The sequence below is a fragment of the Chiloscyllium plagiosum genome, unplaced genomic scaffold (genome assembly GCF_037043375.1).
Source record: "Chiloscyllium plagiosum isolate Xiang-an unplaced genomic scaffold, Cpla_swu_hap1 HiC_scaffold_28, whole genome shotgun sequence".
In the NCBI taxonomy this organism is placed as follows: Eukaryota; Metazoa; Chordata; class Chondrichthyes; order Orectolobiformes; family Hemiscylliidae; genus Chiloscyllium; species Chiloscyllium plagiosum.
This window is the reverse complement of record NW_028270166.1, coordinates 21,062,728-21,178,851: the sequence shown is the minus strand read 5'-3', so window position 1 is coordinate 21,178,851 and position 116,124 is coordinate 21,062,728. Positions and strand designations below refer to the sequence as shown.

General features: G+C 39.6%; 1 protein-coding gene across 1 annotated transcript; it reads left to right on the top strand.

The window, feature by feature from the left end:
* The first annotated feature begins 22,389 nt into the window (after nucleotides 1–22,389).
* LOC122565342 (alpha/beta hydrolase domain-containing protein 17B-like) lies at nucleotides 22,390–96,694 on the top strand. Its single transcript, XM_043721216.2, has 4 exons — nucleotides 22,390–22,863; nucleotides 64,992–65,186; nucleotides 84,611–84,790; nucleotides 96,038–96,694. Exons 1-4 carry the CDS (start codon nucleotides 22,592–22,594, stop codon nucleotides 96,264–96,266), a joined length of 876 nt encoding a protein of 291 aa, XP_043577151.1. The 5' UTR covers nucleotides 22,390–22,591; the 3' UTR covers nucleotides 96,267–96,694.
* The last annotated feature ends 19,430 nt before the right edge of the window (nucleotides 96,695–116,124 follow it).

Genomic DNA, 116,124 nt, shown 5'->3' with positions numbered 1-116,124 from the left:
GTTCTTCACAGCCTTCAGCATTGCCCTCAATGATGACTCTCATCTCACCAAGATCACCCGTGTGCCTCCACTTCTTGCCTTCAAATAAGTGCCAAACCTTAAACTGATCATCGTTTGCAGCAAACCACTCAGCCTTCAGGACAACATTGACCACAATACCACACAACCCTACCATAGCAACTTCTGCAAGAAATGTCAGATCATAGAACCTTGATATTACCATCACAGGTGGGAACAGCCAAGTACACAGCATGTACTCTTGACTAAGCCAATGTTGTCTCTCTCATATGCTGCAGGCAAGGATGCCCCAAGGCATGGTATATTGGTGAGACCACACAGGTGTTATGACAATGGATGAATGGGAACTGCAACAATTGCTAAACAGGAATGTTCCCTCCCAGTCAGGGAACACTTTAGGACATTCAGTTTCTGATCTTCAGGTAAACGTCCTCAAGGCAGCCTTCGAGATAGATACACAATAGTGTAGGATCACTGAGCAGAAACTGATAGCCAATTTCCATATCTATGCTGACGGCCTCAACCATGATCCTGGGTGCATGTTATGGTACATGTGACCCCACCACAATTCTGAATCAAAGCTTTCCTTACTGTCCTGTTTTAACACTCTGCTTGATAAATTGTTATGCTTTCTCTACCTTAATTAGTTTGTACAGTTTTGGATTGCTTATTACTTTGGTTAGATCACTGAAGATCCTGTAAATCGGGGGTGGGGTGGTGGTGGTTGGTGCTCAGTGGGTCTGATAGCATCTGTGACGAAAAATCAGTTAATGCTTTGGGTCCAGTCAACCTTCCTCAGGTTTTTCTTCTCAGTTGCTGTCAGGTCTGCTGAGCTTTTCCAGCAGCTTCTGTTTTTGTTCCATGTTATTCCAGTCATTTGGTTTGTCTCCAGCACCACCTTTTTTTTTAATTTTTTTTGTAATCATCTCTCTGCCTCATTTTAATCTGATTATAGGTCATCCCTTCAGATATTCAGCTATTAACATTTTACTTTCACTGTCCAACACCCTTGGTCAACTGTGGAGACTTATTCGAGACTCCATTCACACCATTTGTATGATCTTTTGACCATCTGCCCATAAATGGTGTTCAGTGTGCCTCTCTCTTACCACACCTGATGAAGGGGCTATGCCATGAAGGCTCATGATTTCAAATAAAACTGTTGGACTATAACCTGGTTTCATGTGATTTCCAACTTTATGTTCAGTGGCTTGGTCAATTAAACAAACTCCAAAGTATCATCAAGGAGAACCTTGCACTGAGATTCAATGAAGTGCTTCATTGATGTAAAAATTTGTAATTTTTGAATTCCATCTACTTCACACTGGCTGACAAATATCCTTCCTCAATTATCAGTCATGCCTGCTCTAACCTTGCAATCAGCTTTCAAGAATTGGCTTGCTAAAAAATACAATACCACTTCTACCTCCCAAGTTCTCAAATGAGTAACAGTCTTCAATAACTGCACAACTTAGCAGTAAACTTGAGTTCATGGTGTACGATTAATGTAGGGACTTTAGTGATTCAACAAGAGTAACTATTTTGTTTTAAACTAATTTATCATAAAACGTTTTAAAGCTATTTTACATGAATGTTATGAAGCTTGTTTGAAGCCAAATTTAAGATGTTGGCACTGATCAAAAACTTAACCACTAAGTAGGTTTAAAAGGAGGTTCAGGTTAGAAATTATAGATAGTGAAATGCACAGCTATTATGATTTAAGGAAATTGGGAATGTACAACAGGTCAGAATGGAAGTTATCTTGAGCACTACAGGATATTCCTGATGGGAGTAAGAATGATAACACCAGGTTCTGAATTTTGGAATCTGGTATTGTTGGACCCTGGACAAATATAAGACAGTAATCAGAATTTGGTGAGTCAGGGTATAGGCAATAGTTTTGAACAGTCACATCATCAGCAATGACAGGCTAGCAATGAATCATTGAAATAGTTGCACCCAGACATAACTCAAGTATGGCTGATGGTTTCAGAAGTAGGTAGAGTCATACAGCACAGACCCATCCTTCGGGCCAACCAGTCCAGGCTGAACACTACTCTAAACTAAATTAGTCCCACCTGCCTGCTCCTAGCCCATATCCATTCAAATCTTTCCTATGCATGTATCTGTCCAAATGTCTTCTAAACATTATAATTGTACCTGCATCCACCACTTTCTCAGGAAGTTCATTCCATATGCAAACCACCCTTTTTTTTTAAAAAAGCTTACTTTTTTTAAAAAATTGCTCTCTTTGCACTTTAAGAATGTGCTCCCTAGTTTTTAAATGCCCCATCTGAGGGAAAAGACAGCTGCCAGTAACTCTATACCTTTAATTATTTTACAAATTTCTATCAGGTCTAGGTTGAGGTGGGGGAAGAATCTGGTGCTCTTAAAGTGGAAGTAGATAATGATGGATGGGAAGCTCTATGTAAAGTTAAACAGCATGTCAAGGATGATAATGGGACTGAAATTGATCGTTTTATTCTTAGTAAATAATAGGAAGAAATCTCTGATTATCCAAAAGTGGACGCTAGATGAGATCATAATGATTCGGCTGCAGTGTAGGGCTGAAAGAGATGATACTGAAGTAGATATATGTTTAATTTGTCTACATTTGCAGTCTACTTTTCAATTATGCCACACGGACAGCATGTAGATAAATTGGACTGGGCAAGGACAAATTAGTAACTACAAGAGCACTAGCAAGTGGCACCAAATGAAAGTTCAAAGTCAATGTCTTTGTGAGTGACTTGGAGTGATGTCCTTATAAAAGGAAGCAGAGTAGATTGGATGAATTGGTCAGGAGATGAGGAAAACAAGGTAGTAACAAAAGAACAGACTGATTATAGTAAAGTCAAGAGGTGGTAGTCAGTTCATTCTCAAGGTTAAAACAAAAGACAGGATAAAGTCTGCCTATTAGAACAGAGTTGTGACTTTGCATTTCTTTGTCCCTTTTTCCAACAGCTCCCATTTGATATCACAAATTTGTATCTTAGTCTTTTTTAAATGTTTGGTTAGGAGTTGATTTTCACTGACGTTTTTGCCCCAAATCACATTTGTCATCTGGTACAAATATGATGGGCCAAATAGCTGCCTTCTGTATCACTTTGTTTCTCTTTCCCCAATTTACCATTTTTAGACTGTTCACTTCTCACTCCCTGCTTGCACAAGGCCTGGAATCAAACTTAGGATTCTGAACCTATGGGAGTTGTGGATTTTTTCCTTTCACCTATGCCTTCCACCACAGCCTCATCACTTTTTTTTCCAATTCCTCAGTGTAAGGAGCTGTGTCTTACAATTGTGCACTCCACAACCACCTGATGGAGCAGTGCTCTGAAAGCTAGTGCTTCCAATTAAACCTGTTGGCATGTCCAAATCAGTGTAAGGAGGTTATCGGGAAAGGGATGGGGATACTAACAAAATGAGACTTGCTGAACCTTAAAAAGCAAGCATGCTCTGAGATGTATTTTAACTGGCACAATTGCTTAAGTAATAATTTGATACTAGACAAGTGGATAAATTAATGAGAACATAAAATTGGTCTTGAATTCATGTATAAAGTCATGGCTGACACACTGGACCTCCCCTTTCCACTTCCCTATCTTGACAGATTTTCCGTAATTCCAGAGACCTCTCCATTTGCTTGTAATATTCTCATGGCATGTTTCACTTAACAACCTGAGTACTAAGAACGTTTGTTTGATTACCTTGCTTGCTGTAGCTGGATAAGAGAAATACTTATATGCTAAAGTATATAATTATGCAATTAAGACATTACCTTTTTAAGCACAAATGCCATAATCATCCTTTTTAAATTAATCTAAATTTGATTTTTTCTTTAAATCAAGTGGTTTGCTAAAGCTACTAATTTGGAAAACAAATTAAGAACTAATGTGAAAATTTGACTTTCTATAGATATATAGGTCTGAAAGAATTGGTAGTTGAAAGTGCTCTGAGCCTGGACTATATTAATAAATCTATGTTAAGATCGGGCTAGGGGTAGTCAACGATTTTTAAATGGTTGACAAGGTGAGATTTAAGACCCGTGAGAGAATAAAGCCACAAGATTCTATGGCTTTTAGAATTTCGGTCAAAACTCTACAAGGGATTCGATATCGAAGACCGAGCTTTCAAACTTCCTCAAAAGCTGTTTCATCATTGACCATCTCAATGATTCTCTTTTGGCTTGTTTGCTCTCCTACTCTGGACTTTTCTTTCCAGGTATTCTGGAAACTGTACTCCAACGCTATTCTTAGGAAAAGAAATTCAACTTTCCACAGATAATTAGCTTCCAGCTTCTACTGTTGCACTTCTGAACTCAAACCTTGCTCAGCTGCACAAAGCAAATACATCTTTTGTGCTTCATTCATTCTTCTCAGCTCCACTAATCATGACTTGGGGCTTGGTTGGCTGAGTCCACTAAATCCTGTTTTGAGCTGCATTGTGTTGCCAATACTGGGCTCGACTATTTCAGTTCCCACATGAGCTTGCTTACCATTCAGGAGTAATATTAGAGACTGGCATAATTGTTTGACTTTGATAACACTGGGGAGAGAAGATTGTAAAGTTTTTTGATAGTGCAAAATAGCACAACTACACAATTGAATTTGCATAAAAAATTGAAGATTTGAAGTATAAAAAAAAATTTACAACACAAACAGCATTGCAGAAAATACACTATGTACTGAAAATGAATATACTATTTGTATAAAGAACAGAAATTGTAGATGCTGTTGTCACTTACTTTGTTTTTCTCTCTTCAGTTTCTTTTCCAAGTAAAAATGAATAATAAATCTAAAATTCTGCCTGATTTAAGACATCATTGCTAATGTAGCTTTTAAAGTTTTAGGCCGCAGACTTTGTAGCTGTGGGGATGGGCAGCTCTCATTTTAAATTGTACTCAAAATATTCAAAGTATTTTGAGAAGCAAAGAAACTTAAATCAGGTTGTAATATACTAAATTGAATGTTGAGAAAATGATACTGAAATGCACAAAATTCTGCAGAGTGCACACAATTAGATCTTAATTGGTGGCCCCTTTTAGCTGCGTACTGAATTAAATCTTGATGGTACTCAAAGGTGGCAACCATGTAATATTTTGAATTTAAGACACTTAAGAGAATAAAGCCACAAGATTCTATGGCTTTTAAAATTCTAGTTAAAAGTCTACGAGGGATTCCAGTTCAACACTGAAGTCCAAGCTTTCAAACTCCTGCAAAAGCTGTTTCATCGTTGAGATGGTCAATGCTAAAACTTTATATTGAAACTGGATTCATCAAACAAGAGGAAAAATATTCCTGGTGCAAAGACGAAACCATCAAACAGCATTTCAGATGTCACAATTTTGTGAAAAATCAATAAATTGTGGTTGAATTGTTTTTGTAAAACAAAATTAGCAAGGAAAACCAGTCACTCTTTCCCCTCTGACCTTGAGATAATTGAGCTACTTTCTCAAGGAGGCAAGCTAATGCCTATCAATTGTGACAGTGCTGAATTAATAGCAAAAGTGTTTGGGTGAGAACTGGGTGGCCTGGTGTAGTAAAAGGAAGAGAAGGATGAAAACAAAAAGTTGCCATGAAGTGTGTGAAATGCTACTTGAAAATTGATCCTTACCTATAAGACAAAACCCACTTTAGCATCAAACCCCAGAATTAGTCTGCGATGTTAGCAAGTTCTCTGCACTTTACATAGCCAGCCAGCTGTGTCTTGTACAGAGCTGTGTTTGTCTAAGCAGTCCATCATTGCCTCAATTCTATTCAAGTCCTTCCTGAATTTTTCTGATCTCAGTTAAGACACAAGCTCAATTAGAAGGGGTGATTAACAAAAAGTATTCAACTAATAACGAAGTGACGAGGGTTTTGTATCTACAGGTGTCCACTCTGCAATATAAGATGACCACTTTTCCAGTCTGGCTTTGCCATTGTAAAGAGTTAATTTTATGCAGCCCATAGGTGACAGTAAATATATGGAAGACGGTTAGTTTTATGTTTCTTTTTAATGTTTTGTTACCAGTAGTTGCAGGAGTACAGGAATTGTTTAAAATCTGTTTGAGGCATTCTTATTTACAAAATCAGAGTATACACTTTACAAGTTCACTAAACATTGCTAAATTAACAGCAATGCCAAGGATCTGATATTAAGCCTAAACATCCTAATCAGGCCTTTAGTGAGTGTGTTCAGTAATAAATAAGTGTTGGTGATATTGAATAAAAAGATAAACATTTGTGTTGGGAAAACTTACAGCCAATGCTGTCAAACAATGACAATTGTTGATTTTTGTTTTGAAGTTTAAAATTAAAGGAAAATATGGCAATATAAAAGAACTAAGTGCTGTTGTACCTATATGCTTTCAATATAGAGCATCATGTATTTAGCTGAAATTCTAAAATATTCAATGTAATGTGAGGTCTTGTTTAACACATTGTTGGATCTGTACTGTGAACACTGGGCTCTGATATTGCATGACCCTGCAGTATTTGTGAGATTCATATTTTTAAAATCACCGAATCACTGCTGAATATGTTAATTTTATTTTAGTCTTAGTCAGGCTTAAAGGAGTAAATTTAATCTACAAGGTGTAAAGAATCTGTGGAAAATTACATCTTGCAACATGATCTACACAAACGTGACAAAATATTTAATTGAGCTGGTAAGGTGATGATTAAACTTAAATTCAAGCTGTGAACACTTGGTCTTGCTGAACATTTTAACTCTTTATGAAACACTAGATGTAGGCTAAATAATGTATGACCCAGTGGGCTCCATATTGTGCCAGCATCTACTGCGAATTTCTTAAGGTTATTGATTCTGATGTATTATCTGCTAAACAGATCTTTGGCATCATTAAGACAAGTATGTGACATCAGACAGTGTGATGCTCAAATATAAGTGGTCTCCATCTTACTCGCTATACATAATCAGTTTGTTAGTAAGCAGTCTGCTAGTCAGCCAGCCAACTATGTAGGTAATAGGAATCTGAGGCATATAACCCAGAATGCACATATAGTTCTGGAATGTCATGTCAGTGTACATAGTTAATAAGCCTCTAGAAATCTGAGCCAACGTGAAGCACACTCTGTGGCATATTTTATAGGGACTAACATGGACAAACTAACAAGACATCACCATGCATATAAAGCATCCCTGTTGACTTTTTTTAAAAAACTTTAAAATGGATTTTGAATTTAAATCCATGTCCTAGTTGTGAATGGTAAATTGCTTCACACACTACACTGTATGAATACAAGAACCAATATCTGACCATAATATTGATCAAAGGCATTAATATGTTTCTAACCTTTTCACCTAACCGCTGTGTCGGGGGCTTAATACCCACTCTATATTTAGTAGATTTGATCTGCAAAAGGTTGAAGATTAATATTAGCATTTACTTGATTTGTGTGGAGTGGCAATTTGTTCCTCATGGTGATCAAAACCAAAGGACTATTTACTGAACAGCCCTGACTTTTTTTAAAAAAGACAAGATTTCAACTACTTAATAAATATTATTTCCACAATCAAACTAAGATCAGCATAAACTAAACATGTATCAACAGACAATTACAATCAATAATATGTTACATGTTGAAAAGCAGATTCAACAAAGTTAGGTCTTGATTTATTGGATAATTTCAGGCACAAAGTCCAATAGAGCTCTGATCCTCCTTCGGTCTTCACCATCGCCCACAATAGGATTCAAAAACCCCTTCCCCAGAAAACTTGCCTGGGGTTCTGATTTACTACTCTAATGAATTGTTCACTACGCCAGCATGTCCTGTAAGAAGATAACAGTTCCAGCAGCACATCCATGTCAACCAAAGTGTAACCATACACTATGGTGGTCTTAAATTGTATGACATCTTGCTTTCTAAAGATCATGTTTTTCAGTCATCAAGATGTAGTGCACAGAAACAGACCCATTGGTCCAACTCATCCACGCTGACCAGATATCTGAACCTAACCTAGTCCCATTTGCTCGCACTTGGCCCATATCCCTCTAACCCTTTCCTATTCATCTACCCATCCAGATGCCTTTTAAATGGTGTAATTGTGCCAGCCTTCACCACTTCCTCTCACAGCTCATTCCATACATGCACCACCCTCTGTGTGAAAAAATTGCCCCTTAAGTCCCTTTTATATCTTTCCCCTCTCACCCTAAACCTATGTCTTCTGGTTCTGGACTCCCCCATCCCAGGGAAAATACTTTGTCTATTTATCCTATCCATGCCCCTCATGATTTTATAAACCTCTATAAGGCCACTCCTCAGCCTCTGACACTCCAGGGAAAACAGCCCCAGCCTATTCAGCCTCTCCCTATAGATCCTATTGAGTGCAAGCTGAAAAGTTTTGACTTTGTCTGTTTAGCAATGGTTAAGTTCTATATTGTCAAGCAACTACTTGGAGATTATGATTTGAGCAGTTAACATCAGAGACTGCAGTTTATAGATTGTAAACTGGAGACATCAATTTAGGATTGAATGCATACACCAACAGTAACTTGTTTATAATTACATTTTCGACCTAACAATTCACAAACTATGCCACTGAGCACACGAGGAGACGTTAAGGCAGAATGGTCAAAAATTTAGTCGAGGGAAATTAGAAATGTTTTCAAGGAGGGAAGAGGTTCAGATAGGGAACTCCAGAGCTGTGGGCTTTGACGGGTGAAGTAATTGTGACCAGTGCTAGAACAATTAAAATCAGGTGGCTAGAATGGGAGAAGTGCATGTAAACAGTTGTGGGTAGTTAGTGGTATTGTCACTAGTAATCCAAAACTCCTAATCCAATGTAGGGCTCTTTTGGTACAGCAGTAGTGTTCCTACCTCTGAGCCAGGTTGCCCAGATTCAAGTGCCACCTGCTCCAGAGATGTGTGACAGATAACATCTTTGAACAAGTTGATTAGAAATAGAGGGTTGCAAGTCTGCAGTAGATTGCATAGATTGAGGGAGCTAAGCCCATGGAGGGATTTGCAAACTAACAATTTTAAAGTTATTATTATTTTAAAGTTGCTAACCTTGTGGTAGTTAGGTTAGTGAGCTGCAAAGATGGTAAGCTTAGAGGACTTGGTGCAAGTCAGGACAAGAGCAGAAGAGGTTTGGATGACTTCAGGTTTACAGATAGCATGAAAGGATGTGGGAGGCCAGCCAGGAATTGGTTGAAATAATCAGTCTAAAGTACAAAGCTTTGTAAGGGATCTTAGTTTCAGATGAGCTGACGCAGGTAGGGTAGGGCAATGATATGGTGGTGAAAATGGGTATTCTTTGTGATGGTGCAGACATGGTCCAAAGCTCACCTCTGTCACATGACACACAGATTGCAAACAGGCTGGTTCAAGATTGGACAGGACAAATGAAGGATTTAGTGGCTTTATAAAGAAAATCACCACATTTATCCAGCAATTAGTTTTAAATTTAAAGCAGAACTAAGCAGTATGGAAATTTTGCCAGGAGCAAGCTCTCTGATAGTTTTGCAGACATTGAGAGCTGTGAGTGGCCTTGCACACATTGGGTTGGTTACTGTGAAACTACACTTACTTGATAGATTCTCAATAGATCATAATTATTTTCCATTTCATGTAATAATGAACAATAACAGCTCTTTTCCAGACCCACAGACAGCAGTGAGAAGTTTATTTAAAACTAATGCCTTTGTGGATCAGTCGACACTGACCAGAACAGCTATGTCTTGACTGCACATTGAGTTGAAGTCTGAAAATCTCTTCTTTTGTTTTGACTTTTACTTAGAATGAAGACACTTCATCTTCCTATGAAATTATACTGGAACTGAGAGTGTAATTATCTTGACATATTTGTTTGAGTATCCATTTTTATCTTTAGATGGATTTGAAGGTTGTGTCTAAGTTATAACATGACAATTCTACTTTAAACTATCTTTACCATAGATTCTGTGACACAGCACTCATTACTATAATGTAATCAAGCATTTGATCTAATAGATGTTCCATAAGTATTTAAATGTTATGGTCTTGTAATTAATTCAAGAACCCAAAAACATATAGCAAACTCCGAGCATTCCTATGTTAGGATTCTATGTGCTGATATTGATTAACTTTGATAAGTCTTTTCAGGGAAAGGTCAAGCAAAGCAATGATTAAGTAGAGAGTTAGATGTCATCATTGGAAACAGACACTGTGTGTTTGCATGATATCATTGACATGATTACACTTAAATTGCATCTGCCATCTATTTGCCTATCACACTAATCTGTCTGTGTTTTCCTGAAGTTTGTTATAGTCCACCACAGTTTGTCAAGTCTCAATTGGTATTGTCAGCAAAATCCAATATTGTGTTTTATTTATTGCAGGCTACATGCCCTCAATATATCGTAAATCCATTGGGTACATTTTATTTAAATATTGAGTTTTGTGCAACTGCAACATATTTCTGAGTGATCAAGAACACACCACTTGTAAGATTATAGCCACAAATTCCCAATCTTACTCAGAACCACACAATGGCTTCTACAATAGACAAAAGTTATTGGGAAAAATTGGTAAGAGTTTTTAATTGGGCTGTTTTCTAATTGGGTGGAAATATATTATTGCTAAAAACTTAAAAGCTCTCATTTTAATAATTAAAATGCTAGGAATGTACAATATAACATTGCCTCATTTGAGGTTTGTTTTAGTTACTTGCTGATCTGAGGCTTTGGAGCAAAATTAGTGTTTCATGAAAATTATATTCTGAATCTTTAATAAATTCCACTAGAAGATTCTGAATTTATCTGTAAATTGATTGCTTTCTGCACTGTTATCTAATTTTTTCCACTGTGCCAATAATGTTCTGTGAAGGCTAAAAGCTGAAAATGTTGCTAACTAACTTGTGACAAATGAAGGAAACTGTAACTTGCTATTCAATTGTAATGTGTAAGTGTGAAATTGCTACCATATATAGTGCTGAGTCAAAATGCTGCCAAGTTGAGATTACACAAGCTGCATTACAGAAAATTACAACTAATTTTATGGCACACAAATAGACAGTTTAGTCCAACTGCTTAGTGTCTACATTTATGCCTTCATCCATTCACCCCTCTGATCTGTATATAGTTCTATCTGTTTCTCTTTCATGAAGTTATTAGCTTTGTCTTAAAAGAACTGGTGTAATTTGTCTCAATTACTTTATATGGTAATGGATTTGACATCCTAACCACTCCTGGGTAACAAAATGTCTGTGACTTCTCCATTGGATTTATTTATGTCTTGCACATTTTTACCCCCTAGTTTTGAACTCCCAACGAGTGGAAACATTTTCTCCACACCCGCTTTGTTCTTGCAATTTATATTGTATGGAAGACAATTGGAATTATTGCTGGCTTAGAAGCTAGCAATGAGTTCGGGATTTGTATGGTAATTGGGAATTGAGGCTAAGAAAGGGATATAGATTGAAGGATGGTGCACAGTGGTTGAGTGGAGAATAGGGTTCAGGGCTTGCGTTGACTGGGGAAATGGGGTTCAGATAATTGGTGTGATGACCCGCATTTCTAGATAGTACCGCTTCTCTGGCTGACACAATAGGTGGAATTCAAGTTTGGCAGCAGATATTTAATCATTAGGGTGACACGCGACCTTTCCTACCTCTGCCAAAATTAATTCCATGGTGGGAAGACTTGCAAATGGCCTTCTCATCCCACTGTCATAATTGTAGGTTTAGGGGAGGTGGGGAGATCTTCTTGTAACCTTTCTGCTGCTGACCATTGCCTCATGTCTTGTGCATTAAGGTAAGCATCATATAGTGAGTCAACTCAGACCATAAAAGAGGGATCCCATTATTTCCACTCATCTGCTCTTGTTCCAATTATGCTTCAAGTATTTATTTATTTCCCTGTTGTAGGTTTCTATTGAATCTCCTTCTACAACACAATGAGGCAGTACTTTTCTGATTCTAATAACTTACTGTGTAAATAAAAATTCTTTTCCCTGCTCTGGTTCTTTGGTCAATTAAATTAATGAAATCTGAGATTGCTTAACAAAAATGTATCAAAGATATCATGGGGTATGGGCCAGAGACAGGTATATGGAGCCAGGCCATAGATCAGTCATGATCCCATTAAATGGTGGAACAGGCTCAAGAGGCTGAATGGTCTACTCCTGTTCCTATAAATCTGTAACCTCTGGTACAAACCTTCTGCCAGTTAAAGCATTTTCTTCTTACTTACTCTAGGAAAACCCCACATTATTTTGAAGCTACATTCAATCTCCTCTTAACTTGTTCTGGGCTAAGGTGAACAATGCCAGCTCCTCTCATCTCTCAACAGGTTGGCTGAAGATTGTAATGTTAATTTTCATATATAGCTGACAACACAGTTCTACCTCCACCCTTTCTCTTGACTTCTCCATTAATGTAAATTATCACACTGTTTATCCATTACTAGACAATTTACAGTATTTTCTAATGTGGAGAAAGAATTAAATATTTAATGGTAAGGTCCTAGGGAGTGTTGCTGAACAAAGAGACCTTGGAGTACAGGTTCATAGCTCCTTGAAAGTGGAGTCGCAGGTAGATAGGATAGTGAAGAAGGCTTTTGGTATGCTTTCCTTTATTGGTCAAAGTACTGAGTACAGAAATTGGCAGGTCATGTTGCGGCTTTACAGAACATTGGTTAAGCCACTGCTGGAATATTGCGTGCAATTCTGGTCTCCTTCTCATCTGAAAGATGTTGTGAAACTTGAAAGGGTTCACAAAAGGTTTACAAGGATGTTGCCAGGGTTGGAGGATCTGAGCTACAGGGAGAGACTGAACAGGATGGCGCTGTTTCCCCTGGAGCGTCGGAGGCTGCGGGGTGACCTTATAGAGGTTTACAAAATTATGAGGGGCATGGATAGGATAAATAGACAAAGTCTTTTCCCTGGAGTTGGGGAGTCCAGAACTAGAGGGCATAGGTTTAGGGTGAGAGGGGAAAGATATAAAAGAGATCTAAGGGGCAACTTTTTCACGCAGAGAGTGGTATGTGTATGGAATGAGCTGCCAGAACATGTGGTGGAGGCTGATACAATTGCAACATTTAAGAGGCATCTAGATGGGAATATGAATAGGAAGAGTTTGGAGGGATATGGGTCGGGTGCAGGCAAGTGGGACTAGATTCGGTTGGGATATCTGGTCGGCATGGACAGGTTGGACCGAAGGGTCTGTTTCCATGCTGTACATCTCTATGACTCTATATAAAAGGCAGTGATTTTATTCATGAAAGTCCACAGCTCTGATCCTGTTCATCATTTGTTCTAGTAATAGGTTTGGGAGAAAAAAACAATGAGAACACAGTAAAACATTCAGAGACTTTGCTGTACACTTAGCTCAAAGTAACCGCACCATTTATCAGTATTTATTAATGTGACCAGCATTTTCAAAGGGCTGTATTTGCATTGATAAAGAATTGAATTTGAACTTCTGTATTGCTGTTTACAAAGCAATAAAATTCAATGGAACAGTTTTTTTAAAAACTATAAAGTGTTTATCTTGCGATTTCTATTGAATCTTCAGAGGAAGCATCATTCATCAAGTCAAGAAATCAGTAAATTTGGACTGAAATGGCTCACAAATTTTTGTACCACATTAATTTTCACAGGTAACAAAAAAGGTTGATGGGGATAGAGTGGTAGATGTTGTTTACTTGGACTTTAGTAAGGCCTTTGACATGGTTCTGCATGGTAGACGAAGTAATAAAGTTAGATCATGTGGCATTCAGGGTCAGCTTGCCTTAGGTCCAAAATTGGTTTTTTGGTAGGAGACAGAGGGTGGTGGTGGAGGGTCGATTTTTGGATTGAAGGCAGTGTGACTGGTGGTGTTCTGCAGGAATCAGTATCCGAGTCCACTTTTGTTTGTCATTTATGTAAATGATTTGGATGAGAATATAGGAAGCATGGTTCGTAAGTTTACAGATGGCACCAAAATTGGTGGCATAGTGGACAGTGAAGGTTATCGAAGATTACAATGAGATCTTGATCATTAGGTCAATGGGCTGAGTGGCAGATGGAATTTAACTTGGATAAATGTGTGGTATTGCATTTTGGTGATACAAACAAGGACTGGACTTATACAATTAATGGTAGGGGCCTGGGTAGTGTAGAACAGACACCTAGATGTTCAGGTACATAACTCTTTGAAATTTGTGTCACCAGTTAGACAGGGTGGTTAAGAAGGCATTCAGCACACTTGCCTTCATTGCTCAATCTTTTGTGTAAAGAAGTTGGATGTCATGTTGAGGTTGTACAGGACGTTGGTGAGGTCTTTTCTGGAATACTGGAGAGGGTTCAGAAAGGATTTACCAAGATGTTGGAATGGAGGGTTTGATTTCCAAAAATAGACTGGATAGGCAGGGATTTTTTTTTCTTTGGAGTTTAGGAGGTTTATAAAATCATGAGGAACATAGATAAGGTGAATAACATGGACCGTAGAATGAGGGAGTTCAAATCTAAGGGGTATGTTTAAGGTGAGAGGAGAAAGATTTAAAAAGGACACCAGGACACCTTGTTCACACAGAGGTTTGTTATGTGGAATGAACTCCAGCCAAAGAAAGTGATGGGTGCAGGTACACAATGTTTCAAAGACATTTGAACACGTTCATGTATAGGAACGGTTTAGAGGGATATGGGCCAAATGCAGGCAGGTGGGACTCATTTGGTTTGGGTACCTCATCAGTTTGGTTGGATCTAAGGGTCTGTTTCTATGCTGTATGACTCTATATAACTCTTATCTGTAAAGTTACTTTCAGTTTCTGACTTGAATGCATTGGTGGTTTATTTCCTTGCTTGAAAACCATTAATGTGCATTTAATAGCCTTTTGTTGTTTATTTAGGATGAATGAGTAACGGGTGATCAATATGCACAGGTGTCAGCCACTAATGGACATAAAAGGGCCAAAACCATTGGAAAGTCTAACGGATGCAAAGTGCCATAACTCAACATGACTTTCTGGCTTTCCCTTCAAGAATCTGTCTTTCTGTTGGATGTAATAGAGGGCTGTTTGAGAGGGTTATGTGAATTTTAAAAATACTGAATCACTCATTGAATTTACAAAAGCGTAAAATAAAATTAGACTAAAAGCAGTGACTTTTATTTTTACAATAATGAGTAATGGTAGAGAAGTTGTGTCATCTTGGTTCAGTGAACATTCTTGCCTCTGACTTCAAAAGTGTGGAATTTATGCCCCACTATAGAGCTGAACCTAACAGTGGACTGTTGAGATAGTACAGCACTGTCATAGTTGCTATGTTTCAGAAGATGACACAAACCAATGCAAAGTCACACTGCTTATATGGGATAAACGAGCCATTCTACTATTCTAAGAAGAGCAGAAAGATCTACTGGTGCCATAGCCAACTTTCACTCTCTTAATTAGTATCTCCAGAATAGTTTGTCTGGTCACTTGTTTCATTCCTTTTTATTTTTGGGCCCTCTTTACATAATTAGCTTCCACGTTTGCTAACTATTCATTGCAACTTGTGATGCAATTTGTGGTTTTAGAGCTTATAATTTTTAAGTCATTTAAACTGAACTGAAAAATTAAAATTGAACAACTAAGACTGAAACTGAAATTGGAAACCATAACTTCAGGTTGAAATCATGCAAAAGGATACCGATCCATTAGAGCTCACAAAATGGCCTAGTAATGCAATGCAGGCACTGAAGAAGGTGGAAACTATATCAGGAAACTGTGAATAACAATTGCTGGAGCTGTTTCTGCTAATTGAAGATAATATTGATGGATCTATGCCTCAAGACCATGTCGAGGACGTTCTGAAATGTGTGATTCATTTTTGATGAAGACTTCACTTGTGGTTGTGTACTACTGCCAGCTGGAGAATATGCTTGCTCCTCAAAGGAAAGGAGTTGAAATGTTTCATAAGGAAGTCAGAGTTTCAAAGGACTTTGAATTTGATGGCTTCTTATAAGGAATTCCTTAACGGAGAGCAAGGTACAGAGATGGAGATGTAGGGAAGGTTAACAGATATTGTGATTCCTGGTTGTCAGTTGCATTCCATCACCTTTAAAACCTCCCTTGATATCAGCAGAGTCAGTGTTCCTCTGAATGTTCCTCCTTTGTTCTAGTTAACCTCCATGCACACACTTCTCCTTTAATTTATAGTTTAGTCTTTAGAAATAAAATAGGAGACTGTGTAATTAAATTTTATCTCATTCTTTCCAAGGATAGGAAATTTGCGAGGCTCCTAATTCATTGCAATGATATTATCTATTTGACCCATCTCGCTTCTCTTTTTAGCCTTGGGGATATTTTGCACTTTGAACCTTGGCCTTTTACATCTTCATTTATCATTGGCATTCCTTTCTGTTAATATCATGCTGAAACCAACTACCAAAAGCATATGTCAGGCTACTGAGTAAGATAGAGGCAAGGTTGCAGCATCGATAGAGGCCTGGCTGGCTGGAAGAAAGCAGAGAGTGGAGATAATAGGGTCTTTCTCAGGATAGCAGCTGGTGAGAAATGGTATTCTGCAAAGCTCAGTGTTGGCACCACAACTTTTCACATCGTACATTAACGATCTAGATGAAGAACTGAGGGCATCCTGACTATGTTTGCAGATGATACAAAGATAGGTGGAAGGACAGGTAGCATTGAGGAGGCAGGGTGGCTGCAGAAGGATTTGGATAATTTTGGAGAGTGGGCAAAGAAGTAGTAGATGGAGCACAATGTGGGAAAGTGGGAGTTCGTGCACTCTGATAGGAAGAATAGAGGCATGGATTGTTTTCTAAATGGGGTGAAAATTCAGACATCTGAAGTGCAGGAGGCTTGGGAGTTCTAGTCCAGGATTCTCTCAAGGTAAACTTGCAGGTTGAGTCATTTGTTAGGAAAGCAAATGCAATGATGGCATTTATTTTGAGAGAACTTGAATATAAAAGCAGGGACATACTTCTGAGGCTCTATAATGCTCTAGTCAGACCACATTTGGAGTATTGTGTGCAAATTTGGACCCCATATCTTCGGAAGGATGTACGGGCCCTTGAGCACGTTCAGAGGAGGTTCATTAGAACGGTTCTAGGACTGAAAAGCTTAACATATGAAGAAAGTTTGAGGACTCTGGGTTTATACTCTGAGTTTAGAAGGATGACGAGGGATCTAATTGAAACATTAAATTTACTGAATGGTCTGGACACAGTAGATGTTGGAAATATGTTTCCATTGGTAAGAGAGACCAGGACCCGAAGGCACAGCTTTAGAGTAAAGGGAAAACCTTTTGGAATGGAGATAAGAAGAAACTTCTTCAGCCAGAGTGGTGAATTTATGGAATTAATTATGACAGAAGGCTGTGGAGGCCAGGTCGTTGAGTATATTCAAGACTGAGATAGGTTCTTGATTGTTAAGGGGATCAAGGGTTATGGAGAGAAAGCGGGAGAATGGAGTTGAGAAACTTATTAGCCATCATTGAATGGTAGAGCAGAAAAGTTGGGCTGAATGGCCTAGTTTCTGCTTCTATGTCTTATGGTCTAAGTGGTACATATTCACTCATTGTCGGCCCATATCACTCCTTTATGGAAAATTGCTCCATCTTTGTTCAGACCTTTCACAATCCAAAACAGTAACCAAGATTGGGATCTATGTGCATTGAAATCAATAGTACAAACTCTCATCCTCCCACTGTTTTTATGCAATCAGGTTGCCTTTTAAAATTGATTTCACCTTTCCCTGCCCTCAACAGAAAATGCTAAATGTTATTAACTGAATAACACAGAATAATAGTATTCTAACACATTGGTGAGGAGATTCAGTTAGCGAATGAATATATTATAATTTAGGGGTCACAATCCCAGAATTTCCCTCCTAATAGCACTCCAGGTACACACTTCATGTGGGTTCAAGAAGTTGACTCACCATTACCTTTTCAAGGGAAGTAAGGGATCTAGCCAGTGACACCCTTATCCACTGCAAGAATTATATTGATTAAAAATATAAAGAAAAGTTCTAAGTTATGACAGTTCTAAAATGAATTGTAATTACAAATTTGACAAGTTCCAATTTCAAAATATATTGCCATTAAGATTGTCAACAATGTAAATGCTGTCAAATAATTAAATTTCATTATCTTTGCACAGTAATGTGAATCTGACTACTTGACATTTACATTCAAATCTGATCTGAATGTACTTTGAATTTGGTTCTTTCAATTCTTTTGTTAAATGTAGACTTGTCAGGTTTATTTTAAGGAATAAAAATCCTCAAAAGCTCATTGTTTGAACAGTGTATTTCTGTGAATTTTGCCAAAGAAGTGATACACTTTAATGTTTGTAGATCATTTCCCTACTTCAAATTTGGGGCACGAGTGTTGAATATATGGAGTGTGATATATGAGTTAGCCACCTGGCAAGTTTATATCCTGTACAATGTGAGTTCTGAGAAACTATGAAATCATACTTGGAAGTTAATGTTGAAAGTGAATCTCTCACTCATGTGACATTGGTTATGAAGTGACCAATGGGTGAGAGTGGAATTTGGGACAGCAGAGGTGGTTGCAGGGAACTCAAGGAAATGTACCTTGATCAAAGTTAAGGTTTGAGCAAAAGACATGATTGTGGGATTGGTGGCTGCTTTGGTTATAGAGGTACAGAGCCCAGAGGTGCAACTTGGAACTGAATTGATTAAACAAACAATAGCTTTGTGAGATACATTTAAATTGATTTTAATTATATTAGAACTGCACGTAGTTAAAATGGTGCTTTCAATTTTCAAATACGGCCCAAAGGCAATGCAAATTACACCTCATCTGCTGTGGCCAAACACTTGTAACAGATTTCCAAACTGCCACAGCCATAAGAGTTATGAATACAGACACATTCATAACTGTAAAGATGGTAACAGAAATGGTAACAAACTGTGGGAGTCCTGCTGCAGGAGGGGTTCAGAGGCTAGACTGCATTCACACACCGTGATTTCATGACCAATTGCTTTGATTATTCTCCCCTCCCTTCTGAGACATGTCATGCAGAGTGTGGCTGAAATGCACACTACCTGACTTGTCCTCAAGCTTGTAAGGTTATTCAGCTTCAGATGCATTGCTCATGGGTCAAATATTCCCAAACTACAGGCCTGCTCTTGTTCTGGAGAGAGAAATTCAGTGTCAATGGCAATTGGCTCTAGCCTGCCCTGAAGAATTAACAGGAATTTGAAAAAAAATGTTTTTTAAGGCTTCCTTACTCTTGCTGCCAATCAGAAATTATTATGGGAAATTCAAAGAATCCTGGAATCCCTACAGTGCAGAAGGGGGACATTTGGACCATTGAGTCTGCACTGATCCTCTGATGAGGATCCCTGTTCGATCCTAGTTTAATTGCTATTTAAATGAGATGCAAAAACAAAGATCCAGAGGTGTTTGTGCATAAAATGTTGAATGGTAGACTAAAATTAACTTAAAACAATTAACTTACGGTACCCTGAGAACTATGTGGCACTGCCTCGCTGTTCAACTAGCGTGGCTCCAGGATTTAAACTCTATGTCCTGACTCAGAGTTAAGAGGCCACTAAACCACCAATAGGACATCAAATAATCTTTTCATTGACATCCTTCAATCTTAATTTAACACTTGCAATCTCTGTATTTTAGCTTCACGTCTCATGTCAAATATTTTCTTTACACTAACAACAACTGCAGAATTATTTAGAGTCTTAAATGGAATAAGCTTTACAAATGTAATAAAACAAAATTCAACATGGAACCATGTAAGATTAGGTGAGATTAACAAAAATACTTGTCTAGGTCATGGATGTCCTTTAGGAAAGGAAATCTGCCATGTTTACTGAGTCTGGCCTAAATATGAGTCCAGACCCACAGCCATGTGATTGACTCTTAAATGTCCTTTGAAATGGCCATAGCAAGCCACTCAAATCAAGGGCAATTAAGGAGGGGCCATAAATGCCAGTTTGCCAGTAACGCCTATATCGAATGAACAAATCTTTTAAAAAGTGGTAAGTTTAGAAAGGAAAAAGAAGTAGTGAAATAAGGAAAGTTAGAGAAAGTTCCAACGTGTAGAGCTTTTCAACATTTTACATATCTAGATTATGCTTTTCCTCAGCCTTCTTTACTCCACTGGAGAAACATCTAGTTTCTTACGTTTACTCCTGACAACTGAGTCTTTCATTCTACAACTACTTCATTTACTTTTCTTTGAACCAACTCCAGCATATCAATTATGAGAGGATAATGGCTAACTAAATAAATGACAAAGCCATCATACCATTTAAATTAATGTTCCCAAAATATCATTTTTAGCCCATTATTAAATTGATAGTTCATATTTATTTTTGGATATTATAAAGAACTGTAGTGAACCTTAATTAAAAGTTTATTTTTATTTCTTGATGTCTAGATAGTCTGATGTTAAATTATATCATGCATTGCCTCCTTCAAACAAAACATTATCGATTTTACAGGATTGAACCAGAATGTATATTGTATTCTAGAACTTGGAGTACAGATAATAGTAAACATAGATTAATGGATTATTTATTTCCTGATATATGCATGACACCTTTACTGCTGGTCTCACCTTATTTTAGCATGATACTTAAAGCAACGTGCTCTTTTAATATGATGGATATCTTCAAATTTGCTGTATGCATTTATCTGCATTCTTTTAATAATGAAAAAATGCACATAAAACACTATTTTTCAGCAAGACTTTCCTGAAATTTTCTAAAATGCCACTATAAAAAGTTGCAGTTAACCATGTTTTAAGCATGATGGTGTACTGATTATTTTGCATGATTAAGGTTAGGAGGAAAATGGCTTCGGGGGTATTGAGCAGAATATGCAGATTCCTTCATTTTATCTTATGTACCTCATTTTATATTGAAAGATTGGACTGGAAGAAGGTAAATTAAATCTGCTAGTTAAGTAAGTACAATTGACCCTGTTCACTCAAGCCCTAGAATGCTTCTCCTCACTCTGACATTATCATACAACACTTTCAAAAACTTGCTCTGCAAAAGATTTTAAAAGTGCCATCTGCAAGGACAATACCATTTAATGCTCTCCTGCAGCAAATAATCACCCTATATAGTACACATACATACAAGTATAGTTTGCAGCTTGATGAGTAAAGTAGCAAATGTAAAAAGAAAACGTTAGAAATATTCAGGCAGCATGTCTGAAAGGTGATTTTAGTGGAAGAACTATGAAAAATTCAGAGATGCAAACCGGTTTTAATGACCTGAAGAGGTGGTACTGAAGAGGTGCTGACAAGTACTGACTTTTAAACGAGCCATTAAATTGTAGCCTGTCTACCCTCTGTAATAGACACAGAAAAGACATAATATTGAAAATGAACCAGTGTGCTGTCACACATGTCCCCTGCTTGTACTCTGGCCCTGATATTTATCAGCATGATAATTATCAAAGATCATCATCGACATAATGAAGACTGGTAATCTGGGTTGTTATCACATTGCAGATAGTGTGGTGTTGCTGTGTGCAATTTTGCTGGTGCATTTCTGAAGTGATGATAGCAGAGGGGAAATTTTGAGATCCTCAAAGGAGATGTAAAGGCACATCACTGGTGACACAGTGATAGCATCCTCCCACTGAGCCAGGAGGTGTGCATTCAAATTCTACCTGCTACACAAGTGTGTCAAAACATGTTTCAACAGGACAATGATAAATGGCAATGGAATGCTCACATTTTTAGAGGAAATACCCGCAAGGGAGCAGGTGGAACAAAAGGTGGAGTCGAGAAGGGGCACTGGACCCCAACGTTAACTCTGATGTCTCTCCACAACTGCTGATAGACCTGCTGAAATTTTACAGCAATTTCTGGTTTTAGAGTCCAAGTCCTAGAGATATACAGCACAGAAACAGACCCTTCAGTCCAATTTGTCCATGCCGACCTGATATCCCAACCTAATCTAGTCCCATTTGTCAACACTTGGCCCATATCCCTCTAAACCCTTCCTATTCATATGCCTTTTAAATGCTGTAATTGTACCAGCCTCCATCATTTCCTCTGGCAATTCATTCTTTACACGCACCGCCCTCTGCATGAAAAAGTTGCCCCTTAGGTGTCTTTTATATCTTTCCCCTCTCACCCTAAACCTATGCCCTCTAGTTCTGGTCTCCCCTACCCCAAGAAAAAGATTCTGTTTTTGTGTCAGATCTGCAGCATTCTTGGTTTTATTTTTTAAAAATGTAGATTGGTGAAGTGGCCGTTCAGCCGGCTCGATGGGAGGGGTGGAGTTGAGCAAGAAACACTGCCTCACCTGTCCAGGTAAGTGACCTCTGACCCATTCTTGGGGTGGGGCGGAGCGGCCAACGCGTCACTTCCTCCCCTGGCAGGAGGACGCGTCACATCCGGCGACGGCGATTTGCCGTCGGTCGTCGCCAGAAATGGAGGACAAGGATGGGAGTTGACGGAGGAGCCGCCGAAAAGCGAAGGCCCCGCTAATACACCCCTTCCCTCCGCCCGGGTGTCGGGGAGGTTCCTGTTCGGGATTGGGAGAGTGCGCGGGGGCTGATTGGGTTGAGGAGGGGAAGGAGCGGGGCGGAGCAAGGCAGTTGGTTCAGACCGGAGCCCACTCGTCCGCCCGGCCCCGGCCCCGGCCCCGGCCGTCAGGATGAACGGTCTCTCGCTCAGCGAGCTGTGCTGCCTTTTCTGCTGCCCGCCCTGCCCCAGCCGCATTGCTGCCAAGCTAGCCTTCCTGCCCCCTGAGGCCACCTACGCGGCGGTGGCTGACGAGTCGGGGAGCCGCTGGAGCCTACGCTTCACCGAGCGGGCCGAGTGGCAGTACGGCCAGCGGGAGCTCGACTGCACCGACATCTTCCTCATCCGTACGAGCCGTGGGAATAGGATCGCCTGCATGTTCATCCGCTGCTCTCCGAGCGCCAGGTAACTGACAACGCCACCTCTCTCATTTAAAACAAAATGATCATGGTGCCGAAACCAGGACCTCCCCAGTGACCCATCATCACCCCCTCGCAATACTCCCATCGGGTACCATGCCTCCGGGCCGAGTGTAGGTGTTGAGGACCGCCCACTTGTTTGGAGGGTTGAGTATACATCAGTGTACAGGTTCAATAAAAAGTGGCTATCAAAATGCATATCTGGCTATATAAGGTACTGGTAATGTGATGCATAACTCATTATAAATTTGAACATACAGAAAACCAATAATCTAGTATTCTAGTGCAACAAAGGACTGATATGTCACTGAAAATGTGTAACATAAAAGCATGCTTTGTTGTTAAACTACGAGTTTTCACAAATTGACTAGCTGTGATTGCCTTTTACGTATGCATTCTTTAACAAAAGTGTACGACTTAAGTGATTTAAAAGATCTTTGGGAAGCTTAAAATTATTTGTACCTAAAGTATTTGGCAAGAAGTATTTTTTCTCATCTTTTCTTTTAACTCTGCTGAAGTTGTTGGTTTTGTGTATAGTATGGCTCTTTGACCATGAGTATATCACCCAAATGGATATTATTCAGAGTGGAAACAACTTTCCCACTCTCACTAGGATTTTGTGACCAATTGTAATTTCTTAATCATTGTCTTAGATGAGATCATCTACCTTGGTACAGCCCCGCAATCAAACCTGAAGCACTTCTAGTCTGTAGCTGAATTAGTCATTGTATAAATTCCTCATATCACCATAGGAACTCTGAATGTTACTACTGAAAAATTGACCATTTAAGATTTGTTCACTTCCATTTCCAATCTCTGTATATTTTCTTCCATCCTCATTCCATGGATTGCCTTGCACTAATGGGCAAAATAATAGTGGTTCACCATTACCATCTTCAGGGTAGGTGACCAAGAAACGCTAGGTCTTCCTGACTGCCATTACATGCATTGGAAGACTTTACTGGCTGATGACAAACCTGTTTATCTATGTTTGAAGCAAACATTCCATGGTCAGCAAGTTTTGGCAGGAAACCTAAATCCAGAGTTTTTAGTTCAGAGGTAGCAAGCCACTGCTACATTGCAAAGCTCCCTCTCAACTTTCAGTAGCCCAGTTAAATCCATTCAAACAATGGCATTGTGAGGTTGTCTAGATATTGAAAAATTGTTGTACTCCAATGTTGGATGATCTAATCTTATCAACTTGTAACTAACATTATTGCACATTTTTGTGCTTTGATTAGAATGTAATAAACTGCAAATTTACTAAATGAATTTCGGAGACTTTGCTTTCTGTGATCTGCCGAAGAATATGTTGCTATGCACCTTCAGTAGGCATAGATTTCTTAATTTGGTTACATTGAATCTGTTGGATACAGTCAATAGCTGCGAGAGATGCCTTCTTGAACTATCAGGATTTAAAATTAGAGTACATCGAGTTGTAAACTCCTAAGGGAAGCCCTCCATCTCTTGAGCAAAAAAGCTTCCACCATTCAACCATTCCAATGAAGCAGTAACTGCATGTTAATTGAATCGTCCAGACAATAGAATTAGTCTTCTAAAATTTTTTAATCAAATAATTACTGGCATTTTATCTATAGCAAAATGACTATTTGGTTGCATTCATTTTGGTTGATTTGTGAAATACCAAATCACAAAGTGTAGTTAACCTGATCTGGTGGCAACTAAGAAACAATGTGCTGTCTAGTAACTTTGGTTGCTTCGGAATGCTAACTAATGCTCTTCTCAAGTATTTATATCATTCTTATATGTGTGAATGTCACAAGGTACTTTTATAAGAGAGTTACCAAACGGAATTTAATGTTACCATAAGGAGTCATAGGTTTAGTTGACTGTCCTTGTGAACAAAAAGATAGATTTGAGAAACATCTTGAAGAAAAGGGAGAATTTGAGTTGTAATGAGGGTTGTTTCAGATTTAAAAGTACAGAAATCTGAAAGCATGGACCACTGGTGATGAAGTGATTAAAAACAGGAATGTTCATGAGGCCAGAATCCTCTTGGGGGTTTTGTTGTTAGAGGAATGAGACTTGGAGAGATTTGAAAGCCAGTATAAGCATTTTATATTTGAGATGCTACTGTACTGAGGAGGAGTGTCAATCAATGACCATAGGGGTGACAAGCAAACTGGACTTTACGCAGGCTGTGGTACAGGCATCAGAGTTTTGGATGACTTCCAATTTGAGGGAAGAATTTTAAGAAACCAGCCAGGTGTGCATTGAGATAGCAGGTATAGATGAGGTTTCAATATCAGAGCCTTCCAATATTTCATAGGGTGGAATTTTTCCTAATTGGCTGCTTGTCTGGTAAGCAGTCAGACAGTTTAGAGACACTGCTGAGAAAAATATTGGTGAGGTAAAGCTGTTTGTTGTCAGCGCACATATAGAAGCTGACACCTTTTCAAATGACTTTGCCAAAAGGCACCATGTAGATGAGCAGTAAGACGCCAAGAATGGATTGTTGGCACCAGAGGGAAAGTTGGAGCAGGAGGAAAAAATATTGCAGGCAATTCTGTGTCTACAACTGATGAGATAAGAATGGAAGCAGGTGAGTGCATTTCCTTTCAGCTGGATTGTGACGCAGAGATGTTGAATGACAATTCTGGCTTTAAACGTGTTAAGGTCAAGCAGGAATAGAGTCAGATGTGCAGCATGGATACAGACCCTTCGTCCATGTCGAGCAGAAATCCTAAATAAATCTAGTCCCATTTGCCAGCATTTGGCCCCTATCCCTCTACACCCTATTCATATACCCACCCAAAAGCCTTTTAAATGCACCAGCCTCCACCAGTTCCTCTGGCAGCGCATAGTTTTTCACAGTCACAGAAGATTCATTTGTGATTTTGGTGAGAGTTGTTTCAGTATTGAGACGGAATGTGAAGTGTAATTGGATGGATTCAAACATGAAGTTCTGGGAAAGATGGGCATGATTTGCTCCATGTCCACAGAGCTGGCTGAGTAGTTTCCAAGGACTAAAGTGTCGTAGATGGATTTTTGCTTTGTACAGCGGTTGGGAGGAAACAGCATAAGGGATTATAGAAACTTTGTCCATATTTATTGACACAGGCAGGAAGAGAAGTGGGACTAGGGCTGAAGGTGTAGGAGGTTCTGGGAGGGAAGAAGGGAGTTTGGAGATAAACATAAATTCAGGTATCTGATGAATTGTGAAAAGTTGATTTGTAGGTGCAGCAGGTAATCAGGAAGGCAAGCAGAATATTATTGTCTTTCATTGCTATAGGAACTGAATTTAAGGGCAGGGAGGTTCTGTTGCAATTGTGCAAGGTGTTGGTGAGGCCACACCTGCAAAAATTGAGCACAGTTCTGGTCTCCTTACTTGAAGAAGGATACGCTGGCTTTGGAGGTGGTGCAGAAGATGTTCACTAGGTTGATTTCGCTGATGAGGTGGTTAAGCTCTGAGGAGAGGTTGAGCCACCTGGGACTGTACTTTCTAGAATTTAGAAGAATGAGAGAGGATCTTATAGAAACACGTGAAATTATGAAAGGGATAGACAAGATAGTGGCAGGCAAATTGTTTCCACTAATGGGTGAGAGTAGAACTAGGGGGACATGGCCTTAAGATTAGTGGGAGTGGTTTTGGGATAGATGAGGAATTGCTTTTCCCAGGCAGTAATGAATCTATGGAATTTCAGGCCAAGGAAGCAGTCGAGGCAGCTTCATTAATTATATGCAAGACACAGTTGGATCAGTTTTTGCATGGTAGCTGAATTGAGGGTTATGGCGATAATGTAGGTAGGACGAGCTGAGATGATGGATAGATCAGCTATGATCTTAATGAATGGTGGAGCAGGTTCAATGGGCCAATCTATTACTGAGAGCCTTCAGAAACAATAGAGGCATTTGAGAAAAATCCATAAGTGTCTCTCACTCAGAAGACAGCAGAAAGGGTTTATGAAGATGGCTTGTAGTTGAGTTATCTTTACATTCCACAAAGATCCACAATGAGCAATTTTGGCAGTTGAAAGAAAGACCTTGTTGTTTTTCATGCAGCCAAGCCAGATCTGGAGATGGCAGGTTAAACTAGTTGTCCACTGTTCCATGTCTGGGTTTTTTGAACAAATATATCTCTTGATTTGCAGGAACTGGAGATCAGTGCTGTGTTGGGAAATGGGCCAGGTGAGAGTGAGCAATGGTTTTCATGATAACTTGGACATCAGTAGTGATGATATAGGTTTAACAGATTGTCTTCAATTCACCACAACATTTTTTCATCCACAGGCTACTCGGTTGGAAATTTGAAGGTATATTTGATCATTTGGACGTGGGATTTTTTTCAGTAATAGCAAGGAAGAACTAGGGAGAGCAGGATGTGCATGGAAGAAACTCAGTGAATTGATGTGAGGGGAATTGCTAGGCCATAAAAGGGGCAAAGTCAAGAGTGTTTTTTTTCTTGATCCATTCATGGGATGTGGGTGTTGCTGGCCAGTCCAGCACTTATTGCTCATCCTTTGAGTTGCACAATGCTGTTGGTTTGGTGTCACAAAGGCCACCCAAGACAATGATGGCTGATTTCCTTTCTGAAGGTGAATCAGATGGATCTTTTTATGGCAATCACAGTTGTGACATGGTTGCCATTAGGCCATGGTAGGATTTAAGTCAATGATGCCAGAGCATTAGCCTGGAGTTCTTTTATTGCTAGTCCAGTGACAGGCAGTGGCACTATGTGTGTGTGTGTAGTTATGAATGTGAGGGCATAATGAATTAAACTCACCATGAATGTAAAGTAGCTGGGTCTGTGGAGAAGCTGAGGGAGGTGAGTAGTGAAATTTCTTGTTCCCAGCATCTTATGGTGCTTGGTAGGCAGTCGAGAAGAACATTTTAAATGAAGAGTGAGAAGTGTGAAACAAAATGTACTGCTGAAAGGGGACAGAACGAGGTATTATCTGTTGGTGAGAGCCACATTGTCACTGCAATGTGAGAGTGGGACTAAAGCTGGCAGCTCATCTACGGAAAAGATATCATCATTCCACCAGATTTGTTGCAGGAAGAATTGAATAATCAATGCGAAGTTCTTACTCTCAACTGATCGGCAGCCTGGAGGGAGATATGAAGTAAGGTCATAAGAGATCTAGTGGATGAATTTGGTGTCGTCATAGGAAGAAGATTGGCAAGATTAGCTGGATGGGTAGGTTAGTATGCTGGGACAATTTGGGTTGCCAATCATAAGGAGACAGTAACAATTGCCTTGATAGACCTATGGAGATACCAGGAAAGGCATTGAAGGAGGCTTCTCTGAGGGCAGTCATTCCTGGAAAAATGACAGGAAAAGTTGAGTGCTATAGATTTGCAAGGACTGTTTTAGAGAGATGGAGAAATGAAAGGCCTCATGAGAAAGTAGGAGTAGAAAAGAGAATTAAGAGTTTTTTTAAAAGTGGAAGTAGAAGTGATGGTTTTGGGCTTAGAGTGGCAACCAAAATGCATCAGAGGATGGATATAGGAAAAATTATAATAATGCCCTTTTCAGTTATGCCATGTAGTTTCAGCTCTCAAATTGTCAAAATCAGGAATACATTGAATTGCTCTCTTCAATACTGTCCTCCATGTTAATTTTTTAAAAATTGAAATCGACAGATTGAATTTAATTTATTTTTAAAAGGGATTTCGAGTTTAACTATTTATAAGGCTAGCCCTTCAGAGTCTGAGATGACCACCACTAATCAGATATTAGCATAATCTAATAGACTAATTATCTTTATTTTGATTGATACTGTGACTGCAAATGAATGAGGATCATTTAAATTAATTGTATGGCTTCATTAATAGGAATGACCAAACTTGAGTTTTGTGTCAGTGAGTCAATGCAGTCAGATTTAGAGATGTGAACCATGATTGAGCAATTGGAATTCAAGTATTTCATGATTTGACAGGTGTTTAGCAAAATTCTGAATGTATTACACTATTATTCAAACATGTTGCTATTTCTTGGGTAAGTTCATTCAGAGCGAGAATTAGCAGTTGAATTGAATCGTGTAGTACTGCATTTAACAATGCTGACATCCATTCCTTGGTCAGAAAATATGGATGCGATTAGTGGACGAGGTAATCTTTTATTGAACACATGAGATGTACAGGTGCCCACATTTAAACTGTGAAATGTGAAATTGCAAAGTTGACCGATTAATTGTGCAAAAAATGAATGAGCAGTCAAGTGAAAAAAACACTGCTTACTGTAGTTTTGTTTCCTGTTTGTTTATTGTGGTTACATTTATAATTAAGATTTGGTTTTGCATATTCATACCTGAAGAAGCAAACTGAAGTTATTTAAGGGGATTATTTATGGAGAGTTGTTCATAGCATATTGGTGTACAGCAAGTCATTCGCTGCAACAGGTATTACTTAGGTTGTTTTTGAATGTGAGATTCTTGAACTGCAATCCTTTAGAACTATATCGATCTCCTCATGATGTAGGTAGTTATTTTAATATTCATTGAATCCCTGCAGTGTAGAAATAGACCCTTTGGCACAAAAGTCCACATTAACCCTCCGAAGGGTAACCCGCCCACACCATTCCCAGAACCTATTAAAGTACTCTACGTTTACCTCTAATTAATGCCGCTAACCCACATGTCCCTGAACACTCTGGGCAATGTTCTCATCAGTCACTTGTTTTATCTAAAGTGTTTTAATTTTAGATTTTTCTAAAAATATATTTGAATAGTTTGAAGAAGAAATGCAGAATTTGATATGCTTTAATTTATTTTTTTTATCAGTGCATATATGTGACATCTAAGTGATTATATCTTGTGCTTTAAATTTAAAGGTACAAGATTGTTGCAGCAATACAGCCAGTTTTAACTTGGTAGCAGCAGTTGAGGCAAAGATGTTAGCTAGGATACTCTTTTGGAGAATTATTAATATTGAAGAACTAGAAGAAGCATGCAAGTGAACAACAACATTGTATTGTGTGGTGTCTAACCAGAGAACACAACATAAGAAATAAGAGCAAGAGTTGGTGTTTTGGCCCCTTAAATCTGTCCTGCCATTCAACCAGATTCAACCATGGTTGATTTGTCCAGGCCTCAACTCCTCTTTTAGCCCTCTGAGGTTGACTTTTGAAAAATACCAGAATATCATAGTAAAGGTTCTGCACTCCCACCCAAGTTTGGCTTTCAGAAGATGAATAAATATTTTATGCGCTGCATTCAACTACACCTGTTCACTTGATGTTTGGATGACCTGTTGTTGGAGCTTTGCTACTAATGACAGCTCTGATTGAAATCTCACCTCTACTGTTTTAACATGATGCTTCGAGTCATAATTTGTGGAAGTTGACTGAGAATAAGACTCTGCAGAGGAAATGTACAAACAGATGTGTGAAAACCTCCCAAAGCATGCTAGAGATGCTTCACAGCCTGTATAGAACAGCATTATGGCAAGTATGTCCAATGTGCTTATACATATCTGTATTACTAGACAAAATCTTTTGATTGCAAAGCTGTACAGTTAAGAACGTTGCATTAATTGTATTTAAATTCCTTGAGTTACGTTAGTAATGTTTACTTGTCTAGTATGTCTCTGCACAATGTGTTCCTTAAAAAGAAGTTTGCTTATTTCAGTTACGGAGTTTTTGGTTGAAGATGGTGAATCATCGTTTAGCTGGGGTTCCGCTGGTACTGATTTTCTTTTGGTGCTTCCACCAAGTGATTATGGTTTGCACATGAACTTCTGAGGTATCTTGACTGTTCAGTCATAGGAATGTATATTAGTTGAGTTCAATCCTGTCAATCTCAGCCCTTTCATAACACTAGTGTACATTTTATAGCAGGAATGGCTGAATTGTAAACCTCATAATTTGCAATTCAAATCTTTGCATTAAGCTCTGAAATACTACTTAAATAGGCATGAAATGGCCAACATTTCTTTGCTTTTGATTTCTGAATACAGCCAGCCCACATTCTTTATCTGCCAACAGTAGTTGAGTTCGAGAAGTCTAATCACAGTTATTTTCAGTAGTTTCTTGTATGTTGTAGCAGAACATTAAGTGTAGTTAAATGTATTAAATCTTAAATTACTTTGCAGAGTTCACAGTTGACAGAAGTGGTTCTGTTTATATAGCAGTACCTTCTCTTACCTTGCTATGAGACCACAGGTAATGATGGAATTGTTACACTTAACAGTGTCAGAGAGTTCCATGCTCATACACTGTCCAAAGCTGGATTAGTGCAATTTTGTTATTCATAACAAGCATACCAACATTAATTTTACGCATTATTTACCAACATTATTTGAGTCAACGTATTGGTTACTAGTAGCCAAAAAATGAATAATGGTTTGAGTGAATTGTTTTTGTATGACTTTTTGATCTGGTGAATTGTTACATTTTTATATTATGAAAACTTTTAAGCAAATTTTAAGTGGTAGTTATTTTTGGTTTCCATTCCTAATGGTTTCTGAGTGTCACAGGAGTTTAGTACTGCCTGATTTGTGCAAAACCGTTTTGGTTGTTTAAAATAGCTTTGCAGCAGAACAGGAAATTGGTGAGATAGTCAAAGTCTCCATAGTTAAGGAGGCAATAGAGGTAGCTGAGGGAAGGTTTTCTGTGTTGCTTTCTGTGATGTTGAGCTTATATACATTGGTGTATCGAATAAGAAGTGATCTTAACAAAACATGTTTTGTTCTGTGGGGGCTTGATGACACATAGATGCTGTTGAGCTTAAAATGTCTACCTGTGGGAGTCTAGAACTGTTTAAAAATATGGGGACTCCTATTTAAGTCAAATGAGAATTTTTGAGTATTCTTCAGAATTCTGTGTCTGTCTTGTGAAAGCTTAACTACTTGAATGAAGACTCAGAGGCAAGCAATGTCTGTATTGCTTTGGAAGGCATTCCTGTCCTTGACATCTGTGATTTTTGACTCTTTAAGATGCTGTTCTTTTTAACTGGAATTAAAGCTTTTCTGATTTTTGTTTAAAATGTGTTTCAGATGTTTCCTTAAATGACTTCTAGTGCAGTATTAAATAAAGACAGAACGTAACTGAAATATAGAATGCAAGCTTGTTCACAAATGCACTTGTGATTTTAAAAAAATACTGCTGTATATTGGCGCAATTTGTATGGTGCAGAGTGTTATTTTGGTATGAATTGTCATCATATGTTATGTTGCTGAAATTACAAAAAGGGAGCTGTTTGTATTGTGAATTTAGTGAATAAATTTAAGATTTTATGAATTTTGTAACTCGGTATGGATCCCACACCATAGCATGACTGTGTTGTCATTCCACTGTGGCATTATTTGATCAGTTGATTAAGGTACGAGCATGGAAAGTTCTCTATAACCATCTTCTACAGTGAAAAGAGAGCAAGTTTAGTTGGAATTGCTGAAATTCTTGCGCCCTCCTTGGGATACTCTTCTGAAGGCCATATTGAATAGACATTGCCCTCATTGTAAGTCTTTGACTGATTTAATCTGACAGATATGGTTTGTCATGTGCTTTTAATCTTTTCATTCATGTCCTTTGAGTTCTGCGCTCTTTAATCCTTTTTCCCTTTGCTGCTTGACAAATGTCGTAATTACTGTTTTCTGCCCAAGCAAGTTCATTTAAATAAATGCTGCTCCTCGGGAGCTATGTAGTTGTCTTCGGAGATGCTGAATACATGCAGTATATCTTAGTATCTCTTGAATCAGAAGGTTCTAAAAATATAACTGCTTGCTGCTAAGATATCTTTCAGTTCTCAGCAGTATGCAGCAGAGTGATGAGCAGGTGGCTGCTTGAATGATCAGTGTCAATTTCTATGCTTCCAGTAAGTTAGTGATAATGTGAAACCCCACATATTAATCTGAGTGATTTAGCCGTTTAAATTTGCTGTGTTCCGTTTTACAATCAGAACGGTATGGATCTGTTTGGCTGATTCAGTTTTTGCCAATATGTTTTATTTAATACATTATTCTGTCCTAAGTCCTGTTGATGCCACATCAAAGATTTAACTGGTGGAGAGATTAAGATGGTGGCGATCTAACAGGTCTGTCTTTCTGTGCGCCACACCATGATCCAAGCAAAGTGATGCTTTCACCCTGCACGTACAAACCATTTTTGAAATAATTGGTAATGTAAGGTCCCAGAATCTCTAAATACTGATCTTAAAGCTCAGGGAAGAAGATGACAAAAGCAAAGGGATTACAATTGATTGCAACATGCAGGGCCCACCTCTGCAGCAATGGACGCACCTGTGGCCGCAGCACTGCCTCCCACGAAAGCACCTTTGAACTTAGCAGAGCTGCAGAACTTGATCTCGGAGTTTGTGGAACTCTGAGAAGATCGGGCCAGCACTGGAGGAGTCTTGCACTAGACTAGAACCGAATGCTGCCATGCTACAAAAGCATGAGCAGGAAAGCTAGTGTCTTGATCAATGCATGGAGGAGGTCAAACAGCGAACCGCAGCTTCAGAAACTCCCGGCGGGGCAGATCCAGGCCCTGGAAAATCAGGTGCTGGCCTTAATTGATCACGTTGATGACTCCAATCGAGGTCAAAGAAAGAATGTTTGCATAATCGTGTTGCCAGAATGAGAGGAAGGTGAGCTTCCTATAGCAATGGCTCCTGGACCTCCTGGGAGTTGAGTCAGGCTGGATGCGGGTGGAGCGGGCCCATTGGATCATGGTGCACAGGTCCAGGTCAGACCAGAGCCCCTGCCCAGTCCTAGCACGATTCCAGTGCTACAAAGAGAAACAAATGGTTATGGAACCCTCCAGAATGCTGGGGATAGACTCATAGGCCCTGATGTACAAGGGTCGAAAATCATGTTTTTTTTTCAAGACTTTTTATGGGGCTGTGATCAGAAAAAGGAAATCTTGTGATGAAGTAAGGAAGAGGCTGAGGCTTGAACATTCAATATTCTGTAAGGTAGCCAGCAGTGTTGCGCTTCAGCCATGGAGAGACCATGTATAACTTTGACTCAGCAGTGAGCACAAAGGATTTTTTTAGATACTTTACAGTAGACCGGTTGGGTCAAATATTATGGACAGTAGTATCATTTCCTCTTGGTTGTTTATTTTATATGCCTGGCTGTATTCAAAAATATGTGGGGTTGGGTGTTTTCTTTCTATCCCTTTCTTGTGATTTTTGCTAATCCCTGTTCCCTTTTTTTTTCTTGGTTTGGGGTGGTCTTTTGTTTTTGGCTGACAAGTAGAGTTGGTGTATTGGGGGAGGGTGGTAGGTTGGATGTTCACTTTTAATTTCCATGTGATACCATATGTTTTCTTTGTTTTTGTATTGCTTGTGTTTGGGGCACGGCTCTAGCTGGAAGGAGCCATGTAGGTGCTAGAGAGTAGGATGAATGTCCCCTATGGGCTGGAGGGGGGTGGGGAAGTTTCTGGTTACTTGTCTTTTGCTTATTTTAGCAGTAGTGATTAGAACTTTTTGTGTTTGTAGTGGTATTTTGTAGACTTTCTGATTCCTTTTCTGTCTCGATTCAACACTGAGTAGGCATCTTCCTTTCAGGAGGAGATCACGCACCAGTTTAGATGTTTATCGCTAGTTGTTCATTTAGTTGGTGCACCTGGAACATAAAGGGGAGCCACTCACCGGTTAAAAGAAAATGCTCTCGAATCTGAAAGGAGGGGGTTGATATTGCTTTGCTTCATGAAACACACTTGAATGATAAGGAGCATCTAAAATTACAGCAGGGAGGGTTTAACAGGGTGTTCTTTTCGTCTTGGAATTCTAAAAGTAGAGCAGTGGCTATACTAATACAGAAGAACCTTCCATTCCAGTTGACAGATCAAATTAAGGATGCAGGTGGTTTGTTATCCTCAGGCCTAATATATGGGGAAGATTATGGCATCTTGAATGTCCCCCACACCCCCTCAAATTTTTAATTGATGCAATTTCGAGGTTGATGGCTCTTGGTGTGCGCCACATGATTATAGTTGGAGACTTTAACCGTCTTATGGATCCCGAGGTGGATAGGATGCCAAAAGGTGTCTCGGGCATCTCCTCACAATCCCCAACAGTTGGTGGACTTATGTGGGAAGTTGGGGCTGGTGGATTTGTGGAAGTGCCTTCACCCTAAGGGTAGGGATTTTATTTTCTACTCCAACCTGCATAGGTGCCACACAAGGATTGAAATGTTCGTTGTTCCATTGACCTTTCTGGATTCGGTGCTATCCTGTAGGATTGGGAACATAACCATTGCGGACCATGCTGCAGTGTGTTTAGAGGTCAAGATCGGGGTAATGGTTTAGATACGTGACATTGGTGCATGGATTAATTTCTTTTGAAAGACAGCAAGTTTACTGAGTACTTTACAAGGGAGTTTAAGACTATTTGGGACATTAACTCGCATACAGCCAGTAATCCATCAGTGCTCTGGGAGGCTACCAAGGCTATTTAAGGGATATAATTATTTCATACTCAGCCACCAGGAAGAGACAGAGGGGAGTGCAGCAGCATATGCTTGAGGGGCAGCTGAAGGTAGCCGAGCCGGTATATTATGATAGACCATCTGTGACTAAGTTACGACGGGTTACGGCTCTCCGGACGGCTCTGAACTCCATACTCACTCAGGCAGTGAAGAGAGAAGTCTTCTTCGTGAAGCAAAGACTATTTGAGTACAGTGATAAGCCAGGCAGATACTTGGCATATCTGGCCAGGAAGAAGAGCACCCCTCAATCTATCATCTCCATTTGGGAGGTTACTGGTACTCTCACTCTTGAGTATAAAAAGATCCATGCAGCTTTTAAGAATTTCTGTGCAGAGCTATACTGGTCGGAGGGTTGTGGGGATGGGTTGACAAAGATGGAATTTTTTTTTTGAGGACCTGGATCTTCTAAGTATAACTACAGAACAGGCCTCTCTTTTGAAAGCCCCTCTAACTGCTAGGTTCTTTTTCTTGAGATTCTTACACACTTGATGCAACTGCAATATGCCAACCTCTGCAAACAGCCAAAATTTATGAAGCAAGTATAAGCTTTGAAAGAACCCTTAACACTCTTCGTAATGTTTGCAGTCAGTCATGCATGCAAGACACAACCCCCCTTGCCACTCCCCTAGAGACTCATGCCACCCAAAAACAAAGTAATAATATTTTTCCTTCAACCAGTGTGTGATTGGGTTGTTCCTTCAACCAGTCCTCACTTTTGCCTGCCTGACGATGTCTGTGCCCCATCTAATACAAAATATTAATTTATTTGGTATTTTTGCAAGGGTGGTAGATGTCCCAGACTTTTAAATGATACCAAGTAAGTTCCTTATTCTTTTATGCGAACGTTTGGGCATGTAAGGATCCAAGGTCAATATGGCTCGACATTGAGGCCTCCCAGGCAAAATGTCCCCTCCTGAATTTGTTATTTATGGACAGGATGAAAACTTGCTGAGCACCGTAAAAGTCCGATTGTTATAAACACGGTCAAACCGTGGAGAGTCATGTGGTAGAGCAAGGGTAATCTACATAAGGCCTTCCCGTTTACCCCCTTAGTAGGAACACCTGGATTCAGGCCGGGCTCAATGGATTCTGGATTTAAGGTCTGGGAAGTCAGGGGAGTCTCCTTTTGGGAGACCTATTTGAGGGAGATGTTTTCTGATCAGTTGAGCCGTAACTATGGGTTATTCAGTAGGGACGACTTCCGCTACTTTCGGATCAGGGACTACATATAGAAAGGACCGTGGTTTTGGTTTAGTCGATATGAAGGCAAGTGTGCTTCGGTGTATGGACACCCTTTTTGTCAGTACCCTCTATCATTCACAGGAAGGGAGTGCCTCGAAAGATATGGAAAGGCTTTATGGAGCCTTGAATCAGGAATTGGCAGCAGAAATCCTGTTGGAAGCATGAGAGGATATCTGGGAGAATGTATAAAAGATTTTGATTGCAATAAAGCGCAGGCCATGCAAATAAAGATTCTTCACAGAGCCCATTTGGCCCTGGAGCAGCTAGCAAAATGTAAATATTTTAAATGCAAAATAGACATCGGTACTCTCACATATTGCTTGTGCTCGTGCCATAAGATCCACAGGTATTGGGGTGCCGTAGCGAATGTGTTGGAGGGGTTCTTGGAAAATGAAGTTAAGGCAGATCCGGTATCCCTTCTGGGATTGCCAAATCTGCCTTCACTAGATGAACATGGGAAAGAGACTATTCACCATTCTCACGTATTGTGCAAGAACATTCTGATGAGCTTGATTTCAGGAAACTGATGAAGGGCTTATGCCCGAAACGTCAATTCACTTGCTCCTCAGATACTGCCTGACCTGCTGTGCTTTTCCAGCACCACACACACAATTCTGATCTGCAATCCCCACTTTCTCCTGAAGAGCACCTGAAGTCAGTTTATGGATCAAGTCAAATTTAGGGCTTCAGCTGGGTATAGAATAAAACTATCTATGTTCTGTGAAGAGAGCATTATGTTGGAAGTTATCTTCCAATTCTTACAGCAACTACATTCATCTCTATAAATTTGGTTTTGAGGGAGTAGTTGTATTGTGGAGTATGTTGTCCACATATGTCAGTTCAGAACTCAAAATTACTAAAACTCATTTGTGTAGCACTTCATCTCATTGTTTTGAACTACAGAGAATACAGGCACAGTCAATTTAGTATTTCCTCACAGGACAATCCCCGCATGTCAGGAATTAGTTTGAACGTTTGACCTCCTTCTATGCAAATGGATCTAAAGATAAAGAAACCAAAATTGCCCACAGTACTCCAGAGTGGTCTCACCAAGCCACTGCGTAAGTGTAGTGAGATATCTTTAAGTTCTTTTTTTCTTGAGATCCTTACGCACTTGATGCAACTGCAAAAGCCAACTTCTGTGAGCAAGGAAAATTTACTAAGCACAGTACAGTCCCAATGCAACAAGGAAAACCCACCCCCTTCCCATTTATCTCTCAGCCCCTTTCCTGATGAAGGGCTTAACCCCGAAACGTCAATTCTCCAGCTCCTTCGATGCTGCCTTACCCGCTGTGCTTTTCCAGCGCTGCATACTCCACTCTTGTTGTCTTTTGTACTCTTATAATATTGTTTTAAAAAACACCTTTTTCAAAAAAAATTTAACTGGTGCTTGCTCCTGGTGATTACCTCCACATCAGAAAGCTGTAACTATGGGAACTACATAGACAGTTTCAGGTTGCTGTGAGACTAAGTACACCCCCTCAATTGCCCCCTCCCCCACACCGAACTTGATGACTCAGCTCTTTAATTAATAAAACCACCTCCATAATTTGCACCTACGCAGTACCCATTGCCTTTGTTCTTTGGAGCAATATAAATAAATGCGCAAGGGAAATGCAGGTCCATGTTTAATAGGAGAGCAAGCATCAAATTATGCTCTCCTGCCACTTAAAGGAATGAGTCATCGCTTGGTGGTGAGGATGTGTAATGGAATTGCTAGAATGTCGCAACAGCCTGAAGATCCCTTAATGCTATGTGAGTGACATGATGCAGATCTCTAAACTGGTCCTGGTTATATATTCAAACTCCCTGTGGACTTCATTGAAACAAATATCTTTCTGCTTGTGTTCTTGTGGAGATACTGACTTGTTGAGCGGAATTCCATGGGTATGGGAAACTCTCCAATACCACATTTGGTAAATATTCTGATGAAGGTGCACATGGCTAATCCTTAAGATGATCAAGTATGGAGTATCTTGCAGCTTATTCCAATCCTGCTCCTGCTTCATGTCCCATACCTCCTTCCTCCAGCCAAGGTAATACTTGGAGTCATAGAGGTGTACAATACTGAAACAGACCCTTCGCTCCAACTTGTCCATACCCTTGAAACCCTTCCTATTCAAATACCCATCCAGAGACCTTTTTTAACTGTTGTGTTTGAACCAGTCTCATTCCACCAGAAGCTCATTCCATACACGCACCACCCTTTGCATGAAAAGGTTGCCCCATAGGTCCCTTTTTAAATCTTTCCCCTTTCACCCTAAACATATGCCCTCCAGTTCTCCAGCCACCCCAGGGAAAATACCTTGTTTATTTACCCTATCCATGTCCTCATGATTTTATAAACCTCTATAAAGTCACCATGGGCCTCTGATGCTCCAGGGAAGACAGCTCCAGCCTATTCAGGCTCTGTGTAACTCAAACCATCCAATCCTGGCAATATCTTTGCAAATCTTTTGGTCTTGTGTTCAGGAATGGGTAACTAGCCCTAACCCTAATGATGATTCTCCTTATCCAAACCGATGACATTGTGTATGGACAGCGCACCCACAGTCCTAAGTGATGATCTCTGAAGAGTTCGAGGGTATGATCCAATCTAGGACTGCAGCAGTTAGGTCTTAGTGATGCAATGTATAGTGTATTTACCCACTAGGCTACTATTCATAAAACTGGTTGTGGCATGTACACAGAATGAAGGATTAAGATGCTCCTCAGGTTATTCTCAGAAAAGGACTACATATTTTTATCATTACTGATCATTTAAACAGTCACTTCCTCTGGACATTGGACGTTGCCTGGTGATAGTTTTCTGTTGAATATTCAGTGAAGCTTGGTTTGCAACTTGTTTCTGAGTTCTATTACCCATCTCCACGATTATAGTGGATCCACAGCACCAGCTTTTCTGAACACCGAATCTACCAGCAAATGGGCAGCACCAGTGGGGTTTGAATTTTTTTGTTTTGCAAATTCACTTCAAATTTGATTTTAGAATCTCTGTAAACAGTATATTTTATAAAATTACCGGTAACAGGTATCTGGTAGATTTGTAAAATATTTGTTGTTCAGGATGTCACAGAGACTGCAGGACTTACTACTGGAAAGGAGTGTATGGACAGAGATCATGGTTCACATTGGTAATAATAACTTGAGCTGGGAGGGTGATGTGGTTCTGTGGTTGGAATTTAGAGCATAGTAGAAAATTAGCCAGCAGGACCCCAAATCAAGTAATATCCAGATTTCACCCAGTACCATGCACTTGTCTGTACAGTAGTCAAAGAATAAACTAGATTAATGCCATGCATGGTATGATGCAGGAGGAGAGGGCTTTAGACACTGGAACTGAATCTGCAAAAATGGCACAAGTAGAAGCCAGACGTGTTGCATCTGAGTGGAGCTGGGACTAAATTCCTTGCTAGGTTTTGCTGATGCTGTTGGGAGGACTTTGCCAACCTTTGCCAAATTAGTTTAATCAAGAGGGAATGTTAAAGGCACAAAATACTTGGAGAGACATGTAATAGTAAATCAGAGAATTGAAGTCAGGTGAATTTGGAAGAAAGAATGTAATGAATCTGAGTTACTGTGCATGTTGATAATTCCACCGTATAATAAACAAGATTTGAGTTACAAGTGCAGATTACACGTGAAAATAATTTGTGGCAATAACATAGCTCAAAGCAGGGCAGGAAAGTGTGTTAAATATTCCTGGGTGCCAAGTTTTTTTAAAAGCAAGGAAAGAGAGAGGGATGGCAGTATTAGTTAGGGATGTTAAGTTCTTTTTTCTTGAGATCCTTACACACTTGATGCAACTGCAAACACCAACATCTGTGAACAAGCTAAATTTATTAAGCACAGTACAGTATAAACTTTGGAGAAATCCTGAACACACCTCGCTATGCTTGCGAGGTGTGTCCAGGGAAGCTCTCTGAACAAAGGAAACAGTCCTCCTTTTATACAAAATCTTTGCATCACAGTCAGTATTGGCCACAGGACAACCCCAGCCATTCCCTCTGTCACGTGCCACTCAAGACACAATGCAGTGACCACTTCATCCTCAGCAACAAGGTAATACAAATCATCCTTTAATGGTCAGATCTGTTGCAAATCATTTTTTGTAACTATTGGGGAGTAGTCCAAATTCTAACTAATGTTTTTATTGATTTCTGAATAGGGGATGAAAATGTAAATAGTAGATGATGACAATGTAAATCATCCCTGAATGGCATGGGATAGCAATGTAAACCTCCTACATTTCACCTATAAGACAAAGGCACACTACCCTAACCCTGGGGCATTCAATTTCTTGCAGGTCAGCAGAGCAAATTAACTCTTTAATATCACAGGGAGAGTATTTCAATGCTGGACGACATGATTTGGAGGAGCCAGTATTGGAATCATACAACACCAGGTTATAGTCCAACAGTTTTATTTGGAGGCACTAGCTTTCAAAGCGCTGCTCCTTCATCAGGTGGTTGTGAATGTTGGAGGAAGAGGAAATTCCAGAATGTCCAGTGACAGATCAGTCTAGTTACAGTTGAGAAACAACGAGGATACCATTACCATATTGGTGTAATCCAGTACAGACTACCATGGGAATGATGTTGAGGAACAAACTTTTGTGAAAATTACACTGATGTCAACATTGAGTAAAACTAAAATACTGGGAATGCTGGAAATCTGAAATAAGTTTGGAAAACACTGGCAAAACTCAACAGGTCTGGCAGCATTTGTGGCAAGTTAATGTTCTGAGACAAGTCTGACTTCTTAACTGTGTGGAGTAGTTATGGAGTACTTTAGACTGGTTCAATGGTAGTGTACAGTTGGGTGAGGGTGAAAAAGGGAATGTTCCTACATTGTATTCAGGAACATTTTCTGTAGCAGTTTCGGTCCAGTCCAGCAAGAATTGATGCACAGTTGGACTTGGTTCTTGGAAATAAGGTGGGCCAAGTAGATCAAATGTCAAATGGGTGAGACTGTGGTCATTGCATCGTAAGACTTAGGATGTTGATAGAAAAGGTTAATAGCAACCCATAGAATGAATAAACTGGAAGAGAGCTGATTTCAATGGGGCAAGAACATAACTGGGCCAGATAGAGTAGAATATAAGCTTGGCAGCATAAACTGTAGCTGACCACTTGGCCATCTCCAAAGAGGAGATGGTTCACATGCAGTTTTAAAAAAAAAAGAGTGAGGAGAAACAACCCAAAAAATATTTTGAAGATAATCCCAGTAAGTACAGACCAGTTAGTTTAACTGTGATGGTGGGCAGCATCGAGGAACAATTTATTTGGGATAGAATTTGTAGGCAGATGAAAAAGTTGGATTGATAAGGGAGAGCCAGAATGGATTTCTACAGGGGAGAACTTTATGCTGGAGTTTGTTTTTTGGAGAGGTAACAGAAAGGGTCGATCTGGATAATACTGTTGATGTGATATACATGGACTTCAAAAAGGTATTCGGTACATTGGCACCCAACAGACTTCAGAAAAGTTATGCCTCTTGAAGAAAAAAGGACAGTAGCAACATACAAAATTGGCTGCATTATAGGAAACAGACTAGTGGTTAGTAGGTATTTTTTGAGTTGGAGGAAGATTTTGTAGAGGAGCTTCATAAGGATTGTTTTTTCTCTCAACAGATGCTGCCAGACCTCCTGAATTTTTCCAGAATTTTGCAAATGCTGGAAATCTGAAATAAACTGTGTTTTGCCTTTATATGACTATGTACTGGATTGAACATCCCACACTGTCTGGGAATGGTTGTGTATTTCGTACATGCACTGTGCATGTGCAGGGCTGCATATTTTGATGTTGTTGAAGTTAGCTGTCAAATCCTGGAATTCCCTTCCGTACAGCACCATGGGAATCCTTGCACCCAAGGACTGTAATTTCAAGAAGGCAGCTCCTCACCACTTTGTCATGGAAAATTAGGGATACGGTATAAATTCTGGCTGAACCAGTGATACCCACATTCCATGAACTAATTTTTTTTTAAAAAGAACAGCAACATGTGAATTTAAAACCACCTTTAAAAATTTATCTTTTAATGAGTTTTGGCATGCCAGCGTTCGGAAGTTAAATACCTTTCTGCTTTTGGGTCCCCTTAAACAAAATCTTAAGATGGTAAATTCAGTTGTTCCAAATTTGCTTTGTGCTGTGGGAACATTTCTGAAACCACTGGAATTATTACTTTAGTGTCAGGTCTGTTGATGGAAATGATTAAATCTAAGAATTATTAACCACACCTTTACTAATAAACCAAATAAATTTACAGTTAAACCTAATGCAAATTGGATACAACTTAACATTCTGCATGAGGTACCTTTTTAACCACGAAATTAGGAACGTTTTGCTATTGCACTGTTAATGGTTCTAACCCTTAGTTTCTCAAACTTTTTATTAATTTCATTTGAAATTCTATGCCTTGGTAGCTCATTAATGATTGATGCAAGACTAACTGACTTGTACCTTCCTGTAGTAAAAGGTTCTCTGCATTTGTGAAATCTGTTCAAACCAAATGGATACTCATCCAGTTGGCTTTCAAGCATGCTCACAAGTTGATTATTACCTGCCTATACAATCTATTTGAAACCCAAAAACATTGTATAAGCGCACACATTCATGTTTTGACTTTCTAAAGCCTGTTCACCATCGACAGGACACATCAGTAGCGTGACAGAATACTCTCCTTTTGCTTGAATGTGTGCAGTACCAACAACACTTGAAGTTTGTCACCGTCCAGAACAAAGCAGCTCATTTGGTTGGTACTGCATCTATCTCCTTCAGCATTCACCACAGACTCCGTGGCAGTACTGTCATACCTACAAGATACATTGCGTCTTACCAAGGCTTGTTTGGCATAATCTTCCAAACTTGTGACCTATACTACCTCGAAGGATAAGGGCAGCTAATGCATGAAAACATGGAACCACCTGCCCGTTTCTTCCAAGTCACAACTCCTAACTCTGAACTGTATTACCTTTCCTTTAGTGTAATTTTTGGCCAAAATTATGGAACACCCTCCCTAAGAGCATTTTGGGTGTTTCTACATCAGATGCATTGCAGTGGTTCAAGTTAAGGATATGCAATGTGTGCTGGCCAGTATTGCATATATCCCATGAATGAACAAAATAATAGAACTTGACTGGCCTTGATGGATTTATCCTGATGCTGTCATTGCCAAGCTAGTCAAAATAAACTCTCTTCTTTGCTTTCTCCAGTCATTTCAATCAATGCCAGTTGTAAACTTAAGACACTCTAATGTTAATTTTTTTTTTATAAAATGTCCACACGCATGCGTACAAATGTGCACAGAACAAAACCTGTGTATTGTGTGGGGAAAGAAAGTGTCTGAAGTTCAGTTCTGGCACCGACCTCGATCATAGAAATTATTTAGATGTTTTCTTTATCTCCTGTGATGCTTGACTAAATTCACAAGATTGTGGTTTCTCAAGTTTTACGATTTGAGGATTCGCCTTTTGAAGCTGTTTTCTTTTCCCCCTTTTCCTTTCGATGGGAAATTTGCAGACAGAAAGGTGAGGGAAAATAGTCAGCTACTAGGGATTTTCTTTTAATTCTCCATACGGAGTGAGAGAGCTGGGTGTTTCTACTGAATCATCTACTTCCAAGGCTGTAGCCACCTACCCAGGAACTAATCAAGTGGTTACTGAGCTGAATCCTGCTGCGTGCACAGAATTGGTTGTGAATACTTTTTAATCAAAATGTCAGTTATCTGTAGGAATAATAGGGTGGTTATAGTAGGGAATTTTAACTTTCCAAACGTAGACTGGGACTGCCATAGTGTTAAGGGCTTAGATGGAGAGGAATTTGTTAAGTGTGTACAAGACAATTTTCTGATTCAGTATGTGGATGTACCTGCTGGAGAAGGTGCAAAACTTGACCTGCTCTTGGGAAATAAGGCAGGGCAGGTGACTGAGGTGTCAGTGGGGGAGCACTTTGGGGCCAGCGACCATAATTCTATTACGTTTAAAATAGTGTTGGGAAAGGATAAACCAGATCTAAAAGTTGAAGTTGTAAATTGGAGGAAGGCTAATTTAGAAGGTATTAGGCAAGAACTTTCAATAGCTGATTGGGGCAGATGTTCGCAGGTAAAGGGACAGCTGGAAAATGGGAAGCCTTCAGGAATTAGTTGCTGAGAGTCCAGAGACGGCATATTTCTGGTAGGGTGAAAGGAAAGGCTGATAGGTATAGGGAATGCTTGATGACTAAAGAAATTGAGGGTTTGATTAGGAAAAAGAAAGCATATGTAAAGTATAGACAGGATAGATCGAGTGAATCCTTAGAGTATAAAGGAAGTAGGAGTGCAAAAAGGGGACGTGAGATACCTTTAACAAATAGAAATGAGGAGAATTCAAAGAGTTTTTACAAATGCATAAAGAACAAAAGGGTAACTAGGGAGAGAATAGCGCCCCTCGAAGATCAGCAAGGCGGCCTTTGTGTGGAGCTGCAAAAAATGGGGGAGATACTAAATGAGTATTTTGCTGTGGAAAAGGATATGGAAGATATAGACTGTAGGGAAATAGATGGTGACATCTTGCAGAATGTCTACATTACAGAGGAGGCAGTGTTGGATGTCTTGAAATGGGTAAAGGTGGATAAATCCCCAGGGCTTGATCAGGTGTACCCTAGAACTCTGTGGGAAGCTAGAGAAGTGATTGTTGGGCCTCTTGCCAAAATATTTGTATCATCGATAGTCACCGGTGAGGTGCCAGAAGACAGGAGGTTGGCTAACGTGGTGCCACTGTTTACAATGGGTGTTAAGGACAAGCCAGGGAACTATACAGCAGTGAGCCTGATGTCGGCGGTGGGCAAGTTGGAGGGAATCCTGAGGGACAGGATGTACATGTATTTGGAAAGGCAAGGACTGATTAGGGATAGTCAACATGGCTTTGTGCATGGGAACTCATGTCTCAAACTTGATTGAGTTTTTTGAGCAAGTAACAAAGAGGATTGATGAGGGCAGAGCGGTAGATGTGATCTATATGGACTTCAGTAAGGCGTTTGACAAGGTTCCCCATGGGAGACTGATTAACAAGGTTACATCTCATGGAATACAGGGAGAACTAGCCATTTGGATACAGAACTGGCTCAAAGGTGGAAGACAGAGGGTGGTGGTGGAGAGTTGTTTTCAGACTGGAGGCCTGTGACCAGTGGAGTGCCACAAGGATCGATGCTGGGTCCTACTTTTTGTTATTTACATAAACGATTTGGATGCGAGCATAAGAGATACAGTTAGTAAGTTTGCAGATGACACCAAAATTGGAGGTGTAGTGGACAGCGAAGAGGGTTACCTCAGATTACAACAGGATCTAGACCAGATGGGCCAATGGGCTGAGAAGTAGCAGATGGAGTTTAATTCTGATAAATGAGAGGTGCTGCATTTTGGGGAAAGCAAATCTTAGCAGGACGTATACACTTAATGGTAGGGTCCTAGGGAGTGTTGCTGAACAAAGAGACCTTGGAGTGCTGGTTCATAGCTCCTTGATAGTGGAGTCACAGGTAGATAGGATAGTGAAGAAGGCGTTTGGTATGCTTTCCTTTATTGGTCAGAGTATTGAGTACAGGAGTTGGGAGGTCATGTTGCAGCTGTACACTAGATTGGTTAGGCCAGTGTTGGAATATTGTGTCTAATTCTGGTCTCCTTCCTATCAGAAAGATGGTGTGAAACTTGAAAGAGTTCAGAAAGGATTTAGAAAGATATTGCCAGGGTTGGAGGATTTGAGCCACGTGAGAGGCTGAATAGGCTGGGGCTGTTTTCCCTGGAGTGTCGGAGGCTGAGGGGGTGACCTTTATAGAGGTTTACAAAATTGAGGGGCATTGGTAGGCTAAATAGGCAAAGTCTTTTCCTGGGGTGGGGTGAGTCCAGAACTAGAGGGTATAGGTTTAAGGGTGAGAGGGGAAAGATATAAAAGAGACCTCAGGGGCAACTTTTTCACGCAGAGGGTGGTGCGTGTATGGAATGAGCTGCCAGAGGAAGTGGTGGAGGCTGGTACAATTGCAATATTTAAGAGGCATTTGGATGGGTATATGAATAGGAAGGGTTTGAAGAGGGATATGGGCCGGGTGCTGGCAAGTGGGACTAGATTGGGTTGGGATCTCTGGGCGGGTTGGATCGAAGAGTCTGTTTCCATGCTGTACATCTCTATGACTCTGACTTGTGTTTGGGGCAATTTTGCCCCAAAGATAATCTGTACAATTTTTGTATAAAATTCTCTATAGTTTGCATCAGGCAACAATACAAACTGGGTTTCAGTAACATTTTTAAAATTGCAAACATCTTACATAGCTTTTTTTGCTTTAAAGCAATGTAATGTTAAAATATTAAATAGGAATATCTCTCTGGACATTAATGTAATATTAAAGGGTTAAACTGCCCTGTCTTTGGGTGGGGGTGACAATCATGAAAGGATGCAGATGATTTTCATTGTAATTTACACTTTATCTATACAGTCATAGATATGTACAGCGCAGCACAGAAACAGATCCTTCGATCCATTTGCTATTACTCCCTGCTATTGTCAAGTTAAACTATAATTCAGTCTCTTCCATACAGGAATGTTTTTGGCCAGAGGTATGTCACACCTGCATTGTCTTGAGAAATCACTGAGTCAGGAAATCATCTGTGAAATGATTCCCCAGGATTAGGGTATCAGCATTTGCATGATCTCATAGGACCTAGGGTAGAATGTGACTGAGTAACTGGAGGTTGTCTTGAGTGGCATATGACTATGAGGGAGTGGCCAGAGCATCTGTAGGCATGGCCAACTGCCCTGGATAAAGGTGTTTTCTTTGTTCAGGGCCTCACTTTGACTCAACCTTGCACAACTGCAAGAGGGTCAAAGGGTCACCTAAATTGTACAAGCTTTAATAAACTTTTAACTGTGTAGAAGTTGATGTGTGCGAATCGCATCTCTTGTATGAACCTTGGGGAAAGAACCTAACAGCATCTTCTGTTTTTCGTCCACTGTCCAAAAAGAAAGGTGTTTACAATGTTCAGTGATTTTTCAAGTCAGGATGACTAAGTTTCTTGAATTTAATATATTTCAGTCCAGTTTAAATTGCTAGCTGGATGCTTGGATGCAGAAGGTTGTTTGATTGCTTAATTTAGTGGAAATGCTATGATTTTTGAGTTGACAATTCCTGTCAGACAATCTTATTCTTTCAGTCTTTCACCAATTGCTTCTGAGCTACAAGATGAGGATAGATTGTGGAGCATTCCAGCCAGTTGGTGTCTCCTGCTTTATCATGGATGTCAGTGGCGGAAGAATTGCTGCCTGCCTGCACTGTACATCTATCCTTGAGAATGAAATGGCTTGTTAGAGGAGAAGAACACGATTTAAAAATTAAAGAATCAAAAGTAGTTGATTCATATAAAGCAAACTGATTTTTGCCAATTTCTCAGAAAAATGTTATAATGTGATTTTTATTTTTTAACTGCAGCATTGGCTCTGACAGTAAAACCATCTTTGTTCAGTTTGAAGCATTCTTCAGGTACTGTATTGGCAAAATCTTACCATGCAGAATCTCTGCTCCTTTTAGTGTGAGAAAGCAAGGTTCTTGGGAATATCTGGAATTGCAGGAGACATGCATGTCAGCAGCCTGTCACTGAAACATTCCAAAATTAACTGAGTGTTTTGTGTTCCTAGTATTGTGATATTTTTCCAGTTTCAGACCTCTAGCATATGTGAATATCACACATTGAAAAGCTTCAATTAAAAATTGATGCGCTACAGTATTTTGCAAAAATGAATATGGAATAAAGCCAAGCATATACTGTCTCTTTCTTCTAAGACTCTTTAAAACTCACCTCTTTGACCAAACCTTTTGTTCTTCTCTGAATTCTCTGCCTGACCCATGTGCCACTACCGCAGTAACATGACTTAACTGACAAAGTGTGACAGTACTGAACTCACCCTAGCTGGAATAGGGATCAAACCCATGCTGTTGGCACCAATCTAATCCACACCATTTGTCCAGTCTACTAACACCCTCCTGAATGAATATTGTCTGGCAATATTTATTTCTGAGAAGTATGCCTTGTACACTGCATTTTTTATCTGGTTTATTTGCTAATGTAGAGGAGTGTGAAATGCAATAGCTACATATATATCTGGAGTTAGGCTGCAGCATCAATGGGACAGAGTACATCCCTAGAGGCAAGCAGTACTGCCACCTAAGAGTTTTGGTCCGTGTCCTGGAGGTTAAGAATCCCATTAACAAAGGATGTCTGTGAAGCTGTGCATAGTTGAGACTGCAGTTTGATGCTCACCTATGATGGAATGAATATTATGTAACTGCCTGGTCCCTGAAATGCAGTTTCCACTTTACAGGCTTGTACTAATCATCTTTTAGAATTTGGACGAGTATACGTCTCTGGAATTAAGGTGTAAATTCTATTTTCTGGGAGCTGTGTATTTTAGTAGGCTGTCTATCTGGTAAATCCAGCATGATAGGAACTAGGTAGATCAATACACTTGTGTTTAATTAGATCAGAAGTGTTTAGGTGGTTAATTGGTAGCATTCTTGCAAGAGTAGTAGGTACAGTTGAATATATTTAGGTTGTTTGTTATGCGATAACTAAACAAATGTTAGAATGTCCAAAGTGTTACCCATGCCAGATTTGTAATTTAATTGATAACTAGTAACTGATTAAGCTTTATTGTAGGCATGAAAAATAAACTGAATTATTCCAGTTTACCTATAGTATTCAGTTTTCAATAATCTGTACATTAGTCATCAGGAGAATAGATTTGTAAATCATTTATTTAAAGTATTTAAATTTTTGAATTCTTATTATGAAATACTTTAAATGATTTTAAATAAATTGATTTTTCAAACAACGTAATGGCTATTTATCTGCTGTCAATGTAATACAGATACAAAATTGATAATATTAGACACTGTCTGTCAAAACAAATTCATTCCAAGCACGTTGCTGATGTAGATATGCTCAATGTTGTTAGCTGACTCACTCCTACAGTCCATTCACTTCATTCGTATTTTAAATGTGTTTCAGAATGAAAGGAATTGTGGTGAATCATTTAAAAATTAATGTTTTCCTCAAGTTGGTTGTGGATAAATCAGCTGTACATAATGATTTGAGAAATCGCTCAGCAGATATGTTGCAGAACATTCATTGCATTCTGAAGAGTCTTTAACTATTTTGTAGTGATCTTGAATATGAAAATAGACTCATTACGTTCTGAAACAAAACTTTATTGACATTGAGAGGAATGGGGGATAAGTATCTCCTTATACTTGATTCTTCAAATTATTATACTGTCAAGCTAACTCTAGCTGTATGAAGTACAAAGACTGCAACTGGTTAACCTTGTGGTAGGTCCTTCCATCTGGTAATAGTTTGTACTGTCTCCTTATTTAAAGACACCTAATCTGTGAAGGCAGAATGTACTGTTTAAACAATTTCTGAAGTTTTGCTGCAGTGATATTTCTGCTGTAAGTACAGTTATTAATCTGTGTAGCAAATCACTTGAGGATTTTGGTATATGGTCAGCCCTTTAAAGTAATGGCATCTTTCCTGACATACAGAAGCACTTCATAGCGATTAAATAGTTTTGAAATGAAATCATTATTGCAGTGTGGAAAATTTGGGCACAGCAAGTCTCAGTGAATAGGAATTAAATAGCCAGGTAACTGTTTTAATCACGTTAGTTGAGAAGTAAGTGCTGACCAGGACACTTGGGGAGCTCAGTTTGCTCCTCTTTGTGGTATGTGCAGCTTTTGATTAACATGAGGTATTGCATTTTAGTAAGACAAACCAGGGTAGGACTTAAACTTCCGATGTTTGGACCCTGGGGAAAGTTGCTAAACAAAGAGACCTAAGTGCAGGTGCATAGTTCCTTGAAACTGGAGTCACAGGTAAACAAGTGGTGAAGAAGGCATTTGGCACTCTTGCCTTCATTGGTCAATGCATTGAATGGGAGTTGGGATGTCCTGTTATGGCTGTTGTGGACGTTGTTGAGGCCAATTTTAGAATATGTTGTTCAATTCTGGTCTCCCAGCTGTCGGAAGGATGTTGTGAAACTTGAAAGGGTTCAGAAAAGTTTTAAAAGGATGTGGCTGGGATTGGAAGGTATGAGATTATAGGGTGAGGCTAAATAGACTGGGGCTGTGTTCCCCTAGAGCATTGGGAAATGAGAGGTAACCTTACAGAGGTTTATAAAATCATGAGAAACATGGATAGGGTGAGTAACCAAGACCTTTCTCCCAGGGTAGAGAAGTCCAAACCTAGAGGGAATAAGTTTAAGGTGAGAGAGGAAAGATTTAAAAGGGATCTACAAGGCAGCCTTTTTATGCAGAGGGTGATGTGTGTACAGAACAAGCTGCCAGAGGTGATGGTGGAGGCAGGACTGTTAGAATGTTTAAAATGCACCTGGATGGATACATTAATAGGAAGAGTTTAGAGGCATATGGGCCAAATACTGGCAAGTGGGACTGTATCAGTTTAGGATATCTGGTTGATGTAGATGAGTTGTACCAAAGGGCCTGTTTCCGTGCTGTACATCTTTTATGACTATCTTATCCATAAGCTGATAGCTCTGACTTCGTTCAACAAACTGATTGTAGCAGTGAGGGGATAACTACTCAGTTAATGCCTACTCCTGAGTTAGCTAAAGTAGTCACTTGTGAATGTAACTGTACTTGCACATATTTATTGGATTCAAATGATAGTCTTTGTTATTTTAACCAAAGAATCAACAATATTACTTGAGATATTTTGGTAGAGACCAAATTTAATTAAAGCCTTTTGAATACCTTCAGCCACTTAGACTTGCATGTGTCTGCAAACCTTATTCTAGCCATTTTTTAAATTTCTGAAAACTAAACATGCATGTCCAAATGGAAGCACGCTTGAAAACTCTGTTTTATAAATATTTAACCAAAGCAGATTTCTGGCATTTAAGTAGTGAATTCATCCTGTATTGACAGCTATTGTTTTGTGCAGCAGGGACAAAAGATAATATATTATGTAGAGGGGCCTTCTGTGTGTTCATATTGTGCAGTACAGTATATTGTAGTGTATGCTACTGAGGGTTAGTATACCAGACACTTGTTCACCTCAGACCTAAAAAGGATTGCGCATGCCTTATTCCATAATGAGGTCTCCATATATGGAAATCTCTTTACAAAACAGATACCTGGCATGTGCTTTTGATTGTTTTGTATTAGTGAATTGACTCATTATTGATGTCCTTGAGCTTCACTGCTGCAGCTCAACGTGTTGAACCATATATCCCTTTAATGACCATTGGCACTAAGCAAAAAGGAGTTGTCCCCAGACTCTGGCTATAGGAGACCAATGTGTCCGATTTAGCCAATCTTTCCTATGTGGCTCATGGTGAAGCAGTTGAGTTGAGTTGAGCACCAACCTGCCTAACCAAGGTGATTTAAACCTGACAGTTTGCACAACCTGCATACAGTTTGTAAAGAATCACTGCTACTGGAACAAGTGGAGAAAGTGTTTGTCAAATCAGTGGCAAAAGGATCTAGCAATCTGCGCGAATTAGGTGAGTCTATCAAAATCCACGTGCCTTTGTATTTTTGGCACTGATTGTTAGTTTTTGCTTTCTGTGTTTTTATGGGTTACAGAACAAGAATATTGACATGGTATCAACACAATAACAAAAGCTGTGTCCTTAATAAAACGTCCCACGGCACATTATAGGAGCTTATTAAGCCACATTTTACAAGTGATATTAGAGCAGGTGATCAGAAGCTTAGTTGAAAGGTTAGACTTTTAGGAATATTTAAAATAAGGAAAATGAGATAGATAGTGAAAGTGAATGATATCCTGAAATGCTCAGGCAATGCCTGCCCATTGTAAATTGATTAAAATTGGGCATGTGAAAAAAAAGCAGCCACAGACAACTGAAGAGATAAGGGACCACATAAAACTAAAAAAGCTTACAAAAAGTTTTTTGAAAAGTAGAGATCGTGCTGAATGGAAAAGATACAAAGAGCCGCAAAGCTTGGAAGAGCTACTAAAAAGGATTCTGAAATGAAAGTTGACAGGGATATCAAGATCATTGGAAGGAATTTTATATTACATAAAGGGAAAGTGGGCGATCAGGAGAAATGTTGGCTCACTAAAGATTGAAAATCGGATTATTGTCAATGACTATGGGGATGTGGCAGACATGTTGAATAACACATTTCCCTCAGTATTTGCAAAAAGAAAAGTGGGTAGCTTGACAGAAGTCTTGAAGAAAATGAACAATGGATTGGGGTCCAGGGACTGAATAAAATTAACATAAGTAAACCGAGGAAATTAATTGAATTAAGGAATAACATGTCTCCTGCGTTTCAGAATTTCCATCCGAGTCTGTTCCAGGAATTAGGGTAGCTTATTGTAGATGTCCTAACTATAATCTGAGTTTCCTAAGTATAGGAGTTGGCCCCTCAGGATCGAAAATTTCCATATCTAACTCTGCTTTATAAAAAGGGCAAAAGAGAAGAACCAGGGAATTTTAGCTAGTTAGCCAATATCTGTAATAGGGAAGTTGTTGGAGTCTGTAATCAAGGATGGGGTAAGTGAATATGTTAAATTTTCGGTTAATCAGAGAGAGCCAGTCTGACAAACCTCAATGAATTTTTTGAAGAGGCGACTAAGGCAGAGGAATGTCTATGGATATTTTTTATATCTACCCAAAGGTATTTGATAAAGTCTCACGTAAGAGACTTAAGGTAGAAGCCCGTGGAATTGTGGGCAAATTATTGAAATGGCTGGGAAATTGGTTGAGTGGCAGGCAGTTGAAAATAGAGATAATGGGTTGGTACTCAAATTGGCAGGATGTGACCAGTGGTGTGTACCACAAGGATTTGTCAGAGTAATTATTCACATTCATTACAATTGACTTGGATAATGACATAGAAAGTCGTATATCCAACTTTGCAAGTACTCAGGTTAGGCAGCATTGTAGACAATGTAGGTGATAGTCTGTCAATATTCTTTTGTAATTTTATGCTAACTGAATGGGCAAAACTGTGGTAGATGGAGTTCAACGTAAGCAAGTGTGAGGTTATCTGTTTTCGACTGAAAAAGGATAGATCCAGGTATTTTCTAGACTGTATGAAATGAACTACAGTGGATGTCACAAGATATTTGGGAGTTCAAGTGCATACATCTTTAAAACGATACTAACAGTGCAGAAAATAATCAAGAAAAATAATGGAATGCTGACCTTTATATCTAAATGACTGGACTAGAAGGATGCCGATGTTATTGCGCTGTTTTGCAAAACCCTAATTAGACCTCAGCTAGAGCACTGAGCTAATCTGGACACCATGCCTTAGGTCGGATATATTGGACTTGGAGGGAAAATGATATGGGTCTTCACCTATCAAGTTAGGAGAAGAACTTATTCAAATTTGGCCAGTCTCTGATACATTGCTTAATTTGGAATGTGACCACACAATGTGTGAGCGCATGTACCATTGTCATTTGCAATGGGACCTGGTTGGTTGGGACAACTTACAGTCGACTGGTTATCTCTTTTCAGGACAGTTTATGTCAACTCTTGGGGGAAAGTTCTCTGCTCAAAAATGGATCGTAATTTTTTTACTATGTCTGAAGGAGGAACTTTTGAAGCTGTACCAGGAAAGGTATCATTTGTCATTGTGATCCTGCTGCACCAACGTCTGTCCTTCAGTGTTAGCACAGCTTTTAAAACACCCAGCACTATTTTATAAATTGCTGGTAGCATTTGTAATCAGTTTTGTTTAAGAGTTATACATTATTTAGTGATCATTGCAAAGCTAAGTAAAGGAAGCTGATCTTGGATTATAGCATAAGGTTGCTTCTCAGGATAGGTGCCTGTAGCAAAGAATAATGCTTCTATGTATAGTGCTAGAATTGCATTATTGCTTCCTAATATATTTCAAACTAAATTTTAGAACAATTGTGGTGAATATGAAAATGAAATTTTGCCTAGCTGCTTCCTTAAATCACTTTGCTTTTGTTTTTTTTCTGTATGATAGAAAGTGAAGCAGTCCACAAGGTAACTGCAGATTGGTTTTGAGACAAGACCTTTTCCCCAAGGTATTATTAATTTCCTTATGTATAAATTAAGTATATCAGAAATTACCTCAGTCTTGAGCTGCTAACCCAGTATGATTGTGAAGTCCCATTGCTGCTAAGTGTTCTGTTTAAAAGCAGCTAAGCTCTTCAATATGCACACCAACTGTCATGGAGAAATAGGCCATCAGATTCTGAAAGTCTTCTGTTTACATTCTCTATCTCTATCTTTATCTTTATCTCTGCCTGAAAACTGAAATTGATTGTAAACAAATTCACATGCCGAGTGTGAAAGTACAGTTTTGTTCTGTGATGTCAAAAGTTAGCTTAAAATCTAATTGATTGACATTGCTGTTCTAAGTTTCTCTTGTCTTCATGTTGAGGTAGTGTGCCCATTTTTGGAAAATGCATTCATATTATCAAAAAAAGCTTGGAAAGAATTTTTAGGCAAGAACAGTGCTGCAGTTGCAAACTGGTTTCTGCATGGAGTTAGTCCAAATGTTTACCTTTGTACCTTTGCTGGATTTGTGTGGGAGAGTATTATTAAGTTTAAGTATACTGAAATGTTAATTTGTAAAGCTATGCTTAATGGTAATTTTGGAGAAACAATAATTGAGAGTCCAATATAGCCGACCCCTCTCTATTACCTGGACTGTTGATTGGGAACTAATGCTAACAGTTATTCCGAATACCTTTAGATAATTGGGGCTCTTAAAGTGTGATTATTCTGTTAATAAATGTTTGCCAATAAAATAATTTATGGCCCCCATAATAAATGAACCAAATTATATATAGTATAAACTTCACTGTATTATGCTGTTTGTGAATGATTATTCTTTATTAGGCCATGCACAAGAATAAAGGCAAAAAACATTGGCTGGACATGTGACAGCTGTCTAAGTCCACTTGTTCGCTGAATCTTGTGTTGAAATAAACCATTTGACAAATAATAAACTGAAGATAATACAAAAATATTATCATTGCATTTTTTATTATTTTGTCAGTCTGATTTTACTATTGTGTACTGTAGGTCGGTCATGTCTGAAACCACAGAATCCCATACAGTTACACCATGTGGCCTCCATTCAAATGATCTGCCCTCAATTCTTGCCATTGCCAGACAAATGGGCAATCTTGGAAGTATGTTAATAATGGTGGGAGCAGTACTCAATGAGTTCACAAACTGTTCTACTTAATCATGTTTACCTGTTCGAACATGAATGTAACAGAAGGGCTTTGTGCAATTAGAGAAGAAAGTGCTCTTGTTTTTTTTCTTTCTGGTAGTTTGTAGGAGTGTCTGGGGAAACTTTTTTGTCATCTAGGAGATTTAAGATCAGACTGGAAATGTACATAAGCCTAATAGTGGAAGTAGCCTCTGGTGCAATGATATTTGTGTTAAATGCGACTGTTTCAACCCATATTACATTAATCTGTTTTTCTCCTCCAGGACGATACTGCATTTTACTTGAGTTTTATGCTTTTGTTAACTCTGGATTCAATTGCATTTAATGTATGATTTTTTTTTTAGTAAGTGCAGTATACATTGTGCTTAGGATTGTAAGTTGGCACACTGATCATAAATTGTTTAGTAAAAGATTTGAATACAATTAATCCAGAATAAGAAATGTGTCGCGCTGAGTTTAACATCATGCATAGAGCCGTAGAGATGTACAGCACAATAGATCCTGTGGTCCAACTTGTTCAGGCCAACCAGATATCCTAAATTAATCTAGTCCCAATTGCCAACATTTGACCCATATACCTCTAAACCCTCCCAATTCATATATCTATCTTTTAAATCTTGTAATTGCATCAGCCTCCACCACTTTCTCTGGCAGTTCATTCCATACATGCACCACCCTCTACATGAAAATGTTGCCCCTTGAGTCCCTGTTAAATCTTTCCTCTCTCATCTTAACATATGCCTCTAGTTTTGGACTCCTCTACCCTGGGAAAAGACCTAGACTATTCACCCTATCCATGCCCCTCTTGATTATATAAACCTGCATAAAGTCACACCTCAGCCTCTTAACACCCGAGGGAAAATAGCCCCAGCCTATTAAGCCTCTCCCTCTTGCTCAAACCCTCCAACTTTGCAATATTCTTGTAAATCTTTCTGAACTTTTTCAAATTTAATGACATCTTTGCTATTGCAGGGAGACCAGAATGCAGTATTCCAAAAGTGGCTTTAATAATGTCCTGTACAGCTGTATCATTACCTCCCAACTCCTCTACTCAGTGCACTGACCAATGAAGGCAAGCATACCAAATGCCTCTTTTAATACCTTGTCTATCAGTGGACTCCACTTTCAGAGGACTTTGGAACCAGCACCTTACTATTAACTGTATAAGTTCTGCCCAGATTTGCCCTACCAAAATGCAGCATCTCACATTTGTCTAAGTTAAACTCCATCTGATCAAGGTCCTCTTCTACGGAGTTGATCTTCACTATGCCATCAATTTTAGCGTGATCTGCAAATTGACTAACTGTACCTACAGTATTCACATTCAAATTATTTATAGAAATGACAAAAAATGGTGGACCCAATGAAAATGTGTATAGGGTATAAGCAGGCAGGTAAAGAATTCAGTTCTGAGTTTTGTGAAACAAAAGGTACAGCTGAGCATGATTCAGATCAGATAAGAACTTGCAGTTAACAATAGAGTGTTGGAGGCAAGGGTAATGAGTTAACAAGGTGGAAAAGCCTTCATTATGTAGAGCCATTTAACAGTATTGGAAGTATTCAGTATGTAAGGTCAGTTAAAAGGGGAAACATATCCATAATGTGAAGCCAGTTAACAACGTTAAGGGCGTTCATAACAGCAGAAGGCTTAATCTCTCCTATTGACACTTGCTGATTGTAATCATCACTCAAGCGATATGTATGTTGCCATATTTGGATGCTCCTCCCTGTGAAATGACTACATAATTCATTAAAAAATTGCTGTTCGAGAGAAGACTGAGAACCCATGACCCTGTGCACATGGGTGATCGCGCTCTCCCCCTCTAGGGGCCAGAATAAAGATGAAGGTAAAACTACACTGTGTCTCTGAGCGTTTTGCTTTGACTGAGGGGGGGGAAAAGGGATGACACCAACACCAATCCCTGTGGCACACTGCTGGTCAAGGTAGAGCAAAACATCACCCGTTCACAACGCAATGTCATCCAGGCTCTCAAAACCAATCACAACATTGTCATCAAACCAGCAGATAAAGGAGGAACCATTGTCATTCAGAATAGAACGATTACTGCAGGAAGTGTACCGACAGCCAGGAACACTACAGGCAACTACCAGCTGATTCGACCAAAGAACACGCCCGTGAATTAAACACATTGATCAGAACTTTGCGTCCAATCCTTCAGAGTTCCCTACGCGCCCTCATCCCACGTACTTGTGTAGGTGACTTTTACTGCTGTCCAAAGGTACAAAAGCCAACGCACCAGGACGTCCCATCGTGTCGGGCAATGGGGCCCTATGTGAGAACCTCTCCAGCTATGTTGAAGGCATCTTGAAACCTATTGTACAGGGGATCCCCCGCTTCTGCCGTGACACTACGGATTTCTTACAGAAACTCAGCACCCACGGGCCAGTCGAACTGGGAACATTCCTCGACACAATGGACATTTACACCAGCATACCCCACAATGATGGTATCGTGGCAACAGCCTCAGTACTCAACACCAACAACTGCCAATCTTCAAACACCATCCGACAACTCATCCGCTTTATCCAGAATCACAACGTCTTCACCTTTGACAACCAGTTCTTCATCCAGACACATGGAACAGCCATGGGGACCACATTTGCACCCCAATATGCCAACATTTTTATGCACAGGTTCGAACAAGACTTGTCCTCTATGCAGGATCTCCAACCAACATTATACACCCAGGTACATTGACGACATTTTCTTCCGCTGGACCCATGGCGAGGAGTCGCTGATAAAACTACACAGTGACATCAAGTTTCATCCCACCATCAAACTCACCATGGACTACTCTTGACTATCTGTCTCATTCTTGGACACATGCATTTCCATCATGATGGACACCTCAGCACCACACTCTACCACAAACCCACAGACAACCTCACAATGTTGCACTTCTCCAGCTTCCACCCAAAACATATTAAAACAGCCATCTCCTATGGACAAGCCCTACGCATATACTGGATCTGCTCAGATGAGGAGAAACATGACGGACACCTGGAAGTACTCAGGCATGCCCTCACAAGAACGAGGTACAATGCCCAACTCATCGACTGCCAGTTCTGATGTCCCACATCAAGGAACTGTAATGACCTCCTCAGGAGACAGACAAGTGCTGCAACCGGACAGGGTACCCTTCGTTGTTCAGTATTTCCCAGGAACTGAAAAACTACGCCATGTTCTTCGTGACCTGCGACACATTACCAATGAGGATGAGCACCTCACCAAGACCTTCGCCACATCTCCACTACTTGCCTTTAAACAACCACCAAACCTCAAACAGATCACTGTTCGTAGCAAGCTGCCCGGCTGTCAGGACAACTCCATACAACCCTGTCATGGTAGGCACTGCAAGACGTATCAGAGTGTCCCCACCATTATGCGTGGGGACACCTCCCACCTTGTACATGGCAGGTACTCATGTGACTCAGCCAACATTGTATATCTTATACGTTGCAGGCAAGGATGCCTGGAGGCATGGTGCATTGGGGAAACCGAGCAAAGGCTACGACAAGGGATGAATGGGCACCGCACAACAATCAACTGACAGGTGTGTTCCCTCCCAGTTGGGGAACACTTCAGTGGTCCAGGACAGTCGACCTCGGACCGTCGGATGACCATCGTCCAAGGCAGACTCCGGGGCAGGCAGTAGTTAAAAGTGGCTGAGCAGAGACTGATAGCTAAGTTCAGTACCCATAGGGAGGGCCTCAACCGGGACCTTGGGTTCATGTCACATTACAGGTGATCACCATTGCACTACACGCGTGCGCGCGCCCTCCCACGCACGCGCCCTCCTGCACACAGACTTAAAACACTCTACACTCAACCCCCAACCCAGACAGACCCATATGCACACACATTTTGTGGGGTGAACTTGTACTTGCAGGGTTACATTGTACTTTGCTTTAAAAACTGCGTGCATTCATGTAATACTCCGTTATCTCACTTTTTAGATTAGAATCCATCTAAACATCATTGCATAGACAGAGAACATAGGGGGCTAACACCTTCAACATATTGTCTAGCTATCCCCCATTGTTAACAGCTAATCTGAGAATGCAACCTTTAAAAAAAGGTTTTGTGATTTACACATGAAAGAAGTGAAACTGTCATGGTATTCAAACAGATGAAAGACTTAATCAATTTTTCAATGTATAACTTCAGTTACATCACACTACATTTTTGCTATAAATTCTGTGTGTTAGGATTGAGCTCTCCACTATCACTTGATGAAAGAGCGATGCTCCGAAAGTTAGTGTGCTTCCAATTAAACCTGTTGGACTGTAACCTGGTGTTGTGATTTTTAACCATGTCTATGACTAGACCAGCATTTATTTCCCATCCTTAATTGCCCTTGAAGGTGGTGGGTCAGCAGTCTTCATGAGCTGCTGCAGTCCTTGGGGTATAGTTTCATCCACAGTGTAGTAAGGGGGATTTCCTGAATTTTGGTCCAGTGACAGTAGACTAATGGCAATTATAGTTCCAAGGCAGGTTGGTGAGTGACAAGCATATTCTTCCTTTGTTGATCTAAGAGGTAAAGTTGTGGGTTTAGGAATTGCTGTTGAAGAAATCTTGGTGAGTTGTTCATGCATCTTAAACGGTATACTGTCACTGTGCACTGGTGATGAAGGGAGTTTATGTTGAAGGTGGTGCTTGAGATGCCAAGCAAGCTTTCTCCTGTGTGGTGTCAAACTGCAAGTGTTGTTGAAGCTACATTCATCCAGACAAGAAGACCGTTATCTACTCTTGATTTGTGCCGTATAGTCAGTGGATCGATACTGGGGAGGTGAATTACAGTACTTGGAGCAGTATTTCTAGGTTCTAACCTGCATTACAGCCCGAGTATTTATGTGGCTTGTCCAGTTTAATTTTAAATTGATAAACTCCAAGATAGTGATGGGGTGTTGTTAATCGTGGGCGGTTCAGAAATGTTGATGCTTTTTGAATGTAAAGGGAAGTGGTTAGACTCTGTTTAAAATAGTTCTGCATGTGAATGCAGGTTGCATCAATATCAAACAAGTTGCAACTAATGCTGAACATTGTGAAATCATCAGGGAACATGCCCATTATTGTTGGAAGCACGGTCATTGATGACACCAGTGAAGATCGTTGGGCCGAGAACTCCTACAGTGAGATCCTGTGACTGACATGATTGGCCTCCAACAAGCACAGCCATCTTTCTTTATGCCAGTTATGACTTGAATTAGTGGAGAGATTTTCATCAATTCCCAGTGGCTGTCGGTTTGCCAGGAATCCTTGATGTTGTATTCTGTTAAATGCTGCCTTGATATCAAGGGCAGCCTCTCACCTCATCTTGCCTCTGGATGTTAGTTCTTTTGTCCACATTTGGACCAATGCTTAAATGAGGCCCCAAGTTGCATGGCACTGCCAAAACAGTATAGCAGGCCGTTTCTGAACAAGATAGAACTGTTGACCCATTCCATCCTTTTAATACAACATGGCCTGATTGGCCTGGCATTTAGGTTGGATATGCCCTGCTGTTTGGTGACGTGGCATACCTGCACACTTTTCCACATGGCTAAGTAGATGCCAGTGTTGCAGCTATACTGAAACAACTCGGCTGATGGCACAGCTAGCTTTGGCATGCAAGACTTCATTACTGTTGCCATACATCATAGTCCAGAGGATTTTTAAATATCCAATGCCTTCAGTTATTTTTGATATGCGGAGTGAATCGAATGGACTTAAGTTTGGCATCTGTGTTGCTGGAGACATCAGGTGGAGGCCGAGATGAATCATTAAAAGGAGCACTTCTGCCTGAAAGTGGTTGCAAATGCTTCATCTTCGTCTTCATCTTTTGCATTGATATGCTGGGCTTACAACTGGCTATGGCAAAGCTGCAGAGCTTAAGCCTGATCCATTGGCTGTAGGATTGTTTAGCCTTACCTATTGCATGCTGCTTACTCATTCCTGGGGTGGTGGGATTGTGTCTTGTGTTGGCCTGTAATCGCTGGAGTTTAAAACAATGTGAGGAAGTCTCATTTCTAAGTATATAATTCTGACAGGACTGGAAAGACTGGGTTCAGGGATGATGTTTTCCCAGTTAGGATTTTCTACAATAAGTGGTCACTGTCTCAGGATAAAGGACAAGGCATTTAGAACTAAGAAGGAAAATTGAACTTGTGGAATTCTCTACCACGAGTTTATGGGGCCACGTTGCTGAATATATTTAAGAATGAAATAGATTTACAGAAACTCAAGGTGTCAAGAGTCAAAGAGCAAGTCTATGACGTTGAGATGGAGGATCATCCAATGGTATATTAAATAGCAGTCCAGGCTGGATGAAGCAAATGGCCTACTGCTTCGACTTCCTATGTTCCTTCTGTTTAGCTTGCATGTGGTTCTGAGATATAGTTTTACCAGTTGCTGTCTATTTAAAATATGCTTGATGTTATTTCTGACATCCCTCCTATACACTACATTAAACATCTATCCAGTTATAGTAAAATTATCACCTGCAATTGTTTTCTTCCTGTTCTGGCACTGTTGCCTCTTGAGACTCTAAAGATCTGACTGATACTTCTCATCTGTCCTTATTTAAAAATCAGTGCCAGGCCCCTTGTAGGTACTGATGAAACCCTAGTCTATCTCGCCACAGCCTTCCACAACCTGTATTGCCTTTTGTTTGTCAAGCCCTTTTTTGAGCAGAAACTTTTGTATTGCCAAGACAAGAGCCACCGACTTTGCCACCCACACCATAAATTGTCATATTGATGTGTTTTTAGCATAACAAATTCTTTATAAGAGCATTATAAAATTAAATTGTTGAAATGTCATTAACAAAGGACATAATTTTAAAATGAAAGGCAAGAACTTTAGAGAGGGTTTGAGAAAACCTTTTTCACTCAAAGGGTGGTAGGGAATCTCCAATACCCTGCCTTGGGAAGTAGTTGAGATGAGAAACCTCCACAACCCTTAAGATGTACTTGGATGAACACTTGAAGTGCCATAATGTTCAAAGCTATGGACCTAGTTTGAGAAAGTGGGACTAATATGGGTACTCGTGTATTTTTGCTGGTGTAGACTCAATGGGTCAAAGGGAATCTTCGGCATTATATGATTCTATGAATTGTGAATATAAGGAAAAGTATACTGGGTCAGATGACCAAAAATATGGCCATGGTGGTAGTTTTAACGACTTTTTCTTAAAAGTGAAAAAATATAGATAATCTCTGTTCAGGACTCTGTCCTTTCCATCACACAAATTGCTCGCACCCATCTCCATAAATTTGCCGTTATCCACCCCAAATCAGTTCATCTGAAACCCTTAGCTATGCCTTAGATTTGACTATTCCAAAGTTCTCCTGTCTGGCCTTAACACTATATTTTGTATGATCCTGAGCTCCTCTAAACTTCTGTCCACTTTCTGCCTTGCAAAGGCCCATTTGCTTTAACAGGTCGTTTGTTTCCTGTCTGGTACAGCCTGGTTTTAAAATTCTTATCCTTTTTTAGTTTTTCGTTCCTCCGCATCTCTCTATCTCTCCAATTTCCCACAGCCTTATCACTCTTGAGACCTCCGTGCTGCTTGAATTTGGTCTCTTGAGTATCCCCCATTTCAAATGCTCCCATCAGTATTGGCTATGTCATTAGCTGTTTTGACCCTGAGCTCTGGGATGCCCTCTTTAAGCCTCAGCATTTGTTACTTTCTAACTTGCTCCCTAAACTATTGCTCTACTTGTGATGCCTTTGCTCAAACTTTTGCCATTTGTATTGATACCGTTTTACGTGACTTGGTGCCAGACTTTAAAGCTGTGCAGTTCCTTGGAGAGACTTTTGGTGCACCATACGTTTTCTTATGGCATATCTCTGCAAGTTCATTTTCTGTTGATTTGCATGTTTTAGGGATTAGCTGCAATTCTAATTGTATCCAAATCAAGTAAATTTGTGACTCAGGATTTTTAAAATAAATTTACTTTGATTTGGGTGACTCATTCAGACATTTGTTTAAAGTGCTTTGGTCTCTAGTACTGACAATTCAAATTTTAACACTGCACCTCTTTAAACCACTTGAAGACTAAAGCAATGCTTTAGTATTTCATTGCGATTTGTAATGGTTCTACAAAGACAGTTGTATGCATCATCTATGATATGACACCAGTACCTGCAATCGCCATTTGATCTTGGTGATTGAGACTATGCTGGTTTTAAAAAAACCTTGTGATTATGCTTTGCATTTGATATTGTTTTGCAATAAAATGCTGCATTCTTCAATTTAATAAGCTTTGGAAATTGCTGCCATTTTGTATATTGTTGAAAGAATAAATGGTTAATGTTTCATGCTGATGTCAAAGTTGTAACATTCGCACAGTCCATTTTAAAAATGCTATACAGGTCATTCTGGTAAAATGTGCAATTTGTCAACTCAAATTAGCTATAATGCAATTGATGAATTGTGAGCGATGCTTGGATAACAAACTTTATACTGAATAGTTGTAGTGATTTCCTATAGTGTTCTTCTGCAGTGTGATTTTTTTCTGTAACTGTTTTCTATAGAGCAAGGTTGCAGAGGAACGCAACTGTCGTGTTATACCAGAACGCCCTGTCAGTGATCAAATCTGGTAGCTGCAAAATGGATATCATTGAATTATATGCATCTTAAGCTTCATGATTAGATAAGCTCCACGGTACAGCACCAAGGCTACACATAAACAAATTGTAGACAAGTTTGTCTAAACCCTGAAAGTTTCATCACAAGGTCTCTCGCTGTAAATGCCCTGTTCTTAGGTATGTCCAGTGGTTTCCCAATATGTACATTTTTCAAGATGCACTGCCTCCCCATTGGAAGATTATAACTCAGTAACCAGTTTGATAATTCTTAGGTGTCAATAGCTTTTTCATATCTTCAATCAAGTTGAAATTAGGAATAAATAGGATTTTGTTTGCACTGATCCAATTGTTTTAGCCCCCATCTTGAGTTGCACCCAGCACATCCTCTTGAAGGTTAATATTCAGTTCTGGGAATGTTAACAACTTTATCCGAAGAATGTAAAATGTTATGAGTCACTGACAAGGATAATTCTATCATCTCAAAGCTGTTTGAAAATTCTCTTTCATTGAGGTTCTTTTCAGCAGAAGAAATCATATTATTTTATCCAGAGGTCCATTGCACTACAGTGACATTTTCTTTGGATGTCTAGCCTCTATTATAGCTCTGATAAAATTACTTTGATATCAGTCTGTAAATGTGTTATTCTTTATCCTCAGGTTCACACTTCTCTTTTCCCATGGGAATGCAGTAGATTTGGGACAGATGAGCAGTTTCTACATTGGACTCGGCACCAGAATCAACTGTAACATCTTCTCCTATGATTACTCAGGGTATGGAGTCAGCAATGGAAAACCTTCTGAGAAGAACCTGTATGCTGACATTGACGCTGCATGGCAGGCATTAAGGACCAGGTATGTTTAGTACACATTTTACTGAGCATTGAAAGAACTTATTACTTAGGATTTTTTTAAAAAGTTCTCATCTTGATGTAGCTTGTGCATTTTGCCAATTGCTTTGTAAGTGTTAATTTATGATTGTTATGTTAGGGTATTGGCAGATATAATGTAGGTGATTTAAACAAAAGAAATATAATCCAACTGCAAAATCCCAAGAGATGGTGTTATAACCAAAAAAAATGCTTGTTGGAAAATCTGCAATTAAAATAGAAAATTTTGCAAATATTTAGCAGATCATCTTCGGAGGGAAACATGCTTAATTTAAGTAACTTTGCCCTGAAACATTTTATTCACTCATGAGTGTCTCTAGCTCGACTAGCATTTACTGACCAACTCTAAATGCATCGAGGGCACTTAAAAGTCAGCCACATTGCAATGGAATCATTTGTAGACCAGACCAGGGTTAGGGTGGTGGTTTCCTTCCCTAAAGAACATAGGTTTTTCCTGACAATTAGTAGTGATTATGATCATCATTATACTCTTAATCCCAGATTTGTATTGAATTCAAGTACCACCATCTAATGTGGATTTGAACCTGGGACCCTAGAACATTACCTGGGTCTCTGGATTAACACTGCAGTGATAATCCTGCCAGACGATCACCTCCCCTATCGGCAATAAATCGTATGGATATTTGAGCAGAGTCTCATCATGTAATCAAGAATGATCTGGCTTTATCTCAGACAGTAACTGGGAAGAAGAATGATGTTGGTGACCGAGTGCTGATTTGGAGTGAAGACCTATTTCCAATACTTGGAGGAAATCTCTGAATCTCTGTTTATCCAGTCACAAATGTCAGATGTAGAGTCTTATAATTCAACGCCAGGATATGTATATTCCTCTGGAGTTATTGACTTGTTTATAATTCATTATAGTGCCTTGAATTTATAACCATTTTTCTCCCCAGTTGCAAGCTGGTTGAATTGCAGCTTGAGCTTAACTTGCAACTAACCTTTATATGAATTTAGTAGAGGAAATATTCCTCACAAATTAAGCAGTGAGATTTCACCTGAAACGTGAGCACCCTTTGGGGAGCAGAACGATTCATTCATGGTGCTGTGCAGTGCAGTGATTTGAATTTTAACAGCAATGCTTAATGTATCCACTATCCCTCATTTGCAACCTAATCTAATTTTATATACTTCAATTGCGTTGAAGTTTACTGTAATAACAATCTGCATGAATTTCTTTGTGTATCATCCATGAATCCTATAAAGTGTAAATCCACTGTTTTTAACAAAGGTGTTACCTGCATTTCAGATGTTATCACATCTCAATGGCCAAGTGAATCTGGTAACCTCATTAATATGACAACTGTTGACTTTTTAACAAAGACAAATTTCGTTGTGATTATTCTTGTCAGCCTGCCATTCCGTAGTAATGTGCAAGTGGATTTTAGTTGTACAATCAATTTGTGTGTATTGACTTTGGGAAACTTTGACAGTCCAAAGGCAATCCTAACTGTACCCACTTCATTCCGTATGTTAAATAACATGATCTAAGCTGGTAATACACAAGTTTATAATCAGCAAGTGTTGGGTGTATTATGCTTCAGATTATTTAATTTTGTCATCTGTAATTTAAGATTTTTTTGGATTGAGAGCACTTATGTGGAGAGTTTCATTACACACCAAGTATGCTAAACATTTAGTGTTCTTTGCAAATATGATCACTTTGTCCTGCTTCATACACAGAAGAAATGTTCCCTGAGGTCACTGAGTGTTCAAAATACAGAATTTACTTCCAAACACCCTTCTGTAGTTTGTTTCATGTGGCTATGTTCAGAATCATTTGTGAATTCTCCGATGCTGAAGCAATCTGTATTCAAATGCAGCAAGATCTGGACAATATCCAGACTGGGGCTGACAAGTAGCAAGTAACAATCATGCTAATCAAATGCCAGGCAATGACCACTCTTGATTTAGAGATGACCTAAATACCATCCCTTGACATTCATTGAATCCCCAAAATCAACATCCTTGGAGTTACCATTGATCAGAAACTCAATTGGATCTGCCACATAAACACAGTGGCTACAAGAACAGGTCAGAGGTTAGAAATACTGCAGCAAGTAACTCACCATCTGATTTCCCCAAAGCCTATCCATCATCTACAAGGCAGAAACCAGGAGTATGATGGAATACTTCCCACTAGCTTTGATGGTTGCAGCTCCAGACACCATCCATGACAAACCAGCCCACTTGATTGGCACCACATCTACAAGCATCCACCCCCTCCCACCAATGCTCAGAGGCAACAGTGTATCTTCAAGGCACATTGCAGATATTCACCAAAAATCCTTAGACAGCACCTTCCAAACCTATGACCACTTCCATCTAGAAGGACAAGGGCAGCAGATCCATGAGAGCACCACTGCCTTCAAGTTCCCCTTCAAGCGACTTATAATCTTGAAAATATTTTGTTGTTCTTTCACTTCCCTGAGTCAAAATCCTGGAATTCCCTCCCTAAGGGCATTGTGGATCAACCTACAGATGTGGACTGCAAGAAAGTAGTTTACCACCACAACCACTTTCTCTAGGTCAAGTTGAAATAGACAAAAAATGCTGGTCAGCCAGTGACACCCACATCCCAGAGTGAATTTTTTAAAAGAAAAGGTAAAACTACAGAGCTGGCAAGAGCCATGGCAATGCTGTGCTTTCCCTTCCCACCTGTTGATGCTAGACCACGTCATCACCAATTAGTGATGAAATTTAAAATTACCAATTTGAAAGTATTGTTTTATCAGCTTTGAGCATCTTTTTCCAATCCTAAATTTGAATATTTGCTGTAGATCTTGCTGTTCCACTGATCTGGCCACTCCAGAAGTCGGATATCAAAGGCAAACTGCAAGTCCAATTTTCCATTCAGCGATAAAGGACACTGTTACCAGTGCTTAATAATATGATGACTTGGTTGTCATGTGATTGGTGTCATTTTTATTGGTTTAATTTATTCCTTTCCATTCTCGGGTGAGATAAAGTTGCATCCTAGCAGTTTAATAGCTGCTCCATTAGTAACAGCCCACAATTCAGTACACTTTTGTTTTATGTTCTATTTGGATATCCTAGTGGGAGCAGTTTTTGGTTTCCTTTGTGATATTTTTGGTTGGGAAAAGAAAATGCACTTTTTTCCAGTTTGTAGATGTTGCATAATTTTGTTTTCCTCTGCCAATGCATGCTGTGACTTATTTGATGCCAATCCAGCAGCACCTTAATTTTAAAATGATCCTCTTGTTCCCAAATCCCTCCATGGCATTACCTTTCATATTACTGTAAGCTCCCTTATGATCTTTATGAGGTGCTGCTCCAATTCTGATATTCCTCAAATGACTATACCTGTGGCAGTATTTCCAACTATCCTGGATGCGAGGTTCTAAAATTCCATTTACCTCTTACACCTTCAACACTGCTTTTCTCCTTAAAACATAACTATTTGCTCAGGCATTTTGTCCCCTATCCTCATAGCTCCTCAGGTTAAATTTTGAGAGCTCCTTGGAATATTATAGAAGCTACAAAAAATGTAATTCTTTCCACCATTCCTCCCTGTTTTTGAACTGTGGATGAGAAATGGATCAGTTTGATCCATTAACATTTCATAGATACTGATGAACTCTCCAATCAATGCATGAAAACAATCTTTGAATGTTTCATCAGCTACTTTGTCTTTCTTAAGCATAAATAGACAAGTATGACCAAAGGGTCTGTTTCCGTGCTGTACATCTCTATGACTCTAAGTGTCAAGGTGACTGATACTTGAGCTCTGGTCACTTGAGGATCACTACTACAATTTTGTTACATAATTTGATGTCATTAGGATGCCAAGTCAAACATTTAAACACTAGTATCGATGATATGGCAATTTTTGGTTGGTCTGTCTGATGGCTTTGAGAATTTCAGAAGTTTCTTGAATACCATTGGATCTCAAATGCACCTTTAAAAATGAAAGCGAGAGAGAAATACTTGATTCCTTTAATTCCCCAGTCCTGTCATTTTTGTTTGTGTTGACAATGCACTTCTATAGATGAGACCATCTTGTCATTTTGTTTTCTAGATTGGTGATAAGGAGAATGTAAGTACTTATTCAGTAATATTTAAGACTGAGCTTCACAAACATTTTTCCACTCTAAATTCCATTTTGATTCTTGAGAGTTTTACAGCCCCTCAGTGAGAACTGAAAGAGCCAGTGACATTACAGTCATAACTTGGTTGGAGTTCTATAGTGATCATCTCTTGACCCCACTTTGGGAAGCCCTGATTTAAACTATGTTAGATAATCCTTTGATAGTACACAACTTGAGTACTGCTGAAAAAGACATTTTACCAAAACTTTCTGACTTACACTCTTCCAATCAGTTTGCAAAAAATACCAAAGGGAAAACAGCATCATATAAGAGGAGAGTGCTGATTGGTTGGCAGGTGGAATCTGGTACAATCCACTGGAGTTTGCCTCCTATGGTTTACGTGCCCAGCATTGCATTGGCATGGAAATTCATACACCATGTTACTCATGAGATCGGTCCCACAGCTTTTTGGCTTGACAACAGCATCAAGTTGCTGCAACCCAAATGGTATTTGCCACTATGTAGTAGCAGTGTCATGGGCAATATTCCCTTCTAAGCTGCATGGCCATGCAGTCACTCGGAGGTTCAATGCACTCTGATCGACAGGGTGAAGCACTGGCTTCTGCTTGGAAGCTGCTGCCATGCTAGACCTTGATGGTCTGCAATTCAGATAAAACATTAGAGAAAATGATGCTTCAGGTCAATCTCAAGCAGAGTATGCCTTTTTTAGGGCCAAAAGTGACAACCTTAGGTTACTTCATGATTTTGCATAATATAAAGTCAAAACTCAATTGATTTAGTTACCTGTTAATCCTCAGGGTGCCTTTGATGCTTCCTGTTTCAGCATTGCGCTTGCACAGTAACTAAATGGTTCGAGGTCCTATTTACAAGGGTGCTGATAGGCCAGTCGTCTTATAGATGAAACTGTAGAAATCCCAACACAAACAAGCCAGTGACATTTTACATTGACCAGTCCAGTAGCTGGTTGGGGAAAAAAAACCCTTGACCGATTTCTCAAATCAAGGAAAGTAACCTCCTTTTGCTGTTCTATATCAGAGGTGAATTTGAATGCAGGTTCGAGTCCACTTGACATGTAAAGAAATTATCTTGCATGGATTCAACTTTAGAAAATATGTCGTCTACATATTGGAAATATACAAGAGGTGGGTGGTTGGGTGTCATTCTATTGAAACCTTGTTTCTCATGGAACAGAACAAAGATGTTTGAAAGAGCTGGGCCTGATGGGAATCCTATGGCAACACCAACAATGTAGGCAAACATGATATCACTAAAACTGAACTCAACTGCACGTGTTGCAGAGTCCACTTGTCAACCAATCAATAATCTCCTCTTGTGCAGCATAAATGTTGTTTTTCTTTGCCTGCAACAAGATTCTTTTACCTCTACTCATTGATTTCAAATGGGCTAAATCCTGTGTGGTTGTGTGTGGAATCCAAAGTGACTCCTTGTTATGTAAATTAATTACTACTCATCTAGACACATACTAGCTGTCTGCACTTCAAGTGGAAAATAATTACCAAATTATAGCCAGCACGAGTGATGCAATCAAAGTTCAAAGACATGCCTGTCAGTGCTCTCTGTTCATATTATCCTTAGCTGTGACTAATTATCTAGTGAAAGGTTATGAAATGATTAAATTAACCTAATGGCTCCAAGAAGAGCAATTGTTACATTCTGTCCCCAAAGTCATCACCCATGAATTCTATTTGAATTGTGTTTTCTGGCATTTTAAATGTTTCCAAGCACTTCAAATGCAGCTGCTTACATGAAGGTTTCATTTTTCTATATGACTTTTGCATCTCACTTTGCAGGAATTTGTCAACTGGCGGTAACAATTTATTTACTAGCAAATCTGTACAATATCTTGATGACTGGCGAGTGTGGATTGCTAATTGCAAGAGTTGGAATGTTAAGAGACTTGACAAACATGTCTCACAAATTGGTTGCTATTTGTGTGATCTGCAGGTGAGAATAGACATTTCGGCTAAGGAAAGGCTGAAAACTGTTGTATCTGTTGACCTGCATCTGTTAAGATTTAAATGCACTTAATCCCTGTTGGAAGGAAGGATAATCTTGCACCAGAAAGTACACTTTTGAGCTGTTGCATATGTTGGAAAGTACCATGTCCTTATCCCTGGTTTTGTTGTACCATCAGATCAAAACCAAGATCCTTCACCTTTGTGAGCAGTTGGTGAGATGACTAACAAAGGAGAACAGAGGCCGTATGTAAAATTAGAAAACATAGTCTGAATAAAAAGTTTTAGCTTCCTTTTGTTTCACCCTAACGTAAAGGTTCACCACCTAATGGAATACTGTGCAAACCAGGTTGGACATCCGTTTGATCCCGTGGTGCTAAGAGGCCTCGTGTTAACCAAGGCTTTAGTTGAATGTTATGTTTGCCTTTCAGCATGCTTGAACTAGGCAAAGGGAAAATCAGACAGAATTCAAGTTTGCATTGCTTCCATCAATGTGAAGAAAGAGCATGTGTATAGTTTTTAAATTTTTAACAGTCCTCCAACTTTGCTTGATGGAAACCAGGTATTGAACCTGTTGAAATGATGGGTGTACCAGAGAAGTGGGACTAAGTAAATTGTTGGAGCTGTGGGCTGACTGTCCTGATGGACTTCATCCAAGGATTTTAAAGGAAATGGCTAGGTAGAAAGTTGTTGATTTTAATTTTCCAAGACACTCTGTTTGAGAGCAGGCCAACTAAATTAAGAGATTGCAAATTATTCAAAAAAGGAGGGAGCAGAAAACAGGAAACTACTCTATATGCCATTAGCTTTGCTTCTGTTGTATGTTGAAAGCTACATTTAAATAAGTTATAGCAGGACACTTGGATAAGTTAATAAAGATAAGCTAATCAAATAGCATGATTTTCTGCAAGGAAAATCATCTTGACCAATCTATTGGACTTTGTTGAGAAAACAAGTGCTGTGCGTTAAGTTACATTCATGGATATATTGTACTTAATTTCAGAAGGCATCTGATAATATGCCAAATTAAAGATTATTGTGGAAAATGAAAGCTCAGTGTATAGGGGCAGGATACTGGTATAAATAGAAGATTGCTCTTTTAGTTCAAAGCATGAGCATGGTAGCAAGAACTACTTCACTACCAAGGCAAACCTGCTACCAAGTGGATCTCAGCAGAGGTCCAGATGGTAAGGCTTGTAATTTTTATAGGTTAAGCCAGGGGGAGGAAGGGGTGGGACTTTGCCATCTGACTCATGGCTATTGTTAACTGTGGATCCTGGCTGATCCTAATTTTTCATTCCGGCCTATTGACCAAATCATGCTCGAATGGGGCTCACGTGAAAGTGATGATCTGCGTTTGTACGTTCCAGAAGCATCGCCACCTCATGGCTTGTGAGTAATCAAGATGATTATCACCTTTTGAAGTTATGAATAGTCTAGCAGCAGTGCCTTTGTAAAATCATTCATATCTGGAGGCTAGAAAGGCGGTCCAGTAGCAGCATGCTCTCTGAAACCAACATGCCAGCACTGAATTGCTAATTGCTCAAAAGCAGCTTAGCTGTGTGGGATATGTCATTCATTTGTCTGACACAAATCCCAAAGCAACTGCTCTACTTGAAATCATGTTGTGACAGGAAAGTCAAACTTGGACATCAGAAATGCTTTAGAGATGTCCTTACAGGACCCCTGAAGAAGTCATACATCTGTTGACTTATGGAAACCCATGGTCTGTGACTCTCCAAAATGGGGAAGGTTCAGTCAAGAAGACAGTGAATACCTAGAAAGACTTTGTTGAGAACTTATGGAGGCAAAGTTGAGCATCTCCAAACAACTTGATGGAGCTTATGATCCACTCGTGTTCCTGCTTGTTGTATTCTTATTTGACTACCCATGGTATGAGTGCAGCAGAGGTTCTGGGGGACGAGAAACATTGTTATGAAGTGAGCTTGGAGACTTCGGGGTTGTTTTCTATAGGAAAAAACTGAGGAGATTTAAATGGAGCTTTTCAAAATCTTGAAGGTTCTGCACATAGATAATGGGGGAAATCTGCTACTGCTCATAAATGGATCAAGTCCAAGCAAGCTCAGATTGAGTGATTTGCAAAAGAAGTACAACAAATGTGAGAAGAAACATTTCATGCAATGAGTCCTTCGGTCCTGGAATGCACTGGCTGGAAATGTGGTGAAGGCTGTTTCAATCAAGGTATTGGATAGGGCATTAACAGATTTTTTTTAAAAATAGTTATTTTGTGAAAGGTTGTGGGTCGGTGAAGGAGAGGAGAATTGTACTAAGTTATGGTGCTCATTCACAGAGCCAGTGGTGAATGGCCACTTTGTAATATTTCTGATTCTGTGGACCGTTCAAGCATCACCTGTTTGCAAATCACATATTGAACTTTATCAGCCTTTTCAGAACCCACTGAGCTTGAGTGGAAACAAGTCCTCCTCAGTTCCAAGAGACTGCTCCTAGAGGAAAGTGCTCATTAAAATCAGAGCCTCTTTATTTTAGTAGTTGTATTAAAAATATTTGCTGTGCAATTTTTTCATTTTAATGTTTACAGTGTATTTGCAATGTCCTGCATTCATATGAACTCTTGTTTCGTGCCACTTTCTCATCTAACATATGCTTTATGAATTATGAAATGCTGTTCTGCATTGAGCTATAGGAAGAGGCGGAGTGGTGACCATATAGAGGTTTATAAAATCATGACGGCCATGGATAGGGTAAATAGGCAAGGTCTTTTCCCTGTGTTAGGGGCATAAGTTTAGGGTGAAAGAGGAATAATTTAAAGAGACCTAAGGGGCAACTTTTTCATGCATAGGATGATGCATGTATGGAATGAACTGCCAGAGGAAGTGGTAGAGGCTGGTTCAATTACACCATTTAAAAGGCATCTGGATGGGTATATGAATAAGAAGGGTTTAGAGGGACATGGGCCAAGTGCTGGCAAAGTCAGCATGGACGAGTTGGACTGAAGGATCTGTTTCTGTGCTTTACATTTCTATGACTCAGATCCAGTGGAGTTGAGGGACGCTGGGGGTAGTGCTGCTGTCTCGTCTGCTTAACAGGGAGCAGACTTCGCAAGTGCTCACTGCGTCAATCCCATTGAACTGACTGCGGAGGGGGGAACCTTCAGAAAACTGAGCCCCAGAGGCGAGGCATTGAATCAATTAACCAAATAATCAATTATCCGAACGAAATACTGCCCACCCATGTCATTTAGATAATCAAGGTTCCTCTGTAATATCTACTTCCACCTCCCAAATATCCATTTATACTTCTGCTTCAGGTTACCTCCAACCAAAACTGTCATTGATGCTTCCAAGACGCCAACTCTACCCTGTCTTGGTGACCCTCCCGTATTCAACCACTGTAAATTCCAGCTTATCTAAGACTTTAATGGGCAGTATCCTAACTCTCGCCATGTATTGTTTACCTGTCATTATGGTATTCACCGGTTTCCACTCACTCTTGATCCAGCACCACAAATTTAAAATGCTCACTCTTGTATTTAAATTCCTCCATGGCCTCAGTTTGTTGATTTGATCATAGTAGTTCCAGTTGTAGCGTCTTAAACATCAAAGGTCCCATTGGTTCTCTATTGACAGCTGTCTTATGTTGCCTTGTCCTAAACTTTTAAGCTTCTCTAGTGCCTCTCTTTTTCCTTTTTTTTAGAAAGCTCAATAAAGCCAACGTCAATGGCCAAACTTTTGGTTACCTGTATTAATATGTAGCTTGGTGTCAAATTTTAAAACTGGTAATATTTTACAATGTTTAGCTACTGGGGTATTGTACTAAGTTAATGGAGCTATACAAATCCAAACTGTTGGTCATTCTGGCTGTAGGATTGTTGATTTTGTTTGAAGGGATGTATGAGTAAGGGTCGGAGGTGGAAAAGATAGCCATTTCAGTGAGAATGAGGTATGCAAAGAAAGCTGTGCTTTGGGTTTTAACACATGTACAAGGATGAGATCCTGATGAAATAGGCCTAGGGTTCAATTATACCTATACTTGACCAATTGTTAATGGAAGCTAGTAATTTATACCTCTGTGGTAGAGAAAACATTACAAATGCATAGCAAGCATATACACCTGTGTAAAAGATGTGTTAGTGGAACGAAGTGGAAAGTTTGTAATTTGAATTAACGTTTTCGCATTTACTCAGAAAAGGAATGATGGAGGTCACAGAAGTGTTTCTTACTGGGGAAAAAAAAGTTTGCTTCTGCTTTTTAGGAAGGAATTAATCCACCCACATATCACTTGATGGCTGAGAAACTGTTCAGTGTGAAACAAGCTCCTGACTGTGTGACTTATGCAAATTTAAGTATATGGCACTCAGTCTCTTTGTCTAAATAAAACCCATGTTTCATTTGCAACTAGATTAAAGGCATACATTTTTAGTATAGTCACTAATGAAGGGGTAGGAATGCCAGGTAAATGAAGTGTGAAAAGGCAGCTTGTTCTGGATAGCATTGTATTAGCCCAAATCCTTTTTCTTTTCACTTGAGAAAGTAGCATTGCCTCCGGAGTTGTCTTCTCTTGAATGTCCTGGCTTTCTGTGGAACTTGCGGATCTCTAATACTGTTAGTGACCATTCACTGAAGATAGTTTCTTACATTACAGTGGGAGTGTGCTCATCTCCCAAAATGCATTTTTCAGCAGGATTCACCACATGAACATCCTGGTGAACAAATTTACACCTGCTCCATAACTTTTACAGACAAGACCATTCCACCACTCTCTGAAGTAGTTCTAATATTAATTCCAGCCAGTGCAGTGGTTAACTTCCACACTGAACAATATATTTACCAGTTGATGTTTTGAGAACCTTTTGTCCTGTTTACGCACGTGCAGTGCAGTTTTTTTGCCATTTGTATTAAGGAGTTAACATTGACAAGACAATCTATAAACAAATCAAGGTGACTATTTTCACCATCATATTTAAAATAGTGTGTAAAATGGCAATAAGTCTGTTTTATAGACAGTAATGTTTGTTAGATGGCATGCAATTTAACCCTGTGAATGTCTGGCTATGTAATTAGCTTAAAAATGCTATAATTGAAATGGGTTTTTGTATATGATGAATCTGAAACTTGCGTTATTTTGAACCACTCTGTTTGTTTCATGATTTCAAGCTGAATATTCTTTTTGGCTGAAGTCCTAAAAGTATAGCAAGCATCTTAAATGGACATTTCATTTAAAATTAAATGGAAAAAGATATATTGCAAATTTAAAACTGTTATTGTGCTCAAACAGAAGTCAGGTTCAGCACATGAAGACTAGCCTGAATCATTAGGGACAAGTTTGCTTTTTACAATGTCAGAGGGCCCTTCCCTGTACTGGAATGTTTTCTGTCTTCCAAAGTCTGCTGCTCATCAGGCAATCATCAGGCTGCCACAACACTTGAAATGGAGACTTTATTTTCCATAAAAAGACAAAGCAAAAAGCTGCTACCTGTGGGACTCTGTGTCATAATGGTATTTTGTATTCTATGTCTGGCCTATCATTCTTCCCACTACCCCATGACTCAAAAAGCTGAACTTTGTAAGAGTCCTCAGCCTAAAGTAAAAGTTGTACTTTGACCGAGGATGTGTTTTTCTTTTATAGTGGGTGCTGTAATGCCAAACTGCATTTATGTCTCTTCAGACAAAGATCTAGCTGGATGTGCTGCCTGCAATCTCACTGGGGTCAGGAGTACCTTAACTATGATCACCTTCTAGCCATTTGGCCACCCACTGCTACATTAATTTGTGCAGGGAAATGATAGTTCTTGGAAAGTACATCTGGGTCACTAGCACTGATCGTGCTGTATGGCACGCAGAACTAATTTTTAAAAGGCATCAGGCTGTTAATGAATGTATTGTTCACTTTGGTACCATGTGACATCAGCAACAGCTGGAGGAATAAGGACAGCTCCAGATTATACTGCAACATTTGAACTAATGTCAGGATTATAGATGCTGGGCTGTTGAATGTGGAATAATTTAAATTATGAACTTGATTGTTCAGCCATTTTAGTTTGAGGTCACGTCACTAGCACTGATCGTGCTGTATGGCACGCAGAACTAATTTTTAAAAGGCATCAGGCTGTTAATGAATGTATTGTTCACTTTGGTACCATGTGACATCAGCAACAGCTGGAGGAATAAGGACAGCTCCAGATTATACTGCAACATTTGAACTAATGTCAGGATTATAGATGCTGGGCTGTTGAATGTGGAATAATTTAAATTATGAACTTGATTGTTCAGCCATTTTAGTTTGAGGTCAAAGTTTGTGTGAAAAACTTGTGTTACAACATATTCTGTGATTCTGTTGGCTGATGTATTGCTGGAGGGCAGAGCGCGAGACAGCACAGGATAAGAACAGGGCTCCAGTAACACTGTTGGCACTGTTACAGTACTAACAGCTGTCACATGCAACAGGACTAAATTGTTCATTTCAGAAACAGTCGACTCTGTTAGTTCTCTTTCCTCTTAATTTCTCTCTTGAGGTGTTGACTCCTTAGACACAGTTTTGTTGTTACTGCCAGTAACAACAACACAAGTGGCAAATTGTCCTTCAACTTTGTCTTTTCTTACCAGTTTTTGCCACCTCCCTCTCCTCCTTGCTTGAAATGGATGACTCTTTGAAATATAATTCCAGTGACACTTGATACTAGTCATATCCACACAATTGTTTTCCACACTATACTAAACGATTGCAGGTAAGGGCAGCAAATCTAAGTTGACCTTTTCTCCTTGGTTTGACCCTAGGCAGTACCATTTGCAGAAATCATTGCCTCATCTGGCTCAGTACAACGTGGGCCAGATTGTTTAGACACTTTATATCAGGACAATTTGTTCTATAAATTCAGTACCATTTTGAAAAGAATTGAGTAATATGACAACACAACTTTCCCCAGGCCTTTTAGCACCATGTTTCTAATTGTTCACTATAAGGTGCACCCTGTTCTCTAGTAAATAGAATGGAGGTCTGGTCCAAAATGTTTGATGATTTACCCTGATGGATGTGATTGTTCCAATTTTTTTTCTTCAACCTTGCAGCGTGGGAGATGGGTTTTCTTTCTACTTCATTTCTTCCAAGAGCCAGACAACTGTGGGCATTAACCATGTGAGTAATTATTGAAGATGAGACGATGCTGAACTGCGGTATGACTTGGTAAAAACAATAACTGCAGATGCTGGAAACGAGATTCTGGATCAGTGGAAGAGCACAACAATTCAGGCAGCATCCAACGAGCAGCGAAATCGACGTTTCGGGCAAAAGCCCTTCATCAGGAATAAAGGCAGAGAGCCTGAAGCGTGGAGAGATAAGCTAGGGGAGGATGGGGGTGGGGAGAGAGTAGCATAGAGTACATTGGGTGAGTGGGGGAGGAGATGAAGGTGATAGGTCAGGGAGGAGAGGGTGGAGTGGATAGGTGGAAAAGGAGCTAGGCAGGTCGGACAAGTCATGGGGACAGTGCTGAGCTGGAAGTTTGAAACTAGGATGAGGTGAAGGTGAGTCCTTTGCTGAGGACTGATCATTCGTCCTCAGTGAGTAGGAGGTCTGGAGGGATGGTGAAAACTCGGCAGGGCTGGGAGCTGGGATCTGGTGTGGGTGTGGAGCTGGGAGTGGGGTCAGAGCCAGTACCTGGAGTGGGTGTGTTGGTCGGGGGAATGGGGGTGGAGTCATGAGCAGGGGTAGTGTTCCTCTCGGGGTTCTGGGGGGGTGGGGATAGTGACAATGGGGTCTGTGGGGGGCGTGTCAGCAGAATGCAGGTGAGTGGCGCTGGTGGGGGCGGAAGTGGTGGCAGACACGGGAGTCGGGGTGGCGGAAGTCACTGAGCGTGTGACATCGGCTCTCCACGCTTCAGGCTGTCTGCCTTTATTCCTGATGAAGGGCTTTTGCCCGAAACGTCGATTTCGCTGCTCGTTGGATGCTGCCTGAATTGCTGTGCTCTTCCAGCACCACTGATCCAGAATGTGGTATGGCTTGGCCTGGTGGAGCAATAGGACCACCCAGCTATTTAAATGGTGAAAGTTTGCACTCCCCTAAAGGCTGCTTAATTCAAGCGTTATTAATACCCAGATCTGTGGTGAAGCATGTCCTTCTGGATATTGTCTGGGCGCTCATAATTCCTGGGGTCTACTCATTTCTGGTTTCCAGTTGTGTTGCCTTGTAGATTATGTAGAAATAGGCATTTCCATTTCTTTTGGTGTCTTTAAATTCAACAGACTGCTCTTTCAGTTATGAATTGTCTCTGCCCATCCTTTCCTCTGTAACCAACTCCTGAAATGGTAAATTTTTATAAGAATTCAGGTACTTAAGATTAAATTTATACCACTGTGTGGCAGGGGTGCATGTGAGTTTTTCCTGTTCTGAGGAGAAAATTAGTACTTGAACAACATTGCAGTTTTACTGCTTAGAGTACTTGACACAAATAAAAGCTTGCTGCGATTATCACATTTTACATTTGGAGCAAACCTGAATCTGACTTCCAGCTATGTATTTAAGAAAATACAATGCAGTATTCTGCTTGAAGTGACTACGTGAATTGAGAGTGGAAATTAAGTTGAGCCTTTTTGCAGAGTTTTTAGTATCAACAGCATTGCTATGGATGCCTGTTTTGCCAACTGATTTCTTGAAGTATTCCACACAAGAGACAAAGGGCCTCAGTTTTTTTTCGTTCCAGATTAGAGAATTTTCTACAATCTCAGCAGTTAGATTAAGACTATTTTTTAAAAAGCAGTGTTTGTTGTCTTTTTTCAAATCCTCTTCCTGATTTGGTCAACAGGATGTTGACTGGTATTAGTCTAATATTAATTGTTGGGTCTGTCACTTTTTCAAATGCAAGTATATATCCCAAAATTTGGCATTTTCTCCATAAGAACTAATCAACAGTTTATCTGTGGAAATTATTTGGAGTGCACATTTCTCCTTTTGTGGATATTCCATCCGAAGACGACAAGTTTGAAAGGGCAGCTGCATTGTGCAATCTAACAACGCATTTTATTGTTACAGAAGTCAACCTAAATATAATGTAGCCTGTTCTTTTGTAAAGCTGAAAACCTAATTGCTATAAATGGGTACACCCTGAGGTTAGGTTAATTTGCAGTTGGACATCTTGAAATATGTCACCATTATGTAGGGAAATGTGCCAAAATGTTTACCCATAGCATAGTCTGGCAGAAAGTGAGTCAAATAACTGGATAACTTGGTGGGGGTGTTAATTGAGGGATGCATGTTAGCCAAGCATTTGTAAGACTCCTTATGCTCTTCAAGGCAGCCTAGATTACATGCTCAACTTTCTGGACTGTGACTTGACCTTTATGTCATGGTCACGTTTATTTTAATGCATCTAATTGATCTAGCTGATAATGAATAGAACATAATTTGCATGTGATGCAAATTAGTACTGAAATCTCCTAAACTAAGGATGTGATTTTTTTTTAGGATAATGGAGGGAAACTCTATAGTTTCCAATTCTGACTCATGATGAGGACAGGTTGAGCTTTATTGCCTGTGTGTACTAATAAACTGCACATTTGCCCTCAACAGTCACCAAAAACCACTTTTGACATGTCAAAAATGCTGATGAGGTTAATCTCTTTGGAAAATGTAGAAATGGGAAGAAATCATAAAATGCATGTCAACAGTTGTAATTTCAGGGCAGAAGCTGTTTGTTCAGCAACTTGTAATAAGTTTCAAAAAATCTTTTAAATTCTGGAATTGGATAGGGGAAGAGCTACAAGAATGATGCATAGTGCCAGAGTATTGAACTATGAGAAGAGTCTAAGAAAAGTTAGCTTTGTTGGCTTTGAAAATAAGTGATTGAGGTGGAGTGGGAGCTATCAGAACCACATGTAATATACAACAATAAAGAAGGCAAAAGCAGGGCACCGTATCTTCAATACACCATAAAGTAGATCAAGGTCCAAACTGTTGAAAGAGAAATGCAGGTTTTAAATTCTTCCAAAAGTAGTCAACATTTGAAATTGAATTTTTAGGGTAACGGAGGGAAATGTAATAGTTTCCAGTTCTGAAACATATAATGAAAACATGTTGATCCTTTCTGACTGCATGAATGACAGGAGGTCAAATACCCTTTTTTGTCTTTATGTCTTTTGATTTTACATAGTGTGACATTTGTGCTGCATTCTTGTGGAGAATATAGGTGGCTGTCACTTTCAAAGATGTTTTAACACACAATAAATGGGCGGCACGGTGGCACAGTGGTTAGCACTGCTGCCTCACAGCGCCAGAGACCCGGGTTCAATTCCCGCCTCAGGCGACTGACTGTGTGGAGTTTGCACGTTCTCCCCGTGTCTGCGTGGGTTTCCTCCGGGTGCTCCGGTTTCCTCCCACAGTCCAAAGATGTGCAGGTCAGGTGAATTGGCCATGCTAAGTTGCCCGTAGTGTTAGGTAAGGGGTAAATGTAGGGGTATGGGTGGGTTGCGCTTCGGCGGGTCGGTGTGGACTTGTTGGGCCGAAGGGCCTGTTTCCACACTGTAATCTAATCTAATCTAAAAAAAAAATGCCTTGCATTGCTCAAGATTAAGAGATTGCTTAGTGATACCTGCTGGTTTGCATTTTCTGTTTCTTGAACGCAAGAGATTTTACAAGTATATGTTTGACCTATTCATAACACTTTCAAATCTGTGTCAAAGCGTTATTATTTCAAGCCCTGCTCTAACGATGTGGGCATATAATCTGGACCAACACTGAGTGCTGAAGTGTTAGAGGTGTATTAAGTTGTGTTTTGGAAGTTTAAAATGTTTATTTTTCAAAATGAGCCATTGAAAGGTAGTGTTGACAGTATGAACAGAAGCTGATATCTAATCCAACATGCAATAGTATCCTTATTACAATGCAAGATAGTTGTTCATTACATTTTTCTGCATTGCATCACAAGGGTGGCAAGTGTATACCATATTGTAAAACTGAGCTGTATATGTAATCATTTTAAGATAGAGTTTAACACAGAAGAATGGGAACTTCAGTTTGCGTATCAGATTGATGTGATTTGAAACAACTAGGTAATAAGCAATTGACGATTATTTCATAAAGTGTTCTCCATTCTCCTCTCCCATTTGCAAACCTCTCTCCTGCTCCTCCACCCTACCAACTCCACTCCCTTCAAATTGAAGCAAAATTCTGAAATGAATTTGTTGGAAAATAAAAGTTTCCAGCTCCATTAGTACAATATTAACTATATATTCGCTTGCGAATATGAAATGTATTGATGTATGTGGGACGACATTTGTGGAGTCGTAAGAAAGTTATATGCATGTTTTGTCCAGTTTGTGAACCTCTAATGTTAAACAGCCTGTAGCACGTTTTCACATCTGTTGTTCTCTAAATTATTTTAAATGTTACTGAAACTGAGATGAGTGGAAGGATTATTTTGAGAATTTATCTTTGAAAAATGTAGGAATTTCTCTTTAACTATGCAATCATAAAGTACAATGACTTCATAAAATATACATATGCATTTCAATTTATATATGTCTGCAGTTTCACAAAAATATATTGCACCACTTTGATTTCAATTTTGAAGAAAAGTATTTTTTGATTAAGGTTGAAAGTTTTTAATTATGACAATGCATTCTGATATGGTATCATTGGCAATAAATTCCATCCATTGCCGTGTCTCCTGAAAATGTAGAAATTATTTAAATATAAAATTGAGAAATATTGTTTTCAGTGTCTTTTCTTCCACTTGCTGCCACTGGTTAAATTTAAACTTTGGAATGTTTCTTGTGTTGATGCCTGTGCAGTCAAAAGATAGATCCAGCAAGGGTATGAAATTGGCAAAATAATGTAAACAATGGTGATGAATGGTTGAGTTTTAGAAAGGTGTACAATGGGGTTCCCCATAGGTCAGACTAGGATTACTGCTTTTGATAGATGTGTCCTAGGTCAATTACATGTTTCTACTGTCGTTGGGAAATTTTGAAGTGTAGTGAGCTGCGTGGAAGTTTAACTTCAAAAAGAGATAAGAATGGCTGTTGGAATGAACAGACATAGGGCAGATGTGATTTATTATATAGATGTATGAAATTAAACATAAAATTGAAGTTTTATAAATATAGGCATAGAATACAAATGAAAATATCTTATGGATGAACCATGTTTTAACACTGATATGGACTGAATTACAGTATTTACTTATTTTGGGCAATGCTCTTTGGGAAAGATATGAAGGCTTTGGAGAGGGTTGAGGAAATATTTACTAGCATGGCTCCAAGGATGACCTGAAGTTAATTTCAATTACAAAGATAGATTCAAAAAGGTATGTGTTCTCTTTGAAGAAGAGAAGATTGAGAGGCAGTTTGATTGAGATGCTCAAAATCCTGTTGTGTCTAGACCATGGCTGACGAGAACATGTTCCAATGACAAAGAAGTTGAAACCCTAGAGATGAAGATGATCAGCAAAAAAGACCATTAATAAAATGTAAGAATGTAATGCCTGAGAATATAATGAAATCAGATTTATTCGTAGCTTTCCAAAGAAAATTTGATAAGCAACTGATGAGAAAATTTACCGGACTATGAGAAAGTACAGGAGAGTTGGGCTAGGTGAGTGGCACAAGCACAGTGGGCTGCATGGTCTCCTGTGTTGTACCTATTCTGTCTTTCAACTCTGTCCAAGATTTGTTGTACTACACAGTAACAAGTAGAAGTTGCACCTTCTGTCACCAGTTATAGCAAAAAAAGACACAAATAAAAAAACTCAATCCCTTTTGCATGCATAATAATGAGTGCAATCAAGAGTAAAGTGTTGCAACAGTTGAACAAGTTCATTGCAGGCTTGCCTCATTGTGCAGAGAGTACCACATTGCAGAAGATGGTTTTGGATTAGATCCTCGTGTAAGATTCTGTCTGTTCAGATGAACATGAAGGCTTTCATAGTACTATGTCAAGAAGCACTATTATTTTTCATTGTATTTTGAGCAACTATAATTCCATATTCTATATCATTGCAACAAAATAATTAGCCATTCATTTCATCACTTTATGGTGACTTTTTAAAGTTAACAAATATACAATGTGATCCTATCTCAAGTAAAGCATTTTGGGATGTCCTGAGACTATAGTCGGTTTTATATAAATATTGATTTTTTTTTGTGAATTGCAGATTTGTTTGCTTCAGTTTTCAACTATTGGAATAATGTCTGAATTCAGACAAGGTCAATTGTAATGGGTATTAATCTGAGATACTCTTGGCAGACGCAGCAACAGCTTTAAATTAAAAAGAATAAAAGAAAGAATTACTTTGAAGTGGGTGGAAACTGCTAAGTGATGACCCTCTCATATGCTTGATTTCCTTTTCCTTGCAGATATGGCATCAGTCCTGAAAACATTATATTGTATGGGCAGAGTATTGGTACCGTTCCAACTGTTGATTTGGCTTCCCGGTATGAGTGTGCTGCTGTTATTCTGCATTCTCCGCTAACCTCAGGAATGCGGGTGGCATTCCCAGACACAAAGAAAACATACTGCTTTGATGCATTCCCCAAGTAAGTACCCACTACTGTTGTTTAATTGGAGCTGATTCCTCATCAGTTCTTGCGTTGTCCCTTGATAGTGACGACTTGAGGCATCTTGATATTTTAAATCAACTTGTACGGATGCATTATGACACTGACTAGAGCAGGTGGGATTTGAATCCAGACCTTGTGACCCAAAAGTTGAGGTACTACCTTTGCACAAGAACCTAACTCAAGGCATCTAACCATGCCTAATCTTAGCATATGCGTGTGGGGTTATAAATAATAAATCATTGTATATGGCCAACAAAATGAAGTATGCTGCAGATATTGTGAGACTACTTCAACATAATTACTGCATCGTAGATATAGTACATTTTATCTGGTAGTGCATTATTGCATGTAATTCCTCGGATTACATGTAGTGGAACAGGCCATTTAGCTCCACCAGACCATGCCACATTTATTCTCCATTCTCATTTTTCCTCATCAAAGTGTACTGTTATAACCCTTTATTCCCTTCTCTCTCATGTACTTTGCCTATCCATTTTGAAAGCCGTTAGGTCACTTTTCAGCCTTCCTTCCCAGAGAGAAGAGACCCAGCCTTGCAATTTTTTTTCTTTATGTATATCCATCTATTTCTGGGTATTACCTTTGCAAGTCGTCTTCACACATTCTCTAATGCCCCTGAATCCTTGTTCTAGTGTGGTGACCAGAACTGGCTATAGTACTCGGTGGTTTTACCAAAGTTCAGTACAGGTATAGTGTAATCTTCATACTTGACAATTTTGAAATACAGTCAGTTCTGATATAACATGATAGTTCCATTTTCGTGTGAGTTCTCTTTAAGAAAATAGGGCAATGGCCTTGCCATTTAACTTAATGGGGTCAGAATCGCATTGAAAGCCAATACAGAGGAACCTCAATTATCTGAATGAGATGGGCGGGTACTATTTCATTTGGGTAATTGATTATTCAGATAATAGATTTGACCTTAAACAAGGGAAGCCATACTGATCTAATGCGGTGCTCTACCAGAGAGTTTGTTTAAATCTATAATTTTGATGAGTCTGCTATTTAAACAAACTAATCTTTGCCTTTTGCAAATTGCAAGTTAAACTAAGAAGGACTAAGCCCTTACCATCATAAATATGAAATCCCAGCATTAAACAAGGTCCTGAACAGCTTCTACAATCACAAAAGCATTTGTCAGTTTCCGTGAACTCAGTGTCACAATAGAAAGACACAAGTACTGCCTCGTGTATGCGTTTACTTTCTCTGCCATTTTTGACATTAATGGCCCAGGACAGTGACAGGAATAAAGCACTGACTTTTGGAAGAGGCTATGTAACTAGCCCTTATGTTAAAAAAAAAATCCAGCTTGTGTTTCTGATTTTGCCAGCATTTTTGCATGTTCTTCAGTACAGGTAATTCGAATTCACTTACATTTTTGTTACATTTTACAGGATCTTGAGATCATCTTCGGATAATCCGAAATTCAGATAATCGAGATCCCTCTGTACATGTATAGAAAGTTCACATTCCTACACATTACAGCATACATTCTTCAATTGTGTTAAAGCCAATTCGTGTTGAAGAACAATGTGTTATCTCAGAACTGACTATACTTGTTTGTTTGTATTGGCCTTGCTAACCTGTGGCAGTGTTTGCTGACTAGTGCATTCGTGTTCTGATGCTATTTGTTCATCCATCCTACCTGGATGATCGCTTTCCAAGTAATAAATTACCTCCCTATTCTTCCCCTCAAAATATGCAGCTTAACATTTATCTGTTGAGCTTCATTTGACAATTATTTCCCCTTTCTGCGAGTTTATTAATGCCCTCCTCTAACTTGATACAGTCCTCCTCAGCATTGATTGTTCTTACCAAGTTTGTTTTTAGAAATTTAGAATTTGGAAATTGTTTTTGATTTCAAAGTTCGAATTGTTAATGTAAACTGTGAACAGCTGTGGTCTTAGTACTGATCCTGGTGGAATACCACTTTCCACTACTCTGAATAACCCTTTACTCCCATCCCTTCCTTCCTGTCTTGAAATACAGCAATTCAGTCTGCAAATTGTTTCCTGATTTCACATTCAACTCGCCTTATACATTAGTTTATTACTAATGCTCTTTTGAAAATCTAAATTTGTATTTACTGAATTCCAATCTGTTTTCCTCCTTTTATCTCCTTTAAAAAAAATTGAGTTGGTCAAACAAGATATTCCATGCCAATTTAATCATTCCTATCACCTCTACATATTCATGAATACTCACCTGCGGTTTTATTTTCGTGCTGGTTAAACTCTGATGCCAGATTCAGACTTCATTCAGAAGCCACTTTCTCCAATGTTATGGCTGTAGTGTGACTATATCTTGGTATAAACCAATGGAAATGATGATGACAACCACAATTTTCAGTGTTAATTATTGATCACAATTGTGGGAGCTTGTCTGCCTGCAGGAGTTAGCAACTTCCCATGCAAGCATCATAATGGTAAATCAAAGATTAAACTTCCCACACCAAAGATTCAGTTTCCAAAACTCTGTTTGCAAAATTTTACACTTAATGCTTTATTAATGAAGTACAGATGGTGCTAACATGTGATAAGTTTGATCATTTTGAGAACTAAAATGAGTACAAGGAAATTTTGATCAGATGGTGAAATTTTGAATGCAAAGCCAAAGAGTGTATTACATCTTTACAAAATAAAGTAATGTGTTTTAGAGCAAGCAGATTAGTGTATGGTAGTGTGAAGATTTAATTTGTTGATACTTGAAAATCAATAAGTCAGAGCAGTAATGCTAATTTCAAACTATGTAAAAAGAGCGCAAAGTTTTGCGGTAGAAGGCATGTACGATAACAATTATGATATAACATTGCAGATATATCCTTTTGTGAGACCTCAATTGCATTTTGGCGTGCATACTGTAGGAAAGATATTTAGAGAGCATACAGCAGTGATTTGGTAAGACGCTACCTGATATGAGGGAAGTTAGATAATGTAAGGATAATTTGTTTAAAATTGTCGTGATGAGGCAATACTAGATTTGAGACAGATTATTTTGAGTGGTTGTGGGATCTAGAATGTGGGTAAAAGATTAGCAGAGGACAGGAGAAATATCTTTGCATACCTTGGGATGAATAGTATATTGAGGGGTAATCTAACTGAAGTGTTCCCACTAAATTGCTGTAGATTCTAATTCACTGTTAATTTTCAAAAAATAGACCCATGTATTTTTATTAACATTACTAACTATCAAAATGTATTATATAGATCTAAATTCATGGAATTATTTTTATTAAAATTCTCAGGTATAGTTAAGGAATTTGGAATTGTGTTGAAATTGGTCATGATCTGACTTATGGAGAACTGGCATTAGGGCTTACTCTTGTTGCTGTTTGAATCATGTGGTTGAAGGAAGTGGGAATAAAAGGATATGGGAACAAGACAGAGCACGTAGAATTATGACTGCTCCCCAAATGGATGATAAGTGTTGTCATGGACCGATTTGACCAAATCGTTTGTTTCCATGTGACCAATTTATTTGTTTCGGATTCAGTCATCGTCCAATAGTCCTTTGTCAAATCTTAAGAGAAAAGTGCCAGGAGAGTCTAACATTCTGATGCATGTTTTTCTCAGTTTGCATTAGATTGCAAAGTATTGATAGATGAGGAAGGCCCAATTTAATTCATCTAAAGGAATCCTGAAGTCATTGTTGCACCCAGTTGCTTGCTTAAGTAGTCCAAGAGTGTTTTAAGATAGCTAAACCTTGAGTTTACTTTTCATTATTTTGAATCTGTGTCACGTTGTCCCATTCTCAGAAGTAACCAGTATATACCTATTATTCCGTTTCCAAATTATAGAAGAGAATGTGCTGGGGGTCTTAAAATGCATAACGGTGGATAAATCCCTGGGACCTGATCAGGTGCATCCTAGAACTTTGTGGGAACGTCTAAGAGCTTGCTGAGCTCCTTGCTGAGATATTTGTATCAACAGCCATGGGGATTGGCTAATATGGTAGCATTACTTAAAGTTGGTAAGGAAAACCAGGGAAAGTATTTCGTAGAGAAGGTGCAAAATGTGACCTACTCTTGTGAAATTAGGCAGCACGGGTGACTAAGGTGTCAGTGGGGGAGCACTTTGGGGCAAGCAACTATAATTCTATTAAATTTAAAATAGTGACGGAAAAAGATAGACCAGATCTAAAAGTTGAAGTTCTAAATTGGAGAAAGGCCAATTTTGATGGTATTAGGCAAGAACTTTCAAAAGCTGATTGGGGGCAGATGTTCGCAGGTAAAGGGACAGCTGGAAAATGGGAAGCCTTCAGAAATGAGGTAACGAGAATCCAAATAAAGTATATTTCTGTTAGGGTGAAAGGAAAGGCTGGTAGGTATAGGGAATTCTGGATGACAAAAGAAATTGAGGGTTTGGTTATGAAAAATAGACAGGATAGATCAGGTGAATCCTTCGAGTAGAAAGGCAGTAGGAGTATACTGAGGGAAATCAGGAGGGCAAAAAGGGGACATAGCTTTGGCAAATTGAATTAAGGAGAATCCAAAAGGTTTTTACAAATACATCAAGGGTAACTAGAGAGAGAATAGGTCCCCTCAAAGATCAGCAAGGTGGCCTTTGTATGAAACCGCAGGAGATGGGGGGAGATATTAAACAAGTATTTTCATCAGTGTTTACTGTGGAAAAGGACATGGAAGATATAGAATTTAGGCAAAGAGATGGTGACATGTTGAAAAATGTCCATATTACAGAGGAGGAAGTGTTGAATGTCTTGAAATGCATAAAAAGGGATAAATCCCCAGGACATGATCAGGTGTATCTTAGAACTCTGTGGGAAGCTAGGGAAATGATTGCTGGGCGTCTTGCTGAGATATTTGTATCATCGATAGTCACAGGTGAGGTGCCGGATGACTGGAGGTGGCTAACGTGCCACTGTTTAAGAAAGGTGATAAGAACAAGCCAGGGCACTATAGACCAGTGAGCCTGACGTCAGTGGTGGGCAAGTTGTTGGAGGGAATCCTGAGGGACAGGATGTACATGTATTTGGAAAGGCAAGGACTGATTAGGGATAGTCAACATGGCTTTGTGTGTGGGAAATCATGTCTCACAAACTTGATTTAGTTTTTTGAAGAAGTAACAAAAGATTGATGAGGGCAGAGCTGTAGATGTAATCTATATGGACATCAGTAAGGCGTTTGACAAGGTTCCCCATGGGAGACTGATTAGCAAGGTTAGATCTCATGGAATACAGGGAGACTAGCCATTTGGATACAGAACTGGCTCAAAGGTAGAAGACAGAGGGAGATGGTGGAGGGTTGTTTTTCAGATTGCAGGCCTGTGACCAGTGAAGTGCTACAAGGATTGGTGCTCGGTCCACTACTTTTCGTCATTTCTATAAATGATTTGTATGTGAGCTTAGAAGGTATAGTTAGTACGTTTGGAGATGACACCAAAATTGGAGGTGTAGTGGACAGTGAAGAAGGTTACCTCTGATCCCAACGGGATCTGGACCAGATGGGCCAATGGGCTGAGAAGTGGCAGATGGAGTTTAATTCAGATAAATGTGAGGTGCTGCATTTTGAAAAAGCAAATCTTCGCAGGACTTATACACGTAATGGTAAGGTCCTGGGCAGTGTTGCTGAACAAAGACACCTTGGAGTGCAGGTTCATAGCTCCTTGAAAGTGGAGTTGCAGGTAGATATGATAGTGAAGAAGACGTTTGGTATGCGTTCCTTTATTGGTCAGAATGTAGAGTACAGGAGTTGGGAGGTCATGTTGCAGATGTACAGGACATCGGTTAGGCCACTGTTGGAATATTGCGTGCATTTCTGGTCTCCTTTCTATTGGAAGGGTGTTGTGAAACTTGAAAGGGTTCAGAAAAGATTTAGAAGGATGTTGCCAGGGTTGGAGGGTTTGAGCGATAGGGAGAGGTTGAATTGGCTTGGGCTGTTTTTCCTGGAGCATCGGAGCCTGAGGGGTAACCTTATGGAGGCTTATAAAATCATGAGGGGCCCAGGTAGGACAAATAGACTAGGTCTTTTCCCTGGGTTGGTGGAGTCCAGATCTAGAGGGCATGGGTTTAGGGTGAGAGAGGAAATATATAAAAGAGACCTTTTACACGTAGAGGGTAGTACGTGTATGGTTAGAACTGCCAGAGGAAGTGGTGGTGGCAAGTAGAATTGCAACATTTGAAAGACATCTGGATGGGTATGTGAATAGAAAGCATTTGAAGGGATATGGGCTGGGTGCTGGCAGGTGGGACTCAATTGGGTTGGGATATCTGATTGGCATGGACAAGTTGGACTGAAGAGTCTGCTTCTATGACACTTCGAAGTGAGGAAAAAGAGTGATATAGGCAGAGCAGTAGATGATAATATTGACTTCAGCAAGGCGTTTGATAAGGTTCCACGTGGTAATCCGATTACCGAGGTTAGATCACATGGAATCCAGGGAAAGCTACCCAATTGGATACAAAATTGGCTTGCAGGTAGAAGGCAGGGGTTAGTGGAGGGTTGTGTTTTAGAATTGGAGGCCTGTGATCATCAGTATGCCACAAGGATCGATGCTGAGTCCACTACTTTTCATCATTTATTTAAATCATGTGGATGTGAATATATGAGGTATGATTAGTAAGTTTGCAGAAGACACCAAAATTGGCAGTGCAGTGGACATTGTAGTGAAGAAGACAATTGATGTGCTCGTTGCTGGAATTTGAGGGCATGAGCAATAGGGAGAGGCTGAATATGCTGGGGCTTTTTACCCCTGGGGTGTTAGGAGCTGAGGGGTAACTTTGTAGAGGTTTATAAAATCATGAAGGGGCATGGATAGGGTGAGTAGCCAGGGTATGTTTCCCAGGGTTGTGAAGTCCAAAACTAGAAGGTATAGGTTTAAGGTGAGAGGGGAAAAATTTAAATGACCTGAGGGGTAACGTTTGCACAGAGGATGGTGTGTGTATTGATCGAGCTGCCAGAGGAAGTGGTGGAGATGGGTATAGTTACATTTAAAAGGCATCTGGATGGGTACATGAATAGGAAGGGTTAAGAGGAATATGTGCCAAACACTGGCAAATAGGGTGAGATCAGTTTGATTTCTGGTCAGCACAGGCTAGTTGGACCGAAGTCTCTGTTTCTGTGCTGTATAACTCTATCCCCTTCCTTACCCTGTGCATCTTTAAAATACCATTTCAGAGGTAACTCCTTTCCCATTCTTTACTGCATAGTTTGGGTCATTGTAATTGGGAAATAACATCATGTTTGGAATTTATAGTAAGAAAGAAGTGGTTTGTCAACTGTTTCCATTAAACCTTCTTCTACCTCAATCCAGCTGCTGCATTGTGTACATATCTCAGGTGTTTGTTCCAGAATGTAGAAGGGCACAGCTTAATGATGGTGCATATCTCTCTCTATCTCATTTCACGTGCAGATGTCCATATGTAGTGGTGCATAGACTTATCTTCCCAAGTTGCCAAATACTTGTTTCCCCACTCTTCATAGGTTGACCTGGAGCGACTACCAAGTGGCAATTATTGTTTCACTTGAAGTAGTTTTTTTTTCAGCTTTGACCTGGATGGTACAGAAGAAAGAGTTGAAGAGTGCAGTGCTGGGAAAGCACAGTTGGTCAGGCAGCATCCTGGAGGAGCAGGAGAATCTGTATCAGGCATAATCCCTTCATCAGAAGAAAGCCTTTTGTATATCTATAACTGTGGGTTAGTGATATAGCAGCAGTTAAAAGATCCATTTTATATTTAAAAGGTAAGATTCCACTGCCACTGTAACTGAGATTAGGCATTATTATTTCTTGGAAGAGTGACAGTGGCAGAATCTGGCACTTTTCATTATGAAAGTTGTTTTTAGTGGCTTCTTGTCTGGTAAAGCAAACATAACCTTTTTCATTCACAATTTTACTAAGTTGTGTGTTTATCACAGCATCTTTGTAACCATTGATTTAAGAGAGAGCAGCCAGTATCGCATCCTGTATACAGGGCGACCCTCGATTCCGCAGTTTCAGTCACCCGCAGTTTACTGCGTCCGAATATATTATAGGGAACCTTCCGGGGCCAATGGGCTGCTGGGAAGTGGAATTTCCCCCATTGAGATGAATGGGTTTGCTGCTATCTGCGGTTTTTGGGCTTTCACAGTAGATACTGGAATGTGTCCCCCGTGGGTACGGGCGCTGCTGTACTGATAATCCGAACTTGTGTGTCATTTGCATAGTTTCCATAAGGAACTAAAGCATTTGCTGCAAAGGAGAAAAAATGTAAGGATAAAACATCCTCGATTCCTGTTGCATTCATCCCAGTGCTGGGTTTAGGCACACCATTCAGTACTGGGAAGATGTCTTATATTTTAGAATTGCATGGCACGGAAGGAAATCATTTGATATTGTATCTATGTGCTGGCTGTTTGAAAGAGCTCTCCAATTAGCCTGACATCCCTAAAAATCACTTGGTGAAAAGTAAATTTCCTTTTATCAATATTTTGTGATGTCTGCGTAAGCTGTGCAGACATATTGGGTGACACATTTCTACAACCAGGAACTGCAGAACTAACTAGTTCTAACCTATTTCTTGCAGAAGCAAACATCACCATGTGATATTGCCGTCCATAGCACTTATGGTATGCTGTCTAGAACATATGAAGAAGTTTCTTGTTTTGCAAGATGACTCTTTCTTTTTGCGTCATCAGAGACATACTGCAATGGTTTATTCAAAGCAGTCGCCTGATACGAGGGGTTTTAAAGCATTGTGCCTTTGTCTGCCAGGAATTGGTCTGCAGATTTATGTCCATCTGATCAGATTTGAGCACTCCCTGGTTTTATGTCGACAGCAAACGAAAATTTAATTGTGGTTAAATGTACCTGAAGTACTTAACAGTTTTCAGAGATTAGATAACTATTATATATGAATGAAGATTTATCTTTATTGTTGACTAACTGGCATCTTATTTCTATTGTATGCTAATAAAAACATCTTCTACAATGACAGCAATATTACCCTTTCTTTGCAGATGTTCAGATGGGAATCCAAGATTTAATATTTGCTTGAGATTCTCAGGCATGTCTTTGTTTATAATGGCAGGACTCCTAGAAATGTCAGTATCGACAAGTGTTTGTAATACGCCATAATAAATGAATGGCTTTCTTAAAATAATTCAGCAATACTGCTCAAAAGCATGCATATAAAGCTAGTTAATAACATCAATAATTTGGTCATTCTGGCACTCCAATTCACCCTTTGAACTGGTCAAATGTGATCCTCGAAATGAATGTTCATGATGGTGATGTGCAAGAGTTTAACATCTTCAATGGCATTTTTTATTTACTACTTTAAGTATTGACCCATTTGAAATAAGTAGACAATTCCTTTGTTTAAAATCACCAGCAATAATTTTTAGAGGCTCGTTTTGTTCTGCTATCTCCACTATTTACTTTGCCCAACTCCCTGAATACTTGCTGCTTTTATCTTGATCGGCCCCCTGGCCATGCTGTCTCCTGCTCTACCCTTATTGAACTGCTGTTGTCCCATGTTGACACATAATCTGAACCCCAAAATTAAATCAGAGGCCAAAAGAAGTTCACAGATGATCAAGATTAAATTGCAGCACCAGTTTGCCTTGACTGACCCATTCTATTGACTTTTAGCATTCTAATGTGACAAATCAGGACAGTCATCTGGACAGCATGTTGGGAGAATTACAAACGAGCAAGTGACCGGGTGATGATGAAATCCCAAGAGTAGTCCTCACATCAGTTGATCAGAAGCCCATAGCCTAGGACAGGGCTTCTCTCTGCACTCTCTCGCAGTCCAGCAGAGATTACCCCCGAAAATTTAGGGGATGAATGTTCCCAATATAGCTGGCTGAATAATCCAACTGACTAGCTGTATAAATAGTGGCTGCAGGAGCAGATCAGAGGCTAAGAGCACTGTAGTAAGTAAATCACCCCTTGATTCCCCAAAGCTTGTCCCCTTTTCAACAAGGCACAATTGACAAGTCAGATGGAATACTCCCCACTTGCCTGGATGAGTGCAGCTGCAACACACAAAGCTTGACACCATCCAGCACAAAGCAACCCACTTGATTGGTATGACATTCACCCTCTCCTGCAGCAAAGTGTACCAAAAGGTGCACAGTCGCAATTCATCAAGGATCCTTGGCACCTTCCAAATTTTTGTCTGACTTGCTGGAAGTACAAGGGCAGCAGATATATAAGCACACTGTCACCTGAAAATTCCCTTCAAAGCTGCTCACCCTCCTAACTTGGAAATATATAGCTCTTCCTTCTATGTTGCTGGGTCAAAATCCTGGCATTCCTTCCCTAATGGAATCGTCAGTCTACCTACAGTACATGGACAGCAGCAGTTCAAAATAAGACTTACCGCCACTACCTAAAGGGTAGCTAGGGACAGGCAATAAGTGCTGGCCCAGACAGTGACGCCTTCATATCACAAGTGAATTAAAACAAAGAATGCATATATAATACAGTGTCCCTAAATTACTGAACTAGCTTTTCTACTCCTTCATTCTATTTTACAAAAGGTTGGAGTAGAATAGGCATTTTCTTTGTATTACTACTGACCCTTTAAATACCTAATGGTGCAAATTAAATGTATTAAAATTGTTTTACTGACATTAAGCTCAGGGACAGAGCTGGATGTGTGCTGTGGAACATGCATTGCTGCATTTCTGCCCCTCCCAGTTTTCTGCAGGACAGTTCCAACCATATCAGATACATTTATGTGGATGGAAGTAAAGGCAAAATATTAGTTTTTCTCCATTTCCTACGTTCCTAAATTATTCAGGCAGTAGAGAAAAGGAAGGTCTGCAACTAAAAGTAAAATGCTGCTGAAGTTTATTTTCTTTCTCCTACCCACATAATTCTGACAGAGGCCTGAGTAAAAGTTCTCTAATGTGCTGGTGACCCAAGGGCTCTAACTATGACTGGAGGCAGGAGGATATCAATGGGACCTTTGGTAATGTCTGCTCATGCAGATTGACTGACCTAGTACAAGGTAGAATGAGTAGTCCTCTGAACTATCATACAAAGAGCATTCATCTAGGTGAGGAATCAAATGTGGACTGAACTAATGGAATCCAGGAGTCACCTTAAATAAAAGAGAAATTTGAAAGAAAAATAAATTGACTCCTTTATAAGTGATCTTAAATAATGTTCACCATCTGAATTAATACTTTGTTATTTACATTGCATGAACTGAGATGTATTTTACTTTGACACTGTGACTTCGTTTTCTTGTATCTTACAGCATTGATAAAATCTCCAAAATCACATCTCCTGTGTTGATCATCCATGGCACTGAGGATGAAGTGATCGATTTCTCCCATGGGTTGGCATTGTATGAACGCTGCATGAAGGCAGTGGAGCCACTGTGGGTGGAGGGGGCTGGTCACAATGACATTGAACTGTACAGCCAGTATCTGGAACGGCTCCGAAAGTTTATCTCATACGAACTGGTAAATGTGCAACGGAATTGAATGGAACCAAGAACAAACATTTTGGAAAGTCTATTTTTTCAGGAGAACTTTGGATAGCATCGGAAATGCAAACACAACCATGATTTTCTTTTAAATTCGCGTTGGGTGCTAGTGCAGGTAAAATATAGAAGACAAATGTGATGCAGCAGTTAGCCTGGAGAGTATTGCTAATTACTTACAACCATAGTAAATTGTTAATTTTCTATTTGTATAAAAATTTGTGGGGATAAAACCAGAATAAAGTCGAACTTGTCCCTTTAGGAGGCGGGTCTTCTGATGTGATGCCCTTGGTGGTCTTGGCTAAAAGAAAAGCAGTACAATGGCAATTTTTAATCTATTTCATTTCTTCAAATTATGCTAAATCATTCTTGAGTATAAATTTAAAGATCTCATTCAAAAAGGAACAAAAAAACTCCCAAAAAAACCAATGTAATTGCAACACAAGGCTCCGCTCTTTAAGAGACAAGACTCCATACTGTTTTCTCATCCCTTTTAATACTGAGAATATTGATGTGTCATATTAATATCAGCTTGTGATGTATCATAGCTCTTCCCATAGTCCTATGAGCTGCCACCCACGACATCGTTTAAATGTACATCAAAGAGGAGGGAGGATTTGGAGACATTGTACCCTGTTGGCAAGTTACAGGTGTTAAATTGTTTGAGCTGTAACTTATTGATAGAGCAAAAATGGTTCAGTCAAACACTATAGAGTTGAATCTTTCTTGGAAAAGAATGCCTGAGACAATAATCAATGAGAACACGATTGAAAAAGTATCAACTTGGGAAAAATGTTTTATGTTAAAGAAAAAAAATGCTGACATTTGTTTTATAAATGTGGTTCAGGTTAAGGCTGTGAATGTAATGTGAATTGAGTAGCCAGCTCCGTGTACCAAAATCTTAAATTTGGTGTTTGCGCGTTACTTCTGCCATTCCTGCAGCCTTTAGGTCAGGATTTTTCAGTGTTCATTGGGCTATATTTAGAAGTGTTTGGAGTATCAGAATCTGACCAATTTACATTGCAGTGGTGCCTTCTGCAGCACAGATCTGGTGCTTTGAGATTGTTAAGGGCACTGAATTATTCCTGTTGTATCGCAGCAAACTGGTAGATCCATTGAAGTTTGTGTAGCTGCTTGTGGCCTGCATTTTGTACTGTAAGCTGTCCAAAGCAATCAAGGTTAAATGGATTCAGAGATTCATCTCTAAGAAACTTCCCTTGATGGTTCAGTGTGGATAAGTATACTGCACAGTGTGAAACTGAGCCATGTAGACTAGGAGGCTCCTAGATCTGAGTTTGTGCTGAGTTAGTTGATCTCAGCTAAAATGTGGTAGAGGAGCTAGAAATCTTTCTGTTCCTGGAAAAAGTAAGATGAAATAAAATCAGCGAGGACTTCCACTCCTGATTGCTATCCAGTGACTGCTGCTACTTATTGTGTTCATGTTGGTGTTGGGTGAGAACCGGATCAGACTTTACTGTGATTTCCAAAAAAACAAGGTTATCACTTGCATTCTAAGCTCACAAGTGATGAGTATTCTGTTAGATGACGTGAGGGCAGCTAGCGCATGTGGAACTGATCCAGCATGAGGGGCATGCTTTCAGGAGAAGAAAGCAGAAAACTGGAGAGGCAAAAACAAAAATCCATCTCACTTGCTGACACCCAACAAGATTGATGTCAATACATTATTCTTCAGGGTCACCGGAATGGTAAACATGGCCATAATCTAGTCAACATAGTGATAATCTTCAAGGGTGTGCAGTAAGTCACAATTTCAATTCCACACTACCACTTTTCCCAGTGTGCTAAATGAGCTTTTTATTTTTGTGATCAACAAACACTAGAACCTGTAGAAACAGAATAAAGCTGATATTCCACTAATTCTGTAAGTATCAGCAATTCGGATTGAATGCTCATAAATATCTGACACTTAAGAAATTCAGGAAAGAGGTTGAATACTCCAGAATAATACTGAGCCCAGTATCTCTATACAATCCAGGAAATGAACTAGATTTGATTCCCACTCCGTGTAGTTGTGGCTTTTATCATGCCAATGGTATAGCAAAAGGACAAAATCAGTTGTCTTGCCATTAGCCCAATGACTTGCTTAAATATATGGATATTGAGTGAGGGCAGGATCAGACTAGGTTGTGATGCTTCTCACTGTTGAATAGCCTGATAATGTTCCCGCTTTTGGTTCACAAATGAAGAATAATCCATTGATTGAAATAACTAATTGGTGCCGATGATATAGAATGCATGTTTGGCACCAGGAAAGGAGGGAACAATTGGATAATTGGGCGGGCAATTTTGTTGAATTTAATAAGTGTATACTGTCTAGAATTTGTGATATTAGTAAACAAGCACATAATGTATAAGGGGTATTTCCTAGTCTGTTTTAACTAATTAGTTTGTTTTAAGCAGGTTAACATCTATGTTAAAATAGCAGGCAGAGAATCATTGTAAACACATTACGTTTTTGCATACTAATATCACAAACTACTTTCTATGCTAAACTAAGGGTCATTAATTAATTTCTTGATTCTGGGCTGTAATGCTCTTCGTACCCTGTGGGTGTTCATATTTTCAAAGGCTCCATAATATGTGCATGATGAATATAAATGTGGATGTGCCCAGTATCAAATGATAGAAATCATTTAAATAGAACATTGGTTCTAAAGTAAAGATGCAATTTTTAAATTTTTTATTGCACATCTCTAAATCTTTACATTAAGTTGGTAGTTAAGAGGTGATGGAGAAGAGAAGGGCTAAGGATCCTAATGCATCACTCCCTGTTGAGAACTGGGGATGTGTGTGTCAAAATTGGGACAGTCACAGATTGAGACGATGCAGCTTTGCTATGTGCATTCCCAAAATGTTCCCAGGAGTGGTGCAATTTTGACGTTTCACCCCTAAAATAACACTTTTTTTAATGGTGAATGGATAACCGATGTGTAAAGGTAAAATGGTGTAATCATCAAGAGTGGTAAAATGGGAGCCAAACAGAAAAGATTGAATGTACTGTAAATGTTAGCCAGCTGTGTTAAAGTACTTTTGGTCACTACATGTCCTTATCCCTTTAAGGCCGCTGTAAGCAGCCTTGCCACTGGATTGTTCTCTATTTTGAAACAATTATTGTTTGCAACAATGACAAAAAAACTTTATTGCAACATTATATTAAACGTATTTAACTGAAAATTTAAAACATTTTGACAAAGTTTTTATATTGTTTTATTATGGGGTCACTGATATTGTGAAGTGCACTTAGCACCAACAAAAAAAACTTGTTTGGATGAAATGGCTTTCATTATTGGCCGTTAATTTGTGAGTCAAATACCTTATTATGAAGTTAAGCTTATTCTTTATGAAGGACCACCCTTCAGCCAATGATATATCTAATGGCATAAGGGATTGGGGTTATTCAGGCATTTCTCGAAGAGCCATTGTACTCCTACTTTAGGCCAGTGGCAATGTATTCCTGCCAGGTGCATCTACATACCTAATTGCTGTACTCACTACCCTGAAAAATACTCTTAACAGTGGTGTCCACGTGTGCTGTGTTTCCCTATTGAGAAAATCAGAGCTGAAAATGTGTTGCTGGAAAAGCGCAGCAGGTCGGGCAGCTTCCAAGGAGCAGGAGAATCGACGTTTCAGGCTTGAGCCCTTCTTCCGTAATTCTCCTGCTCCTTGGATGCTGCCTGACCTGCTGCGCTTTTCCAGCAACACATTTTCAGCTCTGATCTCCAGCATCTGCAGTCCTCACTTTCTCCTATTGGGCAAATCACTAAAGGGTGTAATACCTTCTAACATCAAGGTAACTGTCACAGTGTAAGTTTTTTTGTGTGTAGTCCTTTCACCACAGCTGTCAATTTGCACCGACAGCGAATTCCCTGAGGGGTGCTGAAGGAAGCCCAGCTACATATGAATGTATGTTAATCTATCTGGATTAACAGATAGCAGTACAAAGGAAAATAAACACCTATAAGAGGAACAAGAAACTATAGCTGAAGCTCTATGCATCTTAATTGGAGAATCCCCAGTGTGATATTTCATGCTTTTGGTCAGAAGGATGTGGCATTGCACTCTCATTGCTTCTGCTGAATTGTGCTGGCTATTGCACTTGTGAAGACCTCCTGTTTCCCACTGTCTATCTCAGTGAATCCCAGTGTGGACCTGACTTGAAGCCCATGCAGACTCATCTGCTCTGTCTGCTTCTCTCTCTCTCTCTCTCTCTCCCCCTCTCCTTTAGAAGGTCTGTAATGCTGAACTTTTAACTTTATTTCTTATTTTTCAAATTTGTACCTAAGGTTTTGTACTAAGGCACCTTTTACCTAAGATTGTTCTGGAAATGGCACTCCATACACTTTTCACTGTACTCCTGTATCCCTGTATTTGAGTACATGTGACAACAAAACCTAATTCTCATTCTAATGCTAAATCCTTTCTGACCTTTTGAGTTAAGGACCAACTAGTAATTATTCTCCTGGGAAGTGGGAATCTGGCTTTAAGTTAACATGAGTGTCAAAAGAATTTTCTTTCTAGTCATCCTGAATCGGGCAGAGCAGGATCACTACATGATACTACCTATGAATAACCAATTGTTAGTTCATGTTTGGAACCTAGAGGTAGACTCATCACTGTAGGCTGGGATTTATCCTTTTGAACAGAGTTGTACAGCGTGGAAACAGACCCTTTGGTCTAACCCATCCATGCCAACAAAGTTTCTCCAAACTAAACTAGTCCTATTTACCTGCAGTTGGCCCATATCCCTCTAGACCCTTATTTATATACCTGTCCGAATATCTTTTAAATGCTGTAACTGTACCTACATCTGACACTTCCTCTGGCAGTTCATTCCACGTAGGAACCATTCCCTGTCTGAAAAGGTTACCCCTCAGGTCCCTTATAAATCTTTCTCCTTTCACCTTAAAAATATGCCCTGTAGTTTTGAACTTCCCCACCCTAGGGAAGAAACCTTTGCTATTCATCTTTACTTATGTCCCTCATAATCTTATAAACCTATATAATGTCACCCCTTAGCCGCCTTCGCTCCAGGGAAAAAGTCCCAACCTATCCAACCTCTCCTGATAACTCAAATACTCCAATCCTGGGGACATTCTTGTAAATCCTGCACCCTCTCCAATTTAATAGTATCCTTCCTACAGCAAGATGGCTAGATTGCGCACAGTACTACAAAAACTTAGTAATGTTGCAAGTTCCATTAATAGTTTGGCTGATCCTAGTTTGAACAAAACATGAAACATACTAATAAAAGGAACTGGTAAGTTGGGTTAAATGCCAGCAGTACCATTGCTTGCACTCAGAATTTGAGATTTACCACAATTAACCTATTGCTAAGTTTTTTGAATTTGGGTGTGTTTGAATGGGGCGAAATCGCAATCAAATAGAAATTGTGTTTGGCTTGGAGATTCCAAAATAGGGTGCTACAGCATTGTTGATGCTGAGGTCTGCATCTGATTTTTCCCACCCCGACTTGGATGTTTCATCAAGGATATGAGAAGAGGGAAACAAATTTTTGGCTCTTACAGTTGCTTTGGAACGTTGGGTTAACCCATCCCTCCCGGTTTAATTCCTTTGCCTATCTTTTGCAAGAAAGAGAAAGAAGTGTGTACTGAATGTCAGGTCAGTCAACAACCGAAACCATGAATGAACCCAGAGACAAGAGAAACAACTCTTCTGGCAAGGAGCATCAGTTGATTGGAGAAATGAGGTGCAAACTGCTTTCTCACTGAGAACAACTGCTATAAAGCAAGCCCTGTCATGAAAATAAATAAGATTAATGTTGCAGACGTGAACACAAGCCTTCAAGAACGAAGAAAATAAGTTTTGTATTGAAAGTAAATCTAAAAGTTATAATGAACTTGAGGTTAATGAAACAACAGGGAATGTTTGGATGTTTTAATACACAAAATACTTCTTTTGAGTGAAGGTTTTATAATATTTTGTCATCTGTCATTTGTTGCAGCATACAGCTATTATAACAAATCTCAAATTAGTACTACACAGAGAAAGACCAGGCAGATGAAGTAAATTACTTAACTCAGGATATTTTCTATTAGCAATCACAGTTATAAAATTATAAAACTGAAGCCTTTATTGCTGAAAAACCTGGTTGAATAATATAGAATGAAAATGCCACAGATTCTGGTCAGGCCACTGTTTTAATCTGTAAATTTACCTGGACCATCTCTGACCGCTCCATCCCCTTCCTGGACCTCTCCATCTCCATTAATGACCGACTTGACACCGACATTTTTTACAAACCCACCAACTCCCACAGCTACCTGGATTACACCTCTTCCCACCCTACCTCCTGCAAAAATGCCATCCCGTATTCCCAATTCCTCCGCCTCTGCCGTATCTGCTCCCAAGAGGACCAGCTTCACCACAACACACACCAGATGGCATCCTCCTTTAGAGACCGCCATTTCCCTTCCCACGTGGTTAAAGATGCCCTTCAACGCATCTCGTCCACATCCCGCACCTCCCCCCTCAGGCCCCACCCCTCCAACCGTACCAAGGTCAGAACGCCCCTGGTGCTCACCTTCCACCCTACCAACTTTCACAAACTAAATCATCCGCTGACATTTCTGCCACCTCCAAAATGACCCCACCACCAGGGATATATTTCCCTCTCCACCCCTTTCCGCCTTCTGCAAAGACCGTTCCCTCCGTGACTACGGACTTGGAGGGCGGCACGGTGGCACAGTGGTTAGCACTGCTGCCTCACAGCACCAGAGACCCAGGTTCAATTCCCACCTCAGGCGACTGACTGTGTGGAGTTTGCACGTTCTCCCCGTGTCTGCGTGGGTTTCCTCCGGGTGCTCCGGTTTCCTCCCACAGTCCAAAGATGTGCAGGTCAGGTGAATTGGCCATGCTAAATTGCCCGTAGTGTTAGGTAAGGGGTAAATGTAGGGGCATGGGTGGGTTGCGCTTCGGCGGGGCGGTGTGGACTTGTTGGGCCGAAGGGCCTGTTTCCACACTGTAAGTAATCTAATCTAATCTACCTAGTCAGGTCCACGCCCCCCCCCCCCCCCCCTACAACCCACCCTCCCGTCCTGGCACCTTCCCCCTGCCACTGCAGGAATTGCAAAACCTGTGCCCACACCACCTCCCTCACCTCCATCCAAGGCCCTAAAGGAGCCTTCTACATCCATCAGTTTTACCTGCACATCCACCAATTTATTGTATCCGTTGCTCCCGATGCTCTCTCTTCTACATTGGGGAGACTGGACGCCTCCTCGCAGAGCACTTTAGGGAACATCTCCGGGACACCCGCACCACTCAACCACACCGCCCTGTGGCCCAATATTTCAACTCCCCCTCCCACTCTGCCGAGGACATGGAGGTCCTGGGCCGCCTTCACCGCCGCTCCTTCACCATCCAACGCCTGGAGGAAAAACGCCTTATCTTCTGCCTCAGAACACTTCAACCCCAGGGCATCAATGTGGACTTCACCAGTTTCCTCATTTCCCCTTCCCCCACCTCCCTCTAGTTCCAAACTTCCAGCTCAGCACTGTCCCCATGACTTGTCTTACCTGCCTATCTTCTTTTCCACCTATCCACTGCACCCTCCTCCCTGACCTATCACCTTCATCCCCTCCCACACTCACCTATTGTACTCTATGCTACTTTCTCTCCACCCCCACCCTCCTCTCATTTATCTCTCCACCCTTCAGGCACTCTGCCTATATTCCTGATGAAGGGCTTTTGCCCAAAACGTCGATTTTACTGCTCCTCGGATGCTACCTGAACTGCTGTGCTTTTCCAGCACCACTCTACTTCAGAATCTGGTTTCCAGCATCTGCAGTCATTGTTTTTACCACTGCTTTAATCACCAAGCTTGGCTGTCTTCAGGGATTTTCCTACTGCTGACATTTATTATTCATATTTTTAGTATTTTCAACAGCCCACATTTTCCGTTTATCCTCTTTATCCTCGGTTCAAGCTTTTCAGTGAATTCTAAACTATGACACAGAGGGAGAGCTTGTGTTGATCTAGCAACTTAAAGCTCTAAACAGAACCACAATAAACAAAACCCAACTGCAGTAAGTGTTTTGGATCGCAGCTCTGAAATGAAATAGCATAAATTAATCCTTTTAAGTTCTGAATGTCTTGCAATTTGCTAACTGCCAAATTGATTTTTCTTCAGCTAATCAGTTACTTTTCAAGTGTAGTCCCTTGTGTTAAATACAGCAGCCAATCTGTACACAATAGGGTCGCTCAACCAAAGATTTTGAATGACCAAGTTCATAAGGAATAGACGCAGCCCATTTGGTGTTGGGAAATCATTTGAATAGAATGCTAAAAGAACTTCTTGTTCTTTGAATCATGTGGCAGTATTTTAGATTGACCTGAAATGGCATATCATGATCAATAATGAAACAACTGACTCTGATGTCCGTATGATTTTCTTTCAAGGTTATCTTAACATGGTGAGAGCCACTTCACTCCTGTAGTTAGGCAGGGATCAAATCCTTTGCCTGTATCATGAGAAAAGAAAATTAGCTGAGGCTCATGATCCCCCATTATGATTATAAAGGTTGGACACAGCTTTGCAGAATACCCACCTGTCATATAGTGCCTAATATTTACATAGTGTGGGATGAGTAATTGTACGAGCTCTGATATTGAACTTTTTCAGACCAAATGAATCACCTCATTTAGCAGGGAAAAATCAACTTGAAATTTGCCTATCAGCTACCTTGGACCAGCTTATTCACAACCCTACAAATGAAGTTTTTTTCTTTTAAATAAAACTATTTCTAAATATAAGCAATTTTAAGAATGTTTACATTAATGTTTGACTTGGCTGTAGAAAACTAAAGCACATATATGCATGGGCGTTATTCCTCTCTTCCTGTCCTCGTATGTTCACAAGGCTTGATGATACTTTTCCATTTTTCTGATATAGTTCGTGTAGTAATGCCTGTATTAACTCTCATCTTTAGCAAAGAAGCAGTTTGATTTGGCATAAAGTGAAACTCGCTAACACAACCAAAACCGAGACACACACACTTTTCATTATTGCCAACACATTGCTAGTTTCAATATAATATTTCAACTGCTATATTAAAGAGAGAATGTCTCTGAAGCATTTCGCATCCACCGTAAGCATCTTGAGAGCCCAATAGCAAGTGCACAGCAGGGTGCTGCAAACTGCAGTGAGGTCGATGATCAGTTAATGATGGTTTAGGTATAAATATTGAACAGGGCACTCCTCCTGCATTGCATGTTTTTGTTTTATTTCAACACGACTTCAATTGCAGTTGAACTCAGCACCCTTTCATTACTTCAATAAAGTGCCAGCCAAGGTTATATGTTCAGGTTTAAAACTAGGGGTCACTATGTAAAAATGAGGGATCACTGATTCAAGACAGGGATGAGAATTATTTTTATCTGAAGTGTTAGGAATCTTTGGAATTCTCATCCTCAAAGTGGCAAATATATCCTTAAGGTTATCAAAACTTAGCACATGACTCCATTTTTCTTGTATTAAGCTCCCGAAAAGTTCAGCAAGGCTTCCTTGCTCCTGTACTCAAATGCATCTTTATGTATCAGTGACTGATGTACAAGGGCACCCTGGTCTCTCTGTAGATCATCATTTTCCAATCTATCATAGTTTACCCATAATACACTGCTATTCTGTTTTTCCCACAAACTGATTACTTCACACTGAAGCATATGATAATGTATCTGGCCGCTAACTCAATTAGTACACATTACCTCAATCTGTTTATTTTCCATCATCATTCTCAATTCTCATAGTCATTTGTTATTAGTGAGCTTGGAAATTTAACATCTGATTCCCTCATCCAAATTGTGTACATATATATGTTGGGCGCAAACAGCGATCTCTGATACCCCACTAATTAGCACCTTCCATTATGAAAAAAACCCATTTATTTCTACTCCGCTTCCTGTCTGCTAACCAGTTCTCAATCCAATATATTACTCCCAATCCCATATATTTTAATCTTGCATACTAACCTCTTACATGAGACTTTGTTCAAAGGCTTTCTAAAAATCCTAAAACGATAATCTACATTTGTCAAAAGTGATTTCCTTTTGGTGAATCTATTTGACTTTGTCTAATTCCATTGATATTTTTCAGTTGGCCTTTTATTGTATCCTGTGTAATAGATTCCAGCATTTTATCTACTGATAGGCTAGCCTGTCTGTAATTCCCTGTTTTCCTCTTTTTAAACAGTGGGTTTATGCTTAACATCCTTTAACCTGCCTAGACCATTACAGAAACTACAAAGTTTTTCATTTCCACTGGAACAGTTAGGAGTGTCCTGCTTTAATATTTTACATAAAAGGACATATTTATGACCATGCTTCCTCATCTGTACTGGTTTCAACTGAATGCTTAACTCCTATAGTTGGGCAGGAACTCCATCCTCTGAGAGCCAAAATCATGTTCTATTAATAATAAAAATATATACTACGGACAAATCATATCTTGATATTCGAGTGTTTATAGACAGTCAGTCTGTTAATACTTCTGAACAATCTTATCCTCTCCTGAAGTCCAAGTCCTGTGGGCCCTTACTTTATGATAATCAACTAATTAGGTACAGTTCAAGTGTGAACCCTGACTGAGAGTGTCAACTGATTTCTTGATTGTTTGGGGTTGCATCCAAGCTAAACTTGATCATGCCTTCATCCAGCAGCAGTAGACATGCACTTCCAGCAGGGAAGCATATCATGGTACTCCTTAATGATTTTCTTCCCTTCCCTAAACTGGAGCATTGAGGTTAATTGTAGCAATCCTGCTGTTGCTCTAGTTAAGACTGACTGTGGATTGCACATATGGTCTGATTGGTCTGTGGGGTTCGACTGACAGGAACTGATTAAAAGTAAATTACAAGTCAGCAGGATTCTTTTGAAATGAATTTGTAACTCATTGTAATATACAGAAATGTGTGTGCTGGTTATGACAAACCGCATCCGTCTGAGTAGGCCATCTTTCATGTGATTTTTATTTTTATTTTTGAAAGATGAAACTGAGTGTTTCTCAGGTCTTTAAAAAGAGGTTATCTAATAAAATTTAATTTGAAGGGTGCATCACAGCTTTGATTAAAAGCTTCATTCCCAGCGGCTCAGTGGTTAGCACTGCTGCCTCAGTGCCAGGCACCCAGGTTCAATTCAACCCTGGGGTAACTGTGGAGTTTGCAAATTCTACCTGTTGGTGTGGGGGTTTCCTCCAGGTGCTTCGGTTTCCTCCCACAGTCCAAAGATGTGAAGGTTAGTTGGATTGGCCATGCAAAATTGCCTGTAGTGTCCCAGGATGCATTGGATTGGATTTGCCATGGGAAATAAAAGTTTACAAGGCTAGGGTGGGGTGGGGGGTGGGTGGATCTGGGTGAGCTGCTCTTCAGAAGGTCGTTGTAGACTCGATGGGCTGAATGGTCTGATTCCATGTGGGGATTCTGTGATTTAAGAAAAGAATTACTGGCAATCACCAAGGCTTCCTACTCATTTGTATTTTTGTTGGGCTTGAAAGATTAACTGAAGTTAAAGTTGGCACCGTCCCTGAGATTCAAAAGTAAATGGTTTAGTAGAGGGACATGCAGGAAGGTCCTAATGTTTGCATACAAATGTAGATATTTATTATTTAATCAGGCCCTGAGACATGAAAGTGGAGCATAGCATTCCAAGATCTCTACACTCCTCTAATCTTGGCCTCTTGAGCATTCCGTTTTCGCCATTTCACCACCGGTTGTGAGATATTCAGCTGTGTAGGCCCTGGGCTCCTGAATCTTTTGATATCTCTCTGCTTTGCTGGTTCTCTTTCCTCATTTAAGATACACCTGAAAGCCTGTGTCTTTTTGAAAACCTTTTGGTCATGACTCTTAATTTCTCCTTATTTAGCTTCAAATTTTCTTCAAATTTGGCCTCAATGTTTGTTAACCCATCTGTAAAGCAGCTATGAATTTTGTGGTTCTGTTCGCCGAGGTGGAAATTTTTGTTGCAAACGTTTCGACCCTGTCTAGGTGACATCCTGAGTGCTTGGGAGCCTCCTGTGAAGCGCTTCTGTGGTGTTTCCTCCGGCATTTATAGTGGCCCGCTGTAGCGGACAGCTGAAACTGACAACCGGAAGCGGCAGGGACAGGGCACTATAAATGCCGGAGGAAACACCACAGAAGCGCTTCACGGGAGGCTCCCAAGCACTCAGGATGTCACCTAGATAGGGAATGAAACGTTTGCAACAAAAATTTCCACCTCGGCGAACAGAACCACAACAACGAGCACCCGAGCTATAAATCTTCACCCAAACTTTGAGCAGCTATTAATGTTTTGCTGCATATATTTTGTTTTGTAAGTATACATAGTGGGGAAAGAAGGTGTCCCTCCCATCCCACAAGCATAACTGTCTACTCCTTTCTCCTATAAGTGATTAGCTTCTCCTTAAATGTGTCCATGTTTCAACTACTCAAGTGATATTCACATTCACATCACTCCCTGGGTTAAAGATATTTGTCCTGATCCCCATTGGGAAAATTGATAATCAATTTTGACCCTGGTTTTGATTCCTCCATCCCCACCCCATGAGTAGAAACATCTTCTCTGTCTACCATATCAAACTCCTTCGTAATCTTAAAGACTGCTACCAGGTCACAGCCAACTGAGCTGGTGAGATTATGTTGATTGAGGACTTCATAAGATTTAGTAAATTATGTGAATTTGCAGAGCTACAGGGAAAAAAATTGGAGTGAGTTGCTCTTGCAATGGGGTGAGTAGTGCTTTTCTACTGTCACCAATGAATATATAAAAGGATGTACGGGTCACATTGCAATTTCACACAGACTTTGTAAAAAATTTAAAACAAACATTTTCTCAAGAAGTGATCAATTAGCAACACTAAAAATATTTTTGTTTATCCTTTAGAAATGTTAATAATCACTTATGAAAAATAATCATTGTATTTGAAATGCTTTGAGATATTTCAGAAATATTATAGGGTGATGCATAAATACCTATCTATATGTTTCCGCATTACAAAATAAACTTAATTATTTACAAGATTCTCTGCCATTTGGATCAAATTTGTTCTTATAGGGATTGATTTGTACTAACAACAGAACATTTTCAGTTCAGAAGAGACCATTCAGACAAAAGTGTCAATGTTGGCTGCAAGTACGTTCCAGTCTCATCCCATTTTTTACCTCTTGGTTACGTGAATTTTGTGTGTTTTTTAAACAGCGTGAGGTTCTTGCCTGCATTTTCTTTGGCAGTGAGAAGCAGAAACCCACTGCTTATTGGTTGAAACAAAGCACTTCTCAACCTCTCTAATTCTGCTAATTATTTGAAACAATGGTCCTCTGCTTTCTACTGCATTGGCACCTCTGCTGAGGGAATATTGTTCCAATATACTGTATCAATACTCATCATAATTGTATTTCCCTCAGTTAAATTTTCTGCCTCCTGCCTTCCAAAAAGGGCAACCCCAATTCCTAATAATTAAAATGCTTTATTCCTGGCAACATCTTTGTAACTCTCCTCTGTATCCTCTAGTACAATCTCATCCTTTCTGTAATATGATGACTATCAAGCCCTTCCTGTAATGTATTACCTCACATCTAACCAGATTAAATTGCATTTTTCATCTATTTCCCATTGGCCTAATCTGCCTGCACCTTTTAAAAAGTAGTTTATGGTCATCATAGACTGTGTATTCTAAACTCCCATCAAATTCTGTTCTTTATCGTACTATATTCAAGTTCCATCAATATCTTAGACTTAAAACTCTCACCCTGGTGTTCAAATCTCTGCATAGCCTCAATGTCACAGTTACTGTTTCAGTAGCCTCCTTGGACCCTACAAAAGTAGATGAATAGCTCTCATCAAATAATTCTTCACATTATCTCCTTCACAGCTGCCTGAGCCTTTGTCACAATTAGTCTTTATACAGGAGCTACAATTGTTTTTATGCTGAACACTCAATTGAACCTTTTGTTTTATTATGTTAGTTTGGCATAGTTGGTGTTGCTGTCATCACTAAATAAGAGGTTGATTGGTCCATATTCCATTTCAGAACCCCAAATGGCTCCAAAGTTAAATCACCCAGTTACATGCAAACCAAGCCTTTTGTTGATGTACATTTCCAGATGGGAGGGAAGGACTGTGCACTGTGGAGCCGCATTCTGACCTTCCCATTTTTGAACAAGGCAATTATTATATTGAGCCATACACCTCACCTTCTGCCAAATAGTCCAAGGGCAGGTGTTTAAATGCAGTAAGACACAGCAACATTCTCTAATTGATACAGCCTCCAAACTCTCTGCCACATTTTTTTAAAAAAGAATTCTGTATTACAACTGCCAAATCTACGTACAGGAAAATACCCTGAGTACTTGAATAGTCCCGTATTTGCAAGCTGACTGTTGAATATTGGACTTGTATGCTAACCAAAGCTTTAGAATAATGTGAGTATTGGAAAACAATAGGGACAGCGTTCCTCTCATTTCCATTTACCGTAACCATGTTCAGTCTCTGGTAAAAGGGAAATGAACAAGTGTATTTCTCTGACCGTGCAAAAACGTGTAGCTTAGTTTTTGAAAGATCCCTGAATCTTCTGGATGATCAGTACATGTAGATTTGAGATAGTTACAAAAATGTGTTCATCAGAATAATGTGTATATTGTAATTATTAGGGATTGAGGCAGGTGAGGTGGTGCTTGATGGCCAACTGTCATCAAGAGAGCCTCCTCTTTGTACTCAATCAGGAAAAAGGCAGCTGACTGAGGAGTTCTCACGGTCCCTATTTATACAAGAGCTATGCCTGATTTCTTTTAATGTTCTTCACTTGGTTGAACTGTACCTCAGCATCTGTCAGAAAATAGGAACTGGAAGTTATAGTCCACTGTTAACAGTAGTGGAATTACAATAATTTTGCACTTCTGGTCACCTTTCACTAACAGAACCCTCAGAGTCTGTTATTTTGGATGTACACCCTATTCTACAGGCCAACAGTGCTTTTTTTTTTCTGTCAGTTCTTGAGAGTAGTTGTTCCAAATTGCCACAGGGTTTAGATATTTCTTGCCATGGAATTTAAAATCTTTACCACAGATTTCTACTTTCTTGGAATTTCAGGGGCCTCTGAAGTAGGGGAAATAGAAGAAACCTATTTGAAGGTTTTAAGTTACCAAAATCCACTTCCTTTAATGGTATGCTTCATGATTATCAAAACTGTTTGAAGAGGTTTGTGGTGTGGCATGTAAAGAACAAGACTAATTAACTGATGAGGCAAAGCCTTGTTAATGTTCCAACATTATCCATGACTCTCTATCTTGTTAAATCCTGGAGTCTTCAGACAATATTCCTGAGTGAGAACACATGTTTAAAAGTTTCAACACATTCCACTAGTTATGTTTTCACATTTCTTAGAAAATGTTAGAATTTTAGATTTTTCTCCTCTGTAACAATAGCACATTAATAGTTGTGGGTAGAGTTTTCTGTCTCAGGCTGAGCACATGTATTATTCCAGTAGAAGAAAAGTGTGTCCACCTTTTTCGTATCACAAAGATAATTGAGACCACTGAGTACGGTTGGTATTGCCCATAACAGTTCATCGCAATATTTATAGTAGGAAGCTTGCTAGAATTATGTTTCTCCTGTGAATATTATTTCTTATAGAACTTGAAATGAGAAATGGACCGCTGACATGGTTCTCTCTGGTATGGGTAAAGGACCAGGGGTCTGCTGGTTATCAATCGATGCATTTGTCCTGGTGCTTGGTTGTTCATTCTTGCAATGCATTTTTCCAGAATTGGATTAAGAAATATTAATTATGTCCTTTTCCTCTTGGCAAGTTTTTGCCCAATTTTATCTTTTTTCGCCAACCCTCACCCCAAACTCTTTGCTAACTGTTTTTCAGGTGTGGCCGCACAGCCTTTTGTTAATTTTCAAGTGACCATTGGCTATTGTGTGAGCTTTTGACACTACTGATGTGAAGGCTACCTGACGTCACTGCTCAGACACACTTATGAATATATATACTGAGTAGCAATCGGAAGTGTCATTTCTGGGTGGTTTTCTACTTTCTTTCTAATACTCCATCTGCTACTCTCACTGATCCAAATGGCTCAACAACTTGCTTGATAAATTATGGAACATGTTTGCATTCACCTATCTTTTTGTTCTGTTCAGGATTTCAAAGCTGTCCTGTGCCCAATGGTTGAGTTGGTAAAGTTGCTCACATGAAAGCTATGGATTGTGAAATACCTCAGGTTGGTCTCCGAACTGTGAGTGGTTAGTCAAGATGTCTGTGGTGCTGGAATTGGTCTCCACACCATGAGCTGGTAAGCCAAAATTTTCACTTCTGATCATTATCCCATGACCCCTGCTGGTGATGTGAATACATGGTTTTGTATGAGCATTGGAGCTGTTTGGCTATGATGGCTCTTGTTTTTCTAAACTGCGAACACTACAAAAGCAGTGATCACACAGTGATAATTTCAGCTAAGTCCTGATGCCTGCACAATTGTACACCAGCATATGACAATACCTTTCAAGAAACTTGGCCAATTGGACCTGGTTACGGTCCAGTGTTCTATTATAACCTACATATTGAAAAATCACAGCTGCAGCCCCAGTGAAAGAGGCTTCATGTATTTTTTCTCCTGACCTTTTTTTTAAAAGCAAAGTTGAACTCAGGGTTATCAGGAATATTCAGCTATATCTACAAACTGATTTGTCCTGACACAATTTTGTGCAGACAGAACTATGGCTCGTTTGATTCATTTGTGGGTAACTCCCCTAATACAAATGCTAAGTTCTATTTGTATTGAAACTTGAGATATAGGTTAATTAATGGGAACAATGATCTAAAGTTAATCAGATCGATAATGTGTTCCCTGTAATAAGATTTTATTGTGCTATTTGGGTACTGCATATATCTGCCCACTTATGTTTTGACTTCTCAAACTGACCACTGGTTACCAAAATATTTTAGAGTTCCCAACATGTGTGTTGTAATTTCCAGTTGGTTTGACCACATTGTTCTTTAAGTATTGGAATGGAGATGGAGGATGAGTAGACGGCTAGCAACATCACATCAGTGTTTGAACACAACTCCACTGGACCAACTAGCTTTTCATACAGTCAACTCACTCTTAAATTGCTGCACCCGCCAGAAGTATCCCCAAAAGCTATGGGATCTTCACACAGCAGAGCAATGGTTCAGAAGCCACTCTGCCAACCTGAAGATTTCAGTTACCACCACTACCAGCTTGAGCAAAAAAAAAATAATTGATTTGAACAGCAAACCTCACATACTGAATTAGACATTGTTATTGAATCCATGTTAAATAAGGCAGATGCTAAGTATCTGAAATAATAGCAGAAAATGCTGAAAACTGGCATTTTCTGTTTTATTCCTATAACAAATGCATCAGTTTGACTTTTAAACTTACATGCATCCACCTATTGCCATTCCACCTACCTCCTCCGCCGCCCCCCCCCCCCCCCTCCCCAACCACCACTCCCCTATATTTATCTCAGCCCCCATCCCCCTCCATGTTCCTGATGAAGGGCTTATGCCCGAAACGTTGAATCTTCCGCTCCTCGGATGCTGCCTGACCTGCTGTGCTTTTCCAGCACCACACTTTTCGACTCAAACTCTCCAGCATCTGCAGTCTTCACGTTATCCATATGTTCCATTAGTATCAGTATGCAATTTATGTAGAACCAAAGTAGAGAACTGGGTCTGTTGTCAAGGTGAAGCTTGTAACCTGGAAGTCAGCCAATAGGTGTATGAATTAAATATGTATGTGTAAAAATCTTGACCACTTTATGTTAGTTTAGTAGAGACATGATCAATTTAAATTGAAGAATAGCACTAATAGCACCTCCTGGTACTGCGCATTTGCCCTTGGTAACTGCAGCTCAAAGTTACGCAGGATGGCCAAGTCAACTGTAAGATTGCTGTGAATAGCAGAGCTTTTGAATTTACCTTTTCTTGATTTGTTCACGGCCACATGAACCCTTCCTTTCCTAAGAGAGCTGACTGCATATTTGCTCCCAAGTCTAATTTAATGATTAATGCAGATTTGTGTGTAAAACTACTTCTGTCGTTTTATTATGAAAAATAGAACAGCTGGAAATACTCCACAGGCCTACCAACATCTGTGAAGGGAGAAAGGAACCACATTTCAAATTGATGACCTATGATCAGAATTTATATTGCTCCATTGTATGCTCACATTATTTTTATCCACAGTTGATTCCAGATTTGTGGTAATGCTAGCATCAATTCAAATTTAAGCAGTGCACCCTACTGCTGACCAGAAGCACTGGTTCAGTTGTACTATTGCTTTGGTCCCTCTTGATCAGCGCAAGTTATACCTCCTTACCAAGACTACAAGTTACTCCAGTACTGACGCCGATGAGGTTAGCCAAAATCATAAGCAAGTCAAGCTAACAGCCTGCATGAAAAAATGTAGGAAGTCACACCAACAACGTCACTCAAATCCAAGGGCAGAGTATTTTCTGCACCCAAATTTGCCTCCATTTGCTTACAAAGGGGCAACATAAGACATTACTGCACACAGTAACCCACCAATATCCCACCTTGGAAATGAAATCATCTTCATGGAATAGTTTAAATGATTTATGTACATAAGCATAAGTAAATAAATAAATGAAAAGGCAAAACCAGTATAAGAGCACTTGGGACTCATCCATGGACTCAGTGAATTTCATGCAATTACTAGGCTGTCTCCTATCCCCTTACAGGTGGGAAGCTTAGATTTAAGTAGTAATTAGGCAGTAATAAAAAGGATTGGACACTCTGGAGGCAGGAAACATGTTACCGCTGATGGGTGAGTGCCGAACCAAAGGACACAGCTTAAAAATACGGGGTAGACCATTTAGGACAGAGATGACGAGAAACTTCTTCACCCAGAGAGTGGTGGCTGTGTGGAATGCTCTGCCCCAGAGGGCAGTGGAGGCCCAGTCTCTGGATTCATTTAAGAAAGAGTTGGCTAGAGCTCTCAAGGATAATGGAATCAAGGGTTATGGAGATAAGGCAGGAACAGGATACTGATTAAGGATGATCAGCCATGATCATATTGAATGGTGGTGCAGGCTCGAAGGGCAGAATGGCCTACTCCTGCACCTATTGTCTATTGTAATAACTACCTGATTTGTTTTGCTGCCTAATTTTCCTTTTACCATTTCTTGGCTGCCATATATGCCCAGTGGCCCATATTAGATTCCGCTTATTCACCACAAAGCTATCAGATTGTTTGCACTAACTCTTTTCCATTATCTCTATGCCCCTAAGTTTTGTTGTACGCATGAAGCTATACTCCATCATAGTGCCTGACTTGTCACTCCAAACTATTTTATCATTGTTACTATTAAAGCAGGGTTCTGAGAATCAACATAAATGTCATCAATCATTCACAGCAAATACCTTTTCTTCCAATGTGTTACTGCGACTAATTTTCTGTTTTTGCAAAATTTCTTCAACATTTTACAAGGTTTTACAACATTTACAAGGATGTTACCAGGACTGGAGAGTTTGTTGATAATGAGAGGCGAGATAACTTTTCTCTCTGGAGCCTAGGAGGTTGAGTGATGACGTTGCAAAGGTCATCAAAATCACAGGGGGCATAGATGAAGTTAATGGCAAAGGCCTATTCCCCAAGGTAGGGGAGTTCAAAACTAGGTTTAAAATGAGATGGGAAAGACTTAAAATGGATCGGTGGGCAGCATTTTCACACATATACGGAATAAACTGCCAGAGGAAGTGGATGCAGGTACAGTTATGACATTTAAAAAAAAACATTTGGACAGGAATATGGAAAGGTGTAGAGGAATATGGGCCAAAC

What these genes read in the sequence shown, in the direction of transcription:
- LOC122565342 (XM_043721216.2), top strand. Translation starts at nt 22,592, where the DNA reads ATGAACGGTCTCTCGCTCAGCGAGCTGTGCTGCCTTTTCTGCTGCCCG. An exon ending in TGGCAGGCATTAAGGACCAG is followed by an intron (nt 65,187 to 84,610) that starts GTATGTTTAGTA and finishes TTTTCCTTGCAG; the next exon opens with ATATGGCATCAGTCCTGAAA. An exon ending in TGCTTTGATGCATTCCCCAA is followed by an intron (nt 84,791 to 96,037) that starts GTAAGTACCCAC and finishes TGTATCTTACAG; the next exon opens with CATTGATAAAATCTCCAAAA.